Genomic DNA, 142,886 nt, shown 5'->3' on the forward strand with positions numbered 1-142,886 from the left:
CGCCTTGAGAAGTTTTGGTTCAGTTCTTTTGGATTTGAAAAAGGGCAAGAAATTAGAAAATCCCAGAGTTTATCCAGGTAGTTTTGACTAAAGAAGACCAGTGTGAAGCCGATGAAAGACAGAAACGTAGTTTTGCAACTTTTTATACAGAGTTGGTTTACACCTAATTTCAGTATTGAATCTTTTCACCATCAATTTTCAAAAATTATTTCCCAATCTGACCTACTTTATAACAAAATTTGAAAAATATGTACATGTTTCAAAGCAAAATGTAAAGAAAAATAATCAAAACGGACAAAAATAACCACCTTTTTCTTTTCATTGCATTGTCAAATGACTTGTTCTGTTCACCTTGTTAAAACTTGGATTTGCAGGAACAAATACTCAAACGGGTTTTAGAGGGTTGGAAGTATAGCAGCACTTTCAAATAATTTACTTACACAGCACAAAATGGATACAGGAGAACTACTATTCAATTAAAGTTACCCAAATCTACAGTCAGAGGCATAATTAAACAAAACAAATCACAACAAAAAAACAATAAAATAACTGATGCAGTGATAAACAAAGCTGGACTCAAACTCCAGCTTTGCACACTATGAGGACAGTGGTAGAAGAGGTAGAAAATAAAAATACAGAAGTGCAGCATTTTTCTAATGCAGGGTCATTCTGCTGCAATAAGAGTTATTTATTTTAGAGCTTTTAACATGGAAAGTGATGTGTTTTTCACCAACTGTCATTATTTATTGAGTATGAACCACTATGTAAAAGATATGTAAATAAACTAACAAAAATAAGCCTTTCACAGGGATGCTTGTTATGGTCTGCTTGACATACACATCTAGACGTGAAAATTAATTTTCAACACTTACATTTACCAATACAATACCCCTTTGCTGCTACAGTCATTTAGAAACAAAGACTGCCATTGAACTACCGTATTTTCCGCACTATAAGGCGCACCGCATTATAAGGCGCACCTTCAATGAATGGCCTATTTTAAAACTTTTTTCATATATAAGGCGCACCGCATTATAAGGCGCACTGTCGGCTTTTGAGAAAATTGAAGGTTTTTAGGTGCGCCTTATAGTGCGGAAAATACGGTATTTCAAATGTTTGCTTAACATACTCAGGAATTTAAAAGGAAAGCAGGAGACAGGTGAGTATTCCCAGTCATTTCTGGATTGAGACCAGTGATGGCTGACAGTAAAAAAAACCAAACTCTTTATATGTACAAAATATGTAAAACCAGAGTGGTTAGGACTTTGTTCTCTCTGCGAGTGCTTAAATAACTCCTGTTGTGACAAATGTGTGTGTGTATATTTTCAATGTGGAGATTAATTCTTTGCGTTTCAAAACTAATCTTGGTGGGAAAATGAGTTCCTGGAATGTTTTTTGCTCGTGTTTCTGGAACGCAAAGCCAGATATGTTTACCGTGGGGTTTTACTGTGATATAAAGCTATTCCTGTGCTTAAAGCTGCGCTTTTCCACAGAGGTGGATAAAAGTTTAGATTTTATGCATGCCATTCTTTTTATTTATCCATAAAAATAATGACTTCAGACTATGTTGATGTTGTTTTCTTGTTTGTTTAGCGAGAAAAGTTTTTTATTTCTGAGAAATTTTTTAACTTTGTAGTTTGAATTAATTGAAGAAAATTTAAAATCTGTTGTGATTTTGTTGAGGCAAAACTTCCAGCCTGTACTGACAAAGTAAAACACAAAGAATACTACAAATGCCCTATTCAGAGTGTGACCACATCAAAAGCTACACAGATTCTTCAAAGACATGACAAGACTTGGTACAAAATAAAAATATCCTTTGTTTTCTCACCTTTAGAAGTGAGTAGCGCTCATTTTTCAATACATACCAACATAAAAAACAGTGTGTCAAAAGGCTGAGATAAAAAAGGGGAATCTCAAAGTGCACAGCATGCATTTGAAGTCTAAAAAATCAAATATATAAACAAAGTTGGGTCAGTGGTCAAAGATTAAATGTGAGATCTTTGGTCAAAGTCGCCTGTGAGCTAGATTTAACAGAACATTCAAACAAAATTTATCTTCTCTCTAAAATAGGACTCAAAAAAGAAATCATCAGTAATTAGCAACATTTGTGTTGATCTAATTATTCCCCTCTACTGGCTGTTTGTTGCTGGAAAACACAAGCCAAAATCTGGTGGCCTTGTGTTTGACTTTGAGACATTTGAGACAGGTATTTCTTCCCCGTCGAGCATCTGGATATCCTCTAGGGAAAGGCCTTGGTTGCTCAGGCAACGGTTCAGAAAAACTGAATTCCACAAAAGTTTCTGTTCGGCTACTACTGGCAAGTTCTTAACTCGAAATAAAGAGGCTCTTGGGAGTCGAAGTACACGACTTTAATGCCGAGCTACTCCAGAGTGCCAGCAGCAGACAGAAGTGGGTTGTTTATTTCCATGTGACAACCAGACTTTCCAACAACCAGCAAATAAAAGTAACTGCAGTTCAAACCACTCGACTGAGGAATAAAAAGACCAGGCACAACAATGTCAACAAGATGTCAGCAACTCCATCACTGAGAAATCAAGTAAAGGAAGCCAGGTCAAAATCAGAGCACAACACCAGAGCATAAATGAAACTAATATGGTCTATACTTTAAATGTAACCCTAATGAAAATGTGAAATAAATGCTGCTTGCAAACCAAATTACCTTATCAGAGGCGTGCAGGGCACTCAGTTCTTTGAAAAATTTAATCTTTCAAGAATTTTATGTATGAAAACTGTTTAGGGTCTAATAAAGAAATTACAAAAGGTTTATGTGAAATTGTGAAATTGGTTTTAAAGAATTAATCTTTAAATATAGTTATGCTGTAAATATGTTAAAGGCGAGAACAAAGTTTTAATATCAACTTACTTTTAAAATGCCGTGACTCTACAACAGAAATTAATCAATCCCAAAATAATATTTGACTTGAAGCTTTGAAGCCTTTTAATTCTATTGAGATGTGTGAAAATAGTTTATGCAGGGGAAGCAAGTTTTTTTTATTGGTTTATGATGATTCATACTAGTAGCAAATAATACTGGCTGTAAATCAGATGTAAACAGATTGATATATCCCATTAATAATAATATGACTTCATGTTATTTTCAAACCTTGAATGGGATGGTCATTATGACCCACTAATGTTTTTCTACTACTACTTTGTCTCTATTAAGTACCACACTATATGCTGCAGGCATCATCACATTTCCTACAGCTCTACATACCCTGAATATTTTAAGATTAATGACAGGATTAGCACAGAAGGTGAAGAGATTATAGAGCTTAAATCTAGAGCGCCTAGAGATGTAGAAACATTTTAAATATCTTTTTGGCCCATTTTTTTATAAGATGAAATGACTACAGTTCTTCAGATGTACTAGCACTCTGCCAATGTCTAACTGATGACCTATTGTTGCCCACAGGTGAATGGATGCTGGTTGGAAACAACTATGGAACCATCAAGATTCAAGCTATTAACAAACCTTCGGCCCAAAATCAAATCCCTCAAGGCTTGCATTCAGATGAGAAAATTTTAGCTGTTTGCCCATAGTGACAAGAACTATGCTTGGGCAAGTCAAGGTTGGCCTTTACAACTAAGAATATTATACAAGCTGCCTACCATGGTGGTGGTAGCATCATGATGTGGACTGTTTTGCTGCCATAGGTGCTAGTAAATAAGGAGGTCAATCTCCAAATTATTAGATTTAATCGACTCAAGACGGTAGAAACTTTGAAATTCGATTAAATTCAAATTCAAAAATACTTTATTGATCACAGAGGGAAATTAAATGTTGTATAACTTATATTAATTCAAAGTATTCAAAGGGTTATTGTAGATAGTGATGGCTGTTGGCAGGAAAGATCTCCTGTAGCGGTCTGTATTACAGTGAATCTGAAGAACCCTCTGACTAAAGACACTGTGTTTTCCCAAGACAGTCTCACGAAGAAGATGATCAGGGTTGATTTTATGAAGAATCCTTCTTTGAATCATCATCTCCAGAGGTTCAAACAGTCGTCTCCTGAACAGAGTCAGCCTTCTTTACCAGATTGTTGAACTTTTTAAAATCCTTGGTTCTGATGCTGCTGCCCCAACAGATGACAGCAAAAGAGATCTCAACAACAGACTTATAGAAGATCTACAGCCTCCACTTCTTCTCCCATGAAGGAAATAGGGTTTTGTCTAACCCTTCTTCTCCTCAAATGTACAAAAAAAATCTACTAAAACGATCTCTTAACTGGTTTTGTAATGGCTAAAGCAGGCTAACACGAAGCTACTGGAATGGTCTTCTAAGAGCGTTTAGTCTAGCCCTTTTGAACTCAAAGCCTGTGCTTAAAGGCTGGAAGTGAACCAGGAAAGCAACCAGTATAAGGGAACTCCACCCATTCTGCCAAGAAGAGTTGTTAATACTCAGACAAATTTGTGCCAGATGCTCATTGATGGTTGCAAAAGCATGTGATTAAATTTGAACTGAAGAGGAGACACAATGTACCAAATAAAAATGTGTGTGTGTGTGTGTGTGTGTATTTAATTGGTATTCCATGGAGAATTTTGATCCTTTGTGGCATACCAAAAATCTCCATCAGCCTTAAACCTCTGCCTCCATCCGTTGGTTTTTAAAATAATTGAAGTTGTATCACTGGTTAAATTAAGTTAGTGTGACATTTATGTTCATGATGAGTGTATGCAAACTTCTTGTTTCAGTTGTTGAAAAGATGGAGCTAAAGTTAGCTTTCACAAATTTGATAAAGCAAATGGGTATTAGTGGCTGCATTTATTGTGCTCTTACAAACTCAACATGTAGACATCAACCACCATTCACTCACTGCCAGATTTAATTAACTACTACATATCAATTTGCAATCTTATGAAGTTCTGAGTACATTTCCACTTTCAGATCGAAAGCAAACGGAAAACTCTCACTGGTCTGCAGCCAGAAAAACTGTTCTTCTCTTAATATGTAGATGATGGGAATTATTGATATTGCTACCTTTTGATTTCCTATTTATGATACTGGAGTCAGACGGATTTACTTTGATTAAACTGCAGCATCATCAAGGGACGTCTCCAGTTTCATCATGGTTTAGTTACTGTTTCTTCTTCCGTCCAAAGGGAGGTTTTTCTCAGTTGTAGGAGAAAGAAAAGGATTGTCTCCAGAACAAAGGAAGCTCCTGATGGTCTTGTGATTGCAGCTTCATCAATAAGTCAGTGTTCATAATGCACCAACTAAACAGGAGTCCCTGAGGGCAAGAGACCTCGAGAGCATACATGACTCATCTTTGGCAGAACATGATTATCTCCTGGGTAAGTGGTGTCAGTTGCATGACCTGATTCAACTTGGTTCATCCTTTGACCTTCCCATGGCCACATTAACTAACAGAATATAACTTTATGACAGGTTGTGTGATCAAAAAGGATTTTTTGGACATTTTAGTGCTCCTGATATAATTTCCTACATGTTACATCCACCTTATTTGAACCAGTTTTGCGGTGCCTTGAAAAGGTAATCCTGCCACTTGAACCTTTTACCATTTTATTACGTTATAATTATACATTTCAATGTATTTTACTGGGATTTAATGTGACACACTAACACCAAGCAGTTAACTCTGAGGCTGAAGGTTTTAAATATAGAAGATTTGAAAGTGTGGTCCCAAGTATTTTGCTACCTCTGTCTTGCCATTTAACTCTCTTCTGAAGTTAAAGGGTTCCTACAGAACAATACTGCCACCACCATGTTTCTTCATCGAGATAACATGGTCAGTGTAATGTTCAGAGTTACATTTTTTCAATAGTTTTTGCATGAAGGCAAAAAAACTAAGACCAAACCTGACCAAAAAGTACAGTTCTGGTCTTCTCCTTCCACCAATTTGTTGAATCTCCCACAAGATCTTTGGGCAAACTCGTACAGCTTTCTTTGAACATTGACTCCCTTCCTGCCATATGTACCATACATATGTACTATTTCTACAATTTTTGCACAAGTGGTACTAAAATGTTACAGAAACAAACCATTGGTAATGTTACGTAATTTCACTTTATGCAATGCAATTGCTTTCTCTGCGTTGATGTAGATTGCCTTACCTCAGCATGCCAAATGCTTGGAGTGGCTCCAAATGACGTACTTTCTTAGTAAGACTTATTTTACCAATTAAAAACAGTCAGAGAGTTGAACTTTTCCCCACACAGAGTCAAATGATCTCTAAACATGGACAAAGATTATGCATATTCTGCTTTCACAATTAAGCACTGCACTGAGTTAGGCTATCATAAAATTTAAGAAAATACGCTTAAGTTTGCATGAAAAATTTAAGGGTTAATTAAGCTGGATAAGAGTTTGACATTGATACAAAATCTGAAATAAAAGCACAAGAGCAGAATTTGGTAAAATGTAGTAAATATTTCACAAAATATTTCAGTTTATCACTAAAATTGATATAATTTGCTTTTTTGAAACATGTGCCTTGAATTCCAGACTTCCTCATACTGGTAAAAGAAGATTGAAAGGTATAATTTCATCCCAGAGGTTTTGCAGTTGTAAAACCAAACAGTGTCACTGGTGATCTCGTGTTGCAGATGCGGGAAACAAAGGACACAGCTCCTCTTTGTGCCCTGCATCACCATATGTGATGCTGAGATGTCAGAAAGCGCCTCCTGGTTGTCTCCTTTGTATGGCTCTGTACAGTTACAGGACTGCATGGCTCATCTCCTCCAACAATTCACCCTTGTTGTTGCTCTTATCTCCTTGTGCCGCTGTCAGAAAAGGGACAAGCTGCTGCAGAGGGAGCAGATTCACCCAGCTGAAATGGACTGACATGCCAATGCCTCTAAGCCAGGAGGATTTGTTTGCCTTATTTTCTTTCTAGAAGCTTTTGCTGTAAGTTGCTGACCAGCTGCAAATCAGAACATAAAATCAATTGATTGATGGAGTTAAAGGTCTGTTTTGGCCTTGACGACTACATCACTGACCTCACTTCTTAATCAAGCTTAGAACTGATAAGAACTGTTGACCAAAGTCATGAAGACGTCAATGAAGCAGAACATGGTTTGCTATTGTAAACATGTTTTCTTCTTGCTGTCTTTTGTATGCATGTGGAAAATTGAGCTGACTACATAATGGTAGCGATGTCATTGATCCCTCCTTTTGTTTCTGACACTACTCTGTCATCTCCAGGCTGCAGGGTGAGCCAGTCAGAGGTGACTAGAGTACCCACAAAATGTCCTCAATGCGAGTAACATTACTTCAACATATTTTTACTTCAGAAAAAGTAATAAGTAGCCATCCCAGAAATTACGCAAGTGAGAGTAAAAAGAGTATTTGGTAAAAAGGTCACTCAAATGAGTGATTGGTCAAAACATCAATCATTTAATATTATAGAATTACATCATCAGATGGTCTAAAATATACAGTTATGTGGAAATGTTTATATTTTAAGGATCAAATTTGAAAATAATTCATAATTACTGTTGTCCTCTTGATGCCCTCACCAGTTTGATTTTTGTCGTTCATTGTGCTTTTTTTTCCACTTCTCAATGGTTCTGTCTCCTCCCTGTTATTGAGTCCAATACCTTTCACTTTCTCAGAAACATCTTTAGAGAAACTGTAGAAATGCCAGTTGTAATCTGTAAAGACTCATTTGGCGCTGAGTGTGACAAGCGTTTCCAGTTTCTTAACCATTTTTTTTTACAGTTCCTGCAGATATAGACGTGGATATTTGTAAAAGTTCTCTCGCATTACTTGAGCCAGATGTTAGTGGTACTGTTTTGTAGTTCCAATTAGAATAAGCAGATGTTCTGAGATGAACAGCGCCACTTCTGATCAGGAATAGAGGAGGAACTAATTGTGGAGAGGCTTCAATCATATTTGAAAACATTTTAAAAAGTGTTAAATGAATCAGGCATACACACTACCACATTACCAAGACCTGTCAGTTTTCTATGGATTTGAAAAGATTTATATTAATAGATCTATACATCTCTATGTATGTAAAAGCGAAGCTGTCAGACTGCTACAGCTGGAACCAGATTCAACCTGCTTAAATCTGGTGATTTCTCTCCTGAAAAGGAAGGTGTACATTTTGAAGGGAGCTGCTCCTCCTGTCCAAGAAAGATTAGATGAAGCAAAAGGAACTCAAATTTAACATGTTATGGTCTTCCTTTACCTTACCGCCAGTCTCCTCCAGGCACATGACGAGTCCCTGAATTTATTTCTGCAGCTGACAGTTTTTTATAGGCATGTTGGTTTTGAAGAAGGAGCTTCAAGGTGTTTCTCTTCCCTCTCCCACCGAATGAATGAATTCCTTTCATGACTCAAATGTTGGCACTAAAATGTTGCAGCCTCACATTTTGGTTAATAGACCATGAATAATTTGCACAATTTTGAGACCAAAAATACCTTATCATGAAATTCTCTGCATGCATGCGGGGGTGTGCATGGCGGTGTGTGTGTGTGTGTGTGTGTGTTTATGAGGTTTCTATATAAGTGGGTCTGAGAGAATGAAATTGGTTTGCTTTGAATCTGATTTGTCCATGTGTTTTTTATTCTCATCCTGCTGAAAGACAACATTTTAAATTTTTTTTGCACTTTTTCTGTTGGTAAAGGATAAAAAATATTTTTTGTTTCCTCATGTTCCTCACAAACAACTGGTTTGCATGTAGATGGCATATAATGGTTGTTGCGAGGACTTGCTTGCAGTTCTTTAATAGATTTAGGCAATGATATGTTCCATTTTCTTTCCCATTTTGAAGGGAAATGGGGCTCTGTTCCATTCTGTAATTATATCCTTGAAAAACAGGAGGTTATGGGTTAGTGATAAAAAAAAGTACTACATTCTGAAAAATAAAGATGGAAAACTTATAACCTAAGCAACAATAACTGATATCCAAAATTCAGTTTAATTTTTTAATCTTAAAATGTTGGCAATTTTTGTTATAGTACCAATTAACATTGTTTTTTTATTCTCAAATTGTCTTGAAGAGTGGCTTGCAATAATAAAAAATATGCATATATTTTTTATATTTAGTAGGGCTAAGCAATCTTCAGGACAATTTGTGCAACTTTCTTCTTTGCTGCCTTGAGCCTTTCAACCACTCCACATGTCTTTGTTTCCACTCCATCATCTGCTCCTTTCCTTTAACCCTCCTGTTATGTTCGTTTCTAGGGTACAGCAAAAATGTTTGTGGGTCAAAACAAAACAGGGAGTGTTTAATCATGCAATAGTGTCAGAAACCAAAAAATTCCTCCAAAACATTTTTGTATCTGATTACTAACTCCAATACTAACCATTTCAATCAATATTTGTGCAATGATGTTTTATTATTTCTCAGAAATTAAGGATCAATGACGACAATCTGCTCATTTACTCATTTGGACATAAAAAATGGAATTTAGATTTTTAATGTCCACTGAAAAAAACCTAGACACAGAAAAACAATAATTTCCTTGAAGTTGACCTTTGGTAAATTATTTTATATTATACTTTTTTTTTTTTACCAAAGGGTGATCTTTATAATTGAACTTGAGACACACATACTGTTCTGGGTCAAATTGACCAGCTGATTAAAATCAAGATAAATGAGTCATGCAGAGAGTATTTATGTTTTCATCCACTTCTGCTGAGTGTCACTCAGAGTGGGTGGAGTTTGTCCACAGGAACAGAAAAGATTCCCGTCAAAGGTTGTGTGAACACCTGCTTTCTCGCAGTTTCCTAGTGAAATAAAGAGAATAGTGAAAAAGTGGGCTTGTGTGTGTGTGGTTGCGTGTGTTTGTGTGTGAGTGTGTGTGTGGTGAAATATGGTTCATAACTGCAAGGAAACATATAGAATTGGACATTTTAAAATCTTTTTTTGCACTTTAACCTGACTGCCGGGTCAAATTGACCCGAACAGTATCGATGTAAAAAGTAGACCTAGGGTTTGGTACAAATGTGTAAAATGAATAAATTTTCAACTTATGTCTAGAGTGCACCTATTAAGACAAATAGAAAACGTTTCATGCAAAAAAAAATGCTTCTATTTTTTTTTTTTAATTTGTAAATTTTAAAACCGGTCAATTTGACCCGGAACATAACAGGAGGGTTAAGCTCAAATGGTTCGCTGAATCAAGGTCCTCTGACAATTTCTCTGGCATGTTGGGCTCTTCATCCTAATCCTGTGACCTGTTGACATGGAAATCTGGCTCTCCAAATGGCTGCCCTCACATTCAATCCTCCTCACAAGATGCATGAATGATGGAGTTCAGGTTTTTTTTTCCTTTGAGGAAGCTCAGCAGGTGGATTTAAGCAATTGAGCACTCTTTCTTTAAGAGTGGAAAACAAATGAAAAGAAAAAGAAAAGAAAAGGGAGACTGTAATACAGAACATTGTTTGAGTTGTTGATTTCTCAAGGCAGCATTAAATTTTAACTCAAAATTGCTGCAAAACCAGGTTAGTTGCTGAAGAAGAGATAAAACTATCACTCTCTTTTTTTATATTACTGATGTGAATAAGTGGTTGCACAGTGGTGCAGTTGAACATGGAGTTTGCATGTTCTCCCTGTGCATACATGGGTTTTCTCTGGGTACTCCAGCTTCCTGTTGCAGTTCAAAAATCAATATTAAGTGATCTCTCTACATTGTTCTTGAGTGTGTGAGCATGGTAATTTGTGGACTAAGTGTACTTTTATTCAGTTATGAGTCCTGATATAAAAGTCATTCAGGTTGTCAATATTTTTTGCATTTCTGCAGTTTTTTTAACTTCAAATTTGTGGGATTTGTCATTGTTATGTTTGGAGTAGCAGTCCAAGACTATGCCAGCAACCAGAGGACAATCAATTGCAATTGCTTGTTTTCAGGTCGGCACTGCAGAACTCATTTTCCCAAACCTGTCGCCTCAGAAACACTTTCTTCCTCCAGGTCGTCTCTGATGAACACAGTGAACACCTCAGTCAGAGTAGTCAGAAATAAAATAAGTATTTTTGCACTGCCAAGCCAAACATAATTTTTCCTTCTTTATAAATAAATTAAAATTAGCTACAAATACATCTACATATTGTTCCTTCATCCTTTCTTAACTCGCCTGAAGTGATTTATTTATAATGAAGAAAACAGAAGTCAGATTCGTCACGTGTGCAGGCATTCTTGGCCAGTAAGAATAATAAAAATAAAAATCATAATAAGTAAGAAATATAAAACTTGTTGCACTTAGCAAAGACGGAAACTTCAGTGGAGCTGAAATCTCGAAGCGCAGAACGACACACACATATCTGCACACAGGAAGTGGATTGAATGGTAATTTGTGACTCAAATATATTTATTGTTTTCAACAACAAGTTATTGTCAACAGAGCAGCAGTGGCATCAGGACAACCTAATCCCTTTTTAGGTTTTTGAAATTATGGAAGAGAAAAATGTCATACACATTATTTCTAACTTTAAGGCTTCATCTTAAATTTGAACCAAACCGGACAGCTTCTTTTTTGTCTATTTCTACTTCCTGGTACTTCAGCCAATCACATTTGAGTGACCCAGGTTGCCATAGATTCCTAGCTTTTGCTCCTTTTACTACTAACAAGCCCGTCTCTACGCACCCTCTGCTCCAAGAGGCCTGTCCTCCTCATTCAGTATTACCAGGGCTTTAAAGCAGGGAATTTCCACCACAGTAGGGCTGCCACATTGCTGAGATATAATTGATTAACAGAAAACTCATTTGGGATGCAGATGCTCATTCCTCCCGCGACCTTATGCACAGTTTGCCCGTTCACCTATAACACACGTCAGATTCAGATTACAGAATAAGTGTAATCATAAAGCTTGGTTTAATGAAGTAACTTACAAAAACAAAAACAGTGGTGAATGTCTTCTTCAGTTCTTTTATTTTAAAGTTTGCTCTTCAAAGATGTTAGTCTTGTGGTGTTATTGTTCTTGCGTTAATGGGAGTAGCAAAAAAAGACAACCCATAATCCAATTTTGTTGCATTTGTTTAATCAGGATAAACCTTGTGGCTAAACCTTAGACCATCTCCTAAATCATAACTTAATAATGAAAGCTACTTCCAGTTTGCAATGATCCAGAATTCTTGCTGGAAATCATTTTGCATAACAAGAAGATATTAGAATAATTTGAATATACAGCCTGCAACAACATGATTACAAGAGGAGCATTTCTGAATAATTCATTCCTCTCTATTGGGTCCCATATATTACTGACATTACTAGGAGAACCCAGAATCCATTTTCTATGATCTAGTTGCAACAGAGATAATTTCATCACCACTGAAACGAATGTTTATATGAGGTTTAAATTATGACTACTTCAGGCTGCCATTCTATGTTAAATTACACTATTTATCATCTCATTGCTTCATTCGCTCCCAAACGTTTGAACGGTGGAGTCAAAGCTCCATTACCATGCTCCTGATTAGCAGTTGATGAAGTATGTATTAATGGACTACATTATTTTCAGTTTTTGCTGTTGTTCAAACGTTTCCTGTCTCAGTTGTCATAGAAACAGGAAAAAAATGAATGGATAAAATCACTTGATTGGACATTTAGTTTTTCCAGTCATTAATGGAGAACTAATTTGGCTCTTTATCTTAATCATAAATCATGGATGTCATGAGTGTGTGAGAGTGGGAGGATGTGTAATTCTTCAATCAAGAGAGAGAGACCAAACTTGAACATCATTTACACTAAAAGACCAGAGAGACCAAAGCAGCACTATGGAGAACTGGTGTCTGTTTATATGAATGTAATCAAAATACAGTTAAGTTTGTGGAAAAAACTTTCAGCAGCCATGTCATAGCATTCACAAATTTACCAAGGTTCTCTTTATAACAATGCAAAAACCCAGTGTGTTCTCCTGGTCAAAAAACCCCCAAACATTTCCTTTTTATTCTGTCATTGTATCAAAGGTTGAACTCTACATTGCTATGTACATGCAGCAAGTTTATGTCTTCTTTATTTGTCTAACTATTGTTTACAGTCTTTGTGATACATTTAAAAAATTCCCTTCACATAGAAATGCCACTCTGAACATGATTCCTGCAGGACTCAGTCAGACTCATTGTTGCTCCTAAAGTTTTAAGGAATGCCTTGGGGATTTAGTTTGGAGAACCTGAAGCTCACAATGAGGAAATATTTTTTAAATCTTTGATCACTTCTGCACCTTCTGTATTGGTGCTGCATAGAGGACAACAAGGCAAAAATAGGTTCAAACGTTATCAACTGGGTATGAGAGGAAGGTTTGTTACTACATGTATCGAGGGCAATCTGATTACTGAATCAGGTGATTAAAAAAAACAAATAGTTGATGCAAAACAGCTGCAAAAACTGGAGGTGTTAGCAGTGCTTTATGAATTTCTCCCATCAGTTTTTAGCTTGTCTATCAGTACTTGTTAAATGTTTATGTTGGTAAAATAATGACAAAGAAAATCAGAGAAAATCAATGGGATTTGAAATTTGTGCACGCACTTCTTATTTTTGAAACTTGTTAAAGTTAGCTGCTGTTTGATCATCCCCTCTAGAAAAAATGATTCAAATGCATCCTTAAATGCCCAGAATTAATAACAATACTTCCCATGCTAATTATCTGTAAACATCTCACTGATGTTTACACTGATGTTTACTGCGTAAAAACCTGGTAAGCTACAGGGTAATTTCTGCATACTTGTTGAAATGTCTGTGATTCTTATCTGAGATATTTTGTTTAAAAGGAGGTAAATAAAAAACGGAGAAAAATTAAAAATATAAATAAATTAAAAATATTTTTTTCTCAATATTCAGCACTAATAGTAATTTAAAACAACAGATTTATAATTTTTTTAAGTGGACTGAGTCGTATGATCTCATCTGAACTCTGTCTACCCTGATTGCAGCTGTGTGCTGCCGCGCCATCACATGATGCTGTTTTTGTTCAACCTTTCAGATCTGCAAAGTGAAAACAGTTCTAATTATATATAATGATTCTTCACATAATTTTTTCTGCCAACTGCACTGCAAGAGAAAGCACTGCAACCGCATGACACAAACATGAATGAATATTGGTTAATTGATTAAAAAAGATGGATCTTGGTGTCTTTTCTTTGGGTGTTTTGTGCAGCTCATGCACTATTTCCAGCACTTTTCCAGTCATCAATACCTCCCAAGACAGGCTGTGTCCGGCCAGTCATTTCCTCTACATGGATTGCAGAAAGTCTGAATATTTATTAAAATGCAGTGCAAACCATTGGGACTGCAAAGTCAGCTGTAAGTTCAACTAGTCATTTGTATAAAGTCAGGAAAAAAAGGAAGTAACTTGAGTGATTATTTGTTGAATATTTCTATTTAAAAGTCTGCTAATTTGGCTCATTGGACCTTATCTATGAGATCTGCTGTGTTGGCTGAGCATTAGGAATATACAAGGATCTGTGGAATTGGCACAAAGCACGCCAGCAGACAAAAAAAGACAGTCAATCTGTTTTCCAATTAATTTTTTACTTACTCATCTCCTGACTGCAGCATGCGTACACTCTTGAGGTGATTTGTAAAGCAAATAATATAATAATGTAGGTTTAACAGACAGCAAACAGAAATTAATTTTACAGATTCAAACCTTGAAGTCTCCAATTAAAGCTTCTCTAATGTATCTACAAACATGTAAAATGCTTTGCATTAGCTGTTTGTTTTATGATTGTTCTGCATTTCATGATTAATTTCTCTACCTATTTTAGCAATTTCAATGTTTTGACTATTTGAACAACATATTTGTTTAAAAATACCGCCCCTACTGAGTTAAAGAATATGAAGCAACCGGGTGATGCCTGAAAGTGTGTCAAATTTACATAGATGGCCAATTTTATCTTGAGAGGAACCTAAATCTCTGCAATGTTGATGTTTTTGGAGCCTAATGATTATATTTGGGCTACAAAGTTGAGCAAGGAAGTAATATTTGATACTTATTTTTTTTTACAAATTGCTATAACCAAACCACGCATTCATTTTTATGATCACAAATGGCTGGTTTTAATCTAAAAAGGGTCAGTAAATGCATAAATGTATTTTAAAAAAATGTTTCCTGAAGACATCCTGCAATGATACTCAGACTTACAAAAATCTCACTATTAGTGTTTTTAGAGATGCCTGTAAACCTGAAATTAAAACCAGAGCTAAAACTGACTAAATGCTATACTTCATACTTCTGACATGATTTGTTTTATATCCTTAGCATGACATTAGCTAGTTTCCATACTAAATGTTATAAATATAAGCAGATGACAGGCAAGCAAGGAAGTAGATCTTACACAAGGTTAAAAATGGTACGCAGAGTAAAAAAAAAAATCCTATATGATTATTTTTTGCATCTTCAGTTGGTGGCTGGTATATAATATACATGTCAGAGTTGCAAATTCCTAAAACAGATGTTCAAATCTGTGCATTCAGTGTGGTTCCAGAAAGGCCGGTTCCTCTGGTGTAAGTTTGACCCTTCATTTATCTCATCTACTCTCCACATGCTGCCAATTTCCAACAGAATAATTAGCCATCAGTCTCGCCTCAGAGGCTCCATTCACTGACCTGCTGCACACTCACCGTTACACATACACCCCCACACCCCCACAACCCCACACACACACCCACATACCAGGTTACATAACTGACATCAAACCAAAAAATTATATTTTCTAATCTACTCATGTCTCTGTTTGTCTGCAGAAAGCTATTATCAGCTACAAAGCGTCCTTGCAGGCAGCAGCTTTGGGCAAAGAAAGCACAACAGCCCTTTCTGTTCTTCTCCCTTGTGACAAAAGGATGGCAGAAACACGAGGTAATGGCTTAGAAGAGAGACTCATCACAATGAAATTAAATTACAGCAAGCAGAAAACACACGCACACGCATGCATACACACAGAAATACAGCAAAAACAGGATTAATGCAAAGACATATTGGAGTGAAACGGGATAATGAAGAAACAGGGGATTGTGAGCATGAACGTTAAACTCCAAAGGTGACACATAACATAAAGAGAGGCACTTTTTATAAATTTTCCATTTCCATAATAATTCAGTTTTTCTCAATTATTAAACAAAGAATGTTTTTCTGTATACAACAGGGAACAAAAACAACCTCCTAATCTTTTATTTAGGACTCTTTGGAAGGTTATCAGGCTAAGGTAATGTCTTCTGACAAGATATTTTCAGATTCTGACAGCAAATAAAGACTAACCGGGAAGTCCTAAATGCAACTGGAAAAGGGCATTTATCCCTGGAGAGGGAAAGGGCAGCTGTGAAAAACAATAAACAGTCTGCAGTGAAAACAAAAAGGAAACATCTTCCTTCATTGTGAGTTCGGTGACTGATTAAGATCTTTACAGTCTTGCAGATAAAGTATAAGACATTTCCAGCCCTTTTTTTTTTAAACAAAACAGCTGGTGCCACATTTATTGGTAACTTAAACAAACATTATAGTGGAATAGAATAATGGCATTTCAATAGAATTACATGTTCTGCATAAATTAGCTCCAGTACTAGCAGATTATCAAACCACTGCTGCTTTTCTTTTAAATCTGAAAATGTTTAGATTTAGGTGTTTAGATACTAAGCACACTTAGTGTTTAGTCTAGAATCTAGAGGGCCACATTAAATCTATGGCTGGACAGATTTGAGTTTGACACATTTACAGAAACCAGCTCCTGTTTCAGAGGCTTCCTGCATAAGATTTTAGCATTCACTGTAAACTATCCTGCTTTCACTTATTCTTCATGCCGGTAAAATTAACTTAATTTCTCATCAGAGAAAAACCCCCAGAAGATTGAACTTGTCAGGCTGCCTGCTGACTGGGTTAAATGAGTAAAAATGAAAAGCAGGCTGATCACAAATGGGGGTGAGTGAGTGACAGGAAGAATCTGAAAGAGTATAAAGAATATTTTTTAAAAATACACTCTGCGCCCCCCAGTGCCTTTGTCCAATTGGTTGAGGTCCTGACCGGCACCGCCAGCAATTGATGACATTACTGTGTGAAACACGGCGGGGAAGGTGAGGCCTCTGCTGCCTCTGGTCACCCTGGCAACAGGTTTGCAGTCAATACATCAACTCTGCCAAGAAGTGTGCTGCCAGTTTTCTTTAATCCTTCGCGGGGTTTTTTTTGGTGCCTTTCTTCGTTTTCTGATTTACATTTTGCCTTTAATCTTAAAATAGTTCAGGATTAACCATGAGTGACTTCTTTTCTCCATCCTCCTCTTTTAGCTCTTTTTTATTTCCTCCCCTTTCAGCACTTCTCTTTCTTTCTCCTCCCCTCCTCTTCAGTCCATTCAGTATTCAGTAGAGTCCATCGTAAGTGGATTGGTGGTGCGCCCACTTAAAAGGAGTGGAGGAATCACACCACTAATCCCATTGTGACAGAACAAGAGCGGAGGCCTACCAATATGCTGGAGTGTGTGTGTACGTTCAGAATAGAATGAGTGTGGCGTTATTTTCAGTATGGGGAAAATACATTTGAAAAAAGGAAAAGAGGGGGATATCCTATAGATGGGAAAGACGGGGAGATAGAGCGCTCTTTGTGTGTCTGCCTTAGTAAATCAGGCATATAATGCCAGCTTTTAGGAGAAAGCCTCTCCAGACTCCTGTGATAAGTGGAAAGCTTCTCTGATCTGAGCATGAAAGACTCAGCGCAGGAAGAAAGGGGAAAAAAAAGTGAAGAGGAGAGAAAGTAGAAATGGAAGAAAGAGCATTAAAGCAGGAAGCAAAAAATTGAGAATCCTTGCGGTTTGCACGACAGAAAGGGTCACACTTTTACATCTCTGCTTTCTGGTGGGCTTACTTACAGCATGTAAAGCAGGGAAGGTGGACAAATTGATGAAGACAGCAGTAAATACTGTTTTTTCTGGCACCATAACACAATGTATTTCTGATAACTTGAGATGAATTTTTCAAACACTCGGAGCATGGAGGCAGAGCACAAATGGGAAAGAAGAGGACAGAAAATAAAAGTCATTTTCAGAGGAAGGTAGGGCTGATTACCAGTCCTGTGGCCAAAACAATCATTGTTTTATGAGGAATAGTCCCCTTACAGCTTCCCCTGATAGGACTTGATGGGCTAAAAAAGGAAGACCTTTATATAAAGTGAAAAGTCAGTATTAATTAAAAATATTACTGAGAGAAACAGAAGGAAAGAAATAATAATAATGAGATGGAGAGTATGTCATACCTATTGAAATTACATTTTATGTCTAATAGGGAGGAAAAATAATGATAAATATGAAGAATGTGGAAAGAAAGAACAATGTGGAACTTTCTTTCCACATTGATGCAGACTCTGAGCTGCATCAACATGTATTGATGAATGGTAAAACATATGAGCCTGAAAGAGAGAAATTGTGAAGAATTGTTGGACAGAATAGCAATGAAGGAAACATAGTAGTTATTTACAGATTAAGGAAATCATTATTTATTTATCTTCAGGATACAAAATTTCAAAAATAGAATTTAATAGATGTACATAAAGTAATGTTGCTACACACTCATGTACAGTAGGTGGCGATATGCAGCTTAAAGTTGCTTGCGACCCGCCATTGTAGAAGAAGAAGAAGACAAAGAAGACGAAGAAGATTCGATGGGCTACCTGTGTGGACACACCTGCAAATTGCACCCTGCATTGAGATGTTGTAGGAAAAACAAACACACACCAACATGATACAGCTCAGTGGGTGTGAGTCAAACTAGAGTCAAGCTAACAGACAAAGAAAGTGATGCTAACAGTTACTTTTACTCAAGCTAACACCTAATGAAAGTCAAGCTAACAGTTACTTTTACTCAAGCTAACACCTAATGAAAGTCAAGCTAACAGTTACTTTTACTCAAGCTAACACCTAATGAAAGTCAAGCTAACAGTTACTTTTACTCAAGCTAACACCTAATGAAAGTCAAGCTAATAGTTACTTTTACTCAAGCTAACACCTAATGAAAGTCAAGCTAACAGTTACTTTTACTCAAATTAACACCTAATGAAAGTCAAGCTAACAGTTACTTTTACTCAAGCTATCACCTAATGAAAGTCAAGCTAACAGTTACTTTTACTCAAGCTAACACCTAATGAAAGTCAAGCTAATAGTTACTTTTACTCAAGCTAACACCTAATGAAAGTCAAGCTAACAGTTACTTTTACTCAAATTAACACCTAATGAAAGTCAAGCTAACAGTTACTTTTACTCAAGCTAACAGCTAGTTAACAGCTTATCAGAGCCAAGATAAGTGGAAAAAGTCACTGATAACCTTTTAAAATGCTTATCTTCTATTTCATATTTCTATATTCTTAAAAGGACTTAATCTCTCCTACAGGGGTAGCAGTATATGCAGGAGTAGCTAATGTCCAATCTGTTGAAAGAATAATAATGTTAATTAATTTTAATCAGGGTGATTTAACACTAATAAATCCAGTCCATAATGATTACATTTCTCATTGCTGAACAGGGTGTCTTTGTTTATTATACACAGAATCACAGCAGGAATGTTTCTAATATACACAGAGACTCTTTGAGAAAGAACAGATCACAGGAAGACATGTTTTGATCTTTCTCCTGTTCTCTTCAGCTTTCATTTACCTTCACCCACCTCTCATAGAATAGCCCTTTAGTTTTGTGACCTCTTTTCTTTTAATCTTTCCCTTTGCCCTCCTTCACACACTCGTCTCTCAACAGGCACAAACACACCTATCTTTCATTTGTGACACCCCTGTTTTCTTCTCTGTGCTCCCACCACTCCTTTTCCAGTGGGAGGCACAGAGAGGTTTATTGAGTCTGAAGTGATATCGTTGTTATTGCTCCCCTCTGCAGCATACACAACACACACAAGCAGAAATAATGAACCATCAAAGGCATGCAGTTGACTGAGCAGGCAATGAAGGGACTCAAACTCACACAGAGACAAGAAAAAACAATAATACCCACTTGTATACCTCAGAGCTTCTCTGTCAGCTGTCAAACGAGTTTCCACTCGGTAGGGGGGTGTCTTATGATCAGCCAGCAGTGTGTTTATGTAGGTGGTGTTTGTAACGCCAGGCATGTTCCCTGGGGATTAAACTCTTGTCTTAGGGTCAAACCAAGCTGGACCTCCCAACACTCACACAATCACGCCATCAGTGACCCAGGGATAGAGTTAGCAGATGTCACTGTTGCCCAACAAAACATATTAGCAGACTCTGAGCTGCATGTTGGTGTGTGCTGGCTGTTTCTCTGAGGCGAAGCCATCAGAGCGACACACATGGACACACATCCATTAACTGCAGCTTTCTTTTTGGACTATCTGATGTAGAATTTTTTTTTCTCTTTATGTGGATGGAGATGTTTTAATTCAAGCTAAAGAAAAGAAAGACAAGAAGTTAAAGTTTCTGATTGTTCCACATGAAGGCTGTAAATACTGAAACGATAAGATTAACAAGAGATTTATTATAAAAACTATATAGTGGGTAAATCTGAATGTGTTCTGGAGTGCTAACTCTTATGTAAAGTCGACATTTTTGAGCTTTACATTGCGGTATGTTATAATGTTATTCCCTCATCAAAAACATACCTGAAGTGTTTATTTGATTCTATCATTCTTTACTCTCTTTTGGTAGCTATTCTGGGTGCAGAAAATGAGTGCTGCCTTTTCAACAAAGCTCCTCCCCAAAGCTGCAGTCTCAAGCCCAGCTTTGCCTCACAGAGCCCACCTACCCTGCGACTCTCCTTCTCAGCTCCTTCAGACTAGTGGTAGCAGCAATTAGCAAACATCTGGTGGAACTGCGCATTTGCTGAGCGCTTTATATGACCTACTTCTCAGGTAAAAACACTGCTAAAGCGTTAGTAGAGGAGTGATGTTATGGTGACTTTGTGAAGGTGGCGTTTCATAAATAGCATGAGCTTCTTAAAGAGAAAAAGGCCCAATTTCAGGGTATTAAATGACAAAATGAAATTTCTTTTTAGTTGTGTTTATCATGACTCCATGAGACTGGAAAATAGGTAATACTGCCCCTTTAAAAGGGCTTGCTGACCAGATGCAATCTTGTTAAAAACAACATATTTTCTGGTTTATATAATAAATGTTATAAGAGTAAAACAGCAACACCTGTTGGGATGGTTAAGTTGTTATCTCTAAGGCTGAGTTCACCCATCCAAAGGAGGAAGTCAGGTATGGGGGTGTTGGCATAGTAATTCCTGGGAGTATAATCTGGCAAAAACTCAACCAGTCCATAGATAAATAAGAGTCCTAGCTCCATACCAAAGCCTTAACTTGAGGTACCTTCATAATGTGTTTTTATGCAGGTAGATGGAGTTTAAATGGGGGATGACGGATTGTTTTCTATATTCTATATAGGAAACAATCCGTTTCCTATATGGACTGTTGAATGAGATTAAAACACCTCTTATCTGTATTTAGTGTTACATAGAAATTTCACAGCTATATAGTAAGATCAAGAGCATCTCGTTGTACTGATGTGTCTTACGTCTTATCAAAATTTTAATAATACTTAGTGATAATTTCTAAAGTAAGACTTTGTTGAAAAATATCCATTTCTAAAACTGTGCACACTGAATCCCTCTGTGTTGCCAGGTTTTTGTCATACATGCTGAAATACTGTATCTTCCCAGTTAAATGTAGTGTTTTTTTGTTTTTTTTCCACGATCTCTTTATAAACACCCACTAACTGGATGCCCTTGACCCATATGTGACATGATTTTGACCATCTAATTTAGATTTAAAGGCCTGTCACATACAGACATCAAATGCCTTCACTCTGGATTAAATCCCCCCCTTTGATCCAATCTGGGGAAGCACAGCTGGGGCGCTTATGGGATAATGGTGTACTGTTAGAAATCTAAACACAGGGTGAAAGGCTGAAATAGATTCTCGTTTTCACATTTGATTTGCTTAATGAAAACCAAATATCAGTATTGATGGTTTGTCCCACACAATGTAGTTGTTACTTAGAATTAATGGCTCTTAAACGTTCCCTTAAAGACGCAATGATTTTTGAGGAGCAAACCTATGTAAATTAAAAGCAGTGCTTGTTTGATTGAGATAATACTGTATTTTGAACTAAGAAGGAGGATTACAAACAGGTCTTTGAACCTGGCTATTAATGTTTCCTTTTTGCTACTGTTGGGCATTGGGGCTTAAAAAGGATCAACATTTCTCACTTGACTGGCTTTGGGGGTCAGTGCATTTTTTTGTGTGATTATGTGACTGTCTAGACAGATGACATTATTTTTTGTTTTGTGTCTGATGTTGGAAAAACACATATTTGCATAGATTTGAGCACTCATAACACCAATATATTTTTAAGTCTGTGAATCTTTAAGTGATGGAGATTTCAGACGTTTACAGTAATCGTTCCTTTGACCCCTCCACACTGCAAGATTTTACCTGTTTTTACAGAACATGATACAAATAATAATTATGAGTTGTATGTATCATAAACAACTTTACAACACAGTTAGGTCAACATATTTAACTAGTTTCAGCTCTCTTGTCAGCACATACTGTCAGGAAATGCGGGTGGTGAGAGTGGTGAGGCAGATGCAGCGGACCCAGGTATGATGAATATGATGTTTTAATTACGGAAAGCCAGTCAAAACAACGAACAGCAGGCACAAGGAAACACTGACGACGAACTGACTAGACATAGACGAGGACCCGACGACGAACAAGGAACACAGGTGGAGTTAAATACACGGGAGGGTAATCACAGAGACGAGACACACCTGGGAACAATCAAGGGGAGGACAGGACAACGAAGAGACTTAACGACACAGAAAACTCTAAATAAACAAGGAAAAACACAGATCATGACAGTACCCCCCCCTCAAGGGCGGCTACCAGACGCCCAAGAAAAAAAAAACAACCAAAAAACCCAGCAAGGGTGGGTGGAGGGGTGCCGGACGGCGGGCCAGAGTCCAAACCAACAAAAAAAAAAAACAACCCACCATCGTGGGCGGAAAAACAAGAAGGGCCAAGAGTCCAAAAACAACAAAAAACTACCCACAGGGTGGGCGGAGGCAAAGGAGGCGGGAACCACGGAGGTGGTCCGGCGGTCGTCCGCGGCGGCGGGAACCACGGAGGCGGTCCGGCGGCCGTCCGCAGCGCTGGAGGCGGGAACCACGGAGGCGGTCCGGCGGCCGTCCGCGGCGCTGGAGGCGGGAACCACAGAGGCGGTCCGGCGGCCGTCCGCGGCGCTGGAGGCGGGAACCACAGAGGCGGTCCGGCGGCCGTCCGCGGGGCTGGAGGCGGGAACCACGGAGGCGGTCCGGCGGCCGTCCGCGGGGCTGGAGGCGGAAACCACGGAGGCGGTCCGGCGGCCGTCCGCGGGGCTGGAGGCGGAAACCACGGAGGCGGTCCGGCGGCCGTCCGCGGGGCTGGAGGCGGGAACCACGGAGGCGGTCCGGCGGCCGTCCGCGGCGCTGAAGGCGGGAACCACAGAGGCGGGACCCCAGGAGGCGGTCCAGCGGCTGTCCGCGGCCCGGGAGGTGGCGATGATGAGCCCCCCGAGGCAGGGTCTCTGGTGGAGCACAGGGGGTCTCGGTGGGAACGCCGGGGGTCTGAGTCGGAACACTGGGAGTCTTGTGAGGAACGCAGGGGGTCTTGGTCCTCGGGGTCTCGGGAGTCAAGGTCTCGGGGGTCAGGGTCTCGGAGGGAACGTAGAGGGTCTCGGTTGGAACACAGGGGGTCTCGGTCGGAACACAGGGGGTCTCGGGAGTCGGGGTCTCGGAGGGAACGTAGAGAGTCTCGGGAGTCGGGGTCTCGGCGGGAACGCCGGCTGATTCGGCCTCGGGTGCGCCGGCTGGAACGCCGGCTGATTCGGCCTCGGGTGCGCCGGCTGGAGGTGAGCCGGAGCGGAGCCTCGGTCCCGGCTGCGGGGGCGAACCGCAGCGAAGCCTCTGAACGGGCTCCGGGGGCGAGCCGCAGCGAAGCCTTGGAAACGGCTGCGGGGGCGAGCCGCAGCGAAGCCTCGGAAGCGGCTGCGAGCCGCAGCGAAGCCTCGGAACGGGCTCCGGGGGCGAGCCGCAGCGAAGCCTTGGAAACGGCTGCGGGGGCGAGCCGCAGCGAAGCCTCGGAAGCGGCTGCGAGCCGCAGCGAAGCCTCGGAACGGGCTCCGGGGGCGAGCCGCAGCGAAGCCTTGGAAACGGCTGCGGGGGCGAGCCGCAGCGAAGCCTTGGAACCGGCTGCGGGGGCGACAGCTCCGGAAGGCGACGAGGGGCCGGGTCCCTCGGCGGCTCCCATCGCTGTCTCCGAGCTCGCAGCGGAGGAGGTGCTTCCGGAAAGCGACGAGGGGCCGGGTCCACCGGCGGCTCACGTCGCTGTCTCCGGGTAGACGGCGGAGGAGGTGTTCCCGGAAAGCAACGAGGGGCCGGGTCCACCGGCGGCTCACGTCGCTGTCTCCGGGTAGACGGCGGAGGAGGTGTTTCCGGAAAGCGACGAGGGGCCGGTTCCACCGGCGGCTCAGGTCGCTGGCTTCCCGGACGAAGAAATCGACGGGGGCCGTACCCGGGGGGTGCTAACACCAGCCTTGTTCCCCGGAAAAGCTCCCGCTGCAGGTCGGCGAGAGCTTCAGCTAGCTCCCTGTCCTCCCTGCTGGATCTCCGCCTCGGTCCGCTCTGCTTTTTCGGAGGGAACCTCACTCCAGCTGGGTCCATAATAGCGAGCCTCACCGTTCGGTCTGGTCGGGTCCTTCTGTCAGGAAATGCGGGTGGTGAGAGTGGTGAGGCAGATGCAGCGGACCCAGGTATGATGAATATGATGTTTTAATTACGGAAAGCCAGTCAAAACAACGAACAGCAGGCACAAGGAAACACTGACGACGAACTGACTAGACATAGACGAGGACCCGACGACGAACAAGGAACACAGGTGGAGTTAAATACACGGGAGGGTAATCACAGAGACGAGACACACCTGGGAACAATCAAGGGGAGGACAGGACAACGAAGAGACTTAACGACACAGAAAACTCTAAATAAACAAGGAAAAACACAGATCATGACACATACAGCTCTGGAAAAAATTAAAGAGACCACTTAAAATGACCAGCTTCTCTGATTTTACTTTTTATAGGCTTATGTCTGAGTAAAATGAACATTGTTTATATTGATTTAGAAACACTACTAATGTTTTAACTCAGATATTGATTACACCAAATCAAAATTTGGTGGAATAACCATGAGGTCTCTTCAGTTTTTCCCAGTGTCTTTAAAGTGTAAAATGAAATCATACAAAGGTAAATTTTGTAGTAGTGTCAAATATGTGTGGTATGCATTTGACAATATCTGAGAGGCAATTCTCATGTCTGAAATATTGCCACAGCTTGGCTCAGGTGGAGTTCACGTTACACATGCTGCAGCATCAGATGTGAATGGTGGAGAAACACATCCTTTCCTTCCTGTAGCTGCTGCATTGTGATGTAGAAATAACAAAGCCAATGCTTAGCTTTAGAAAGGATCGTTGCTTCTCTATGTGTCAAGTTCTATCCACTATCATCTTAACTTATTTTCCCAACTTCTAAAATATTTGAAGTTTTGCAAAAGGCGAAAGACAAAGGAAACGGATTAGTATGAAAACAAGCATCAATCCAAATGCCAAATGTTTTTGAAGGCTGGAGACTGATCACATTGATGCAGGAACTCACTACAGATGTTTTCTGTATTAGACCAGAGAGCAGAACCTTCCTCTGCTTCTACTTTATCTGATTGTGAAACCAAAGAGAGATATCAAAAAGTGCAGTTGGTACAATCAGGCTTAGGAATGAAAGGTTTTTCTTACTTTGACCAATGTTTCTTTAGTGCATCAACAACTGTGTCGTTAAATCTCTTATATCCTGTGAAATGAACTTGTTCCAATAAAAATACATTTTTAGACAAAGGGTGAGATCACAGTGGAACAAGGACAATACTTTCTCAGATGGACCCTGCACCCCGACCTCCAGACAAGAATACAGCTGTGTTTATATCAGGTCATGCAGCATACAGTTGAAACCAAACCTTTGTTTACGCCAAATAAAAAGAGAAATCTTTTTTTCTCATGGCTTGAAGTTAATCAGACCAAATTCTCCTATTTCAGGTCAGCTAAAATTTCCAGAACTAATTATTTTTGCCAAATGCCAGAATAATGTTTTATTATTAATTAAATTCTTCAAACTCAGAAGTTTACATACATTTCCACAGATGATTGTGTGTGAAAATACCAGTAGATCTACAGTTTTTGAAATACTCAGACCATCGCTTAAATCTCCAGATGTTTGTTAGAAGATAGAACATATCAGAGAGCAAACATTGTTATGAAGATCAAGAAACACAAGTTCAGAGGACAGTTAAGGTTATGAAATGATATTCCATGTTTTGAACATCACATAGAGAAATCGTCAAACTGTTATCACAAATTAGAAACCTCAGACAAATGGTTCACCAGCTACCATTATGCTATGGGGATGCTAAATATATAACCATAGCAGAAGAAAACAAGCTAGAGATAAGACTGTGCTTTCAGCTGAAAACCGCTTCTAAAAATAAATTGTTTAGATTAAAACTTGTCTTAGAACGGCCCAGTCAAAGCCTGGACCATCAATTTAGCTAATAATTTTCCTAAGCAATCCAGTTCATGTTTGACCAATGCAATTATTTTGCATTTTAAACTAGAGATTAGTGAATAATGCCAAGACTCTAACTTGCTGAAGGTGAATTAACACCAGCCCCGTTTTGTTCGCTTTTATCAAACTTTGGTTTGTTTGGCTAGAAAGTTCGGCTCACTTGGGGAAGTGTGAATGCCAACTGAACTCTGGTCCATCTGCAAACCTCAGTCTCAGTTTGGCTGACGTAAGCACTGGCACAGTTTGAATGCATTATGTGGATGCCAAGTGGACCGAAGACCACTCCAAAGGCAGGATGAGGACTATAGTGGAGGGCATTCTGGGTAAATTCAACCAAAACAAATGCACCGTTCGAGCACTAATGGAAGAAATGGCTCATGGTCTTTTGCCAATGACTGAAGAGAAATCCTATAACTGCTAATGCTACTCTTTTTTTGTTTACATTTTGAGAAAAATGCGTTAAGTGCCTTTTTTCTGCTGTTTTTGTGTCGTTGCCTTTTCAGTGGTTCTTGGTGCAGCGCCACAGAGGAGGTGAACAGGTTTTTCTATTAATTTGGATTGTTTGACATGGCTAAACATCTGAAAATGTAACAAATGTTTCAAAATTGATCATGTTGAAACACTATTAAAATTGGGTGAAGTTAAATCAGATTCCAACTTCACTGTTATAACCCTACAGTGATTTATGGCCATAATTTCCTACTGTGCCTATTTCCTCAAGAAACATGGAAACAATCAATAGAAAACTCAGTTGTGGCACAGGTGATACCTGACATTTTGTCTTCTTTTGTTTTACAGTTATGCCGCCCCAAACACAGTGCCACTCTGCAGGGTGAGCCATATCACTCATGTAAATAAACATCTTACTGAAAAGTAAGATAAAGTTCTGCTATTGCAAAGTGAAAACATTCGAAACTATCCCATTATGTTCATAAATGAATGCTAACTTGATGTCACCTGTTTGGTATGAATAAACCATCAAAGAACAAAGCCTGCAATCATCATGCTGTATAATCACAATTAATCAAGGAGATTAATAATATTTGCTTTTCTTGTGACAGACCCACAACAGGCAGGATGCCACAGACATAAATAGCCAACAGTTGAAGCAGCAGTCATCAGGGTTGTGACCGTAAACAAAAGGTAATGGGATGTTGCTGATTGCTGATTGAAGTGGCCTTTACCAGACTGACATCCAATCATGCCTGGTGGATAATTGGTTGAAAGGGCCGTCAACAAACATTTTTCATTTAGATAGAAAATAAGGAAAAGAAGCAACTGCCTCACAAAAAAGAATCCAAGACAAAAAGCAGGAAGCGGTGAGTGTGCTAAGGAAATCTTGGACCTGTCAGATTCTCTACATCTGTGCAGCCCAGAGTTCATATTGACATTGCTTCCTCTGCAGTTCTTTGTGTTATTGACTATTCTGAAGACCTACTCAATTTCCCAATAGGTCAGCATGAAAGCCCTTCAGTGTCTTTATCTGTGGAGGTTTACATCAATATAGAGATTATGCTGCTTTTTTGTAGCCTTAATTATTATCTTCATGTATATCTATGACTATAGAAGCGGTTATTGATCCGGTGGTATTGCATAGATACAGTCAATAATCCGATTCACTTTATTTTCCATACATTTTACCCTCCATTTGTAGTTCAGATGTGTATTGATTTCTGCATTGAACAGAGAATGCTTTGTGTGTTTTGTGATTCTGTGTTCTCACAAGGTTTCTCTACTTAGAAATGGCAAAACACTAATATATGACGCACATAACGCACTTTTGTTTGTTCAAGTAATTTTGTTTAGTAGTTGGATTAAAGATAGGTTTATACAACATTCTCCACAATTATTGTGTGCTTGGTAAACATGAATAAAAACCCCTAAAATAAAAGAAGTAGCAAAATAATCACACAGTTTTTTTCTATTATTCCACCAGTTTGCAAATAGTACATATACAGTACAATATACTGAACTAGTTACATATCTATATGATAAATTAATTTTCCAAGTTATACTTCCTGTTTTCCTGGCATATAAATCTGCCATTCAATAACAGCCTGTGTTTCTCAAACTGTACAAGGAGCCATATTTATATTCTCACCAGTCACATTAAGCAGGATGATAAGAAATGACAAAACAAAACAAGCAAATTAAAGTTCAATTTTGAGGACTGCAGCACTGAGAAGCAGCTTAGGGTCACCAAATATCCATAATAACCACTAAACATGATTTATACTTTGTCTAGTAGTTCGTGAGGCATTTACTGTAAAAGAAAGGTGTTTCTATCCTATCACAAACATAAACATGTTGACTTTGATCAATGCTAACTGGACTTTCATTGGAGCTATAAACAGAAAAACACTACTGAAGATCTGTCATGCTGCGGGTCTTTTCTTCTCGAAAGGCCATGGGGAACCTTTATAGCTAAGTCTTTCAGAAGGACAGTAATACAAAATATATAATCAAATGAACAATAAAGTGGTTCACCAGACACCAAATCAGCCTTCTCCGTGGAGAACTGCATCATAGAGTAAAAAAATCTGGAAAATGCTTCATTTCGTGAGGTGAAAAAAACTCAACACTTTTTATTTAGTTAAAAATAAAAGTTTTATTTTGTTAAAAACAACTATTTTTGAACACTTAATAAATGTCCTAAATGAAAGGTCATATTTTTATCATTTTTATGGTGCTCCAGTATGTTGCTGAAGACAATTTCATTGTAGGCCTTTTTAGACAGTTTTACCAGTTTTACCTACCTCAATGAAATGTGTTAAGGTGAAATATGTTTGATGAAAAGATTAGTAACATATTTTCCCCAGCCTGTGTATGTATATGATGGGATTCCAGCACACACAAGGAAACCATGTTTAGTGATGCACACACCCTTCCCCCTCCAAATGTCAGGAAGCATTGATTGTGAGGTTTTGAGAAGAAGCCCACAGGCATTTTCAGATTTTGTTTGTCTCAACAATGAAATATAGACAATACAAAAACCTGACAGCGTATTTAAAGGTCAGATCTAACTGTGTTGACTTCAATGTGTAACAGACAGTGAAGGAGATATTTGGCAAGAGAAGAAAGTGGGTGAAAATATTAGTTGAAAATGGCCAGAAATTCCTTTTTGTCCTAAATGAAAAAAAACAATGAATGATTTTCTTTTCAGTGTTGGAGAAATATCCATAAATGTTGTTGATGGTAATTTTTCTTGCAAAATTTTGCATCTGATTATCAGTCTTTCTCTGTGTGTCCATGTGGTTGTTGTTAGATTTGTAAAAAATTTGAAACCAAATGTTCTTTCTCAGAATATTTTCTGGGCTGCGATTTTGAGCATCATTGCTTGTGGGCTTTGATAAGAGTGTGAGTGATTTGGAGGCTTCCTGGTAGCAGGATGTGCTCCAAAAGCATTTGCAGATGGACCAAATGAATAAAATTAAGCCTTTTTTATTCTACTGAGAACAATGATACTGATGATTATCCAACACTTTCTTTTGATAAATTGTGAAGCAGGGATAAAATAAAAATAAAATGCGAGTTTCTTTTTGTGATTCCCTTTTCAAAAATCTTTCTGATGGAGTTTTGAATTGTAAAATGCTACTTTTTCAGAGATTAGTCCAATTTTCTGCAGTCTAAATTATATGCCTGGTAAATCCTTGAAACAATCTACAGTGTAACTACTCAAGAAAACAACACTAAAATAGCCTGCATTTTGAGTTTTGTCATCTGTTTATATGCTTTCAGATGATTTTCCATTCTGTTATGAAGCACTTGACTACAATCTCCTCTTGGGTGTGTTTATGTGCTTTGTTTATCATGCATACTCTTTGTTTCACTTTCCATAGACAGTATTCCTGTTCAGTGCTTCAGAGTCTAACCTTGTCATCCTACTGGATAGAGTCATTGACAGAGATGTACTTTTTCCGTCAGTAGAATAGAATAGAAACAGTCTTTTGTGTCCTGCAAGAGGAAATTCAGGTGTACAAAGAGACAAAAGTGAAGTTTAGGAATTACACAAAGTGCTGCTTCCAGTCAGTTCAGTCTGTTTACTTCCCTTAGACACAAAGTTCATGTTATTAATCTAGATGTTGTTATTTCTGATCAAATTCTGCAACTTCATGCACAAAAACAGACTTTTTATTTGTGTCATGATTTTTTTTAAAGTTTCAAACCAACGTTTGCAAAGTATAATATTCAGTGTCTGGTCCTGTCTTTTATGTGAAGCAGTAACAGAGCCAGACCACACACATACAGGCTGATTGTAATCTATCTTCCACATTATCAACTCCTGCTTAGCGAATTTAATCTCAGTCCACAGGCAGTAATCCATCAGATGATAGATTACTCACCAAGGACACCTCCCACCCCCACACATCTTTATTATATGTGACAATCCTCTAGCAGAGAGAGCATCCCATGACACCAGCTGATACCGTGAACAAAACAACTCGCATCCACATGTTGCCTTATGTGCAGCGTATCTTCACATGATCAGATGCACATTTACATCCAACATGCAGGATTGCATGCTAACATGTTGTTCTTTTAGATAGTCACAGTCTTAAGTGCAGCTACTCAAACCATGATTACGTATAAACTAATCTGTATCGGTCTCAGTCATGAGGAAAACATGCTGACTTGTTATCGCATGTTAGAAGAAGCACGTTTATGGGGATTATTGTGATGCAGACGTTTATGAGGGCTATGTAATCACATATAATCTGTGATTAAACAAACTGGACACGGGCCTAATATAAAGCATAATCCCTCTGACCTGGTAGGGACGTATGTCATATTTGCTGCTTAAACCATGTCAGAGACAAACAGGGTTAGCATTGTCTGTAGAAATATACATTATGCTGCTCAGATTATGTTCTGAATCTGTTGCATTCTTACTTTTGCAGGTTTGGGTTTTATTTTATTCTTAGATTTCAGAAAAATAAATGCACTAAACAAGCAAATTGTGTTTCGATAAAGATCTTTTGAGGTTTACACAAGGACATTGCTCCGTTGCTTTATAACTTGACACAGTTGTCAGCAAATTGATTTTTCCCTACAATTTCTGTTGGTTCCTGCTTAAAAAAGCAGTACAAAGTCAGTTTCTCTTTAGTTGCAGTTAAGTAATTTAGATCCTTAAACTGTTTAATATAAGGAAAATATAACATGAGTAATCACAAAAATTAGATTTTTGAGCATATTTGGCTAAAATGTAATTGCTTGATCAACAGAATTAAGAAATCTCTTAAAAAGAACTTTCCTGACAACATAAAGTAGGCTAAAAGATTTGAAGAAGCACCACATCATGCCTGAAATGTTTAAAGTTCAGGACAGAAGGTAAACAAACTGATTCCCATCTTATCAGTCTGGAAAATCTATATATAGAAAAAAGCCATTTCTAAGCTTTTGGGACTCCAGAAAACCACGGTGAGAACTATTTAAGTAAAATGAAACCAGCTGGTCCAAAGTTACTCCAAAAGCTTATTAGCAACTCATTCAGGAGGTAATAACAGAACCTAGAACGACATCTAAAGCACTGCAGACAACACTTACTTCAGTTAAAGTCAGGTTTCATGATTCACTGATAACAAAACATGCTGTGTAAAGATTCTCTGCACTAATAAGACTAAAATAGTAACTGTAGTGATGGTTGTGAGATGATGTTGGGCTGCTTTGCTGCCCCAGGACTTAAACCACTTCATATAATTAATGGAACCATGAATTTTGCTCTCTGGCAGGATATCCTGAAGATGAATGTCCAGACATCAGCTGGACCTTAAACTGGAGTGCACTTCGATTACAAAGCAGGACAATGGCTAAAAAACCCCCCAACAACAATAAAAAACAAAAGAATGGAGCAATCTTCAATGGTCAGTGTGGGAGAGGCAGGTTATTGTAAGGACAAGAAGCCAGATCATTACTATGTTTACACAGTGATTCCAAAACACAATTGCAGTGAAATGCTTCAGGCAGATTTCTGTATGAAAAGTAAATCTTTTTAAACCATGCCAACCTATTTCTGTTTTTCTAATTCCGTCTACTGTCTGTTGTTTCACATTGACTCATTTTCATTTTGGTTTTTCAGTTCTGATCTTGCCTTTGGGCTGCTTCGGGGCTGCCTGTGTTGCACTGTCTCTCCTTTGTAGCTTCACTCAGGTTCTTTTTAGCTTTGTCAAAAAGACAGCAAACATGTCAGATTATTTCAAGGTGGATATTCAGTTGCCAAATAGTAATTCATTCTAAAACAATTGTTGAACAATGGATATATAATGATTATACAGATTTTATAATGGCAGGAAAACCTTGTTAAACTTATTTTAATTTAAAGAGCTAGGATTACATTTTGGCAGTTTGAGGAATGGATAATTTTATGCATAGAAACAGAGAAGATGCTGATTTTATGAAGAACTACCAGCAGAGATGGAAAGATGCCAAGGAGTCTGCATTAGTCTGAGATCAGAGTATCATGTAATGATCCTTCTGCTCTTCTCGATGTTCATTCATGTATGTGCGCTTGGCATGGTTAATCGCTCTGATAGTGATATCTCGTCAGCCTCCCTGTATGCCTGCTCATCACTGCTTCAGCTTGCTTATCAGCCTCCAGCTCAGCCAATGGGTCTGCTGCTAAGCAGGTCACCAGCCATGCTCTCAGAACACCACCAACCAGAAAAGCCACACAGTAATTGCTCCCTCATCTTGTGGCACCACAGAAATGTCAAGTAGTGTTAATATTATATGCCCTCGATGGGACACATGAGAGATTTGCTGCAGAAGAAGCTTACTTAAATATAATGTAGCTCCTTAAACCTAGATAATATGTGTACAGTTAAAATCAGATGTTTACATATGTTGGATAAAAAGACACACACTTTTTTCCCTCACTATCCGAAGTTAAATCAGACCAGACTTCTCTTGCGTTAGGTCAATTAGAATTACCAAAATTATTTCTATTTGCTAAATGCAACAAGAAGAACATGTCAGAGATTTATTTATTAGGACTTTCCAAATCAGAAGTTTACATGCAGAGTGGTATGGAGATAGATTCTGGAAATTGACCCCAGAATAAAAGCCAAATACCTGTGAAAAGCCATTCGATGAGGAGGAAACCATTACTCCAAAAGGAAAAAGCCAGACGGCAGTTTGCAAATGTACACAGGGACAAAAATCTTCATTTTTGGAGACATGTCCTGTAGTCTGATGAAACTAAAGTGGAACAATTTGGCCATCATGTTTCATGGTTGCATCATAGGGATGAACATTTGGAGCCTAGCCTTTCCATGTCAGTTCCCTGGATGTTCATCAGTGTTAGCATACTGGGTCTGCACCTGCCTGTGGGAATACAGTACACCTTCAGCTCCTCGCTGACCAGAAGATGGTCATACAAAAACAATACAGACTTCCTACTTCTCAAAATACTGTCAAAATATACGAGAATTCAGACTCAAACAGTAGCACAAATGACCAATCTGTAGCTGCGTTGACCATGGACCATAAATTGGAATATAAAAAAAATAATAAATTAAATATATATATATATATATATACAAAATTGGAGGTTTAATGGAAGCCTCCAATTTTGAAAAACGGTGTTTTTTCTGCTGTATGAAATTTATTCTATTTCACAAAGATTATTGTTTCACAAAACGAGTTGTGTGACCAACAACCAGATGTTACTACTGGCGGAAAAGATGAAGAAGATGACGGGAAGTGGTTGGAGGACCATGTTTTTTAATGACTTATCGCATAATTTGAATCGTGCTTCTTATATAATGGAAACATTGCAATTGCGAAATTGTTTAGTTTTTTTTTCTTTACCTTAGGAGATTATTGAAAAAGTTTTGCGCACATTTGGAGTGGAAACAAAGCTGGTTTGTCATGTCAATATAACCATCATCATCCTGACTGTTGGATGTGGGAATTTCCGCTTTAATATTTTCCAACAGTGCTTGAGTTGTTGTCACCTCACAATTTTATTTACTAGATGTATCTGTAATCTTTAGAAAGCCTTGTGCATGGACAACCAAAAGATAATCTTTTCTGATGTTGTTCCCTTATGGCGCCCTCTTGTGGTGTACTTCACCAAGCAGAAATACATTTTACCAATTATGAAAGAAACACAGATTTCACCAGATGAAGTAAGAAGCTCACAACGGACCTCGATACAGACTTTGCCTTGATGAGAAATATCTTATCTTAGCAAGATGTAGTGTCACGAGATTTCTACATCCTACAATTTCTGGTTTTCTGTTTTTTAACTTTGATTGTCGTGAGGCAGTAAATCAATACGAGAGTGAAGACATCTTTTGTCTTGATTGCACCAACTTAAAGTCTTTCAATCATCTGCTGATAAAAACACTTTGTTTACTGAAAAAGATGACTGGTTTGAATTGAGCCTTCAGTTCTATAGGCATTTTCCATATCTAGATCATAAATTGTTTGTATTTTCACATTATTTATGTTGTCTGTGCTATCACAACTGACCAAATACAACTAAACCAGTTTCCTCCTGCTGGGTACACCACCACCCAGTTATGATACACTGCTGGCCATGTACTGAATATGCCTCGCCATGTAATGAAACATGTCTTGTTTGAGTGATTTTGGAAGCATTTCTTCCATTTTGGCCCCAAAGAGCAGCGCTGGACCGGAGCCAAGATGGCAGATGGAAGCTTGTCTGCAGGGTTTGGATTCCTGCACAATTTCTAAGACGGCAAACACAGACAACTGGGTGGAGGAAGATGCTACCATGACGAGGATGATGGTTTTTTATTGTTTCTCTGTGTGTTAATTTCTCCTTTCTGATGCAGTATCGATTCATCCCTGCAGTTTTTACTTACTGTCTTCATTTTGCTTCCATACATAAAAGTTTTTCTCTATATTTTAATGATAATTCAGACCCAGGAGAAATGAAAATTCTCCTTGCTCACCTTCAGTTTTTTTTATTATGCATTAGTAAACAAATTGCTATAATTTCCCAGATGTTAAGTCCTCATATAGTTATTTACGCATACATTTTAAAACCAGGGTGAATTGCTTCCTTTGCAGCAGTGTGTTTTTAAATGCTTTGATTCTGATTAATGATTAAAAAAAATAATTAAATTACAATTTTGCTCTTCTTTGCTGTATCTGATTAAAATTAAGAAATAATGAGGTGGCTTTGACTTTATCTGCAAATTTGGCTTGAAGTTGGTTCCACTGAACCATTTAATTAAGAAATTCTTGAATTTCTGAATACCTTTTGGTTCTGTTTTCATTATTTATTTTTTGTCTTTCTTTTAGCCTTGTAGTGAATTTTGTATACATTTCCTTCCCTTCCAGTCTTTTACCATCGCCATCCTGTTTGCTTCGGTCTCTATCCATCCCTCCTGACTGTCATCCCTCTGCATCCCTTTCTCTCCTCCATTACTATCTCTCTCTCTCTCTCTTTCCCGGAGCAGAATGTATACACCGGGTTGCCATAGCAACCGGAGGAGGCCACATGAGGCGGCGGATGAACAAAAGAGCCAGTTAGCATGTTTTCCACCATGAAGAGAGAGAAAGAGAGGGAGAGAATGAATGATGGAGATGGAGGACAATCAGCTTTCATTTTTCATAGGCGACGGGTTTTGGTGTGCGTGGAAAAACCTGGAGGAGTACCTGGTGAGGGAGGTCGGGGGGAGGGGTGGATGGATGGTGTGGGTGAAACAAGTTCATAAATGAAACAGAAGGAGAAAGAGAAAGAGGAGAAAAATTATGAAGAAATAGGAGAGGTTAAGACAAAAAGCTTAAAACAATAAACGACACGATGATCATTAAAGCAGAGAATTCACATTGATTTCACTCTGAGGTGGACAAGATGGCAAATTTTAATGAGAAAGAATGATCATTGTTTATTCAAATAGTTAAAAAAAAATGCCATGAAATGTCATATCTTGAGTTGGAGGCTGCCTGAAGATTGAAGCTGTTGCACATTATTGTCGATATCATGTCTTCCAGATGGCAGGAGGTTCAACAGCTCACTGAAGGGTTGAGAGGGATCACCTTCAATACTGAAAGCTTTTCTCCTTCCATCGCGCTTCAAAGAAGAAGGGGAGGTAAATGAAACTCTCAGCCATTTTATTTGACTAGTACTGCACTTCCTCTAAAAGCAAGTGAGCATCTTTTTTGCTTGAAAATAATTAGAAATCAGCTAAAATTAATTCTATACAACATGAATTCAAAAGGTTAGTAGATTCCCAAATCAACTGTGCCAAACATGGTATAATCATTGATCTGTTTCATATTTTTTGCATCTTAACAGCAAACCAAATAGTATTTAAATGGGGTTATAAATGTTATGTATTACAGCAGAAAATGTCATCTACAGTCTTCCTTGTTTCCACTCTTTGGGGTTCAGCCAATCAGCACTTGCTGAAATCAATGGCGCTCCTGGATTGGCTGCCAATGGCACATCAAGTTAGGCATTTTAGCTTGTGGAGCCGCATTTCTTTTGAATATCCTTGATGTTTTCAACCATAAAACGTGAGAATAAGCAGATTTTATGCAAATAATTTGCAGTTATATTTCACAGAAAGATCTTCAGTTAGTTAGTTATAATCAAGTTATTAATTACTGTAAATCACAATTAGAAAGAATACTTCAGACTCAAACTATTAGTTTTTCTCTAATTAACATGTCTCTATTCCAGTTTCTAAAGCTGTCTACTATTTATCTGAAAGGATAATGAAAATCCAAATGAGGATTTGAAGTGTGTAAAAACTTTGGCCTGCAGCCTAAATGATCACAAAATGATCGTTTTCTGAGTGTGCTTCTCTTGTTCCGCCATAAAATACGACTCCAAATAACCACATTATACCATTAAGTAAATTAGTACTTAAAGTTTATTATCAGCAGTTCAGCTGATTGCAGCTGTGCCATTGTTTCTCTGAGTAAACGTAAGGCTCATGACCCTCCATATACATGAGTCCTTAAGGGCACAAGTGGGACAACCATATTCAATTATCCTGCCGATTAAAACTCGTCGGTGATGGAGTGTGCGTGTGTTTGGGTGTGTGAGCAAATATAATTACACCAATTAAACCATGGAGTCGCCTCAGAGTGTGTGTGTGTGTAAAACCTGGCAGCAGCAGCATGTAGGAGTTGGTGTGTGTGTGGTGATGGGTATGGTGTTTGGTTGTCTGCTTTATCTGGTATGTATGTGTGTGTGTGTGTGATAATGTAGATTCATGTGCGTGTGTGTGGGTGTTGACATTCTGGCAGAGCACTTCTCTTCACCCCCCCCCCCCTCCCCCAAACCCGACTTCTTTGGGCTTGGCTGCCTTCTGGGAGTTGGAGGCGCTCAGAGCTTGTTTGCAGAAAAAAGGGAAGAAATGGATGGAGACATGGAGAGAAATATGTATACATGATGAATAAAATATATAATTTGACATTTAGTGGGTCTAATGACTTTAGCTTACTGTGTGTTAAAAAAAAGAAGTCAGATGTGAAACCTTGTAGAGTGAAAAGCACTTTTTTAATATTAATTGAATATAAGCTGACTAAATAAGGGTTGTTGCTTTTGGCAAAACTGCATTTTAACAACAGAAATGAGAAAAGAATGTTACTGTAAATGGATGCAAAGTGGATATCAGCCCAGTGGTTCTTTACATGCAGCGTGAATAACTACAGATTTTCTCAGTCGCTTTGGTCAGAACAGAATTTCTCAAAACAGAATTGAAATTCTCAAAACTACGTGTTCAGTCTTCATTTCATTTTCTCACTTGTGCACACCAAAAATGTTGTTGCTCATTTCTGTGGGCAAATTGCAAATACTTCCATGCAAGTGATAATATGCAAATTCTCAACTTTTTCCTACATTTCCATTTGCTGATCAAAATGTTTGTGCAAATTTTGAGAAGGATTTGATAAATGCACCAAAGAATCAGAGAAAAACTGTAATACCACAGCATTACTAATTAGAAGTTCGTAGAACCTCTTGGTATAAAAATGTTTTTCTTTATGGATTAGCAACTTGGGGTTGGTGTGAAACTTAACAGGACAAAAAGATTTGCTGTTGTCACAGTTGATGTCCAAACTATTTTTGCATCTCAAGTGAATTTCAGCAACAGACCAAATGTAGCTTCATTCATTGTTTTAACAATAAACAATGGTGCTCATTACAAGGAGCAAACTTCTTGGATTTATTTACACCTTCACCTTCTTGCCTAGAAAACTTTAATAAGATGTACAACATTCATCATTCTCAATATGTTGTCACATCATCCACAATCAGACCAAATAATTCCAACACTCTGACAGATACTATTTGACAGTAGGGTGTTCAAAACAGCAGGCATCTCACCAAACCGATGTAACCCCCCCCGACATCTTCTGGTGATGTTTGGGTCCGTTTCCCCCACACAATCCTTTAACCGGATCAGAAGTCCCTGTTGTTTAGCCGAAGGGCGGCCGCAGTAAACAAGCCTGTCAGTTTAAATTGAGTCTTAAAGAAACTACCGGTTAAAGTCAGTGGGCGACAAGAAGGACTTAATTTATGTTGACTCTGTTTACCCACTCTGACCACAACACAGTTAAAGCCACAACAGAGCTGTTAAGTTATATTAAACCACTCAGTGCTAGCAGACTGACAGTGATAATGTGGAAGACTCAACTGCAGACAGACAGACAGATAGATATTCTTTCTCTACTCAGCCTTTTTTCTATAAGTGAAAAAATCTGCTAGTGGAAAAACATGCTCCAATATCTGGCTGAAAAGTTACTTTCAAGTTAGTTTTGACTTATTTTAAATACAGAGATTTTTCCAGTAGAAACTAGACAAAAATCTTTGGAAAGATTTGGTGTTTTTTCAGTGCAGGAGTTCATTGGTGCTGATTGCAGGTTCAGATTTATTCCCAACTTAACAAAGAGAGAACCTTTAAAGTTTTTTTTCCTCATTATAAGTTCAAAAAGCAAAACGATACATATGAGCAATTTAGCTCATCATTTAAATGTTTTCACGCCGTTATTGTTTTCCAGCATTTTTCATTGTATCCACCAAATTAAACTGTTTTGCTGAATAACTTAAAAACATAAAGATAAATTAAACTGTAAAAATAGATCATATTTAAAAGAATAGCCAGTTCATTCTCACATAATGTTTTCCACAAACTATAGTTCTAGTGCTGACTTACTAGAAGCTTTGACGCCTAAACAAAAATGATGAGTAGCGAAAAGTATTAGAAGAAGCAGCAGAATGAACACAGGAGAAATTACACTCGTCTGTATTTTTCCAGCTCTGCACATTATTTGTCTTGTAGATGGACTAATTACCATTTTCCTCTAAGCCAATAGCTATTAGGCTGTTAAACTATTAACACTTTCTGCTGTTGCCAGAAATCATTTCATGCAAATGAGCCAAAACTTTCTGAACCAACCACATAAAAGACAGAAAATCACCTTGAGAAAAAAAACTTCAGGTGTTTACGTTGTAATTGAAAACAGTTCACTTGTCAACCTTATGTGACTTAAAGTCCCTTTGATGGCAACCAAGAGATTTCACTCACTTCAATTGCACACATGAAAGGTTAGCCAGGGTTGAACTTATATATTTTCTGTCATCGTTCAATAATACATTCACTAATCTCATGCAGTATTCAAGGAACATCTTATTCCATTTCCTCGCATCTATTTTAGGTATAACTCTCAAAAGAATAAAGGAAAACCTCTCCTGATTTTCTGTGATTCTGTTTGGTCGTCTGCTAATCAGTAAGCAGATGTGTACGAGGGACAGATGCCTCACTCAGTCTCCTCCCTCACATCTCTGTGACCCACAACCCCAACCAACCAAAAGATAATGTTGTCTGAGTTTCTTACATTATCCAGTTGGAAAATGTTGAAATTAAAGAGCTTTCAGTGAGAGAAAAAAAATCTCATCTGTATGCACAGTTATTGGCTGTAGATAATATAGTTCTTTGTTGCAGTGATTTAATCCCAGAATTTGAGTGTCTGGAATTAGAGAGGGTAATAATTGTGCTACTGACACTTTTAACAGACTGTATAAAATAAATGTACCAAGGCACTCCTATTTTGTACTTTGAAGTATTAAACCGATTACATTTTCTAGAAACTTCTTTTTAGTAATGCATGTTTTCACACAGGCCCATTTCTATTGACCACTTTTCAAATTGGGAGACAAGAAAACATAATCCAAGGAAAGACAGAGAAATATGTTTTATCTGCCAGGTATGCTGCGAGAACAAAATGATGTAATTCTGTCCTTGTAGCTTGTCCTTTATATATAAGAACTTTTTTTTTTTAGTGTTTCACAAATATTGCACGATTGGACAGAAATATGAAGTTGTGATGTTTGAGGTTCAGAAATCCTGCAGGTGGAGGGAACTTTAAAGATTTCCCAGGAGTTCTGCACTTGAATTCTTGCAAAGTATGAAAAAATGTTAAACATTTTACATAAATATCTGGACATATTTCAAAAAGAAATCCGGTTGCTTACATGTTTCTGCTGGATGCCTTCACACCAGAGGCTGCGCTAGACCTTTTCATCAAAATCTCTTTTGACTCCTAATTTTTTAACATAATAATGATATATGCAGTAGTATTTATTTATTTTAGCTAATATTCCATTGGAAAAAGCTGAACTTATTTCAAAGTATGAAATGTCCTGCTAAATGTCTTCAAACACACTCAGAGCTGTCTACTTGTGACGCAACCATCTAAAATGCATTTCAGATTTGTTTTACATGGTTGCATCACAATCTAAAGTGTATTTTGTTTCCAGTTGTAAACACAGAATGAGGCTAAATTATTGTATTGCCTTGTTGCTGAAAATGTGCTATATAAATAAAATTACCTTTACCTAAATTTGCCCCACTTTAAAACTCACAATTTATTTTTGGTGGAAATCTCTTGAAGCTGTAATCAGCAGCTTCACCAGAACAACTGAAGCACTCTTCTCATTCAAACAATCAGTGCTTTGAGTGAAAAGACTTAAAAAATTCTGCTAAAAGACTCTGGAAAAGGAACATGACACATCTGCTTGGTTCCACACTGCAGTACAGACATGATGCTAATGACCGTAATCCAAGTCAGTCAAGCCATCAGCATGAATTAAGAAAAGATTATGATTATGGTTAATGTGTCTAAGTAGAAACACAATTCACAGGATTTTTTAAAATTGTCACATGTAAGTTTTAACAATATAAACTTGAGTTGATATGCTGCAACTTGCAGATTTTCTATCAAACTGATGGAGAAGGACAGGCCTTATTGTAGGAAGATTCTTTCAGACTGTACAATTTTAGCATGGAAAATGTAAATTTTCTAAATTTAGTGAAGACAAATTATGTCAGTGTAAAGGAATGTAACTAATCTCAAATGATATAAATGCAATAATTAGTCAGCAAAAGCTGAAGTAAAAAAATTAATTTGCTGAGTGGTTTTTCAGTTTGCCGGCCACCCTTGTAGATCAGATGATTCATCATGCAGGCAGCTGCTAAACCTTCCCTCAAATGCAGAGTAAGCTGCTGTTAAAATGTGCTTCCTCTTCTTCTGCACCCCCACACCGAAAATCCTATTTCTCAGATTTACACGCCACGGATCGCCCAGGTTTTTCTCAAGTATTTTTCACACCAGTCGAGTATTAATGTCCCAGGGAGCTGTAGGGCTTCACTTTGTACCGAGTACTTGTTTCTTCAATTAGATCTCAGCAGGGTGGAGGGGTACAATGTCGTAGTCGCCGCAGGCCTTCTCCCACTCTCTCAGCTTCTTCACACACTCAGGAGTGGGTTGATGGGATTAAAGGGACATGCATTGGTTTGGGTGGAACTCCGGGTATATTAGCAGGGACTCCATTATGACGATCTAAGAAGACGATGTATGGTACGTTTAAATATTGCAGATATTAAGCAGACAAATAGATCCTGCAGATGTTTTACTCAAAGCTGGGATTCTTACTTGGTAGACGGAGAGGTAAATTGATTTGTATTAAGGGCCCAATTAAAAGTAAACAAGTTATTGAGCAATGCACATCTTTATTGTGTGTTTATTTTAGACGTTGAGTCTAGTTCAGGAGGGAGTTCATGTTGGCATAATCTACTTAATCTGATTGAGGGCAAGCTCATCTTCACAGCCTCAATAATTGATAGCACCATCTGCTGTGGTGCCGGTCCACCGCAATGCAAAGAATTAGGTTACAACACCACAAGCTAATTGCATTTTACCTTTGTTTGATCAAAGACAATTGACACGAGGTAATTAATGTAGCTCGGATCTGATGTCTTATACATATATGATGTCTGTAAATGTTTCGGTTTGTGGACAGGTACAGTCGGTTTTACATTACACTCCACCGGATCTACTTTGATTAAGTTATACAAGCTTTTGCAGCAAAAATAAATAAATACATTTAAAGTAAATAAGAGTTTTTTTCTAAGCATTTGGAACTTTTCACACAAAATTTCTACATTTCTTACTCTTTCAGCACAAAGTTTAAGTATACAAATTAATAATTGTGTGGTAAATGTGAAGAGATGATGCAATGTTTGACCAAAGCTGTAATTTTTACCACTTTACTCAACTTTACTCATTTTAAAGTTCTCTATTTACTAGAGTAGTGCTAAAGAAAGTGATTTTTATTTTCAGAACCATTGCATCAAAGTTTTATTTGTTTAATGTAACCAGAATTAGTTTTGCCCCCATCGAGTAATAGCTTCATAGATTAGAGGGATTATTATTTCATGCTGCATTCAGGTTAAATTAAATTCAAATAAACTACTTTTAAGATGCTGTCACTTGGTTCATATCCTGCCATGTTTGCTGGTGTCTTAAAAAACACTGTTTTTGGTCAGAATATGTAGAAATGTGGTTTCGTGTAAGATGCAGAGTGTTGGATTCACACTGTGCTGCAGTGTCATGACCGGGTATGTTACTTTTCTGTTTTATTTATGTACTTTTCATAGTACAAGTTCATCTGGAAATAAAATTTCAATGCTGTTTGAGATCCACCAAGAGGTTAATTAGTCGGATAATCATTAGCCAAATTAATCAAACAATAATAAGACACATTAACCTTCAGTTTGAGTTGCATTGTTTCTGTAGCAGCAATGCATATACAGTATGTGCTATACATAAAAAAGAAGTTCAAATGAATTTTTGAGATGTCTAAAATAATCTGTGGCAGAATTGTTTATGTTGGGATTAAACTCTGTGCTACAGCGCTAAAACGAAATGCTAAAATGTAGTATTGTGCCTGAGGTTTTAACTACGAAAAGTTATGACGGCTTATTTGTGCCCATTCTATGGATTCAGACAATAAATAATATGTAAAGATAGAAGCAGATAGAGCAGACTCTGGTTTAATATTATGAAAATCACCAGAGATCCAAATAAAGAGCTTATTTTATATATTGAAAAACTGCATTGGACAGTAGACTGAGAGTAAATTTTTAATGTCCAAGTCAGACAAGACATCATTTTAATCCATGTTATAAATGCCAAGAGTTTCTGGTTTTAACAGTAAAACATTTAGTTTTCTCAAAGGTTAGGGTTTACTGTCACCTTGTAGTATAAATAAAACAGTATTAAAGAAAAATTTCACCTTGTAGGATCATTGGAGCGTTTACTGTGACTCCTTAACTCAGTAAACATGTGAACTGTATAATCTATTTGAGGTTCTAGTACAAGAGTCAGTTGGCTATCTTTGGTTAAAAGTCACTTCGTCAGCACATTAGATTTTATAGGAATCAATTTCAGTGACCGTTGATATATAAGTGTGTGTGTTTTTACAGGGTAATCTGTGTTTCTTTGACGAATGAGTCCACAAATTGCATTTCCGATAAATGGCTTCTACATCCAATCTCAGATGAACATCAGCTGCATGTGGAGTCCACGTCTGTTTTTCACATGACCAGACCGTGTTTGTGTTGTTCTTTTGTTTGGCATCTAAATAATTCATTGCCAAGCATTGTTTTAACATCTTTAATTTACAGCACAGAGACCGATAACACACACAGTTTTCCCAAGTGATGCGATGGTGGCACTGGCAGGAAATAATGTGCCAATATATCTGAAACTTAAACAGTTTTATTAATGATATAAACATCAAATGCATGGAAATAGAGATAGAAGATGGGCTTTCTTAAATTAATCTCACAAGAGAAGTAAAACCTAACATGTTACCTTTAAATAAAGATACATTGGAGGATTTTAGGCTTTTGGTTTCGTTTGTTTAATTCAGCTCTTATTAGAGGATAAATGCACAAAACCAAGACATTATGGTGGTGTAAAGGCAGAAATACAGCTTCAGTGAGATACTTTTCTTATTTAGAAAAGTAAAGTGACAAATGACATTTTTCATTTTTACTGCTCTTTCTGATAAATTATTGAAACATAATGCAAAACTCAGATTGAAACATTATGCAGACGTGGTAAGCATTGCAGTATTTTCCCTCCCTTTTTGTTTTCATGCTATCCTGGCCCACAGGATCACGATAAAAAGCTCTTCTCATTCTTCTTCCTGTACTCATCGGGCCACAATAGGCGAAAGAAAAATCGTGTTGGAGAAACACTGAAATAAAAGCCGAACGCAGGGCATTTCAGGCTTTCACCTGAGAGGCAGTACAAGGCTGAGAGCTTTTGTTACAAGTACCTGTGGTTTTCTTTCTCATATTGCAGCGTTGTTCAGCAGAAGAGGAGGAGAATCTGGGGAGTGAACCCTTATACATCTTATACATGCACAGCACAAGCTCATCCTCTGAACAACCTCCCCCCACTGAGGAAAAGCTCTTTGTTTTATCAGAGCTTTGTCCCAGAGACTGCTTGTTTTCTGAGCCGGGATAGTTTCATTCTTTGTGGTTGACCTAAAAATGTGTCCATATTCGAGTTACAAAATGTGCATTTTTACCTCACAAAGATGTTTGCATCGTGCTTTTATATCGTTAAAGATAGATATGCAAACAAACAGCAGGACAAGACACGTCCACATATGTTTCTGCATCCCCAGCATTCAGTTTTTATGCACCACAAATCTGGAACAAACTTCCGGAAAACTGAAAAGATGCTGAAGCACTGAGTTCCTTTAAACCAAAGCTGAATCCCCTCCTGTTTAAAGCTGTGATTGATTTCTAGTGCCTGGAACATTGATCACTATATTTGATGCTTGCTTGACGATTTTGATGATGGCGTTTGACAAAATGTAACGTTTATTTGTTGTTCCACAATTGGTTACTGTATGGTACTAAGGTTTTATGCTTTGTTGCAGTTCAAAGTGTTCAAGGTAGCATTCAGCAGTTATGTATTTTGTCATTGTCAAAGAGTACTAAAACCAAGCTGACATTCAATGCTGTTTAATTCCTCTTTAAATAACACCACTTCCCCTTTTGTTCTACTTGAGTAAACATGGTTATTCATGAATCAACTGGCAATGAAATGCTTTAACTGTTGATCCAAATCTGGAGGCTTACCTGAGCTCAGTGTAGTTCAGCTCCACTGCTTGAATCAATCCCCCCCAACAGAAATCAAACAGCACAATCCATTGTTTGAGGATTAGAGGCAAAGGTTTTTGAGACATTTGTTCTATTTCCTCCTCAGCAGAGGTAAGAGACGGGGGGTAAATCAGCTGGCCACCAGCCGGCTGCAGCCCAAATACCGTGTAGTATGTAGGTTAAAGACTGACCTCCATGTCTGGTAATATTCTTTAGCCAGACAATTAGCATGAAATTCATGCATGCAGCATTGTACTTTACCCTGTAATTTGTCTAATTTTTTGGGGGAGGATGTAAAGAATGAATGAAACATGGACAGACGGAGTAAAAGTCTTCAGCTTACTTTGCTTTAAAATCAGTCAAGACAACAGGGAGACAGACAGTCATAACTCACAATATCATCAGTTTAATTCAGAAATCTTTTATCTAAAGGAATTGGATCTACGAGTCTGTGCGGAACATCATTTGTCTTTGCACTTGCAGCACATATTGAAAACCTATGACTAAAAAGCTCTAAAAAGCAATTATTGAATTTAAAAAACACACATCACACCAAAATACAGTGCATCAGGCACGGATTTGCTACATTTAAATGAATGCAGCTGGTTTATTTATTTGTTTCTCAACAATGTCAGTGTTGTGTCTATGTCCAAGAACAAGGTCAATGTCGTGTGTGTTTCTGTCTCCCTGAGTGATTCAGAGTCATTTAATTACATTTGCTGGAGGAGCTGGTCTCCAGTCGGTCCTCATCACTTTCCCTCTGTCTCATTTTCCTTTCTGTCGTTGTCCTGCCTCACAACAATTCCTCTAGCCTCCACCCATTAGTCACACACATGCAGCGTCATGTACACCCACAAAATCCTTCTCCGGAGCCTGGTTGGTACGGGGAGAAACCCACATTTTTGCACATACTAACACATATTTGTATTTCGGAACAAAGAGCCGTGGATGCAGGCAGACACATACATTAACCAAAGGAGTGCAGGGTCACGGATTGCAGTCTTTTTACATCAGGTTCTGAATATTAATGTGTGGGGACGGATAAGCAGCCGTGACAATCCCTTTAAAGCCCTGCTATTCTCTGGTTGGTGCATCTGGTTAATGTATGCCAATCTTTAGCTTAAATTTATGCAAATTTGGGTTTTTAGGTGATGTGCACTGTGATTTTTTTTGGTTCCAGTCTGTGTTTCTCTATTTCCTTCTAAATATCTTGATACATTTTAAATGATTCAAATAATTTTAAAAAATATTTCTTTCTGCTTCACCTGTCCAGAAGGGGGCAGCAGCTGTGCTTGCAGCTATCACCCTCCTCATGTGTTATCTTTACATTATTGTAAAAAGAAAAAGGAAGACTACCTTTCCATCAAAAAATAAAAAGATTTTTGAGTTTGAAAAGTCACAAATTTGCTAGAAAAACACTATTTGTCTCAGAAAATTTCCAGAAAAACCAAGGAAGTATCTAAGACTGAGAAGTTGAAAGTCTTGCCCCAGGTACAATCTAGTTATTTCCCCAAAAGTCTTAAAGAAAGGCTCTGAGCTCCAAATGTCTGCAGTGGCTTCCCCCGATGAAGACATCTTTTGTTATACAGAGCAATGTTTAGCCATTCAAAAGTCATCGCCTGCATAAAGATGCGACACGCACAGCGTGAGATTAATCAGGCTCGATTAGAGATGGCGCCGCTTGCTTCTTAGCTCCCCTTGGCTTCTCTTAACCGTTGCTGCCTCACCCTTGACCCTTAGCCCTGCTCCTCCTCCTCCAGCCCTCATCGTCTACCAAATCCTTTAATCTGGTCTCCTCGGTGACCCTTTCCTTTATTCTGTCGACTGGTACAAGTCTGTGCCCACGCCCCATGAAATCTGTTGGTCAGCACTCCTAGCTTAGCCACTCTCCTCCTGGGAAGAAGAAGAAGAGGGGGGAAAAAGGAAGCAGGAAAGAGAGCTTATGGCTGGAGTACAATTAATCAAGAGGGATTAAAAAACAGACTGAGCGCGAACGACTGCAGTTCATTTTGTAACCTACTTTTTCTAGGACTGCTGTGTTTAATGAAGTGCTTTTTGCTCCACTTCTGCCATAAATGCTACATATTTCAGATGTGCCTCCTTCTGATGTTGCTTTATTGACAGAAGTTGCAGAAATCACACCAGAGAGAGTTAAAAATTTAACTATGAAAGTTATCATAGCATGTAATCAAGCCAGATTCTTAGCTTTACCTAGATTTACCTTTTCATTAAAACCTGATTCCATCCACACAAGTTTAAATGAACTAAAATACAACATTTATTTGTTGAAAAGATTAACATAGATTGATTTAAAAGCTATTAACAAGAGTGATTTAGTTTAGTGTTGTCATCAGTCATGGAGTTTTTGTTCCCGACATGGATGTGTTATTTTAGAAGAGTTATGAACCTTTTCTGATTCAAAGTTGTAGTAATAAAAAAAACAATGTCATATACTTAGAGAGTCAGTAGAAAAATAAATAGTGTTTTTAAGGATACTTTTAGCTAACAACTCTGGAAGGTCTAGTTCTTTTAGCTCTTACTGCAGCATTTGATACTGTTGATCACAGTATTCTTATCTCAAAGGTGCAGAATTGGATTTGCCTCATATGTATCTAAGTGAGAGAATATTTAAATTTGATACAGAGAGGTTCCTCTGCGCTCCAGCCCTCCTGTCATGGAAGATTCCCCAGGAATCAATTCTTGGTCCTCTCCTTATCTTTGTACTGGTTCCCTCTGTAGTCTTTTCCTAGAACATTTCTGCTTCATTCAACCCTCAGTTAGCAATCTTGAAGACATCAAAGCTTATGCGGCTCCAAATCTTCTGAGCTTCAGCGAAAGAAAAACAAAGGTTACTTTAGCCAGGCTTAATAGTTCCTCACATAATGTGTCAATCAGAATATTGGCAGAGTTCAAACCAGAAGTAGTTTAATAGTCTAAAAGATTAATTTACTCCATGGATCAGACTTGTTTGTCCAGCACATTTCCAAAAAGGCTTCATTGGTTTGAAATCTGGAGGATTTGGAGTCCAAATCAAGACATTACATTGTGGTAGGCCTTTAGATGTCCATATCCATGTTTACAGTGTTGTATAGTAACGAAGTAAAAATACTTCACTACTTTACTTAAGTATATTTTGGAGTACTTCATACTTTCCTCGAGTATGAAAATTTTTGATGACTTTCACTTTTACTTCACTATATTTCCGAACTTAATCACATACTTTTACTCCGATACATTTTCAATGTGTGGTTTAGTTACTCGTTACAAAAAAGCGAGAGAGAGAAACGCAAGTGTTTTGATCCCACCTACTGATTAGCAAGTAGCAAGCAGGCTACCGAACAAAGTCCGTAGCCTACTTGTCTGGGCTTGTTCATCACCTCCAATAGGATACACCTGTTTCGCTTCTCCCATTAAACACAAAGCAAGTCTCGCAATCAGCAGCAGCCACATGGAGGAGGAGACGGAGACCACAACGACTGCATCTACGTCGGACACGGCTCCAGGGGAACCACCAGCTGGTGATGAGAGCCCATGGCCTTATTTAAACACAATACACTCTTTCGTGGGTGTTAAAGATTCGTCGTACCGCATGCAGTTTATGTTATTCCTGCCCGAAGATGTGGAAATTCTATCTTACAAAAACTCCCCGTCCAACTTGAAGAAACACATCGAGGTAACGTCTTATGAAATGGTTATAATCCTCCTGTTTCAGTAACTATAGCTTGGTCACTAGGCACTACTGTATTGTGAAACGTTGACCATAAATGAACTTTGTTTGGCATTGTTTCAGTTCCATACGTGGTGTATTTAGCTTAGGCCTAATGTTGACTGTAGCAGGCTACCTAGACTCCTCTGTTCAAGGGGGACAGAAGCCATAGCGATAGCAATTTAGACTAAATTTAACGAATATAGGAAAGGCATGCAAGTTCAAAACCAGGTTTACAGATGCCAATAAGCTGCATTTCCCTCCCAATTCTTTTTTTCTTTTGCATAATGACCAGTTGTGTGCACCACCTATTGACTGATTCACTGATTTGTGAAGTAGAGTAATCGTAACAGATCTTTTTCTTCATGTTGGCCGCATTTTCTGTACTATTTATTTTTCTCATTTTCAGCACTGACCTTACTTGAAGGGAAAACTTAAGGCTTACAAAAACTTTGTATTTTCTGTCCTGGAGGGTTTACTAAGAAGCTGGTTCAGTTGTAAAGCAGGTTAAGTTAACCTTGTGCTATAGGTAAAGCACCTAATTTCCTTAACTAAATGATGCCTGCAGGTATATCTATTAGCAGGTTTAATTTTGCCTGCACTTGGTTGGGTACATTATTTTAAGTGTATTTGACAAGTTTACCAAAATATAAAAAATGTCATTCAAACTGCATTTGCTTTGTTTTACTTTTTACTTGTACTTTTCATTACATTACTTGAGTACATCCATTTTTCCAGTAATTTCCATACTTAAGTACAAGAAGTTTCAGATACTTTAAGACTTTAACTCAAGTAACATTTCAGTCAGTGACTTCGACTTTTACCAAAGTCATATTTTGGAGAGGTACTTATACTTTTACTTGACTCTGAGATTTCAGTACTTTATACAACACTGCATGTTTATAACACCATTATGTTATTTTATTGTAATAGTCAGTGATTTTTATATAGGCTACTTTCTTAATTTCTTAGCTTGTTTTGAGAAACATAAAACAATAAGCAACACTTTTCCAAAATGTGAATGATTTTGATGTTTTCACTAGCCATTTTTACCTTTTTCTATAATATTACAGAATATTTATCTATAAAACTGGTATTTTCCCTTATGAAATAGTTTAACTAAATCTCATGAAAGTCAGTCAGTTTAGGAAGATTTTTCTCTGTTCCTGAAGGACATTAATCCTCTGCGCACCTGCCGGTGTGACATCACCAGTACACCTGGACTTCCCTCTCTCTGAGCTCCCGGATGGGCGGGGCCACCGGCTTCCACTCAGCGCTAGAGCGTCTTTGCTGAACACATCTTCAGCGCGAGCCGCTGTCACCGCGCTCCGTGTTCCTGTGATCTCGTTCCTGCGCTCCGGACCGAATCGAATCCTCAAAGCGATTCGTTCTTCTTCAAACAACCAAACATTTTTAGCTGTAAAGGAATAAACGGTTTTGTTTCTTTTTTCCCCCAATTGGGACAGACTGGAAAAATAGCAGGGCACAGAGCGGAGCGTGAAAAGCGAGGCTGTTCGGATTATTATAGCCCGGGACAGTGGACATTATCCCCAGCAGAAGAGTACGGCACTTTGACTTACTTCGTTGCATAGTTGTCCGGTACATTCAAATAAAGCTGCTATTTTGCTTTATTGGTGGAATACAAACGCTTCACATTTGCACCGAGTGGATGCACTTCTTTCTGTGCGCTTTGTGCAGACGGTAGCTGGTGAAAAGACTAACCTGTAGGAGGGTAACAAAGTAAAACGCGTTTTTATTTCTCAATTAGAATAAAGCTGCTCAGGTGACGCTGCAAACCCGGAAACTGGATGAGGATGCGTGGTTGAAACGAGCCTGTTGATGAAGTCAGATCTGCTGTAGTTTCGGGGATGGGACACGGGATGACCCTCAGCGGTGTGCTGCTTGTTTTGGTCCCGATGTGCTGCCTGATGCCCGGGAACTGCGTCCCAGCGACTCTGGGCGCACTTAAAGGTGAGTACAATCCAGCAGAAGAAGTCAGCTGTTAGCGCATTTATCTTTTCACTTTATATTTGTGAAATCAAAACAACCCAGCGTGTCATGAAAAGAGAGAGAGACTCCTGCAACTTTATGGAGCTTGTTTTTTCTAATTCACAATTTTCACTTACAAGCAAGGGATTTACCAAAATGAAGCATGATATACGCCAGTAAAGGGTAATGACTTAAATTTCTCCTGCGACTTATTTTAACCCGACTGTTGTGTTTGTTGCCATGCGTTGCAGCCCGGTTTTACGCGCTCCAAAGCGCAGAGCCATTCGGCTGCCTCCAGTCTTTGTTGCAGGAGTTGATAAATGGAGATTTCTGGCAAAGAAAGCAGGTGCCAGACCTATTCTGCTCCAACCCCAACAACAAGTGCGCTGGTTGGGCAGAAAGAAACTCAGAGCTGCAAGACGGGTTGACCCAAACACGCGTCGGGCTAAGAATTTAAAGAAACAGTTCGCTCAAACGAGTTTTCTGCATGGAGGAAATTTATTCTTGTTTTGCAAGAATCGGCAAAGGTCAGGTTCTGCAGCTTTGCAGGGATTTATTGTTTTGCTCATGCTCAGTCAGTCGTGTTTCCAGCAGAATGCATCAGTAAAATAATCTTTATCCTAATTTCAGTGAGGTTTGAAGTGATGCAGAGTTACAGGGTGATAAAGATTTAATGTGACTTTGAGTGAGGGTGAAGATAAGAAAAGCATAACAAGTCAAATCTTTTTGGTTGCATTATCAACAGATGTGGAGGGTTTTATTTCTCCAGAATAAAAGCAGCAAATACAAAAGTCACTCTTTGATTTTGTGAACCAATGGGAGCTCCATTAAAATTCGCTTTCCTTGAATCTGTTCATGAAATAGTTCAAGCTGTTTTTTTCTTTTTCTGTATTTGATGCCTTGTGGTTTAGTACAAGGCAGTTCCTTCTCTCTCCCCCATGTGATGGTGCTCACGCCTGGGTACAGCAAAAAGATTTAGAGGCTGCGTCACTCTGTCCGTTGACCATTAGGCTGCTCTAAGGTCACCTGATGGTATTAAAGGGCTTTGCTCCCTCTAGCTTTATTCACATCTACAATCTTATACTTGAAAGTTGCTTGTTTTTGAATGAAGCTGAATGAGTTAGGCACTGTTTTATATTATGATGGAACTGTGGACATATGCACTTTGATTGAATGACGAGACGCCAGCAAAGGGCAATGAGAGGAACGTTCAGATATTTGGCACCTCAGAGTGATGTCTCTTATTTTTGCAATATGACATTTATAAATGAGGACATTCATTACTAGTCTGCACGCAATGCCTACTAGTTTCAGTCAAGTGTTTTTTTTTAAGTGATTCTGAGAAGTGGAGAGCTGCTGCCGACTCTCAGCCTTCCTCTTACAGACTCATTTCACTACTGAACAACTCTCGAAGCCTATCACTCATCTCCACCTACTCCACCTGTGTTATACCTCAAACTGAATTAACACCTCATGCATATAGAGCATATAGAGTCACTAAAGTAAGTGGAAGGAAAATGTGGAGAGGAAGATTAAGGATTCATTGGGTGTAAATGAAAACGGTATGATGCAACTTCAAACCTACTAAAATATGGTCTAAACTGGCAGACCAGAAAAGGAAAGCATCAAGAGAAGCAGCTAAGTAGACTATTGTACCTCTGGAGGAGCTGCACAGAGATACGGCTCAGTTAGGAGAATCTGCTGACAAGAAAACCTTTAGCCCTGTAGTTAACACATCTGGAAATCTATAAAATACCCATAACAAGTCTTACATGCACAAAACATACAGGACCAGGTGTGGAGACCACTGACAGTGGAAACAGCCAACTTGTGGAAGAAAGGTGCTTTGCTAAATGAGCAAATTCAGCTATTTGCCATGCAACATGATATGTGAGACTGAAAACTAACACTGCACATCACCCTGTTGACATCAATCTAAGCATGAAATGTGATCAGAGTGGAAGGGAAGATACATGGAACAAAATAAAAGGTAATCCTGGGAGAAAAGCTATTAGAGACGTAAGACTGTGGCAGAAGTTCAACATCCATTAGGACATTGACTCTGAACATACAGCCAGAGCTACAAGATAATGGTTTAGATCAGTGTTTGGGTGGCCCAGTCAAAGTTCAGACCTAAATGTTATAGTGAATTTGTGGCAGGTCTTTATAATTAATGTTGAGCTATTTTTCAAACAAAGTAGAGAAAAAAAGTCACACCCCAAAAATACTTGTAGCTGCAATTTTAGCTAACAGCGGTTTATTTAAAAATATGACTGAGGTCATGAATATACACTTAGACCTTTATTTGTGGATGTCTTGAAATCATTTTTTCTTTACAATAGTGTGCAAAAGTTCAAGATGGCTGAACATGAAGGGAGTCTTTAAATGCACTCAGATGTGACTGTTGTTGAGAACTTGAAATGTTTCAGCTGCTGAGTTAAACAATGATCATCTTTATAATGAAATGTCTAAAGACTGTGCTTGCTTAAGTAGTATTACAGTGCACAAAAGCTTCTTACGTAAGACACAGTTGTTGGTATACACAGAAAGTCAGGTGATGTGTGAAGAATAACATCCAGGAAACATCCTGCTTCCAGGTACTGCTCTTATCTTGTCTGGTAACGTCCCATGTTGCTGCGGGAGTGAATGATCTGCATCAGAAATATGGTATTTTATGCAGATTCGGCACGTTTTTATTCTTCTTGTAGCATCCGTTGGCATTGCTGATGTATTAGTGTTTGGAGACGGTTGCCATACGACTCGATGAAACTGCACAAGACGTAATTGGTTTACCTTCAGGTTGAAGAAACCACTCTAGCTTACCCTGTTCCAGTCAGTTTCACTGGTTTAGCACCAGTTTTAATGCTTCTCACGTGAAACTCGTTAGGGAGTCACCAAACATGGGGCATTGGAGGGGTCTGGCGCCCACCCGTGTAGCGACTTAATGGATCCTCTGATTTATGGTGAGAAAAATGAGAGCTATGACTTTAATTTTCCTGGCTGGTCAGGAGCTCTGTAGGTGTGTAAGCATACTCTTGAGGCCACCCAGTGTCCACCGATTGTATCTCCTGAGTTGGCCTTCAAAACCATGTTTAATCTTTGTTTGCAGTCAACAGAAGCTTTGCAGAATTGCCATTGAAGCGCAATTTCTCACCCTAGTAGCCATTAGATTTAAGATTTATCACCCTCTTGTGATAGTGATGGTTCCTTTGTGGTATTAGAGAAAGAGCTATCATTTTATTCCATGCGGCTGTATGTTTATGTCTGTTGTGGGAATGTGTGTACTTTTGGTGGTCATTAAAGAGGTCTAATCAGTTCTTGGGAATTTCACATATATTTTGTGAGCTAAAACTTGACAGGATGATTCTCACTTATGCATGAATGATTCATGGGTTGAAAGGATTTCACTACTTGGACAAATGTCCAGCGTCTTCAGCTGGTTTTCTCTGGATCGATAGATGCAATGCTGCCAGACCACACAGTTTTAATTATACCAACTTTGTTATTAGACCTCACCACACAAATATCACTCCTTTTTATCTTTTTATGAGAACTACTTTTAATGTCTGTATAAAGCATTACCTATCACTTTTAATTAAATTAGATACATATAGATAATTCCAACGTCTCCACACATTATGTTTGTTAATTGGTATGTTTGGCTGGATTTTCCCATCGCTTCATTGAAAAGGAAGTTTCCCGGATGGCTTTGAATTGTAACGGTCTGCCTTTCAAGTTCCCCAATTTGACATTTGTTGTGAATAAACTTAATTTATACATTTTGAAAGAACTGTTTATCCTTTTGACAGGGTTGCACAATATGGCGGCTCCTGCAGTGTTTGTTGTTTTGAATAGATGATCATGATGATCATTACTCTTTGTCACTGCAGTATTTCCACAAGATTGTCATGGGATTAGACATGAAATTTTGTAACCACTGATTTGAAGCATGCCTTGCCTGTGAGAATGTGGACCTCAGCTGATTATGTGTTTGGGTTGTTGCTGCATTGTTGTGTCCCCCTGGAGATTGTAATGTGGTTATACAAAGAATAAAAAAAAACTGCCTCTTCTTTCTTATCCCGCCATCCCATTGTCTGTTTCTCGGCCCCTCTGCTCCATCCATCCTGGAAATGGAGCTGATGGAGTGTGGTGGAGCTAAGTGCTTCCAGGGGAATGGAGGAAGGCTTCACAAGTGCTTTTAGCTCTTCTTTCAACCCTGCCTGATAAGCCCTTGTGTTTAAAACTGGGCTTCCTATCTTCCACTCTTTCCTGCTTTATCATAAATAGTTAGAATCTGTTTCCTTATGGTCAACTCGCATGCATATTCATGCATATTGTCTAATTTTTCTTGTACAATGTTCATTGTAAAAGTATTCATATTTCTTAACATGTTGTCACTCTACAGCAACAAATTACAATGTATTTCATTCTGAATTTATGTACTTTAGCCGGATGAGAGAGGATGGTTCGAGCTAAATAAAGAAAACCTATCAGAAGCTGCAAAAGACTTGAAGTGAAAGACCAGGGGTGAAGGATCACTATTCAGAAGGACAATTCCCTACTAGACAGCCAAAGCTACAACAGATTTAATGCATGTTTATCACAGTGAAACACATTAAAATTTGAAATTGTAACATGACAAAATGATGAAAAATTCAAGGTGCATGAATACTTTTCAAGGCAGTGAACATTTATACTTTTTTATACTGTCTTTGAAACCTTTTCTTGGCCTTTTCCTGAGAAAGAAAGCCAGAGCTCAAGCACAGCTAAAGTTTCTGAGGGTGAATTCACAACAGCCCTGTTTACTCCGCTTTAATTGAACTCTAGGTTTTTTGTCTAGAAGGTCTGGCTTGTTTGGGGAGGTGTGAATGTGCAGTCGAACTCTTGATGTGGACTGAAAAAGTGAAATCTTAGGTCTGAATGTCATGAAAAACACATGACAAAGAAAAAGAAATTCTGTATCTTCTAAAATATGATGTTACTTACCAGTAATTTATGTTTACATTTTGTGAAGAAGGAAGTTCCGCCCATGTCTTCTTCAGAGGTTTTTATGTTGTTTCCCTCAATAGATCTTGGTGCAGCGCCACCACAGATGATAAGGTGAACAGGTTTTTCAATTAGTTTGGATTGTTTTACATAATGTAGCTGAAAATGTAGCAAATGTTGCAATATTGGTCCCCAATTAAACTGAGTCTACCAGACGTGAAAACACCATGGTGTGAAAACACCATGCCAGCAGTCATTTGTTAGATTTTACTTTTTGAATAATATCTGTTTTATGCAGTTTCTCACCTGTGGTTGTGAAATAAATACTTTAGGGAGAAAATTAGACAGAGAATATCCATTGGAAATCATGATGTCATGGACAAAAACAAAATAAGAGAGAGATCGAATGAATGAATGAATGATCAGATGAGAGTGCTGTTTGCTGTCGCAGACCACCTACAGGAAATGCTTCCTCACTCCTCTTTATGTTCGTCACCAAAGTTCATTAACTTTCCATACGCTCTGACGCATAATGGTCCCTCTATAAAGTCCAGACGCGGTCTCTGATACACAGAAGTGCACAAGAATTGTTGGCAATGCAAACCCTTTTGTTGTTTGTCAGTGGTGAGCCCACAGTGGCACTCCTGTGACCGAGAACCAAACAACTCAGAAGTCAAAGGTCACATACATATAATCAAAGTCAAGCAAATTTATGTTCCTTCCCAGTGGGATTGCATGATCTATGCCATTCTTTTCACTGTCATGACTTTGCGTCTCTTGTTCCGTTTCGCCAAGTTCAGGCTTGGTGAACTTTCTGAACTGTGTGACGGGTCGACGACATACTTGATGGATTCCAGCATTGTCTTCAGTCATTCATTCATTCATCCCGCCTGCCTGGTTCTCACTCCCCCGTTCAAGGAAAGCTCATGAAATATTCGTGCTTTGTGTCAAAACCCGCCTTTTTGGAGATTTAAGTATTCAGGAGTTGGACAACGACTTCATTTCTGTGTATTACCTTCAGAGTGAAAGCATTTATCAGGACCTCATTGGGATTCTCACCTGCTTTCCTCTTCTCATTTCCCTCGGCAGCTAGAAAATCCCATCTGATAGAAGGCGAACTGAGTCCAAATAAAATGTATGGAGAGTACTTTTCTGCATCTAGATGAAGAAAGCACACCTAAACTGTAGATGCCTTAAGCTGCTCATTTGTGTATTCTCCTTGTGGACTGGTATTTATTACTATCTATCGTATAGTTTTTAATCATGGCCTTGAACTCAAAGTAAAGTAAAAAGAGAATAAAAATGTGGCGAGACCGTTATCGATTGCTTAAGACATGTAGGATTTTTGAAGTATTTCTGTGCAAATTGGGGTTGCGAGGAATGAAAAACAAGTGGGTTGAGGTCAAAATGTTTCAGCAGATACGTGACAGAAACTAAGAGTTATTGATGACCTGAAAAAAAATAGGGGAAGAGTAATTGATCTGTCTCAGTCAGGACAAAACAAAGTAGACTCACAGGGCCTGATACGCATCACGTGTTTGAAATGAGGTCAGAGGTCAGGCCGAGTCACTTGGCTGATTCTGAGACGCTGCATCCACTTAGCCTGTTAGCGTCTTTGCTATCTCAGACATATGGACACACACGTACTCAGGTGCAGTCAAAGAGTCGGCGACTGTTTACTCAGACAGATCAGAGGTGCTGAATCAAGAAAGGCCATCAGCTGATTGACCTGTCAATTTATTAGTCTGCTTCTATCTGTTGGGGTGTGTGTGTGTGTGTGCGCGTGTGTGTGTGTGTGTGCAGGTCGTAGAGGACATTTAATAATGGAAAACCGTGGATGTGAGGACATTCTTCATCTAAATGCTACATAAAGAATTTTGCCTTCCAAATCTTGAGCTTTTTAGATTTTGATAATCTTTATATCTAATTACACTCCTACAATTGAATCTATAAGGGTGAAAAGAGTTATATTAAAAGTTTGTCACAGTGAGGTAAGCTGTGGGTGTGTGCTACCTTTTTTTGTAAGAAAGAAAGTAGTTCCTAACTTGTCCTTTTGTGTTGACTTACAATCTTTTAAATGGCTTGACTGGTAGCAGTTTGGTTAATCTGTAGAAAAATAAATGTTTGCAAAGCAAAAGTGTTGTAAAAACATCACCACTAGTAATAAGATGGGTGCTAAAGTTAGCTTTGTATTCTTGGCTTCTAATGTTCTGCTAAGAAGAAGTTCTCCTAGGACACTTTTAAATTTCATTTAAATTTCAAGTACTTTGTAGGAAAAAGTGACACTTTGACAGAGCAACTGACAAAATACAAAAGGTCTGTAAGCAACGGGAGAATACCATGACTGGCTATCTTTTAGCTGCTAACAATGCTATAATGCCTGTTTTATAGATTTCTGGTTGTCAGCTAGCTGTTCCTGCACCACTAACATGACAATCTGGACTGTTTTCATTTGTCGTTTCATGTTAGGAGAATGATGTACCAAGTCCTGCCAGAACAGCAGAGTTCCTGTCTGTCTTAAGAAACTAGAGAAGACTCGACCCATCAGAGATTATCTCCTAGCCCCTACCTTGTACTTCCCCATCCCCCTCTGCTGCACTTTTTGCTTTTCCTGTACTCTGTTCCTACAAGGTCACCTCTGACAAAACCTGACTTAAGGTCTTTCCTGTAGATAGCTTATTGTTAGCTTTCATATTAACTGCACTTCTGAATCCTCATTTGTAGATCAAGTTGACTTAAGGAAAGCTTCTGCTGAGTTTTGTATCAACACTAAGCTATTTAATTTATTTTTTTAAAGAATGTGGACTGCATTTGGTTGTCTAATCTTGTAAGCTGAACTTCGATTCTTTAAGATACATCTTGAGATTCATGAAAACCTCATTTTATTTTTGAAAACACAAAAAATTAGCATTTTAGGAATTAAGACCACTGTAGCATGAGCATAAAAACTGCATTTAATCACTTATTGCGGATTCCTTAAAACACATTTTCTGATTTGTGAAGCGTTTGTTCTGTTTGATGTTAGAATTCTTACATTTTTCAAAAATATTGGTAAAATCTCATTTTATTCTTGTGAATCCAATATTTCCACTGTCTCATCTTTTGAGCTGAACATATCATTTCACCTATTCATTTGACTCATAATCACATGAGTTGCTGTATGCTTATTGTGGTGTTTGTGTTGGTCTTTGTGTTTGACCTGTGTCAGCAGTACGGCAAGGGAGGAGGAGGGTAGAAACCAAAGCAAAACATGCACACTCTGCCCCTCTACGCTTCCTTGGACCTTTTCCTGCAGGAAACGCACATAAACAAACACACACTTCATCAAACCATGCTTGTTTTCAACCTTTTGATTCTTTCTTTCCATGTGGGACTTCATGAACAGCATGCTGTTGTCCTTGTGTCTGTATCGAAAGGTAGATGTATTAACCTAGTCAAATCAACGCTGCAGTCAGCTTTTTTTCCTAGATTTGTGCCTGCTGGCATTTTTTTACCCTCAGTGACAGCTGAAAAAAAGCCACCGTGTGCAGACTACTGAGTGGAAACGTCTGGTTCAATTCAGTTTTATGCTCTTCTCATGGCACTAACACTAAAACAAAATAACAAGCTATGCCACACAGCAGCATGACAGCGTCCCACATACGTTCAAACACATTAAGTATGATAAATATTCTTTAATCAAGTTGGTTGTGGCTCAGAAAGTCATTCTTCAGTCTAAAAATTACAACTTCCTGACAGGATATGTTGATGTATTCTTCAGCAAGGCCTCCCACTTCACCTAAACATCTTCACAACTTTCAAGTTTCTTTGGTCTAAAGCATCATCTCAACCTAAATTCAACATTTTGGAGCAATCTTGTTGACATTTCTAAACCTTCTTATATTTTACAATACACAAAGGTGTTTGATGAAAGGATTGAGGAATTCCCTGCAGAGCTTGGCTATGATTGGTCAGAGTCACCTATCTGTGTGGGCTGCTTTCTCCTACAAGTTTGCATTGTTGACAGTAAACGCCACGTCAGGGAAGTTGAAGGAAAGCTCAATAATCTGCTGTTTTCAGCTACAAACATCCCACAGATCCACCTGTAAATACCTTGATTTCAGGGCAGACTTAGTCTTGAAATAGTAGCTAGATGATTGTGCCTCAATTTTTAAAGAAATATGAACTTATATACAAGACATCAAAGCACCAGAAATTAGTCCAGAAAATAGATTTTTTTTACTACTATCTTGTCTGACTAAATGTCTTTAAGTATTTTTTTTTTATTAAAACATTGTTTTCATTTGTTTGTGTTCAGATTTTCTTTTCACAATTTTTAACATGGATTTATATATATTTTGCATTTCAAAAGCTTGATAGTAAAAGTAGCTACGCACTGACCAAAGAATTTTACTGATTTTACTGGTTTTAGCTGATTTTGATTTTTTGTTTTTAGAGCTATTACCATTCAAACCTACTTTTTACCCCTTTGTGCTGTTTTTAATTATATAAATTAAAAGAAGTGACCCCCTTTTTCACACTGTCTGAGAAAGGCGTCGCTGTAAAACAGAGTTTTACTGTTAGTTCTATTTTTTTTAAAACAGAGTTAAAACAGTTGTGGAGCTAATACTTAAAATTGTCTTAAGGGTCTTTCATTTGTTATTATCATGATTAACAAGTTTAACTTTACTAACTATAAACACCGTCACTGTTAGAAAATATAAATCCTTACCTTATGAGGTTTTAAAAATACTGCCAGCATTTCCAAATCTTCTATTTTAAAAATAAGAAGGTTAAATGTTTAAAGACATGGAAAAAAATGACCTGTTTTCCAAATAAAACAGGGGGATAGAGTAAATATAGGACACACCGATCATTCTGAGTCAGACAAAGTAAACTGGATTTTCTGGTTGAAAAGTAAACATGACACTGGTTCAGCTGGTTTGCCAAGGGAAATAGATGGTTATCCACAGGATGTGTTGTTTATTTACATATTTCTGAATGTGAGAAAGAAACATGTTTAGCATATATACAACGACGAGTCGTACGATGCATTATGCAACCTGGTTATAAAAAGGAGCAGCAGCTCATCTGTTGCTCACAAATGAAGTCTTCAAAGAGAACCTGAGAAATGGATCTTTTAAATTAAACGAATAAACCAGCGGAGCTGCTGCTGTGTGAGATTGTGTGTGTTTATAATGGACTCAGATCCATTTCCTCTGTGTGAATTATGCCAGGTCTCCCTTTGGCAGGCTAGTAAATCAAAGCACCTCTCTTCACTCCTTCTCCCACAGTTTTTTATGCCTGTTTGTATGCAGGTGTGTGTGTGTGTGTGTGTGTGTGTGTCTTGGCAGTCACGTTTGGCACATACTGTATGAGGCCCATTTCATCCTCTCACACACACATGCTTGCTCACACAATGACAGCTTGACAGCAAGGGCTGCCCTGCTGCGCCAACTTTGAATTCATTGATTGATCGAGACTTTCTCAACTGAAAGTTTCTGTGGTGTTATTGTACACCCGTGTGTATGTGTTGGTTAAATTTCAAAGTCTATGCTGTATTGTTTATGTTTGTTATTGATTTCCAGTTCTCCTGTTCTGTTTTTATGATGCTCTTTTGGCATTTTGACCTTCTTTCTCATTTGTGTTTTCACACTGGAAAGCGTACGCTTCTGTTTTTGTGTGCTAGCAGGACTGAATCAGTGTGTGTGTGCACTGTTAAAGGAAGCATGGCAACACCAGGACTTAATGACAGGAAACTGGCGTAGGCAAACATAAAGGAAAGCTGTCTGCAATCCTCCCCACCTTGCACACAAACGCTCTCAGATAAATGCCGCGGCAAAGGCATTTAAATACAGACGCTCACACAAAAAATGTAAAAAAGCAAAAGGTTTTGGCAAATATGTTTATGCTTTCACAGTTGTACAGGTCTAGATTTGAAGAATATTTCCTGAACATAAATTGGATGCAAAACAGAAAATAAATTTGTTTACAGTTTTAGCCTTGATTTAAAGGAACTCAGTATTTTAGCAAATTGCGTGTCATTCTTAACCATCTTCTCATGAAGCCCCTGAATTAAATCTACAATGCCAGATGTCCCCCACTGTTGTTTACTGACACTGACCTATCTCAGCCTACCAGCTAGAGTTTTGTTTTTTTAATTTGTTTATTATGTAGATTATTTATTAGAAAGTCAAGTCTTTTTAATGTTACAAACCTTCATGCAGAGGTTTAGTTTCCAGGACTTCTCCTGCAGCACCGAGTTCAGGGCTTTTGTTTATTCCCACATGCTGCTGGAGGACGGGTATGTAAGGGAGGGAGATTGACCTCAAATTCTGTGCAAGACAACCTGCTGATAATCCAAAACAGTCCTCTGGGTTTCATTAAAAATATTTCTAGAAAACTAATTTTAAAGGCAGGAGTATTCCTTAGGTGTTCTGCTGCAAGTGTAGAGGTCCACCTTCATAACGATGTGTCAGCGTCATTAAAACAGAACTCAATTTCCTGTCAGAGATTGTTGAAAGATGCTGGGAGTCAGTGGACGGCACATTTTTTTCACAGGAGTCACTTATTCTCTGACTTGGGTTTATAATCCAGTTTATGAATATTTGTTACCCTGCACCTGCTTGTTTCTCTGATAAGAAAAAAGAATATTCATGGTTAAAGCCGTATAAAGAATCAAAAATGCTTCCATTTGCAAAGTTGTTCATGTTGAGCTGTTGTGCTGAGCTAAATCAGTTTGCAGTAGAAAACATTTGCTTCTCTTTGGGTTAATATAGTTTTACACTTACGTTACTTAAGGTATATATTTTTAATCTAATCCAGTTACTCTTAACCTTGGGATGCAACACTTTTCTTTGGTACAGTTTTCAGGTATTTCACATAAATCGTATCACATCTATTTGTGTGTCCAAGTGTTTTCTTTTTCTTCTTTTTCATGCCTAATATGGACCTTTACTGGTAAAGTTACTGACCTTCTGCAAAATAGTGATCCTAATGGCGACCGACGTCGAGTACAATGGAGAAAAGCATCATCTTTGGAGGCATTGGAGAGGGTTAGAGGAAAGATTTGAGTACAGATTGAGTTAAGGGAAACCAAGACGTTTAATGCCTCATTGGGACCTTTAGTTGGAAAAATTACCAATCTTCTGAGGGTAAATTAATTGTATGGGTACAAAAACACTGAGCATCATCTCTAGCTTAGTTAGGGTTAGAGAAAAGTGGTGAATTATAGATCAAATTAAGGTTAGATAATGCGGTTAATTATACAAACTGAATGGAAGTTTGTTTTACAATAAGGATAGCTGCACAAGCTTATATTTGCTTGTGCTTCTGTGGACAAACTGCTCATTAAATTCTTGCTTCTCCAATCCCTATACCTCTCCTTGGTCTCCCTGCTCTGCTCTCCTTATTGTGGTTTCTTTTAATTGGAGTCTGAGGTGGTAATTGCAGGGAAGGAAAGGGTGGGAGGAGGGGAAGGTAGGAAGCAAAGGGTGAGGAGACAGAGGGGAAGCAACAAGAAGGAGTTGGAAGGAAAAGAAGTGTTTGGTTTGGATGAAAGAGGAGAATGAAAACACCTTTTTTAAGTAGGTCAGTTTTGTAGAGATGACCATAAAACATTTTATTCTTTGGAATTTGTGTAAAAAGTTTGATAGTGTAGATATTATTAAGGAAGAATGTATTTAAAACTTTGAACAAAATGTTTGGCTCGGCTCTTCCTCAACACAGCCGGGTTCTTCTCGGCGAGCGGGCCAGCTGTAAAACGAAACTAACAAGGCGTGTTGACGTCACAGATCACAGAGTTTAATTCATACAAAGCAATGAACAACAAAGCTGCAGAGATACAGAGATATGCATTTCTCATAAAAATAAAGACACACAACGGGAAGACAAACGAACACGGAACACATAGACAGACAACGGCGCCCACGTGGAGAGGGAAAAAAGATGGAAAAAACTCTCTCCGCGTGCTCTGTGTAGTAATCTTATATCAAAGAGGAGTTTCCGTATTTTAATATATGCAAAGAAGGCGTTCCGTTGTTCAACCAATCAGAGACCTGTTTTCGGCCCCAAAGAAACCCCGGACACTCCCCTATACAGCTCAGAGGTCTGGTTCTTATCTCAGTAAGAGGGCCACTTCGTGCTCATCTCTGTCTGGCACGAGGAGAGGCGCCAAGACGTCTCTTGCCCCCTATCGGAATGTAAATTTATTACTCTGTCTTCAGCGGGGGAGGAAAAAGCCCTGCTTGTTTAAATGTCTGCTATTGTCAGCTCTCCCATGCTCAACATAAAACTGTTCCAATAAAAGTGTTGGCTATACCTTTACACATGTTGTAAGTATTTTAGCACTTAAATAATCATTTTCCTTTACAATCCCCCTGTTGAGGTCTGAAAACAACAGACCTCAATAAAAATCTATCAAGCCGCGCAATACACAACCAAAACACAGAACAAACAAAAAACCCAAAATATGAAACAAAAAATAAAACAGGGACATATACAAAAAAATTAATAAGAAATGCTCTGCAACTTAAAAGACAACATACATCACAAAATTACAATCTGTCAAAATGAAAAACACACAAAAGTACAATCTGTTGCTCGTCTTTTTCTGTTTTTTTTTATTTTTTTTTTATGTCCATCGACAGTCTCTGAAAAACAAAATATGCAGTCTTCGTCAGGAAATGTTCAAAAATATGCGCGCAAAAACGAAAGTCCTTTTCAGAGTTCGCAACGAACGAAAACACGCAATAAAAGTTAATGATGATCCTCTTGCAGCCTGATCCTCCTCGGATGGAAACCTCAGGTTTCCATCCGAGCGTCCGTCGCTCACTGAAAATTGGATTATTATGCCAATATAACAGTGAGTTTCAAAAAATGAAATCTCCTCCTGAGAAAACAAGATCCAGCCACGTGACCCGACACCGGTTTATAAAACAGACATTTTGTTTCAACATAAGTTTCATTAGCATCAGAAACACACTTACAACATTCTGTAATATCATCATAATCAAACAATGGGTTCACTGAAAAACAATTTTGTGCTTTGTCATTTTCCATCAGGAGAATTACTTCTTACTCTTTATCAAATAACGCAGACTTTGAAGGAGATCACATCCAGAAGGCACCAGAACAACAGCAAACTGAAATGAGAAAGCAGATGTAAGAGTCTCCAAAAGCATCATTCATTTGTGTATACCACACAAATATCTTCAATTCACTCGTGTCCGAGTGAATCCTCCCCGCTTGTGACTCTGTGGCTGCTATCTTTGAAAAAAATGTGAAACCGCTTCTCCAAGCAGCTGCACACCCCCTCTTAAGACAACAGCATTTGCCGTAAATTCCAGAGTCAGACTTGGAGCTCTGAACTTCAGTCCAGTCTGTATGTAGAAACCCGTGAGCAGATCTCATACCTGTCTCGTTCTGCACATTCGACGTAGGATGTGATCCATTCAACCTACGTTTCAATTATTTAATCATACCTCCATCCGGTGGAAAACGCCAAAACCTTGTAATCACTTGCTTCAAAGGACATGTGTCCAAAGTAATGTTTTGCCAGAATGTTAAACAAATGCAGATCCTTTCTTAAACCAATCTTGTAAAAATAGGATTAAACAAACAAAACAATAACAAAAAGCTTAAAAATGTAGTTGTAAAGCTTACATTCACCATCAAAAAATGAATATCAATATGAATTAAACAGTCTAGTTTAAATTACTTTTATAGAACCAACGAGATCTTACTGGTTGTTATTGTCTAAAACATTTTACATACGTTCTTCAAACAAAATTCAAAAGAGACAAACCTGGAGAAATTATAATGTCAATGTATCAGTGAACAAATCCAGACATTTTCAAAATATACCAATTTTACCTAGGTGTTTTGCTTGTCGAATTTAAAGTTTTATTCAAAATCGTTTTAAATGGATATAAATCAAAACAAAAATCCAGTTTAGAAAAATCATTATAATCCCACCTGTGTACTTGTACTGATTAGTGATACTTAATCAAAAACAGATTCTTCAAAACATTTCTTAAAACGTTTTACTCCATTAAATTAATGCTCTGAAAATGGCCAGCGCAATAATATTTTTTGATTTCTATAATTATTTTTCCCAAGTTAATTAACCAAAATATGCTTCATTATCACTATAAAGTTTTCTATTGGTTTCAAAATACTTTAGCCCATTGTCAGAACATTTTTCAATGGAGAACGACTCAAATCCATTTAAAATAAGCACATATATTACCAGACCATATTTTCCTTTCACTTTTATGTATAGCACAGATCAGACATGTTCTTCAAAAGTTTTGTCTAAGTAATATAAATTTCAGTAATCTCTAATTAAGTAAAATAAACCCATAACATATTCTCCCCCTGTTGATGATGCATTAACTGTTAAATGCAACATCATTCCCAGTACCTGAAACAAAAATGTTGATGAAACAGGGTTATCATGTCAGCTGAGAACCCCACCGATATGCAATGCTGCCTTTTTCTAAAAAGTAAAGTTTGCAAAACAAACAGAATACGTCATTGAAGCATGTGTCAAACCTTCAAGAATACGATGTTCCCAAAATACTTCACATTACAGGTTTAAAACTCATTATTTCATCGTACTCTTATGACTTACAAATAATTCAGTATAAAACGTCTCAAGAAGTTTACTAATTAAGACACTGTGCTGGTCTCGCCTACACCAGCCAGAGAGACGTTGAAGAAAATTCAAAACACAGTTAACAAAGAAAAATCCAAAAAATAAGAAATTGGGCCCAAACTGAGATCAACATAATCAAAACACAATTCAGGCAGTAATAGAACGACTCAAGGCACAAACGGACTTACCAAGACACGAGGGAAACCTAGATAATGGCTGATCAGACCATTAACACACACCAAAGGGTAATTAAACACACAAACTTAACAAATACAGGTCAGTATATCACTAAATTTACAAATGAAAGAAATTAAACTAAAGACCAAAGTTCCCTGTCCCCTGATGAACGGGTCCAGGGGAAACTAGCAACTCCAAAGAAAAAAATTAATTTGTAATACTTAACAAAATAGACAGAGAACTGACTCGAATAGCTAAATAAAAAGTCAGACTAAGGAAAACAAATTTAAAAACAAAAATCTAAACTATTCCCCAAACAATATATAAAATAATATGAAAAGAAAACAGAAAATCATTACCAAGAGTATCTGTGTGTGACAGACTCAGTGTTTTGATGATAAAAACTTATATTCAACCTTTTCCACATTATTCCTTGCTCACTATGTATGTGCTTGTCAAACTATTTACTTGAAAGAGAAACTGGTTCACTAAAGCTAGGAAACCAAACAGCATCAAAATCCTGTCTTATGTGATGGTAAAAACTATCTAAAATTAATTAAATCCTGTAATGTTAGATTTCACAATTGACATTTTAAAGTCACTACACTATTCTGAGCAATCTCTATTGTCAGACCATAAAACAAAGTCTTAAGCCCACCATAAAACCCCCTTTTGACTTCTCGGAGGGGCCGACTGCATGGCAGGAAAGAGAAAAACCAATAAGGACTTGCAGGAGAAACTCCCAATTCTATTACTACTTTATGTTGCACCTAAATCATCAGATATGTTTCAGTTTCTTCTAATTAAAATTTGAACTTAAAACCGTTTTTGTTGGGATACCTTTCGGCGTTCCACCACTAAAATTGTAACTTATATACTGATATTTCGTCAGGAGGTACTTTAAACGATGGGAGAGAAAATGATTTGCCTTACAGATGCTTGTACTTGTCTGCTGAGCTGCTATGAGCAGAGGTTACTTCGCACTTAAAATTAGTGGTATGCAAAGGGGCTTCACATGTTAATTAGTTGAATCTAGTGGGGGTAGAAGTTACAGCCCAGCTGTTGCTTGTTCTCCCGTGCTGAATGTCTGTGAGTGAGGGCTGCAACTTCTCCTTGGGCTTCATTATTCTCACGTCTAAATAAACATACTTGTCGCTTTTTCCTGTTTTGTTCTATTTATTTATTTGACCTTAGAACCCATAATTTATTTTCAATTTGTTCAGATGTTTTATTGTATCAGGATTCTATCTTTCAATAACCTTCCAATCTTTACACTGCAGGTCACACTAACTGCTGTTATTGCCTAATTTTAATAATTTAGTCCAGTTTAACACATAGGGTGTTCTAAAAACCGGAAATTTAGCACCACGAGACAGCACGAAAAATACTCTGCAGGGTAATTTCTGCTTCTACTTGGCATCCAAGTGAGAAATTCTTGCTTATTGCATCCACATACAGAGGTGCTGTTTACATTCCCGTTGTATTAAATGACATAAAATACCAAGTGGTATCCTATCTCCAATCCCACAACCTTTCACACCAACATGAATTACACCACAAACGAAGACATACAACACAAACACAACACATCTGGCCAGTTTTATAGTCAGTCCAAGTGTCAGTCCGTCCCCATTATTTTGTCAAATTGCAGTCTAATTTTAAATTGTACTGAAGCTTCAGGAATTTGCCAATGTTTTGTCAACATGTTTCAAGATTTAATTTAATTAATTTCAACTCTAGTTGTCAGGAACCTGTATTAAATATCGTGCACGTTCACAAAGAGACATGTCAAAATTGTTCAGCAATCAGTCATTTCCCGTTATCCAGTGGTAGTATTACTTACTGAACTCGCCTCTAGGATGTTGCGGAAGTAAGGCAGCGTTTGAAGTTTAACGTGGCGTCAGGTCCGGCAACCCACCATCCTGTATAACACCAGGTGTATAAAGCGGGCACTGTCGAACCCAGTGTCCCAGCTCGCCACAATAAAAACACATGTGTCTGCGTGTCCCGCCACGTGTATCTCTTCCTCGCACCCCCGACCATGCGGGAGCTCCTCGTCTTCCCCCACGCCAGCCTTGAACGCCAGCAACATGGATGTGCGAAGCCGGTTGCGCAGCCGCAGTAGGGACTGGAGGCATAACAGGAATTAAACGAGCAGCAGCTGTTAGCATAGCTGAAGCCTCTCTCAATGTTTGTGTAGCTTCACCTAATTGAAGCTGTAGTAATCGTGTCGTCAAATCTACTTGCTCATACATATTAATTAAAGCAGCAATCTGGTCTCGCGAAGCCAGACGACATGAGCGGTGTACAGCATCGTTTGTCAATTCAGTATCCATAATAACTTCACAATAAAACGCAGCAAAATCAATGCAAATTCACACAAACAGCGCTATTCACACAACGTAACACTCCGCTTAAACACACAGCCAGCCCGAACTCGCACACGCGCACACACACGGCCACGCACGCAGACACACACTCAGACACACACGCAGAGCTCTGCACACACACTTCACACAGAAGAGCAGCTAGCTGCAAAAGCACCACAAACAGACAAACACAGATAACACTAAACAGAATGATAGACAAATTAGAAAAACAGAAGAAGGAAAACAAAAATACAAAGAAGGCGCCGGCTAAAAATAAAAGATGCAACATCAAAGCTTACCGCAAACTATTTAAAAGTGTACCCCACACTATTTTCAAAGCTTCCCGCAAGCTATACCAAGAATTTACCGCAAATTCTATCCGTCGGCCTACCGCAGACCTGTTTAACTCAAAACAAAAATACAAACCAAAGCTTCCCGCAAACTATTTAAAAGTGTACCCCACACTATTTTCAAAGCTTCCCGCAAGCTATACCAAGAATTTACCGCAAATTCTATCCGTAACAGTCTTCCCCAGACTTGTCTATCAAGTGTACCACACACTTAAACTAAATTTTAATACACAATTTCCTTTCTATTTGGAAGTCCAAGACTAAACGTTCCGGGGAAAAGAATAACGACTAAGAAAAACCCAGCATTTACACAATAGGGTAGCAAATCCTATGTTTGGAACCGCCACGATCCTCTTGTTTCACGTGTATTTTCAATCCAATTCCTATACAAACTCTTTTACAAACACAATCCCTGCATCCCTGCAGCTCCGAAAACTCCGCGTGGCTACAGCTGGCACGCAGCGCTACATACTACCAAAGCGTAAGCAAATAGTATCTTACCGCAGGAAGCCGAGCCGAACCAGACCGATCCGCCCTCGCCAAGACCGGACGAGCTCCCAATTATTAAGGAAGAATGTATTTAAAACTTTGAACAAAATGTTTGGCTCGGCTCTTCCTCAACACAGCCGGGTTCTTCTCGGCGAGCGGGCCAGCTGTAAAACGAAACTAACAAGGCGTGTTGACGTCACAGATCACAGAGTTTAATTCATACAAAGCAATGAACAACAAAGCTGCAGAGATACAGAGATATGCATTTCTCATAAAAATAAAGACACACAACGGGAAGACAAACGAACACGGAACACATAGACAGACAACGGCGCCCACGTGGAGAGGGAAAAAAGATGGAAAAAACTCTCTCCGTGTGCTCTGTGTAGTAATCTTATATCAAAGAGGAGTTTCCGTATTTTAATATATGCAAAGAAGGCGTTCCGTTGTTCAACCAATCAGAGACCTGTTTTCGGCCCCAAAGAAACCCCGGACACTCCCCTATACAGCTCAGAGGTCTGGTTCTTATCTCAGTAAGAGGGCCACTTCGTGCTCATCTCTGTCTGGCACGAGGAGAGGCGCCAAGAAGTCTCTTGCCCCCTATCGGAATGTAAATTTATTACTCTGTCTTCAGCGGGGGAGGAAAAAGCCCTGCTTGTTTAAATGTCTGCTATTGTCAGCTCTCCCATGCTCAACATAAAACTGTTCCAATAAAAGTGTTGGCTATACCTTTACACATGTTGTAAGTATTTTAGCACTTAAATAATCATTTTCCTTTACAATATTCAGGCTTTATCCTAAAGTTGAATCTGCGCTGAATAGTCAAATAGTCTGATAGGCTCTTGTGAATCATTTGCACATAATTACTTTTATGTGAAATAAAAAAAACAAAAACAACACGTTTGCCTTTAAAAAGTGATGAGACTTTTTCACTCCATTGTTTGCCTGTATTTGTTTTTCATTCGTACATAACTCCCACATGTGAATTCTGCTAAAACCTCAATTCTGCATTCGGTTTGAGTCGCTGTTTTTGTACAAGGTGTCTGCAGGGAGTAACCTGTGTTAAATGAGGTACAGTCAGCGCCCATTCCCTCCTGCTGTCTGGAACGCTCACACACGTTCACGCCCAACATCACTGAAAATCCACCGCGCTGTAAGGATACATTAATGCTGATCCACATTATCATAATTGAGGTGTCTGTGGAGCCTGTTTGTGTATTTTGTGTGTGCGTGGCTGTTCGCCCATGGGGAATACAGATGCAGCGAGAGAGGGTCTTTAGTGCCAGACAGACACTGTACTTTCATCTTTTAGCTTAACATTACAATGAAGGACAGACCGTGTGTGTTTGTGAGTGCGGTAAATCATAGGCTGGGAAAGCCTTCTGAAAGTATTATCACTGATCTAGAAAGCATATCAACATTACAAAGCTCTACATGGACCCTCCATGGATGTAGATGGTGCTTTCACACTAAGAACACATCGACTGAGCTTTTGTTTTGATTATAATCACGATCAAAGCTCCTGGAAATTACAGACAACACATTTCTTGTTTAGTTATTAGACCAGAACTGCACCTTTTTAAAGGTTTAAATTCTTGAATACATGGAGAGTGAAGCTTCTGGATACTGATCTAGATGTAATTTAAAGATACAATTAAAGGATTTGAGTGACCTCACTCCCCAGAGTGCTGCATCAGACAGCATCGTGACACCACAGCAGCCCCTGTCTTGGTGAATCTCATCAGATTAAGTGCTTTTATACAATGGGTACATGGGAACAGAATGAAAATTACATCCCTGCAGTCCAGAGTTGATTAATAAAATACTGCCTTGATACGCAGAGGCTGCCTAGGAAAGTGCAGGCATTGAAAGGAGACACAAATCCAGCTGGGTTTTCAGACACGGCCGTTTATCCTTGAATATTAGGATGACATCATAATCTGTATGAGTCACTGGACAATTTTAGATTTCATCTGAAGTAGTGGTTTCTAAAACTTTTATGCCTTTGACCCACAAAATAGCAGAGTTAAAGTAACTGCTGGTTGAGTATGCAAGCATTAGTATTAAGTCACTTTATCAGGGATATAATGGCAACACAAACAGCATCTATAGCTGCCATATGTTCTTTCTTTTTATTTATATTTAAAAGCAGGATGGAGTTATTTTCTTCTATGTATTGGTTCCCTCCTCGTACTCGTTCCTCCTCTCTCCGTTCAAAATACTAATGTCAGTTTAACTGGTTACGCTACATATATTCCTTTCCTCTGCAACCTCATCCAGTTCCTGCTGGGAAATCCAAAAGTAATTCCAGGTCAGATAAGATGCAGTATGAAATCCCGCCTTACATTTCTGTGCTGACCCTACAGCAAGCTGTGCAGTAGATTCCTCCAACGCCAGAGACACTTCCTTATCAGACGACCCCAGTTGTCTCCTTTTGATGCATGAGGACAGTATATCTCTGAGAATTTAGACACGTCTTCATCTTATCGTTGGGTTGGTGGTTAGCTTTGCTTCAAAGCAAGCCAGTCTCACACTCAACCCTAATTGTTGTTCTTCATGCGAAGAAAAAAAGAAAACATTGTCTCTTGAGCTTTTATTTTTTACATTTTTTCTGTTTTGCTGATGTTGTACCAAATGTTCATGTTCATAATCTGTTCCATTTTTCTGTCTGTATCCACTTTTTATAATTGTAAACACATGAAAAGCAAAGGCTTAATTATTACTCTCAGCAGTAGCGATGCATCAATCCTCATATTGAAAATAAATCTAGATTGGGTATTGGTGACATTGTTCCTGATCCATAAGGACAGATCTATTCAGTCTAATTCTATGCTCTATACTCTTCATGACATACAAACATTTTAAATAAATTCAGCATTGTTTTTCTGTATCGGATCGATTTTGGCCGATATTAAACCTCAGATATCTGTATCAAAAGCAAAAAAGTGGATCGGTTCTGTTCTTATAACTTTTTATATTAGCAATAATAAGAGAAATTGGACTTGACTGAAATTAATGTTGGATTTAAACCAAAACAAAACATTTATTCTTGTTTAATTCAGAACTACCACCTCTCCCAAGTAACCTGAAACACAGTTGTTTCTTTTACATTAACTCCAAACAAATATTACTCTGCTACGTCCGTGTATGTCAAAACTCGCAAGTCGGACTTGAAATAAAACCGGTATCGACCTCATTACCATCCACCTGCTTTCACCACAATGATTTGACCTGCTGTTTCTGTAAATAAAAGCCTGCATAGTTAGAAAACTAATAAGTAACTGAGAGAGGAGGAGCTATTTACTAGGGCAGTATGAAGGGCTTGGCTTTTGCTCTCATAGTAAATAAAATAAAACTTTGTAATTAATGTCACTAAGAGGGGATGTGGACTTATCCCACCCTGACATATGGATGAAGACGAACTGTGTGTGTGCTCACAGAGGGAGGAAGGGAAGGCGGGGTGTAACACAGCTAATAAGCTTTAACTTTTGAACCTTACGTCACTTTGATAATGAGTTTTTCTAAAGCTGCCGTGTGTTTGTGTGTGTGTGTGTGTATTATGCTGCTTGAGGTGGTAACCTAATGAAACATTGAGTTAATGTATTAACTGCTTATGATTATGATGTTCTGTTTTGGACCAAGTGCACACAAAGAAGGCTTACCAGTTAACAGTAGCACCTTTCTTTCCTGTTGCTTACTTTACGTTTTCCATGTTTAATTATTAACATTATTAATGGTTTACTTATGAATGGAGCTGTTATTAACCTACCCCAGCACCAATTAATGAGTCACACCATGCGTTGAATGAACCTTTATAGCCGAAAATTTCCAAAATATCACATAATTTAACTGAATTAAGCCCAGTTTTTTTTATGTAGCGTTTTCTAGACATGCAGGTAACCAAAAGTGCTTTGCTAAGCCAAGAAGATCCTGGAGTTTATTTATTAAAATTACATATATTTCAACTTTGCTGTAAGTATTCAACACACGTCTAACTAAACTATCCAGAAGCATTTTTTTTTGCAAGCTGTTTGGATAATTGCTGCAAAATGAAATAAAACTCTCCTAACAGTCTCCTAATAAACCCTACAAATGACACTTATAGCAATGTTTATAGTGGAAAGAGTGCGACTGGTCAGGCTGTAAACCGCTGAAGGTTGACCAAAGATGTGAAAGACATGTTTTTATATTTTTGTTTAACTGTTGGAGGAGCTTGTTTCTGAGAAAATAATGCAAGGGCATGTGCTGGCTTTTGTATTTATAAGTCTGTATACAGTTGGTGTCACTTTGGATGTCACGGCATGGGTGTGTTTGTTTTTGTCACCCTGACTCGTTTGCATGGGGAATGTGAAGAGAGTTTGCATGTCATTGTTGTTGTACTTTGAGCAGAGACGCCCCCAGAGTTACTTGGAAAGGATGAAGTTCGATACAGAAAGGCAGGAAAAAGCTTACTCATTCTTTGGGGTTTTATGTTTTATTTTGGTTTACGCACAAAATAAGAAAGACGGTAAATTTCTCCATAACATATGTTGCAATTCTTGGTGGGGGAAAAAGCCAATGTGAGTGAGTTTAAAGAAGTTAACGATAATCATGATCAGTGACATATGAATCACCTTTAGTATTTTAGCTGTGTAATTGTATTCTAGTGTGCCTTGTTCATTTTATTTGAATAAAATTTTATTTTATCTTAATTTTCCATGTGGATCACATTGATCTGTTGTTACTATTATGGCTTTCATTGTCATATTTTGCATGGTTGGAGCAGGACCAAAAGGCAGACAGAAGCTTAGGAGGATCAATTTGAAATGTTTAATAAAATTACAAATATTACAACTGGAGAATAATAAAAACAGGACATAAAGAAGAGTAAAATGCAGCTGAACAGACAGGGTAACAGAAGGATCCAGCCAAGAACAAGGAAAATCCAGGTTAAATACAGAGTTTGATTTGTGACAGGAGACAAGTGGCAACTGTGAGAGAAATCAAACAAGATGAATAATAAACACAGGGAGGCTGAACTAGGACTCAAATAAGTTACAAATCAAAAGGAAAAACACGTATAAAAAAGAAGAAACTATATACAAAGGAATGAAAACAATACCAGCAAGACCTTTTAAGCAATAATAATAAACTGAATATATCAATATTTGTTGAGCAATAAAAAGGAAAACAAACATATTAATGTTAATGCTCCATATTTTTCATGTTTGTTTACATATGTGGTGACTTCATGTCACCAAGTTTAATCTGTCTGTTCAGGAAGTCTCTGTTACCAGACACCGATAAAGATCATCGCTAATCTTAAAATAATATAGTTGACAGGAAACAGTTTTGCACAGATACAGGAACTGGAACATGTCCTTATAAGTGCATGTGTGACAGTGACATTACTGAAATATAATCAGATTCTTCTCTTCTTCCCCAGCATGTTGACTTACAGCTAAAAGGCGCTGGCGGACAAAGAGATGCTTGTTGGGTCAACCACACGCACACATGCGAGCGCACCCCCCCACGCGCACACACACACATGCACACATGGATATTTGTATTTAGCAGGAATGGGCTTAGGGTCATTAATCTTGCTTTGGAGCAAACCAGCTAAATTCAACATTGTGCAGGCCCTGAATATTCATGTTTAGAAACGGAGCTGATGGAAAACAGCCAACAGTTGTGCTCTGAATGTCTCCTGTCTTGTTTTTCTTCTCGGATTCATTTCCTTTTCTCTCTCCGTGTTTACTATTTTTCTGAAAGAAGGGTCAACCTTGGCTCCACCCACTAGGAGTACGCCCACACAGGTGTAACCACATGTTTGCATGCTTTCGGTTGTTGAAATGTTTGACTTCAAACTGGATGGAACAGCTTCACTGGAATACTGGGTTTTTTTTAGGTCGTCAATCATAATTAACTCACATTTGTATGACCATATAATGAAATGCATCTGTTTGTTCATCGAAAAAAACATGATTACAAAACAAACAAAGTATTGCAGATGAGTGTCCAGGTGGTAAACATGGATTTTGTGGTGTGAATATGCTGCGGTAAAGAGGGATTTTGTGGCCTAGTGCAGATTAAAAGGGCAGGAAGGTAGAAGAGATTAACATGCTTCTGATTCACAATGTTTGCCAAAACCTTCTGACCTCGACTCACCATTGTCTTACATGAGCTGAGATCTGTAAGACAAGATCTTGGTTATGGTTTTGATGCATAACCAAGAAGCTGTATTTAAAATTGACAAATTTTATCTTTGGTGTTATATACCAGCATCTACCTTATTGAAAGCGAACAACTGCGGGCTTTAGCTGCTTTAAGTGTTAGTTTCAGTTGAAAACCGCAAATATGCTAAAGTATTATAAAATTTAACCTACCACATTAAGCTATAGGAGACGAGGCCTAAGTGAATGCTACAAAAAAGAGCCAGAAAAGACCAAAAGTCAGAAAGTTAAGATGTCAAGTTCTGTGGAGTGATTGCAGTTTGAGAGGCTCCTCCTCCGTTTCCCCGTCTCTCTCTATCTATGTGTCTCAGTCTCTTCCTTTGGGTTTAATCAGCCAGACAGTGGCGTGAACCCGATCCAGGGCGGAGAAATCTCACCATTGGACATTAATCTGTGTGACAGGGGCTTATTAGATAAGAGTGGTCTCCGCTGCTGGCTTACACTGTGGATGGAGCCAGTCCTGACAGAGAGATGTGGCTGAGGGAAACTGCGCTGTGCAGGGAGGGCATGTGAAGGAGAGGCGGTGATTTAACTTTAAGAAACTCGTCTGCCCCAGAGGAGAAGAAGGGAGGGATTTATTCTTGTTTGCTCTGACCTGGAGGTAAATTGGAAGTGCCGGGGAGATCGAGCGCCTGTGTTTAGAAGGTCAACAGCGGCTCCATACGCTGCAAAAGCTCCAGCACTCCATGGAAATATCATTACCGCTCTCTGTAAATTAGACTGTGTGTGTTTTTCTTCCTCTTCTGGTCGCAGACTGTCCTCACACATGAATGACTGATCTCTAACGCAGATTACGTAATCATGCAGCAGCTCTCCAGAGTTTTGGCATCACAGTGTCTCCTCGGGCAAAACGAAAATATGATGACATTTACTCTTTCAGTTTTTCTCCTGAGTTTGAGCTGCTTAGTTGTTGTCTTTTTTTATGCCCAGCTGTACGTGACTGACTTCATTTGACTTGTTCAAAGTTGTAAACTGAAATGAAAGTAATTCATCTTTGTTGAGTCACATCTCTTTGTACCTACACTGATTAAGAAAAGACAATGAACCAGAATGCAGTGTGGACAGTTTTGAAACCTGTCTGTTCGCATATGTACCAGATAGTGATCTGTTTTCTTTTCTTTTTTATGTAACAATGAAGTGACGAGCTGTCGGCAGCACCTCACTTACAGTGAAGATGTTCCTAAAGGTGATTAGTTTTAGGCTGATTTTGGCATTGCATGTTTAGAATATATTGGTGTGTATGAATTTGTGTGAAAAAAGCCTTGTGCAGCATGTATTTCCTTCTGGGGATCATTTTCTTTAATTAGCTGATGGAAGAAAATTGGTTAATAGTGTAACGGCTGAAGTAATTGCAGGTTAAAGTAGGTCACCATAGCTACACACTAGTATAAAGGTTACTACTGTTTGGTTTATCAGAAACTGAGGCATTTTGACGTAAGCTGAAGATGAGTTAAGCTCTTTATCTGGACGCCATTGTGGACAATTGTCTAGAGGTGTGTACGCTGTCAACGTGTAGAGGAACAACATGTGCTGGAAATTCAAATATGGGTGTCAAGAAAAATTACAACACATTGTTGTCTGACTAACATTGTTTCGCACGCTCCATCAGTCGTTTCATTAATTTCTGCTGCTTTGTGTTTTATTTATTTGTTTGTTTACTGTAGCAAAAATAGGGCTGCACAATAAGCTGCTATGCAACTGCAATATTATTGTGGAATAATTCAGTGACGATGTAGATTATGATTAACCCATATTCTTGGCACTCTTCTCCTTCTCCATCAGGGCGACTAGTCAGGGGTTTTAGCATCTTGGTCACTAAGATCTATATCACATGTTGGAATGAAGCAGAATAAATCTTTATCTATGTGGTGGAAGATATTACATGAATGCAGAGATTTAATGCAACAGTAATGAGTCAAATATTCAAATCAAATGTTGAAGTATGAGTACCCAGAAAGAGCCGTGCATATCTAGGTAGAATAAAAGCCCAGATGGAATTTCAATTTATAAACTTTCTGCTGAAGGATTAGCAACTTATTAGTTCATCCAGACCAACGCAACAGTTCATGCCCTTGTATTTCATCATTGGCAAGATAACTATAAGAAAACTTCAGCTGGTAGCATGTAACGGAGTCATATTAGTACGTTACCTTACTGTGAATGTTGATTTAATGCTTTATAAAGAGTACTTTAAATTTATAGATCTGAAAGCAGAAGTTACCCTGCGGCATGCACAAAAAGAAGCATAGTGTGGAGAGTTGCTACATAAAAGTTAGGAAGGAAAAAAAAGAAGAAAATAAGGAAAAGAAAGAAACTGCAAGCTTTGGACAGAATGTCATATGGAAACAATAGCATGATCTCTCTGCTCTCATCCTTATATCATCGTGTCGTTCATCCTCTGGTTTGAAGCAGTAGGAAATTATTTAAGGTTATCAAAGTCAATCGAGACCAAAGGAAAGAAAACATCCATTGTTTTCGGATCTTTCACTCTTCACATTTACAATTAACTTTTTTAGGTCAAACCTTCATCAGCTGAGCTTTGACTGTAATATACCACAAACAAATGAAGTAAACGGAGAGCTTTAGAGACAGTTTTGTATTTCTGAACTCAAACATTCGTCCAGGGCTGATTGTGACCTAACTCATAAAACAAAGAGAAGAAGAAGAAGAAGATAAAAAGATCCGGTCTCGCAGCAGAATTTATGTCAGTAGCTGGGCTGCTGCAAGGAAACACATGTAGGATGTTGCATTTCAGCAAATGGCATTTTATATGCACATCTGACTTTGCCTATGCAACAACCACATCTGCACAACAATGAGCTTCCTGTTCCTTTAATGTGCCATATCTTGTTTTGCAGCATTTCAACAAGCTGGTTAATGGCTGGACCTCAGGTTAACCCAAGTTTAGTTTCAGAATAAATATACACACGCACTCACACACTGAAGCATGACTATATTTGACGCTATACCGCAGGCTCTGCGTCTTTGTGTGAAAATAAAGGTCATTTGTGCTTATCATTGCACATGCTGGTGTTCCTATGCTTCTGTTTTTTTGTTCCTTTGTATTACTGAGCTTCACAGGATCTTTTTGTTTCCTTCTTTGCTTTGCATTTGGTGCTAAAGAGACCACATATTTATTTATGTTTTTTTCACTTTGCATTTTAATAACATGTTATTTGGACAGTTGACTGAATGCAGAAGTCAAGTTCTGCTATTTCTGGATGACAGACTTCCACTGGAGACACATGAATAAAAGAAGCAAATATTTCAAACTTCTGCTTTCTGATTTTTTGGCAACAGTCTAAAAAACCCTCCTGCTCTATAGATGTAGCTCTGCTTCCTGTTGCAGGTAGAGCCAAACTTGATTTAAATCCTGCAACTGGTCAATTTTGTTTGCAAAGTTTCCTCAAAAGTTTGTTAGGAAGATCAAAGTTATATTCAGAAGCACATACACACATTTTTGGCAGCAGAGGTTTGCCATCCAGAAGCTTTTCCTGCATGGACCAAAACAGAGTGGGTCTCCATTGTATTGGAGGAAGGAAAACCCCCACCTCTATATTTCCCCTTGTCACCCAGAGTGACGATGATGTCACAGTGGACCCAAGAGCTGCAAGGCATCGTGGGAAATGACCTTTAGACTTGGGCATGTACATTAAGAAGATGCATGCAAGCATAAATGTAGAAAAAAATTAAGTAAACTCTGCTTGAGGTAAAGTCAAACCCTGAGAACATGACACAAGAGGAGGAAGAGATTAATGAAACCAATTTATGGGAGTCCCTCACTTGTTAGCAGCCTATTTAATTTATATGATGTTAGACGAAGACAAAACCAACATCATGATGAAGAATGAGACATTATCTGTTCAGGTGTTTGTTCCTGAATCGGTGTTTGTTCTGCAGTGTCAAACATGTTAAATATTTTGTTTAAATAATTTATGAAGACATTATTTCTGCAAGCAAAATCACTGAACATAGAGAAACTCTTTTACCATCTTCATTGTTGTTTCATTGTTCGCTCCTCCTTCACCCAACGAGGGGCGAACAATCACCACAGATTTTCATCATTTCCAGAGATCAACAATCAGCCAAACTTAGATTAAAAATCAATTTTATCCACTTGTGTAATTTCTGTAGCTTTGCAATTGGCATATCTGCTCAGGGAAACTCTTTAAATTAACGAGCTTCTTCAGATAAGATTGAACATTTTTGAGCTGGTTATTTAGTTGCTGACTCTGTGAGGTAATGTCAGGAAAAATTACTGTACGTGGAGCTGCATTGATCAGAGTTTTCTGTCAGCTTTTCTATCGACTTTTTACAGATTTTTGCCCAGTTTTGTAGAAGATAAGAAGCTCCAGAAAAAGCCTCTTTAAATGTCTTTGAGATCTGATGCAAGGAGTTAAAAAATGTATACAAGAAGAAGAAGCAATGTCATGCCATGTATTGATTGTATTGTATTGATTGAGCTGTTGTGGTAAAACAGGATTTTCCTTATTATATTAAAGCAGAGGGAAATAAATAAAAATTTAAACTGTCAGTAGTACCTTATTATCACCCTATTAGCATTAAAGTACAGCTTAATAAGGACGATGTAATATTATATGGATGGAAACACATTTCCAACCAACTCTATTGTGTGTGTGCAAATATAGGCAGCTACTTACTGTATGTCTTCACTTTCTCTTCACTGCTGATATTTTATAAATGCCAAGCCAACATTATCTCAACCTTGCAGGCAAATATAGAAACTATAACTTAGCTGTAGCAGCAGCACAGTATCTCACAGGAGAAGAGGATAACACCGAAGTGACCTAACGGCGTTAGAGTCTGACAGTTATCTGTCTTTGGTATTTTCCAGGGCGAGCTTTGAAACATACAAACATTTATCCATTAGCGTAGTGGTGGTCAATGAGGAATCTCTTAGTGTGTGCATCCACTCGCACGTGGAGTGGAGAGTATTGATTTCAGGTAAAGTGGTAATTATAAAGGAGAAGAAATTCTTTCTGTTGAATAAATGGAGTTCTGATTTTCATTCAGAAAGAACACAAGATGCAATTTGAAGATGGATATAGGTATGGGATCACAGGGGATTTTGATACTCTGACGAGAAAAATAGAATGCTTCTCATTTAATAATATTTACCTTAAAACTAAAAATAAATACTACAAGGATACAGCTAGAATACTGATAATTGTAACTTTAAAATTGTAATTGTATTATTGCTAAGATTTCTTGTTCAGTTAAGCAGTTTGCTTTGCAAAGATAAGTCGCATTCAGAACCTAAAAAGCTAGTTAGCTTTACAATCTCCCAAAACTGAAGTGGTTAGCTTCTGTTTTTGGCTCTTTATTATATGAATAGAGTTAGCAGCAAGCTAACTCTAGCTGGCTGACTTTTGACATGACGAGTTTATGTTTATCATTACCTTATGTATATTCTCTATTTTTAAGGAAACATGGGATTTGCTCTCCTGGCCATAGTACACAGCTAAACCAGTGGTTTAGTGCTCATTGTTTTATTCTAAGTGTTCTTTCTGAAATGTCAAATCACAACAATATTTTGACAAATCTCGTAGTTTTAAAGTGGGATCTTCTGAAACTACTTTGTTTTAAAACAAGACTCTTACTTGTGCCTCTGGATCGTTTCCTCTGTACTGCTCAGATGACTTCAGGTTTCCTGGTTGCTTGTTCAAATCCAGGTTGACATAAATATGCAGCAGAAAACTGACTGGTACAACTTGATCCACAGTGTCTCATGAAAAAAAGACACCCGAGCTTTGTGGGAAACAGCGCATTTCCCTTCCTAGAAGTGTATATTACACTTGATACAAAAACAAAACTATTTATACGGGTGAAACATTTCCTATGAATTGAGTGTTGTTTGTTTAATAGATACAAGTAAACACGGTAACCCATGTTCGTTGCTCCCTCGAAGCTGCAGCATGTATGCAAGCTGCTGCTGCTGTGAACTTTGCCTCACCTATTCAGAAGTTTCCTATAAGATTCCTGCACTCACTCCCCACCTCTGTTTTTAGAAATGGCCCCTGTGTGTTCAGCATCTACGATCTCAGCTAGTGAAAACTCAAACCTCTGTTAGATCACGACTTAATGATGCATGCTGGCTGAATGTGTGTACCCCGGCTCACTGAAACGCAGTGAATCAGCACAAGAATTTCAGCGAAGTGAAAATAACACACATCATTTATTTAGCATGGACTGTCCTGTGTGTGTGTGTGTGTGTGTGTTTGTGTGTGTTTTAGGTACTGCAAGGCCACATGACATTAAAGTTGGAGCGTAATGCGTATGCTTGGTGTTCTCACACCTGAGAATAAGTCAGTTTTCCCACCTTTCTCATATTGCATGCTAAATTACGATCAGACATTTCTATTAAGTGTCAAATAACAATTTGTTTGCAAAGATCTACAGAGAAGCACGCAAAGTAGATGATGATGTGTGATTTGTGACGAACTAAGATGAGAAAGAGATCGTATTAATACTCACACATTCAATCAGACAAGCGGATGTGAGACGGCTCTTCTTGTTTATCTGCATAAAAAGATGTTACCACTGATGAAACAGCCGAACAGCTGCGGTTCGTAGTTCTCAAGTCGTTTTGGTACAGATGTTGCAAATGACTTGCAAAGAAACATTTTTTACATTAAGTTATGAACAGATGCGCCTCACAGAAGACTGATAGCTGATGGAAATATGTTGTTACGACAGTAAATATCCTGAAGTGGACACATGAGACACGGCGCATAAAGGAGGCAGTGAAAATTTCCCCTGTTCAGTTCACGATGACAGAAATGCTTCATTGGAGGCTATTTTCATTTTGATATTAATCTCACTTCGCTCTCGATTGAGTGGCATCAAGATGCTGACTCCGAACACCGTGTAGTGTGGAGGTAAACACAGTCAGTCAGCAGGAACAAATATGAAAATAAATCCAATAGATGTGCATTTTTAAAGCCTTTGTATAAGTACGAAAACTCGCTTTGAGTGGAATGTTTGAGAGTAAGCGCTTTAAGATCCAAAGCTAATCGCTGAAATGTTTGTGATCTTTCTCTAACTGGTCTTATAAGGTGAAACCTGACCAGAAGCAAACCTTTTAGGCTACTTTTTTCCCCAGTCATTCCAGTTTGCAGCAGGTGTTGCTCACCAGTATTAAAATTTCACAATGTTTTTGTTTTGAAACCACCCAAATTTCACTTTATACCATTCCTATAGTTTCAGTAATTTTGATTAGGACGTGCCAATTGTTGCAGTTTTGTCTTGTATAGTTTATGCCCCTCCCCCGCATATTGCTGCACACTGACAGTCATTGCATGAATATTAAAGAAGCGTCGCCATCACTGCTTAATATCGTCTCTTTGGGGCTGGCTGTCAATAAATGATTAAAAAAATTAAATATTTTTCATTTTTATCGATACTTAAATTTTATTTTTCTGTAGTTCTCTCATTTGCATTTGTTTTTCAGCAAAATGAAAAAAATAGATGCCATGTAAAGTGTTTATTTTTATTTCTGTTTATTCATAAGTTTGAGAAATAGAAAGAAATGAATAAATAACGTTGGTAAGACTCTGATTACCGTTCAACTGCAGATGTTCTTGTAAAATACCACTTTGATATATTAATATATAACGATTATAATCAGCATTTTAACAGATCATTATGCTTGTGCTGAGCCCCTGATGTCTCACAAAAACATAGACATTATGAATTTAACTTCACTGCATGAAGCAAAAGCAGTTCTGACAGGATGTTGATATTCGATTGGAAACTCGTGAGGTTTGGTATCCTTCTACTGGAAAAAAAAATGGTCCATTCATATAAGGAACAACAAAAAGGTACAGAGAACACACATTCAGAAGGAACATAATGAGGCTTTCTATCATTTCTTCCCCTTCTGATGCAGACGTCTTTGACGATCAGACAAAGACAGAATGAAGCCGACTGTTTCTGATAGAACGCTGACCTTTATCCTTCGTGACTTTGTTCAAATCTATTGTAGTGATGCATAATGACAAGCACACACACACACCCTGATGTCTTTAGGCAAAGTTATCTTCATGCACTGTACAAGGTGTGGCTCTTTTGTTGTTAAGCTCAGCAACAAGAGAAAGGTGGACAATACATTTAAAACATGATAGGTTCAAACAGGTTCACTTTTTGTTGTCCTTGTTCTTTATCTATTATTTCTATTTATGATTTTGCTTTCCCGAGGAAATTACGTCATGTTATTTTACCTCTTAAATAAGTAAAAATCCATTTAAATTCACGTGTGGCATCTATAACTGTTAGGTATGACATGTAATTATTTCCTGACAAGAAGCACTGTTCATCCAGCAAATCAAGTTATGAGTTTATGGTTGGTAAAAACATTAAATTGTGAGCATGAAACCTAACTTCAAACTCATACTAGGTTAGTTTTCAAAAATGTGCCATTAAACTTTAGATTTTTAATCACTTTAGTAATTCTTAGTATATAAATCTTAAACCATTGATCAATACTGCAGAGATTGGTGATGAACAACGCTCCATCTGCTCTTTCAATTTGGCCTCTGGATCCTGAGAGTTGCCTTCAGGACACACACAGCTATCTGCTCTGCAGCGGCTCTGAGCACCTCAGCACTCATTCGACAAGAACAGAGCCGTTAACCCTTTGACCTTTGAAGACGTATATCACCTGAGACAAGAGAACCGATGCGCAACAGTGCTAGTGGTAAAAACAGGCTCAGAAAATGACTCTGGCTCGATCTCGGAGCCATATCTGTCCACCCTGCACTTTCCATCTCCGTCTCTTGACTCAGCAAATTTATGGACGACACAAAGAAAGGGGTGTGTGTCTTTATCGATTCTACAATATGTCAGTATGGATACTTTCCATGTTTTACTCGGGTAAAACCTCCAGTTTTCCTGGAGATCCGACCTGCTGATTCTGATCTTTATTTATAAAGATTACACATCTGAACTAATTTGTGTAGACTTTGTTTTAACTCACTCACCAATTAAATGCAATAAACATTGACCACAATGTTGCATTTACTGGGCACTGAAAAGACATTCTTATTCTTATTTCAGTACGTTTGCGTAATATTTGTCAATTTGTGGTTTGGTTGTTGTATTTTTTTTTTACCAGATTTAGATGCAGTATGTTTGGATCAGCCCCATGGCTTTGTTTATTCAGATTATACTGCTCTATTTTCGAACTTCCTCTCTTGGTTTCTTCTTTTTGTGGAGCTTTTAGTTTTGTGATGGGATCATATGCTAAATAGTTTATAAAGCTGCTCAGACACATTCATAGTGTGTGTGCAATGGAGGCAGCGAGCTGGGAATAAATGCAATTTAAAGGAGCATCAAACAAACTGAGATTCAGCCTGACCCTAATGAAGCTGCCAAGAAGAAAGACGGAAAAAGAAGTTTCCATCAAGTAGCGTTGTGTGATTTTTTTAAATGTATTTTTCTTCTGTCTCATTCTCTCTGCCTCCTAGCTTTAGAATCTGGCTAAATTTCTACTCTCTCACTTGATGAAACGAGTCTCTGTTCGGCTCCACGGTCCTTCCTCTTCCGCACAGGGACACACTGATACTGAATTATCAGCTGATGTGGCGCTAAGCTCATGTGAAAGTCTCAGACTGTATGGGGAAGGGACCACAGGTCAGAAAGGGTGCCATGTTTATGTCAGTGTCGGCTGAAAACTGCTGGAGCGAAACCTCCCGGATAAACACCGGCTGCCACATGGTGAGGCGCCTGTTTGCACGGCTTCGGCTTTGCAGCATGCTGGTGAGCTTCGGCTGTAACCCAGCAAGGGGCAATTATTTTTGTAATGTGAGAAAGAGACTTAAAAGAGTCACTTATGTCTCAGAAACAAGGCGACCATTATCCTTTGCAACTCGATGAGGAGGGAAGCCCCATCCTGATGAATCCAGGATGAGGAGCAGCTACTGTACCTGGACGGAGGCCAGTCAGTGGGTAAAGGAAGACGTCCAAAAAAGATTTACACTAGCTGTCAGATGGTAGAAGATAATATCCTACACAGATTTTTAAGAATGTTTAATATGAAAACAATTACTTCTGATGAGAATATTGAAGGGTGTTTCTATTTCAGCTCAAACATGCCCTCTGGGTTGATCTGCTGCTTGTGGCTAAATGGTGGCAGCTTTGAATTGTGGCAAAGTTCAGTTTGACACACAGGACACATTGTTCTGAGTCAAAAACAGACATGGACATCATTAATGCCCCAAATAAGTTGGCAGTAGAACCAGTGATGTTTTATTTTATCTTGTTAAGAGTAATTTTTAAATGTCACTTTGGTTTTATAGGACAAATTTTGTCTGATGATGCATACAGAGAAATAAATGCCACCTATGTAAGTATTTTTTTCATGTACAAAATCAGAATACTTCTCTTTACAAGAAAGAACAAGTCAATCCTAATCACAGTGTAATTGTGATAAGGATTGACTAATCCTAACTAGTCCTAATTGACTAATCCTAATTAGTCAATACATCAATTCACCGTTGCTAAAGTCTTGTTAGTTAATTTTGATGTAAACCCCAAAAGCTAAGGTTGCAGTGTTCGTCCACTATTGTATCAATAAATATAAATTCATAGGAAATATTAAGTGCAGTAGTTGTGTGCAGTTCACTGGACCAGTTGCAGTAGTTAATATAAAGGTGCATTCACACCAGCCCTGTTTAGCCCAGTTTAATCGGTCTCTAGTTTGTTTGCCTAGAAAGTCCAGTTTGTTTGGTGACGTGTGAATTGAACTCTGATGTGGACCGAAAAAACTAACTGGTCCGCCTACAATCCTAGATCTTGGTTAGATTAAAGTGAATTCTGGTGCTATTTGGAGACCGCTCCAAAAGCAAGAAATGGACTAAACCACAGGGTGTTCTGGGTGAATACAACAAAAACAAACGCTCATCTCTTGAGATGGGGGAGGAATGATTCGTAGTCTTTTACCAAAACCAAAGAAAAATCCCACAATTGCAAAAATCTGACGCCACAACATTTTTGTTTACATGTTGTGAAGAAGGAAGTTGCGCTTCTTGTCGTTCTTGTCATCAGAGGTTTTTGTGTCGTTTCCTTCAGTGGTTCTTGGTGCAGCGCCACCACAGTCTAGAGGGTCAATAGGTTTTTCAAAGGGTTTGGTTCGTTTGACACAGTGCAATGTGAAAGCAAACTGCACCAGCTGAAAATGTAACAAATGTTGCAATTTGGTCCCTAATCAAACCGAGTCTACTGGACTATCAGATGTGACTCTCAGGACGTCTGATGGCTGAGGAACTTTGCTCCTTTGATTTGAAATCAATCTGTATGGCTAGCTCAGGCATCTGATCAGGATTCCTCATCGGCACCTTGGAGGAGAAACTGGGCCAGACTAACAACTTGTTGGAGGGACTAAATATCCTTGCAGGCCTGGGAATGCCTTGGGATTCCTCCAAATGAGCTCGAGTTCTGCTGGGTGAGACGGAGGTCTGGGTTTCTCTTGTAGTCATGTTACCCCAGTGACCAGATTCTGGATAAGGGCAACATAATTACATTGATTAATGGGCATATTAGGCTTCACACAGTGGAAACATTGTGAAGCTATTGAAAGGTTTTCGATTCCATACACGGAAATCTCGGGTCGGAGAGTAAAGACAGTCTGAATTAATTGGCAAGTCTCCTGCAGTGCGGCTTTAATTGAAACCACCATTTTACTCAAAACCAGCAAAGCCAGTCAGGTTTCCTGACACGACATTTGATGGAAAAGCTCTCCATGGAAACAGATGTTAATGACGCGGTTGGAGGTTTAGGTTATGAGATTTAGGATGTGGGGTCACCTGGCATGTGTTTGTGTGGTTTGCCAAACTGGCTCCATGGATGGAAACTGTTCTCTTGTTTTTAACCACATTCGAGACACCTTTCAGGTCTCCTCTGGTTTCAGTGTGAAATTTGCAGAAGTGCTGTGGTGTCATGTATTTATATTGAATTGATCAAGTCGTGTTTTTATTAACTGTGACAGGCGTCTTTAGAAAATCTTGTGGTAAAAAAGAGATGGACTACATAAAGGAAAAATAATATTGGACCTTGTGGCTTCTAGGCTGTAGATTTCTCCTCTTCGAGGCAAGGCAGACGTAACCCACATGGGACATTATTGCTTTGTTTTTATTCCTGAAGGTCAGATTCTTTGACTGAACGCCTTTTAATTGAACTGCCATTGGTTGATAAGACACTTATCCTTGATTCTTGTTCACTCCACTGATTTTTGTTCCACCAATTTACATCTTATTGAGAGAATGAGATCACTATTAGTGACATGACCTTTACCCTCTAGCTTTAATCTAAGGGCACAATGACTCTAGTACTGGGGACAGAAATGAGAAGGAAACAGCATGATAAAAATGAGAAGAAACGCAACATTTATAGATAGTTAAAGGGAATCAAAATGCCCATATTTCAGTCAATCGTTCAAGAAAATTTCTCTAGAATTCTTGTCTTTCCTTCCTAGCTATCTAAATGTGTTTTTTGTGTTGTCCATTTTTGTTTTATTTTAGTAATTTCTTAAGACACCCTAACAAAAGCCAAGGAAGTGACACTGTATGAAAACCCACGTGGTCATGAGGCAAGCAGAAGGATGAATCAACTTAAGATTCATGGTTATAAAGTCCTTGATGACTCATTTTATTCTCTACATTTATCATCATGTTACAATCAGAACCTGCATATATAAACCCAAGTAGCTTATGCTCTTATTTAACTCTGCTTGTGTCATACAGATACACTGCTTTAATATTTAAAATTATTTTTTTGTATTACATGAATAAATTTATCAAAATAGGCCTTTATTAGCCCCTCAAAATGAACACTTTATTATTGTGATACACTTTTTAAAAAAATAAAAATGCTATTGACTCTGATTTAAAGCAGACCATCTTCTGGTAGTAGACTGGATTGATTTTTAATACTGAAAGATGTCGGATGATATTTTGGCTTTCTATGCCTGTATGCAACACATTTTCTTCTTTTATTCACTTCTTGTTCCCTGAATCCTTAAAAATGGTTTATAGAAGCTTCCTGCTGTATAAAAAGTCCAGACGTTTACGAATTCACCAAAATCTGGTGGGAAACATGTTTTTTTTCTGCAGGTTCATTGATAGTCAGAGTCATTTTAAATCCAACAGAATAAAAAATGAACTGGAATATTTTCTCTATCTGTGCATTAAAACATGTCCAAAGAATTGATTAGATTTTTATTGTTTTCAGAAGAACATTAATGTACATGCTGCTGGTTGATGAATTTAAAAACTGAGCATGGTTGGAGTTTGTAGTTTTGGTGCCATTAATGAATAGAAAGTAAAAAAGAATTATTTATACACCAAATAGAGACCAAGGTCAAATTGGCTAGTTCTTGTCAATGCTGCATCTCTACTATTTTCTGTTTTAAAGTTCTAAATAAAAACTGTATATGCAACATTTTGCCATTTGCAGCATGAAACACTCCTGTGTTAATAAAAGGGAGAAATACAAGTGACTTAGTCATCTATAAAATTAAACAATGGTAAAGCAAGTAAAATGGATTGAATGGTTACATAGACAGAATAACTAAAACTGCTAGTAATCATGACAAGGTAAATATTAACTTTAACAGGCCCAGTTCTAATGTTGACAATGTTGGCGACGGACAGGAAACTATCTTTGTTAATCATTAAACTCAAATGAGTCACAGTGACTCCTACTTGCTGCTTTGCCACCAGTTGAAACTAAATCAGGACACGGCCACCTTCACAATAATAGTCAGATCCTGGGGGTGAGTTTCATTTGAGCTGTGGAAATGGAGTCAAAGGTTGTGGTTTTCTGTAGGAATTACCAGTTTCATGAGAAGAAACCAGTATATTTTCCTTTCCTTATAGATCCACTCTGTAAAACGACATTTTAAGTAGTTTTGGTTTAGTTTTGAGTCCAAATATCTTGGTATGCTTGAAATAAGACAAAATTAATAGCCATATTGTACTAACAAAACATTTTGGCTTATAAGATGGGGAAAATATCTTGTTCTACTGGCAAAGTTTTTCACATATTAGTACTTCGTCATCAATGCTAAGTTCCTATATTCTGCTGAAAAGTTACCAGATAAAAATACTAAGATATTTTGTGTTTTTTTGCATTGCATAGCAACAAAAATCAACAGAGTTGTAGTAGAAAACAGCTGTGATCATCCAGGAGAGCAGATTTGAAACTTATTTAATGTTTACAGTTGTTGTTGCCCTGTTGTTTTCCTTATATAAGTTTATTTCCTTTCGCCTGTCCAGCTTAAGCAGCATTCTCACTGCGACCCCAGAGTTGATCAGCGACACACATGCAACTCCGATCAGCTGTCGTTTAATCACGTGTGGCATCTGGCCGCTGTGTGTGAGGATTTTACTACATGCAGATGCTAACCGCCGCTGTGTGGTTTCTGGAGTTTTATTCAGAAATGTGTGGGGCTCACCGAGTGGCTGTGAGCTCAGCAGATAAAACACACGAAGTGCACACAGTTTCGTAGAAATCTAAACTGACTTTCTGTGCAGACAGTTGGGTTAGTGTTACAGTTGTGTGTGTTTTTTGCCTCTGTATTTGTATTTTATCCGTCTTGTTTTTGTCTCCTGTTGCTTCGTCTGCACCAGGGGAAAACATCTGTAAATCGCTCTACTGGGCACAAAACCCACCCCGTTAGAGAAGCATTAAAAGCAGTAAGAAAAAAAAAACTACTTCAGCATTTTCTAATGTGAACATGTTAAAATCTCATGCATTTCTTACACTGAAGGCTTTTTCTGCTCCTTGATTACACAATGAAGACACTGTTTTATTCTGCAGGATAAAAACAGCGGAGACAGAACAACTGTTCTTTTATGGCTGATGTTATGTCTGCTTCGGTTCTTTTTTGGCCGAGGAAACAAAGATTTTTCCTGTTGTTTAGTCTAAATCAAGCACCAAGAAACCCAAACCCTGTAAGGCAGGTGTGTGGGCTCTTTTGATGAAAATTGTTCTTTTTATTTTACTGGAAGGGACTATTTTTAAAAGCATTTAATGGGCTACTTCTTACTTAGTTTAGTTCACCTTTAGTGCTCTCTAATGCACTTAACAGTGTTTTTTGTGCGATGAAAGATTTCTAATTTCTCTGGGAAAATATTCTGCGAAACTAATTATACTCCAAAAACTGCTGAATTATTTAGCAGTACAGTTTTACTTACTGTAGGGTAAAAATAGCACAATTATTTCAACTTGATGACTCATTGAAACAGAAGTGGAGTTTCTCATTCACACTGGGCTTTATTTACTTCCTCTCTGTGCAGACTGGGAGAATCCCGCTGCTGGCAACCAGCTTCTGAATCAACAGCGTACACACAAGCTAATCCTGCGGGGCACGGGCGAATTTAGGGCAAGCCTGATTAGTAGTGCCACCGCTTATCATCCACAGCCAGAGGGAGAGGGGAGTGGGGGTTGGAGAGACATTGGGAAATTGGGGGGTTGGAGGTAAATGGGAGGTTGGAAATGGGAATGTGGCGGTGAGGGAGTTGAAGGTGTATTTTGAAAGGATTCATCTGAATTCATCCAAATTTAAACATGAATGCAAACCCGCAATCCAAGAGGAAGAATTGAGATAAATAGAATAAACGGGAATAAGAAAGTAGAAGAGTAGCATTCCATTAAATGATAAAGTGCACCATCAACTGCTGCAACCTTTTACGCTTATTCCTGATTTTTATATCGATTTCAGCTCCTCTGCTCTCGCTCTCAACCCTTTTTTCATGCCTCATAATCCCCCCATTTCCTCTGAGACCTCACTGATGTGTGCTGCTGCCCCCACTTAAGCAGAACCTCAAAGGAGATGCCAAGGCTGTGTCTCAGGGTCACTTGACTTTTTTGATGTCTTCACCTCTGAGTGGAGAGGAGGAAGGCCACAGTGTCACCAGCCATTCGAATGAGGGGAATTGTTGTGCTGTGACTAATAGTTTCCCCCCTGCTCACACATGTTTCTTGCTTACTGTTACATCACAGCTCAACGGTAAAAGCAAATAGGTAGTTCTCATACCGCAGGGGGGGTGTTTTACTAGTGTTCACCTGAAATCTGGGTACAAAACTACTTCCAGATCTAGCACAGCTTATATCAGCTCACTTCCAGCCCTTTAGATGTTCTGCTCAAGAGAAAATCAAAAAATCAGCATGAATAAAGTATTAATTCTCTATTTAACACTTTATGGCCCAAAAAGCAACAACATTGAGATAAATCTAGAAACAGCAGAAGTCAAACTGCCTACTCCAATTATGGTCTAAAATCTAAAGCAGTAACATCTTGGTTAAAATATTTCAGATTTACTTCAGACTCAGACTTATAATTAAATTTAATTAGTCGGCTTGGATCAGGCTCGGATACAATGTCTACTGACTCGAGCCGGGTCAGCTTGGACTTTTTTAGGCCCGATCCAAACTCCAATCCACAGAGCTTTTTCCACATGGAAACGTCTGCTAAATATAAGAGAGTCTATTCTATGTGGTGTTGCTTTTTACAACACAAGTATATTTAAGTAAGGTCCACACAATATATCATCATTGCAATAGTTGATTGCAGGTTTTGCCATTTCTAGTTACATGCAAATAAGATATTCAGTTCTGTTTTATAGACACATTTAATACTAAATCTCTGCCAATTTCCAATTAGAATCAACCAGCACCAATAAAATTAATTACCATTGACAAAAAAACTCTTTGCTGTTATAAATTATAATAGGTTATTATTTTTAAGACTTTTTAACTCTTATAATATGAAACCTAAGCTTTATTTATGGCACCAATAACTGATTTAGAGGCTCCTTTCTGACAATGAAATCAAATTATTGAATATTTTACGTGAGCTTCTGTTATCAGAAAAGCTGAATTTGCTTCTCTTCCTCCCCTTGAACAGTTTATGATCCCATGCTGACATAGATTTAATATTTAGCTGCAGAGCTTTTATACCACACCCAGTTTCAGTTTTATGCTCAGCGGCGCTTCGGTCTGTGGTTTGTTTAAGAAAAGCGCCTCACCCACACAAATACGGACTTTTTAACAGGAAATGTTTGTTTTTTTAATTTATATATTTATTTCTTTGCCTCAGACATTGCAAATGCCACAGGTCCAAGTTTTATAAGCTATTAAATTTGACATACTGACATTTGCAGACACTCTCTAACCAGAGAAACAATTTGGTGTGGATTTAATTTATCCAACTGGAAAGTAAACAAACTTGGTTGAATAAACATTGTAACGCCTTGTGATGTCTAACTGCAGAGGTCAGTTTAGTGCATTTGGCATACTAACTAACTAACTAACCTATAATCTTAAATTTTAATGAAATGAGTCACTGCAGTTAAATTTAATTTTTAATGGAAATACAGATATCAGCATTTACAGTATTTAGTCAAACATTTAAAACAATTTGACACCATTATCAAGTTGCTTTTGACTGAAAGAGTAAAGCAGCAGTTATTCCTATTGCTGCTGAAATAGTAAAGCATAACAAATGTTAGTTTTATTAGTCATTATAAACAACGTTGATTTGTTATTTTGACGCATAAACTTAAAGAAAACTAAGAAATAAATGTAATGGCAGTTTCTATTTGTCTGATGCACAGAATACAATTTATTTATTTTTTTTTTGCTGTTCTGTGTTTTGTAGAGCAACAAAAGTATAAAATAACTCATATTAGCTGCTTGTCTGCCCTGGTGGGCTGTCTGTGTTTTTTCGACCAAAGACATTTCTAGGTTGCACACCAGCAACAAGTAGGGGAGGGGTAGTCATTTATCGTGTTGTTCATCATTTATTGTGATATATTTCTTGTCATAAGAGTTTTGATTTATTCTTCTCACGTTGTTAAAATCAATGATGTTTAAATCCCCAAAACTTGTTGGTATTGTTAGTTTTATTATTTTCTCCACTGTTTGTTCAATCAATATCAATAAAAAATTGAACATATTAAATGTGGTTACTGTCTGCAGTTTAGCGATACAAGTCACACTTATTCATGTGAGTGGTGTGCTAAAGGAGTGCATTAGAAATGGATGTTTATAGGGAGCAGTATTTGTGTTTGTTACACTGCTGTGTAATGTAGTCAAAGCCATACAGTTACCTAAAACATAAATAATAAATAGTTTGTATAGTTATCACAATGATATCACAATTAACAAAACTTTAAGTCTATGTTGCCCAAACCTTTGAAAAGGTTATGTTACTGGTTTCTCCATACAGCCGAATAAAACTCCAGTACTTTCACTGGTTTCCCGCTGAAAAGACTTTTGATTCTGTAACTTTGATACATGTCAAGTTGTCCGTGGTCCAGATTTTCTAAGTTCGTAAAAATGTCACACAGGGTTTGCGGTTTTGCTTCAGTGGCTTTCAAGTGTGTCAGTTTGTGTCAAGATATGGTCAGAGGAGCTGAGTAGAGAGCAAAGCTCTACATGGTTTCTTTGTTTACAGAGTCTGTTTCAAATGTTCTATTTTTTACTTGTATTTTTAGGATTTTTTTGTATTTCACTTTGTCAGTTTTAGAGGACTTTTACTAACTTGTTGATGCTTTCTTTTGAAATTTAATGATAATCTTTTGCAAACTGACTTCAGTTCTAATTTTGACACAATCTACTAACATTTAAGGCAGGATATACTTGAATAGCTGACATTTGTCATCAGTCAAAGTAGAGACAATGAGCAATTTAGAAACAATATAAAGATAAATAAATGTTCCAAAAATGTTAAAAATGTTTCTGTGTTTATTCTGATCAGCACTTTGGTGATGAACGTTACATTAGACATTAGGACTGTAGGTGAGCAGCATCTCAAGCTCAGCTTCATAATTCAAACAATGAAACATTAAAAAAAAACAATAAAACTTGACTTCCTTTTCTACTAACAGGACAAGTTATCTAATCCATTTTCATTCTCGTTATTTGCTCTTGTCATAGCATGAAAATTCTTGAAAATCTTTAGTTCAGTGTATGAGTTGATTCTATTTGTTGTGCAAATTGCCTCGAGAAGCTACTTAAATAAACTGGATTTGTAAATCACTCTAAAAACAACATTAAGGCTGACTCAAGTTCTCTACAATAAAACTGAAATAAATAACATTGAGAAGACATTCAAAGATACACTAAGAGCTTTGTTATTCTGGAGTTGAAGAGACAAAGGATTTAGCTTTACCCGCCTAAATTGAAAGACGTTAGAAAAAACCGGAAGCCTGATATCGATGTTTGTGTTTTTTCTGAAACTAGACATTAAAATTATCCATAAATTTTAATCACCCCAGTTGGGTAACTCTCAACAGGTGTTTATGACCAACAGAACAGAACAGGAAAGCCGTTTTCCCTCTTCGGCACACAGAGATGCAGTAATTTAGGGTAAGAAGCAAACATGGAGTGGGTCAGACTCCCAGTTCTTTCAGACGGTTCCACCAATAGCTGCTTTTCTACATTAACCTGTGAAGTAGTTTTGCCAAAACGTATCATTTAGAGGAAGCTGCAGCTGCATAATTTAAAATGGCACTGAGTGGCTGTACACACGTGTGTCTGTGGGATTGTGGTGATCGTGCAGCTGTGTCCTGTCTCTCTGCAGGCGCCGAACATTCACGTGTGTGTGTGTGGGGGTGAGTAGGCGTGTGTGTTCAGAGACTGTGGGGGAAGGAACATGTGCGCCTCTCCCTCCAGCTTTACTCTCCATCCCGTCAGTTTTGATTGACAGAAGAAGAAGGGAGGTGTATAATTTATCACTTCCCACTTGGTCCCTCGGTGCCCTGCAGCCGCAGGACTGAGGTTGGTCCCTCAGAGCAAAAGTCAGATTATTAAATCCTTAATGGACAACACACACACACACCCCTGTGCACGCACACACACACATTCGCTGTTGGCATACCTCCCTGGAAGCCTCTCTGTCATGTTTAATGTATAATGAATGAATGATTCATGGCGGGGGAGAGAATTTTGTATTTTAGGAGTACTTACTCATTTATACTGCTACCGCTCGCTTTTTGCCTTAGATAAGATTTTTTTTCTCAACATATTTCAGATAATTACACATTCTACTTTTATATTTGTGCAATATTATTGTCTCATATGAGAAAATATCACATTGCTGCTATTAAGAAAGCTCATCAGTTGTCTAAATGTGACTATAAATGAGATAAAACATATGCAAGAAATCTCTTAATGCGTCACACTCCAATATAAAATATATCCTGTTGATGTGTTAGTAACCACTATGGCTTGAATCATTATCAGGTAAACTGGACAAGATCAAGATACAATAGTTTCACCCAGATCCTTAAAAAATTAACGATAAAAAGAAATAAAAATCGACTCTCGCTCCTTGTGGGCAAACAGACCTTCAAGATGTCATCAATCCAAAGGATTCAAATGGAGACAGAAAGGCAGGGAACCATGAGGCAGATTCACTTAAATAATTGAACTGAGACTCCGGAGCTCAAAAAATAAACCGTGAAACTGTCAGCTTAGCATAAGCCAGCAGAAACCGACAGGGTTCAGGAAAACAACAGGAGGATCTGATAAAGAACCAGGAAGTTTTACTGACTGATGGCTGGAGCGCTGATTGCAGATGAGTAACAGGTGCAGAGAGCCTGAAACCACATGGGGACAGAAAATAACACAACATTTCAAAATTCCCCAAACAGAAGGAAAACAAATCAGAAGTTTATTCAGAATAAATAAACTGTGAAGCTTAACATTCTGAAACAAGAATATTAAATGTTTTCTTTTGCTGCTGATTAATTTGCATAAACATACAAGTGCAAAGATGACAAGTAATTTGTAACCTAGTTTTATTCAGACATATACATACAGTTCTTCTCTACTTACAGAAACATAAACTATGCTACTACAAGCACAACATTAGACATTGTAATATTTATTTTAATTGCAAAGTTTCTTTACGTATGATTGTAGAATCAGTTGTACTTTGTTTGAACCTGTTTGACCGATGGTCAGGGGAAAGATGTGAGCTAGCCTTGCTTTTCACAGTAAATATCCAAAGCAAAGGGATAAGGGCAAAAGTAAGTATATATGGATTCGCTATTATTATCGCAATACCAATGGTTGCAATATCACAATCGTAAAGGTCAGCTTGGAGGCCATATTTGGTTAGATGCATTTCAGTTGCTGTTGCTGATTCACACTCGGCATGCTTGAATCGTCTCACCATATGTATAATTTCAGTGGCTAAAATGCTAAAGCTAACATAAAATGGTGGTGAAATTGTATTGATTGATGTAAAAGTTTTTTTTATTCTGGGCTATGCAAGTTGTACTCTGTTTAGAGTCCCAATCCTCAGTCTTCTTGATACATTTTTGCATACATAGATTTTAGAGATTATAGCTTATAAATAAAAGCCTACCCACCTGTTATTTGTTACTGCATGTGTCACCTTGGTATTATAATCCTCACTGTAATGGAGAAAATCTTCTTGCTACAGGACAACAGCGCTAACAACTGCATCAACTGGTCTACTTTTGGCTGACCTCAGTTTGTTTGGTTAGAGTAAAAATCACCTTCAGTCAAAGGAGTAAATTCATCTCAAACTTTATGTTATTGTAAGGCTTCTCTGCTGGAGAAGTACATCTGCAACCACATGCATACGCTCCATATTAATGAGGAAGTAAACTCCCACAGACTGGATGTGGGATTTAAACATAATGAGGTGCACCAAGCTAACAGTGGTTGGAATTACCTTAAAGATATAAATTAAAAACTTAGATTATAATAGAGTGTGTATGTCTGTCAGAGTCCTGCATTTTGCTAATGTAGAGGCAGATGGTGTAGCTCTAGGAATCATCTCTCTACATTGGGTGAACAGCAGGTGGTGCCATCGTGTGCAAGTTGATGTGTGTGTGCATGTGTGTGTCCTACACAGCAAGTGAGGAGAGTTCACAAGGACGTGACTCCAGATCTTGCCTTTGGCTCGTGTCACTAACACTTATGTCTACTTTGCTACACATGGCTGCATGCATATGTATGTGTGTGAGCCCTGAAATGAAGAAATACGCTGTTGAAGAAGTCGACTCAGGGTTGTGAGGTGTGAGGGCAACAAAAAGCTGGGATGGCAACAGAAAAAGGAAATAAAAAAAATGGTTTTACTACTTGTTCTTTGTGTTTTTAAGAGATTAGAGTGATCGATCTAGTGTCGGAAAACTGGGCTGAAAACGACACAGCAAAAACACAAAACATTACCAAGTATTTTTGGTCTCATTTCAAGTGCAAATCTCTTATTACACTTGAAATAAGATGGAACTAATTTACAAGTAACTGCTCAGAAAGTTATAAGAGCTTGTTTGAAGTCAATAATTCCTTGACATTGATGAAAAAATGCTAGTTCCATTGGCAGATTGTTTCACTGGTCACATGGGAAAAATCTCCTGTTATAAGTGTAATAATCTGCCAGTTATATAGTGGAGGATGGGCAATAAGGATTTAGAATTAGAAAATATGGTACTGTTGTGATAACGATAAAGATTAAAAAACCATTTACTTATTTTTTAGGTGATAAATAGCTTTGCAGTATGTAGACAAAATGGCACATCATTCAAATGCCACAAACAGAAATATTCGTCTTGAAAAACAGTCATCTGAAATAAGATTCTTCAAGATGCCATTTACTTAGAAAAGTGTGGTTTAAATCACTGGACTGCTCCCAGTAGCTGCATTTCATCATATTTTTGAAATTACTGACATTTATTGATGCGTTAATGGAACCGAAATGAATAGAAAAGTAAAAATAACATTTCCAAACACACCGTCAGTTTTTTAAAGAAGTATTTAACATCTACAGCTGAAATTTATCATAACAGTAAATCAAAATTCTTATAAGAATTGTTTCACGATAAATGGTAAACAATACGATAAAAGCCCACTTCTACAGAAGACATTTAACAGTTTTCTTGTGTTGCTCAACATCTTTGTCGTCGCTTTGACTAATTTCCAGGAAGCGCAGGGCGAATGAGAGCCGCTCTTGTGATTTGACAGCCTGGAGGCCATTAGCGGAACAGATGGCTTCTTAGTAAATGAGAAATGACATTCATGTGAAATGTTATGGGAAACAGACACGGGCTATCTGGCCGGTGGGGTCTGGACAGGGGCGAGAGGAGAGAAAGTGTCTGATTGGGTTACTGGCAGATGTCAGTGTGCTGTTGGGGTCTTCTCGTTTTGCAGAACCGAACGACGCAGCGCAGACAGACGGACGGTCTCTTAAGTGGAAAACCATGTCAGCGCTGAGTGCCGTTTATCAGGCTGCCCTGATGTGGCGCTTTGAGTCTCATCTGACGTAAAAGAAACAGAGGATGATTGCGCCGGTGTAAATCTTTCAGTCGACAGCTGCTACACTGGAGGTCATGTTGCTCCAAAATGCATTTGGATACATTTTCTGTCCATTGAAATCTTCCAGGAAATCTAAGTTTTATGTAATTTAGAGAATTTAAACTGGGCTTTTCATAGATAGTTGATGTTGTTGTGTTATTCTGTTGAACACAGTCCAGATATACTGTAGGTGGTTTGCTTTTTTATGTGCTGGACCTGCAAAATAGTTATGGGTTTGTCTCCCTCATCTGTCCTCTCTGCTTTTCCATCTAATCATTAGAGAAGACAAGAGAAAACACCTGGATGCTGCTCTAGTTGTTTTATTTAAACATTTTTCAGTAATGGTTGCAGCCCAACCATCCTATGACCTTTTCAAAGTGGTCTTGGTCAGTAAATCTTCACATTTCTGATGATTTTCATTTCAGCGTAGTCTTTAAAGGTGACCACGACAACAGATTTACACGTACCACTGAGGAAAAATGGGTAAAGTGGACAAATGGAGAGTAAAACGAAAAGTGTCAGGCCTAAAATAATATGAAACTCCTGTTTTTAAGAAATCAAAAAAAATTCTGACGATGGATCTGTGAGATTCAGTGTCCTTCACTCGATCATCTATATGCCAAGTTTTCTTCAAATAGCTCTTTTGGAAATCATTTTGTTGGAGGTGAAATAACATTTTTCTGCCCTTCGAAATGGTATTTGTGATATTTTTTTATAGAGTCAACTAAAGAGGAAAAATGGAAGTGGAAAATGAGTCTTTGTAGCAAACAGCAGATCCAAATTAAAACTAGTTCTCTGCTAAAGTTGTTTGGTCATTCAAGAAACTTTTTATGTCTGGATGTTTGTGGCATTTAAAATAATAAAAAATATATTTATCTGGAAATAACTGAGGTAATTTTGTCTGCTCTATACAGTCACACAGTTCTTGTACCCATTTCATTGGACATGGATTAATAAACTATATTTGCTGCTGCTTTTCTAAATCATGCACAGCATTTCTAAAGATTTGTGCTACATATGTTTTATCCTTGCAGATTGCTCTTTTTGTGTGTTTGTTTTGTTGCCAGCTGTAAAGTGAAATCTTAAATACTACAAAATAATCTTATTTTTGATGAATAGTAATCAGGAGAAAGAATTATGTTACAGACATGAGTTTTGGCAGCTGAATGCTGCTAATCATATTTTGGCACCATTGGTAGTTAATAGTGGGCATGCAGCCCATGCTGTTTGTGTTTACTCTTTGTCTTCTTCTCCTCCATAATGGAAATGTTTAAAGGAAATGCAGTACGTTGCTTGAACGGAAGGCAGTCATTGTAGTGCAGAGTATAAACGTATGTGTAGTGTTTGTTCTTTTTTTTATGTTGTAGTTCATTTAATTTGAGTTATTAGCAGATTTCTTCTGCCATAAATTATTGGTGTAACAATGGATTTTGAGGGGCAGATCTGTACACACAGGATAAACATGATGCATCTTTTCCACTGGGGCCTAAAACTGCACACAACTGTAAGCCGTGTTGTTGATGAGAGTCATGATTCATTAATTAGTAAAATTCGTTTGTGTCGCTTTACGTCCCATGCCTGAATGATCAGCATCAGTGTTAAATCCTCTGTGATCAGTGGGTACAGTATGTTTGTGTTTTATCAGGTTGTGTGTGCAAACTAGTCTCTTGAGTTACCTCTTTGGACATAATGCTGTGCTGCATGCATGGGTGTGCGTCTCTTCTGTCTGTAATTATGTCCGGCCCTTTTCATTATAGATCAGCTTGAAAAGAAAAGCTGTGAAATCTGTCAGATTTTCCCTCATTTAAACACACAGGTGCAGTTAAAGTCTTCCACTAAAGACACTGAATAAAACAGCTGTGCTTTTCCCCTCTCTGTAGTGGGGATACACACATACACCCCCTCACACACACACACCATTGGTGCTTTGTTGTAAAGAGGAAAATAGTAGGAGGGAGAGTGACTGACTGAGAAAGCAAACAAGAGCTGGAGCGCTGTTCAAAAGCTTCTGGGATTTGATTTATGTGATCCGTTTCAGAAGGGGAGACAAATATAGCTGATATAGCACACCATGCATTATGTAGAGAAGATTCTATTGTTTACTGTACATTACTATGTTTTATTATTTAGCTTGTTTTATGTCTCCCAGGGGAATGAATTTTATTAAAATACAGAGCTCCACATGAACAACAGATTCAAAACAAACACAGACAGAGAAATGGCACTAATTCTTCCTCTCCTTCTTTTTCTGTTTTGTCCAGCAGAGCGAGAGACATTCAAGGGTGTGACGAACTTCAGCACCTTCCTGCTGGACTCTTCCACAGGGACCCTTTTCCTGGGCGCCAAAGATGCCATTCTAGCTGTGGACACCAACAACCTGAAGCAACCGCCAAAAAAGGTGATGCTGCAGTGCAGGATAAGAGCAAATTTATATGTGTGTGGGCTGTGTGGATAGAAATGGACCCAAATTATCAAATGTTTCCTTTTCACACCAGATGAAACAAATAAGTCATTTGAGAAAACTATTCATTCTTGCAAACCTATGTGTTTTATAAGTATGTCACCCTGAAATCCTCTGGAGTATTTTGTTTTATAACTACAAAGTATTCATGTTGACATTTTGCCTTTTCTGTACAGTATTGCTATTGCACAGAAAATTAACCATTGTGACACAATAAAGTATATTTCTATTCTGTTCTATTCAAAATCCTGATGATCAGCTCATAAAAGTTAGAGAACTTGTATATAACATGAACACTAGAAGAGGCTTGATTTGATAAAAAACAAAAAATCTTAAAAAATGCTAAGAGAAAGGGTGAATTATGCTTAAAGCAAATTTTCTTTTATTCCAAAAAGATGAGAAGACAAGTTTCAATCACTTCTGGATCTCACACATGTGGATATGGATTATAAATAACGAAGTGTTGTACTTTTAACTGGATTGTTTTTCCTGGATTTGCCCTTTTGCCTCATGTTTCAGACACATGAGGCAAAGAAAGAAAACTGTGCAAGAAAACTTCTTCCAGAGTTTGAGAAAAGAGCGAGTCTCACCTCTTGATAATATGAACATAACATATTTGAGTTAAAGGATCTTTAAAGATCAGCTTGTTCCAGTGAAAGGCAACAATAGCAAATCATTTTGGATTACAGGATGTGATTACGGTAATCTGATATTGATTAGCTATTGGTAAGCAGTTGTTGACTTATCTGGTTCTTTCTTCTCACCTTCCTTTAGATTGATTGGGCCGTACCGGAAGAGAAGAGGAAATCTTGCGTGGGGAAAGGAAAGACGGAGGTGAGACTTTTTAAAGCCCTTCATCTCATGTTTGATTTTGAAATAACTCAGATTTATAGACACAATAAGGTATTGTGAATTAATTCTAGCTAAATTTTTGTGTAGCTTGATTTAGAAGAACTCCTGTTGTTTGCTGTTTCAGTATCAACAATCTGGAAAATACAAAAAAAAAAAAAGAAATGATGAACTTCAGTTTTTTTGCTTGACATTAGCCTAGTTTCTGGTTTCAGCTCGAACCAGTTTTAAAAAGTCAGGCTTTAAAACCACTGAAATTTCCTTTATGCCGTTCACTTTGACCTGATTTTAAATAAAATTGTACTACGAGGCGTAATTGATTTGATTTAAAACAGAAAATTGCAACTTATCACACAGTTTTGAAAGTATTGGATAATTACCTACTCCTTAGGTAATGATGTTATCTGTGACATCCAAAAGTTTTTTTGTCCTTTTTTCAAAATGCTTAATTTGTCCTGTGATTGTGGGATAAGCATAGCAGGCTTCTTTCTGCCAGCTGACCAACAGTGTGCAGCATGGCTAATACATATTCTAGTTCTATGGTCAATTATTCTAATTTTTTTTTTTTGGCCTTAGAATTTTTTTGTTCTGTTTATTCAGTGCAACGTGAATGTGATATGGGTAACTCTTTTCAATTGATGTGGTCAGCCTCACTAGATATTTTCATTCTTATTTTCTATAAAATTTACATAAAACAACAAAAAATAATAATAATAATACAAGAAAAAATCCCTTGTATTGTATGAAGGAAAACAAGTGACAAAGATACAAAAAACCTGAAACGTTTCATGTAATTTTGTGATACTATTTTTATATTTTTGGGACATAAGTACTTGTAGGTGGTATGTACTGGATCCAAGTTGTATTTACCTCTGCACCTATTTTTGTAGTATACATTGGTGTGTGTGTGTGTGTTTTACAAGCCCATATTGCTGGGCATCAGACATGAAGTTCTGGGACTGATGCCAGGCCCTCATACAGCGTGTTAGCTCGCGAAGGGACACAGAAGCAGGAGACAGGCTGTATATAAAGTCACAGATGTCCACTAACCGCCGGAAACTGATTAAATAGAGCGTAAAGTACAGTCAAGCTTTGCCTCTTCTTCTACTGTGTCTACTTAAAGTAAATGCTAACAACGTGTATTTGTTCATTCATGCCGGAGTGATTCATAGTTTTTTTTAAAATGCAATGTCAGATTGACAACGCTTTTAAGCTTTAATGGATACTTGTGAAATTACCGCCTCTCAACCGTGTTCCAGTAAGTCACCTTTGTGTACTCAAAGTTCATTTTAGCAGTTTTAGTGATTTCTTTGTTCCTGTGTAAAAAAAACTGGGAAGCTGACTCACTGATAAAAGCAAGAATACAAAGGGATTTTTTTTTCCTGTAAAAACATTGATTAAAAGATTATGCCTGAGTTAGAGGGAATAAGAAGAGAGAAGGAAGCAACTATGAGAAAAAGCAAGACTGCGTTTAGAAAACCACGGCGACAGACTCAACAGAAGACCACCTGCATGTGTTTGTGGGCTTGGTTATCTTTGAAAGAGACAGCTTAGAACCGCTGGAGTGAGAACATTTTTGTCTCCTCACCTTTCACACCACATTTCAGGGTTTATACAGCTTTAGAGTGAAGGTAGATTTACTGGGGAAACTAGGAAACTAGCGGTTTACTTAAACATTTGCTAACTTAGAAACCCTCTTCTCAAGCAGCTTTCCTAAGCTAACCACAACGTTATATTTCTCTGGGCTTTTATTGTCTTTTTCTAAGGTTCACTGACAACATACCATGCATAGTTTTCTTCAATAAAAACAGGATCAGAATTGTGCTGATCCAGGCTCAAATATTTGCATACATGTTTGCTAATACTTTTAGCTTCAGCTTGATGGCTGCAAATATGTGTGAGGTTAAAGTTCAACTTGCTAAACTTGAACATAAGTGGGGAGGCATGCTACACTTTTCCCTTCCACATTTTCTAACTGGGAAGGAAACGTTTCACTCCAGAAACTGAGACAGACTATTTCCTGGATCAGGATGGTACTCTGGTACAACTCTGGAAAAAAACTTAAGAGCCCACTAAGAATGATCAGTTTCTCTGATTTTACTTTTTATAGGTTTATGTTTGAGTAAAATGAACATTGTTCTTTTATTCTATGAACTACTGACATGTCTCCAAAATTTCAAGCAAAAATTTAGTATTTATTTGCAGAAATCATATCTATTGATTTGATGATCGTATCACCAAGTGGATACCAATATTGCAGGTCCCATTGGCTGAACTGGTAAAATTTAAATCACTACTGCAGGATTTTACTAAACACAGATTATGAATATGGAAATGCCAGATGCAATAGATTTTCTTCCAAATTAATTTGATCTATTTATTCATCATAGGACTGAAAACTGCCTACAACGAACCCATGAGTTAAGGAATATCTTATTCCATCTGGCAGCTTCATTTAGTTAAAAGGTTGAAATCATAGAGTTAGTCATTAAAAATGAATAGAGTAACAATAGTCTTATTGTTGTGTTAATTTAAAGCGCCACATTACATTCGTAATTCTGATTTGAGGCTGTATTAATGACTGGAGGGTATTTTGGTTGGCAGTGGGCCTCCCACGGAGCTGAACCAGCATGGCGGTGGCGGCTGGTGCGGGTTAGCGGGGAGGGCTGGTTCAGGTGACATGATCTGGGCTTGGGAGAGGATCTGTTCCCTGGGGAAGAGGTGACTCAGGCCTGGAGCTCATCCAGAAAAACATGCAGTCTTTGTGCTGCACACACACACACACACACACACACACACACACACACATGCACACCCCCACACACAAACACACTTCAATATAAATTACCTGCGTCATCTTTTCCTGCTAAGTGAGGTGAGACTATAAAGGTATTTTTCCACTTCAGACAGACAGAAGAAATAAAAGTATTACATTGTTGGTCTGCTGTTGATTGTTTTTGGATCATGAACAAAAGAAAGCTATTTGCATCCCAAAACAAAACTTTTAGAAGACCAAAATATTAATATTTAAAACATATTAAAACATATGCAGGTATGTCACCATTGTTCGTTATTTATCTACTTTGTGCATCAATCTGCAATATACCTTCAAATGTGGGATATATTATGTATATTTACATGGAAAGTTTCACACAGAAATCTAAGAATGTATTATTATATTTACAAAATGTTGAAGTTGAACCAAGGAGTCAAACTTGGGCCTGACTGATTTCTGTAACTTTGTCTCCCCCTGCAGGCGGACTGCAACAACTACATCCGTCTGTTGGAGTTCCTGAACGACGGTCGCATCTACGTGTGTGGCACCTACGCCTTTGACCCCCAGTGTGCATTTCTGGTGAGTGTGTCCATCATCTTCATACTTCTAGGCAGCAGCATGTAAATAATTGGCTGCAAACAAGTCATTATCTGCTCTGTGTTTGAGTTAAGAGTGGCTATTAAATTTCAGACACAAACGTAAATGTATTTTATTCAGTTTTCATGTAAAACGTCTAGGTGCATAGAAAATAAAACATGTTTTTCCTACTTTTTATGCAAATAGAAATCTAAGGAGAGTTTTTCATGGATTTGTATGTGGTTATAGAACCACCTCACACTGACTCTACAGCTCAGCCAGATCCTTACTGGCGCCTCTGGGGAGTTTAGTTTAACCCAGTCGTGGTTTTCTCCTGTCATTCTGCAGGACCTTCCCTCCTTCACCTTGGAAAAAACAGAGGATGGAGCAGTGAAGATGGAGACTGGGAAGGGCAAATGCCCCTTTGAGCCCAATCAGCGTTACACAGCTGTAATGGCAGGCAAGTGGGAAAACTTTGGATCAGTTCTTAACTGGCTTAATTCATGCTTCCCAAGCCTGCTCTGTTATAAATGTTTCTCTTTCTTCTCTTCAGATGGCATCCTATACACAGCAGCCACCAGTAACTTCCTGGGAACTTCCTATGACATCTGCAGGGCAACGGGCCCCGAGCAGGAGCGCGTCCGAACCGACCAATCCATCAACTGGCTCAACGGTGAGGCGCTCAGAAGTTCTCCAGCACCCAAATACACACATTTGATCTTGTGAATGACCTTACTGGACATTTGTTCTTGTTATTCATATATTCAGACCCAGAGTTTGTGAGCTCGGCGTTGATAGAGCAGGCCCCAGACAGCAACCCGACCGGAGACGACGACAAAATCTACTTCTTCTTCACTGAGATGGCCAAAGAGCATGATCTGTACACCAAAGTGCCAAGGGTGGTGCGGGTTTGCAAGGTAACCCAGAGATTTGACGAAATTGACTTATTTGCATTTCTTTTTTTGGCTTTGCTGGAGTAAATATACGCTGTCTGATTGTTCAGTCTGACGTGGGAGGGATGAAGACTCTGCAGCGACGATGGACCACCTTTCTCAAGGCGCAGCTGGTGTGTGAAGACAAAGCGAGTGGTCAGCGCTACAACATCCTGACAGACGTTTTCACGACTCAACACTCCCCAGAAGACCCCAGCAGCACACACTTCTACGGGCTGTTCACCTCACAGTGGTAAGAACAGTCAGAGAAAACAATTACCTGAAAATATGCTTTATAAAAGTGTTGAATATGTGGGCAAAAATTGCACAGCAGTGACCAAATTTTAAATAGATGGTAACTTCCTTTTTAATATTTTACCAGGGCGTGATACAGACAAGTAAGACAAAACAGTTTTCTAAACTTTAAACCACGCTTTTTAATTTTGCCCCTTTTTTTAATTTCTTTTTTTCCAGGGAACCCAATGATATCTCAGCGGTGTGTGTCTTCAGTCTGTTTGATATCAGCAAAGTGATGGACGGTCCTTTTAAAGAGCTGAAGAAGACATGTGAGAACTGGAACAGTCCTGAGACTGTCCCCACACCAAGACCAGGCCAGGTGCCGAGCGCCACCGCTCTTTCTGCTTTCAGTAATACATTTTGTTTTCTCCTCATTTAACTATTTTCTTTTTTTTTTTTTTACTGTTTAGTGTTTGAACAGTGACTTAAAGGCTCAGGGATTCGGATCCTCATTGAAACTTCCTGATAAGGTGCTGACTTTTGTGAGGGATCACCCTCTGATGGAGAACAGCGTCACTGCAGCGCCCCTGCTGGTCCGGAAGGGGATTAAATACACCACTCTGGCTGTGACGCTTATGGGCGAGGCGGAGGACCGGAGAGGAGCCGTCCTCCATCTTGGAACAGGTCAGAAGAAAGGAATAGAGATTAAACTTCTAAGATATGAAAACTTCTATTTTGAGTCACTATGCTTATATTTCTCAACTACATTTTTTAAATGCTCAAACAGTTGATTGGCTTAAAATTCAAATATTTAAAATAGCAGCAGAAAATAAAATTCAGTTTGTATTAATTTAATATGACTTTTTCTTGATTTGAACTTAAATAAAAACATTTTAATTGGTTCCTGTGTTGTAGATCGTGGGGAGCTCCACCAGGTGGCAGTAGCGAACCAGAATGCAACTTTACTTCAAGAGATTCCTCTTTTCTCACCCCAAGAGCCTGTTAACAATATAATAATGCATCAGGTAAAGCATTAGCTTTTGTCTCTCACATCCAGCCTTTCATTTTTTTTATTTAGCTTGTTGAATCGTAAAATTAAATTGCTAGTTTTAGTGTGTGTTGGTTCTGTAAGGCGTCGCTTTGTTTCCAGGGCCAAGCGCTGGTGGGCAGCCCGCAGTCGGTGGCTAAAGTCCAGACTGAAGGCTGCGCTCTGTACTCCAGCTGTGAGGTCTGTGCCAGAGCCAGAGGAGTTGGCTGTGAGTGGAGCGCAGAGGACAAAACCTGCAGATTCACACTCACAGAGTGAGTATAACAACAGAAAGACGTCTGAAGCTGAAAATGTAGGGCAGATTACCCCTAAGTTAGATATTAAAGGCGACTTTTAGATTATCTTTGACGCTTTCCATTTTATATAATGTAAATGTTTTGCTTCATTCATCAAATATTTATCAAGATTATTCTTCTTACATCACTGAAAATAGTCAAGACAGGGTAATGTATAAGACAGAAACAGACTTTATTGTAATTCAACTGTATGTTTAGAATGTACATATTGAGTGAAATGTCTCTTAAAAGACAGAAAGAAAAAAGACAGAGAGAAAGAATAAACTAAAGAAAATTAATAAATCAATTTTAATGAGGCACTAATTAAAGGAGCAATTATAAAAAAAATCCAAAATAATCCACACTACTAAAATCCACAATTAACAATCAAGCAGTGATTAAAGATATCAGGAATCAGACAAGCATCAAACAAAGAACTAATTAAACTTTGATTTTTTTATTCTTTGTTTTTCTGCCACCTTTTCTTTCCTAAACAACCAATTGACATTTTTTTGTCACATTAGTTGCTTTACTTCACAGCATTTTGCCAGAAAGTAGCAAGAATGGGGAAAATCACATTTTTAAATTAAGAAATTTCAATTAATAGTTTTTCCTTTGCTAAAAAAATTATCGGATTATTTGTTGCCACTTTATTTTTATTTTGTTTGCTTGCCCTAGATTGGATTAATAATAGTTAGTTTACAACAGTAACTAAAGTAGCTAACTATACAAGAAGTCCATTCTGTTACACCCATCTTGTTCTGTTAGTCCTTATTTGTAATAAGTGATAATAATGAATGACCAAACAGTCAGAAAACATATTAAGAAAAAAAACATCACATAATTAAAAATAAATGAACCAAACATAGTTATTGGACAAAAGGAAATAGAAGAACAAACATTAGCCAACAATCTGAGTGATTCTCTGTTTTTCTGCTTCCAGTCCCGGTTCAGGTGACGTTGTGGATGAGGCCTTAAAAAGCTGTGATTCTCAAGCGGGTAAGTAGATCCAGGTGTCACATAAAATGAGCAAAGGTTTCTCTTTTGTTTTCGAACCTTCACATCTCGTGGTAAATACAGTTTTTAAGCTCTCTGCTTCCCTGTTCTGTAGGACGATGCGATCCATCCACCAAGGTGCTGAAAGTCTCCCCTGGGCTGCAGATCCTGTTGCCATGTGTCCAGCTTTCTCCTCGGCCTTGCAGCTGGGAGTATCCTCCCCACAGACACACCAGGCAGCACCACTCTGACTTGGCGGTGACCGTGACAGAGGACAACCTGGGGAGCTACGTTTGCACATGCCTGGTACAGATTTATTTTTGTGTCTATGAAGTCTTACAAAAGTATCCATGGTGACTCAACTTTATGTGATAGAGCAAGATCAATTTGTACATCCATCCATCCATCCATCCATTGTCTGTGCACCCTTGTCCCTAATGGGGTCGGGAGGGTTGCTGGTGCCCATCTCCAGCTACGTTCCAGGCGGGAGGCGGGGTACACCCTGGACAGGTCGCCAGTCTGTCGCAGGGCAACACAAAGACATACAGGACAAACAACCATTCACACACACACTCACACCTAGGGAGAATTTAGAGAGACCAATTAACCTAACAGTCATGTTTTTGGACTGTGGGAGGAAGCCGGAGTACCCGGAGAGAACCCACGCATGCACAGGGAGAACATGCAAACTCCATGCAGAAAGACCCCGGCCGGGAATCGAACCCAGGACCTTCTTGCTGCAAGGCAACAGTGCTACCAACTGCGCCACTGTGCAGCCCTCAATTTGTACAAACAAACAAAAATCCAAATAATGTGACCTTAGTCAATACTTTTCCAATCACCTTTTACTACATTTAGCTGCAGGTCATTTGGGGTAAGTCTCTAGCAGCTTTACACATATTGAGACTGAAAATGTGTCTTTGCAAAACGACTCCTGCACAGTTAGATTGGATGGAAAGCATGTTATATTTATATTTATTATGTCTGTAGGTAAAGTTTCCTGTTTGGCAAGAAAGCTGACTCAAATCACTAATCAAATCTGCCTAATGGCATAAACAAAGTTGATTAATTGATTATGAACTGAACAGAATATCTTTTATATTAACTGTTCCTCATATGGCTGGCAGTGAACTCTGAATTGAATGTATTTTAAAAAATATATAATCAATAATAATAATTAATATTGTTAATAATTATTCATATTATTATTAGCTATAATAATAATATGAAAATTGAACTTCAGAGGATTTTTTTAACAAAAAATTTCTTTAAAAATATAATTAAAACATTTTTTTCCCCACTTAGCATCTCCACAAACATTTCGCTATCCTATTGCACAAAGTTTGTAGTTTTACCAAATTAACTTAAGAGTCTGAATCCTTTTGAAGGCATTGTATCACACTTTTTGCTTTATCCCAGTATTTTTTTTTGTCTTTCAGGAGGGAGGACCTAACGTCAGAGACCCGACCCCCTGCCGGCGAGCGGCTTTTTTCCTGAACTTGGAGGAACCCAATGCTAGAGGATCATCTGCTCTGAATGGAAACCGACATCACTTAGCAATCTATGTCCTTTTATTCTTCTTAGGTCTAGTATGTGGAGCTATTCTCCTCTATGTCTTAAACCCGTGGAAAAACAGCACCCGCTCTGGCAATCGCGCTCCCGATAACTCGTTGTCATCGGGAAAGGAGCAGAAATTGCTGTGCTCTTTGACAACGCCGCAGTCCCAAAGCAGCTCCAGCCTGGTGTCGGACGGATTCAGGTCGTCCGAAAAACAAAACGGCAAGACGACGTCAACCACGGCCACTACGCTGCTCAGCAGTCAGGGTAACGGTGGCCCCCATGCTAACAGCTACAGCGGCTCCAGGATTAGCAGTAACACGAGCAATGGGCATTCTCTGTACAGCAACTGCGACACCAGTGGCAGCGGGCTGAAGCTCAACTCTGAGATCCTAGTAGCGAACGCGCTGGGGGGCAGGACGGGGACGAGGGACTGGGGGCGGCCAGATTTGGGAGAGAAGGAGGCGGGGGAGGGAAATGGAGTGGATGAATTGCTGGGAGCGAGGAAGAAAGGACTAGAGGACGAGTTCGTCAGTTTGTCAGAATTTCAAGCTCCACTTGCTCCGTGTGAAGAAAGCTCAATATGAAGGAAAACATTCTGCAATCTGCAAATAAACTCAATGCCACTTTAGGTACTGCTAAATGCCTTTGAATGGGAGCTGTGGCATGAAGAGAGAGACTAGGGATCTATGAGAATATGAGTCAAAGTCTCTTCAGAGGACTTCTATGAATGGACTGAAGCGCACCATAAAAAATATAAGCGTGTGATACACCACTCTTGTAACACTCAGGAGAGCCACAGCTTACATTGTTTGGATATAAATCGCAAATGTAAATAACTGAGATGTGAACATAAAAGTCAGTTGTCATGTATTTCCAATGTTAGCAGGAAATAAAAGATGAAATGCCTACATGCGTAGACGTGGAAAAGCCATATTTTGTTGTCGTACTGTCTGTCATTCACCTGTACCGATGGAACTTCAAAAGGCAAAGTGCACTTCAGTTGTAGCTCCTTTCTCTGTAACTAGGTGTCGCTAATTCTCTCTCTCTGTGGTCGCACCGTTCATACCGCACACCCTGATGGATCCAAACGCACCAAAGGACTGCTGAGCCACGCAGGGCCCAGTTCTGGCACCAGTCTGGGCCCCAGTGACGGAGAGATGTCGCTGTCAGAGACTAAAGAACCAAAGACAGGACTGTTCCTGTCAACATGACTGTTGTCCCCAAGAGCTTCACAGATTCAGGGTCAGATTCCTGTCCGGGTTTGGGAGCCGACCCGCTTTCCAGATTATCGAAACAAGTCGAACGTCTTTCAAATGATGTCTTAAAGATTGGACCTTTTTTAACTCAGAGCCACCGTCACCTCATTCTGTAAGTGGATTTCAACCTAAATGTCTTGTTTTTTATGTCATGTGTTTTATAATAAAAGAGTGGTGTTGTCATTGCATCTTCCTATTTCTTTCTCTGAAATCATTAAATATCACAAAATGTAATTATTTCTAAATGAAATATTTACTAGGATTATGTTTGTCTGATATTAAAGTACGTTTGGTGTTCTGGATTCATTTAAAATTAAATTAAAACAAAACCTTTTATTTATTCCAAAGGAGAATTACATGTTATTGTAACTCAGACCTTTCTTCAAAGAGTAGCAGTCAGTATTACAGCGGCTCTGAAGAAGCTCCTGACTGAAGACTCATTAAGAGGACGCTCAGGATTTTCCATATTTTGAAACATTGAATTGTGACAATGTTGAGTTTTATTAGATAGATGGAATCCTGAATTGGAGGGTAATTTTATTGACCCATCAGTTTACAGTGTAAACAAGGGAAACCAATGAAAGTGGAGGGTTACTCCATTTCCCTGGAGATCTTTCTTCTGTCAGGTGCTGCAGTAAACAATGCACATTGTAGGGTAGAAACGATAAACTCAAAGTCAGAAGTTGATAAACCATTTCTACATTTGGATACGGGAATGACAGTTTTTGTAACTTTGACATCAGGCCTACTTCACTTTTATTCAGAATTTAAAAAACCTCTTGATCTGCAGTTTCTCTCCCTTTTTTTGCATCTCCAACATAATGAGACAAAAAACAGCTGAAAGATTAAACTGAACTCAAACCTGATTTGTTGACATCTTTATTGGTAATCAGAAAAGTAAAACTACACAGTGTCACATTATTGCATTGCATATAATTTTTCCCAAAACTGTATCTTAACTTTGTGTAAGAAGTTGACCTGCTTTGATTTTTGAACTTTCTGCATTGATGGACCGACCAGAAGAAATACAAAACCACTTCACAAATTTGAGTCTGTGCAACCCAATGCCAAGCAATTCTTCAGATCAGTATCCTTCAGTTTTAATTTAAAGCTGCATATTTAGTTTTATTAAAAAGAAACAGAATCACCAACTGCCAAGCAACACCTTGATCATCTAACATATAACTTGTGATTTATTCTTGATTTTTTCATAAAAACAAACAAAACAAGAGAAAGAATTTAATTTTAGGATAAGCTTTGTTAAAGCTTGTCAAGATTGTTTTCTTCGTGGTTTACAAAGTCCCAGATGTCCTGCATTTCCTTTCTATAAGCCTTTACATCATTATTGGCCTGTTGAATCCTTTTATTTAAAAAGTTATCGACCACAGTGGGGAGTTCGCTCAGGTAAAGGTTCTTCCATGTTATGACTTTCAGTTGCTTTACAACAAGAGAAATCTTGTGAACATCTTCCTGAAAATCTTCTACAAAACGTGTAAGTTCATCGTCCAGGTGTGCCTGTTGGGCAAAAGATTTTTCATGTAAAATGCAGACTCAATTAATTTTTATTGAATAATTATCAACTGATCACATTTAAACACAGTGCCGTGAGCCCAGAAACCCACCTTCTTTTTGGCTGCTTCATTCAATCCACCTTGATAATATTTTGTGAAAATTTCCTGCAAAATTACAGAAAACATTAGTGATCTATTTATGCTTATCGCTCGGTAAGAGTTCGCTCATAACAGGATGAATACAAAGCGAATTTCAGTCATTATTGTTGGAAAGCGGCAAAAAAATATTTTCTAAAACAAGTCAACTCGATGTTGAGTTAAAAGTAAAACATTTAAAATCACACTATTTTTTTTTTTTGCAAAGTTCTGTATTTGTTCAGCTATTGTGCTAAATGTGTGTGTTTGTATTAATCCTTGCATGATAATGACCAAACCTTGTCTATCAAAAGAAAACCTGAGCAATAAACATAATTTATTTACAGTATTTATTTTTACCAGATTTTGCTTTGCTTCCAGTGAGTGTGTGACATGAACCAGTGTAAACAGAGTGAAGATCAGAAGCAGTCCTTTGGTGGCTCCAGGTACGTCTGCTGCTGCCATTATGCTGGAAATTAAAACACTGAACACATTTTTGTCAAATTAATAAAACAAGACTAGAAGTGAAATGTTGCTCTTTCAACAAATCTTAATGTTGTAACACATCTTACCAGTTGGATCAGAGAAAGAAGAGCTGATTTTCAGATGCCAACAGAAGAAATGACTAAATCCTGCTCCAAACATGTCTTAAATATTCCTCAGGCTCTCTGTTTTATGTCACGCCTCCATCTGTGTGTCCTGCCTCTTACGAAATTCTTTCAGTTTTGCTTTACAGCAATAGAAACAACATGTAAGTGAGAAACATCTGTTGCACAGTAACCTGTTGGTGTTATAGATGTAACACCTGTTTATGTCTTGGCTCTAATGATTTTGTCATGGTGACTGAACATAACCATGTTATTGGAACTAATAACCAGAAACATAAATAAATAAATCCGTCTTATGGTGACATATAGACTTAGACTTAGACTTAGACTTAGACTGACTTTATTGTCATTTTGCATGCACAGGGTGTATACAGAACGAAATTTCGTTGCATACGGCTCAGGACAATGTTTTTGAGCTTTCAATGTTGTGAGGTTACTCCAGAATAAAATAAAATACAGTATAAAATATGGATATAAATATAAATATAGAATATAAAGTGCAGTAATGACAGTAAAATAGAAGTTATTTAGCTCTGTACATGTGCAAGGTATAAAGTGGAGACCAGATTTTAAGTGCAGTCCAGTTAAGAGTTCAGCAGTCTGATGGCAAGTGGGAAAAAGCTGTTTCGGAACCTGGTGGTCCTGCACCGGATGCTGCGGAACCTCTTTCCAGAGGGCAGCAGGGAGAACAGTCCATGGCGGGGGTGTGAGGGGTCACTGATGATGTTTCGGCCTCGGGACACGCAGCGCTGGGATGAAATGTCCTGAATGGAGGGAAGGGGGGCCCCGATGATCCTTTCTGCTGTCCGCACCACTCTCCTCACGTTCTTCCAGTCGGAGACGCTGCAGCCTCCACACCACACAGAGAGGCAGCTGGTCAGAATGCTCTCTATGGTGCTTCTGTAGAACGTCTTGAGGATGGGCGGGGGCAGGTGTGCTCTTCTCATCCTCCGCAGGAAATACAAACGTTTCTGTGCCCTCTTGGCCAGAGACGTGGTGTTCACAGTCCAGGTGAGGTCGTTAGTGATGTGCACCCCCAGGTGCACATCACATATATAGCACATATATTCACACAACAAGCAGCTGCAAGGCCTTACAGAACCCAGTTATATTGAATTATGAAATCTGAATTACATACAGTATTTGGGATGAAAATGAAAGTAACATTTTTACTGTTCCTTTCACATTTTATTTTTTCAATTATTTCGAATTATTATAAACTGCTATAATGTCAATGGCTTTGTCAACAATTGGTTGAGGCTTTACCATTTTGGCTATTATTCAATGCTTTTTAAGGTAGTTAGACAAGCAGGTTTAAAAAGCAGCATCTTCAGATGATGTTTCAGAAAACTCCTGTTGATGAGGTTTCTCCAGTTTATAACTACAGCTTTTGTGGTTCACTATAATAAGATGGCTTTCATGAAACTCTCATTTAGCCTGGTACACTTGTTTCTTTTAGGATAAGAATGAGAACAACATTATATAACATAGTATAATCGGTGTAATCAGTGTAACTTTGTATGTAGTTACAGTAAACATGTTACTTTACTGAAAGGAGAAACATGCAAAGGGGATTTCTGAGAAGTGTAAACGGGTAGGTCAGAGTCACACCTGTTTTGGGCGTGATCTCCCAACCCGATGTGAAAAATGTTTGACATGTGAGGAGACATGAGGATGCGTTCGTGTCTCCTCACATGCTCAAAATCTCTCATTCTAGTAAAACGGTATGACAAGGAACATCAAGACACAAAGTTTTGCTCTAACTTTAAATACCATTCAGTTTACCTGATTGCTTATCATGTGGACGGCACAGTGTTAAAAGATAATATCTAATATTAATAATACCCTCATTTTCAAGTAAATCATTTATACAGCCTGTACTTAAGGGGAAGTTCAACCATTACCCCAAAAATGTCAGGCTATTTTCAGGTAATTTCAGGTAATAACATAGTGTTTTCTATGTTATCTAAAGATTTCTTCTTTATCCATTTATCCTGTACTGTGGAAATCTAAAAGGACATAAACAGGGTTAGACTTTTTTTTTGATAGTCTTTATGTTTAAGTATTTGTGGATGCTGGATTCTCATCCTTGCTTTTAGGCTGCCTGATATGAAACTTTCTAGTCCGGCATCTAAACCAACTGTAGATTTTACTTAACGACAAGCAACACATTTTAATTTATACTCATTTTATCCGCCTGCCTGTGATGATGGTTTGTTTTTGTTTTGTTCGGACAACGAGCAGCTGGCTGCTCCAACGTTCATAAAAAGTTTTGTGTCGTTAGAACTTGTTGAATCCAAAGCTCTTCTGTAAAATCGTGACTGCAATTTCCCCGAAACATTGCATACATATAGCCGTAAATATAGAGGTTTGTTGCTCCAACCCCAGAATGAGACGCCAAAGTCTCCTCCGATGGCTGATACATGATGACCACTACTAGCATAATGGCTGAATTATGAATACATTTCATGCAAGTATTTACATCTTTCGCTGGCATGATTGACATTGTGTCAACAAGCTTGTTCAAATGTGATTTTAATTACTTTTTTTTATTTAATGGACACTGCAAAATGAGTTTTTTCTATATCAGTGGAATACTGACAAAAATTTGCACACATTTGGAGTGGAAATGTAGCTATAGTGTTCGCCTTACTTATCAACACCTGATCAACACAAAGCGAAGCCCTGAGAAACTGAGTGAAAAGAACGTAAACGATAAATCTGTTAATGGTCACCGTGTGGCTGCATCATGGCAGCCAGATGCTTTTATTTTGCTAAATTTTTATTAATAGCTAAATGTTCTTTTTCAGGGCCATAGGAAGGTCTACACACACACACCCTCGCCCCGCACACACACACGGACACCTTCATTTCTTTGTAAGTATTTAACTAATATCAGAATACTGTGCTCTATGGAGTAAACATTGGTTCTTCTGGTATAAATTTAAAGTGGTAATAAAGTGAGTCATGACATTATTGTTGTGACATCCATCCCAGGTTGATGGTTTCCCGCATACTGGTTGTTATGGGCACCTCCGAGTCAAAGTCCAAGGCTTTTTTGTGGACCCAGCCCATGCCTGCTGCCTGCTGCCAGGTGACCACAGGAAAATTTAAAGCACTTGTGTTCTGTGTTGGCATTGCATCGATTATCACACACCTGCTCTTCAGCAGCTGAACAACTAAAATGTCAGTATAGCATTGTTAAAAAAGACATAAAGGACCTTATGTCTTTATGTCTTTTATGTCAAAAACAATAACAATAAAAAGATATATATTTTTTATTAATTTAATCTAAACTTGTATGTGTTTTAGTTCCAGTAATCATGGTCATCCATCTTAGACTCTCCACAGGACTGCTGCTCCTCTTCAGTCTGCTGGCTCTGATCAATCTCTCAAACTCGCTGCTTGATGAAGAAAATCTGGTAATATTGCTTTATGCAGAAATTTGTTTTTAAATCTAAAGCCATATATCCATCAATATGTGTGCTTACAAAACGTCATGTAAAACAATGGAGGCAACGCTTGAAAAAGAATGGGAGTAAAAAAAATAATTTAAGGAATCTGTCTCAATCAATCTAAAGACAACACAGAAGGTTGACTTTTAAAATTTTTTTAGTCTGTCTCATTGCATTTAAATTTTTTTTAATGTGTAATATCAAATGTTTTAGTTAAATAAGATAAGATTTATTTCTTTTGTAAAATTTCAGGATATTCTACACAAATATCTTCATAGAACAAGCAGCCAAAAGGAAGGTCTGTTTTCTGTAGTTGGCATTATGCATTCAACATAATTTGTCATTTTACATGGTTAATCAAATGCTCCCTGTCTAATTAAATGAATTTTTCCTAGACACAACTCATGATGGAACTTATGTTGGTGGAATACCGTCATGAAAAAGAAATTCAGAACCTTTTTCCGATTCTGCAACAACTGATAACAGCAACGGAAATTCTTCATCACTGCGAGAACTAAAAGATGTCATCATAAACTTCATGGTCCAGAAGAAGACTAAGTTTGCTGAAGTGAAGAAAGTTTTTGAAAAGGAAATTGAGGACATCTGGGCTGTAATAGAGCTCCAAGAAGACGACCATGTGGAACTGGAGTTGTTGTTATGAGTAGTTTATGTGAAATTGTGAAATGTGACATTTCTCTTTCTTTGTTTCCTTCTGTCTTTTTGATAAAGCCGATAATCAGTAAAGCTAAAGGAGAAAGATGAATAAATTTAATAAAGTATGATGATTTTCTGATCTATAAGACCTTCTGTAATATTGTTTTTTTAAATAGCGGTTATTAATAAAATCTGTTCAAAACAAGGATTTAGTGTTTAAAATCTTATAGCCAGATATATGTATGGTAGTAGTGATGATCAATTACGTTTTAAGTAAATAATATAAAAACACCCAAATAATCTTTTTATTCCCCCAATCTCCAGCTTGAGTTAAAGCTCAAAATAAATTGTTAAAATTACAAGAAATGTACATACATACAAGTTTTGGTAATGCTACCAGAAGCTTCTTATTGTAAATTGCAGAAATTCTGTCCCGTTGCTTCTGACAGAACTGTTAGGTTTTTTGGGTTTTTTTGCTCACAAACACCATTTCAGCTCTGCACACAAGTTTTTTTGCGAGGCTGATATCAGAACTTTATGATGGCCTCTCCAAAACACTGATTTTGTTATTGTTAAGGCAATTTGTGACTATTTTGACAGTTTGTTTAGGATTAGTGAGAACTTAATAGACCTTTTAATTTTAAGTTCCTGGTAGATGTCATAATGTTCTTTCGCCATATATTTGATCTAGTGCTCCTGATCATGTGAAATATCAGAAACAGTCTCGTTCCTGCGCCTAGCTCACATCAGTTTCTCTTTTACTTATGCAGTGACATAAAATGTGATTATATTCCTGTAAGATGAAACTGCCAGGAGCTACTGGATTTCCTTAAACTGAAACAGGTGGAGATGAGTAACTTTCACACCTGTATTCTCTGTGTGTATGTAAACAGACACACCCTGAAATTTAACAGCACCGGAAAATACCCATCTGTTATCAGATTACACAATGTGAGTCTTGTCTCACATTTCTTGCTCAGTATATTCCATGCAGTATGAAAATATGAAGAAGCCAATTTCAGAAAAGCATTCCCTTCACCAAAAGAGAAAAAAAGGAAAACATTTTTCCATATAATTTCTTACTGAATGCTAAGATGAAACATTTTTGCTTGGAGCTTCATGTCCAGAAGCAGAGAACAGATGCAGAGCCAAAATTCTGTTTCATGCCTACAATGTGGTAGATGTGGTGTGGTAAGCAGTTTTATGATGTTGAAAAACATTTTGTCGCACATGCATTTCCAACTTCCTCCCCTGTTAACTAAAATTTTTTAAAAATACTTGTGGTTTTTGTGTGGACATGTTTGGTTTGTGCCGTTAAATGTCTTACCGGGCCTCACATTTGTTCCCTTCTGGGATACTGAGTGCAAACTTTAATGTATAGTACATTAACACAAAATGTGTTTTAAGTTGGAAACTCTAGTTTTTGCTATATTTTTGTTAATTGCAGAATGGGTTATAATTAAATTAGTAATTAAAATACATTTTTAAAAACATGCTCTATTATTTACGTGTTGTTTCTTTGAAAAATATGAAAATGAGCAAAGCATTCCTGTGTGCTGCTGTCATTTTCTGTCATGCCAACTGATGATGCACTAATAATGATAATGAAACTAAAGAGGTGGTTCACAAAGGTGGAGTCTAGTGGCTGACAGGTGATCTGAAGAGTACATAAAACAGTTGTGGTCTGGTTAGTGATTAGTTTGGTTCTTAACTGTCCACAAGGTGACAGGTGACCTAAAGAGTATTTAAAGCAGTCTGCTCTGTCGAGTCACTAGTTTGGTTTTAATCTGTGCATCAGCTCTTCTGCCATTCATCCAGCAGGCAAGTCTGTTACTGAACAATTAAAGCTCCTATATAACATTGCTAACAGAGAATTTAAAGATCCATCTCAAGTGTAATTTAATTAGTTTTATCTAAACTTTTATGTGTTTAATTCCAGTAATCATGGTCATCCATGTCAGGCCCACCACAGCACTGCTGCTCCTCTTCAGTCTGCTGGCTCTGATCAATTTCTCAAACTCGCTGATTAATGAAGAAAAACTGGTAATATAGATTTATGACCTGTTTGTTTAGAGATCTAAATTTTTTTTCCATGAATGTGTGTGCTTTGTAAAGCTTCATCTAAAACAGTGCAGATAATGTTTAAAAATGATGAACTGAAAAACAGTAATTTAAGGAATCTCTCTTAGCTAAAGTAAAAAAAAAATACAGAAGCTTTAATGTCAACAAGGAATTAAGTTCTTTATTGTAAAGTGTGTGTTTTTACCACTACCTCATAATATATACTTTTTTAATTTGCAGGATATTCTACATGAATACTTCCAGGGTGGAATAAAACAAGCAGCCGAAAAGAAGGTTTGTTGACCGTAGTTCACTTAATGTATTCAATATAATTTGTCATTTTACATACTAATTAAATGCTTCTTGTCTAATAAAATTAATTTTTCTAGACACAAATCATGGCACATCTTATGTTGGCGGAATACCATCTCAAACAGCAAATTGAGAATCTTTATCCGATTCTGCGACAACTGATAGCAGCAACTGAAAATACGTCACTGCGAGAACTCAAGGATGTCGTCATAAACTTCATAGTCCAGAAAAGAACAACGTTTGCTGAAGGAAAGAACATTTTTGAAAAGGAGATTGAGGACATCTGGGCTGTAATAGAGCTCCAAGAATACAGCCATAATGAGCTGTAGTTGGTGTTGCAGCTGGTTTATGTGAAAGTCTCATAAGTTACATTTTTCTTTGCTTGTTTGGTGGAAGTATAATTATTTTCTGTTTCAGGCTTTTTTGATCAAGTGTTTAATAATAAAAGACATAACTATAAAATGTAATTTGATTCCACTAATGTGTAAAAACTTCTACCCAAACAATTTTGCTATTTTTAATACTGTTCTTTGATAAGAAACATGTAAACTTTGGAAACATGGATTTAACTTTTCTAATTGCTACTGCCAAATACATGTAAAGCAATTGTGATGGACAGTTCCATTATTAAATAAATCAAATTAAACTGTCAGATTATTGTCTCATCAATCCTTTTCGTCTCCTTCCCAACTTATATTAAATCTCAAAACAAGATGTTTTTCAGCCCCCCATAGTTTCAAAGCTGTTCTCGTGCTTCTGTTAAAACATCTAGGGTGAGATGACAGCAAAATCATTAAAACAATTACATGACTTGTTAAAAAGGAAATTTAGTCTGTGTTTAAAAACAGGAAATGAAATCAAAGTGTGAAGATTTTTGCTGCATCAAAACTGAAGATCTTTGTAATGTTTTTCATTGTCTTTCTCTGGGATAATAATCTAAACAAATGACCAAATTAACTGTTGATTCACTAGACATGGACTCGACCTTTGTCCACAGGCATCTCAGTTCGAAGACCGAACTCCTACAGAAAATCTTTGGGTGAACTGAAGAGAAGAGAGCAAATGACAAAACACAGGACACAGTCTGGAGTAGAGGTGTCAAATCTAAATATAAGCAGGGCTAAAACTTAAAACATAGACTGTATGATGAGGCAAACAGGAAAAATGTTTATTTATGTTTTCCTGAAACTTTAACAGGATGATTTTCTACAAATTTTCAGGACAGTAAAGATTCATTCAGACATTAGATCTAAAGAAAAATACACAAAACATCCAAATGTGCAATTTACAATTTGGTTCCACAAATTTACAAAGAAAATTTACAAAGATTTACAGGGAAATTTGCAATTTACCAATGGCTCCTGAAATCAAAGTCAGCAGAAGATCAGGCGTCTGGTGAGTCTGAGATCAGCCTGATCTCTGGCGTCTTTTTCTTCCACAATTGACCATGACTTTCAGTAACCCTCAGAAAGAAGTGTGTTACTTTTTATAGGTTGTTAAGATGCAGTGAGACATTTACTGACAGAAGGTGGCTTTGGTATTCATATTATTTCATATGACTAAACAAACCTAACTGAAAAAGAAAAAGAAAACTGGGTCTGTTACTGTTTTGATGTTAATAAAATTTTTCATGCAAATAGAAGAGCAGCATAAATGATGACTGAATAGACTGCTGACTACAAATGCTTTACATACTTATGGGTTTGCCTTAAATGTGATGAGCCCTTTTACTTTCATTTTAAATAAACAGTGCAGTTTACAAGAAGACATTAAAAACCTCCAAAGTCACCAAGAGGCAAAACATGTCTTTCAGTTATTCTCAGTCAAGAAGCAAATGTGGAAGTAAAAGCTGGTGTGATAGATTATCAAATTGTCTATATTTCTAAAGATACAACTTTGTAATTTAATGGAAATGTATCAAGAAGATAGCAAGATAATATATTTTAGTGTTAACTTCAGGCTGTTTGGGAGCCTCAAATCCCTGAAAGGAAAGTAAGATAAAATAAATCAGCACAAATACATGTATTTACATCATTTTGTGAGGTGTCGTTATGGTTAAAAGTGAACACTGCTAAAAGGGATGAGGTGGTTTGTGATCCGAGTTAAAATACAGAAGAGTGTTTGTGCTTTCATGAGAGAGACATTGCTGTTGTTGAGCTTGATTGTGCAGGTTTACAGCGCCCTCTAGTGTCTGCCAGACACTAGTGCAGAGGCATGTGGGCGCAACTTGCGCCCACATGCGCAAGTTGCGCATCAACACGATTGATGTGGGTTTCTGAGTGCAGTGGTTTCTGAACAGCTCTTCCTGTTTTTGGGCACCTGAAACTGAAGATAATGTTGAAGAGACTTTCTGTTTTCTGTTTATGATGCGATAAGTCATAACGTGCTCAGCGATTGGAATATGGATGCTGTGAATATTCTTGTTTCAATCAGCTCAGGATGTCTGTGGCGTATAAAACTGGTTTATTTAGGACATGCTGGTAGTTTAGCTCGTCATTCATGGCCGGTAATTTGCTTCTCACTTTTAGCTGTAATTGTCCGAAATTAGTCAGATTTTTTGTGTGCCATTTGTAGGTGAGCTGATTAGCAAGATAGTTATGAACTAGAGATTGCAGAGAACCTTGACTCGTGTCAAATAGATTCAAGTGATGCACGTGTTACTTTCATAGGTTATTAATTTTTAACCAATCCTTTCCATTGGTAAATAATTTTCAAATTCACATTGATCTATCAATTAACTATTTGTTCACTTCTGCCTTCAGGAAAACCAGTCACTGAAATTGTAATAAAGAGAAATATAAATTTTTATTTAGAAAAACTCCACCATTCCCAGAAATCATAATTGGCAGCAAAAAGGAACCAAAATTAAATAGTTTTTGTTAATTTTGCATACAAAATAAAACCTGAGAAACATACAGCAAAACATAAGATGTTTTGAGTCTTACCATAAACAAGCAAATTGTTATGTACTCAATTTTTCTGTGAATATCTTATTCTTTAAAATGGTGACAGGCTCCACTGTGAACATTCATCACAAATATTTTTCATGAAAACTTTTTACTTGTATCTTTATTGCATTTCAAAGAGATTTTCCTAGTGATGAAGGTCAAAGCTGAAAAAAGCAAAATCTTCAGAGACGTGTGGAAACAATCATATCGACATGTTGGAGTTATAGCTCAGCCTGCCGCTCCTCCAATTGATTAATTAACATCTCTGCTTTTCTGATGTTATTTTTCATCTTCTCTACTTTGCCATCAAACTTATCTTTTTCCTCCTTTACATGAACCTTTCCATCCTCAACAATATCCTTCACATTCTTCAGAAATCGCTCCACTGACGGATAGTCATCAGGAAGTTCTTCCTTGTGTTCCTTCATCTCTTCTGCCATGAAATCCATTAAGTTGACATAATCTTTTAACTGTGAAGAGAGATCATTTCTTTTGTCTTGATAAGCCTGGTGGGAAAAAATAAAACTGTTATTAGGACATTGCAGCAAGTATTCTGATAATATAAGTCATATAACAGTCAGGGTGACATGAACCAAATGTAAGGGGATATAAAGTCAGATCAGGACCTGTACTCTCAAAGATTGTCAGAGTCCTAGTTTAAAAAAAAAAAAAAAAATTAAGTGAGGACTTTCTGAGGACTGTGTTTAGTTTATCTTCTTGCTGTTTAACTGCAGTTAGCAAATAGTTTAAAGATGCAGTACTGCCACCAACTGGTAAGTGTGAAAAATATGAAACAAAAAAAAATCCCAACCTTCATATCTTATCATATAGATTAAAGTTTCTTAAAAATAGAATAAGGCCTGTAACTTTTTCCTTCTTTCTGAAGCAAATCAATAAGTTCTATTTTTGGCCTGAAGGTCTAGACAGGACTGCAGGAGGCTCAATAAAAGTAATCCTCACTACTATACATTATGTTTTGTCACTTTAGGAGCTCTCTTAATACTTAAGGTGTTTAGTGAACAACTTTTATCCTACTGATGTAAAATTTTAAGAATCTTCCTAAAATAAAGATTTTAGGAAGAGCTACTTTTACTGTTCGGATTCATTGTGAATTCAGGCCCTGATCACTTTGAAATTTTCCTTAAAGCAAAGTCTTAAAATTGATCATTAAAATCATTTTGATTTTCTCATTTTATTTGCCACACAAGTAGGTTTTAAGATAAATGTTGATACATGATTACACACATACAATTATCTGAGTGGACACTCATAGGCCTGTACAAACTACTTTACAGTTCTCTCATAAACTCATTCCATGAAACAATGAAATGTGGGACAATGGTTTTGATTTAGATTAAAACAAATATGTTTACCTTAAATTTCTTAAATGCGTCCTTATTTTTCTCAAGCATTTCCTTTAAATTCTTCTGCAGGTTTGGAAAATATACTTTTAGTTTCACTCACATGGTTGTTAAAATATTTGATCCATTATTTCACCAATCTTAACAACAAATTTACCAGCTGATCTCTGGTGAGCAGGGAACTTGAAAAGCAGAAGAGGCCGAGCAGAATGCAAATCAGGAACAGGCCTTTTGTGCTACTGGTACTAGCAGGTCCATACTTCATGGCAGTCGATTCTGCTGCCATGACTGTTCTGGAGAATGATTTGAGAGTGACGTTTGTTAAACAACTAAAAGCTTCACTTTATAGGGCATTGAAAGTAATGCAAACTTACCAGAGAAGGGCAACGTGTGAAGGTGAGCAAAGCAAAAGTGGAACCGTAACAGGAACAACACATTGTTTATATCTGGCCAGTAGGAACCGCCCACAGGGCTTTACAAGGGCGTGTAGCTGACAGGAGGTGTGGTGACATCACCACCACTATCTAGACTCCACTGTGTAACAATCCCCTTTCTACCATGTTTTATTTACAAAATAAAATCCAATTTTACACATCCACTTATTTTAGTGAAGTGGTTCTCAATTCTGGTCCTCAGGCCCCCCTGCCCTGCATGGTTTAGGTGTTTCTCTGCTGCCACACACCTGGATTGAATCTATGGGTGATTAACAGGCTTCTGCAGAACTTGATGCCTACAGAAAAGGCAATGCAATCATTTGGATCAGCTGTTGTGAAATAGAGGCACATCTAAAACATGCAGAGCAGGGAGGCCTGAGGATGTGATTACTGTGGAAAATATGAAACAATAGAGCATATTATATTAGAATATCATAAGTATGAAAGAGAAAGAAGATACATGAGAAGAGAGTTTGAATGTATTAAGGAAAAGATTAATTTATTAGATATTTTGAGGAAGAATTTGGGGAGTAAACACATACAAATAATTATTAAATATTTAAAGAAAACTAAATTGTTTCACAGAATTTGATTATAGTAGGTGTGTTTGTGAATATGTGCATGATCTAGAGGAGTATAGTATAAAGTTAAGTATAAAAATGGATGAATGTGTGTATATATATATATATATATATATATATATATATATATTTATTTATTTAGTTTATTCATTATTGTTATTTGTAGGAGTATATATATATATATATATATATATTTATATAAATAGATAGTCCATCTCGAACCACACTCCATACCAGTAAGTGGCGGTAATGCTACTTAAAGTTTGTTGCCAACCGCCAATAAACTCAAGAAGAAGAAGAAGAAGAAGAAGAAGAAGAAGAAGAAGAAGAAGCGGCCTGAGGATTGGAATTGAGAAGCACTGTTTAATGGAAGGTACTGATGTTCTCATGATGTTGTACTTCACATGCAACAGTCAACAGGTATTTCAGGCTTTGGACCCAAATGATTTAATATACATGTTACATTGGAGATAATATACAAATTGTCTCACAATGCCTTTAAACCAGTCAAAAAAGTAAAAAAAAGGTGTATAGGTATCACTTTCACTTTCTTGATGATTAATCTTAATTAATCAAAGTACAAATCTGAATGTGATACGGACAAAGCAAAGAAACATGTGGCTAAATGAGATAATTATTTTACTTTATATTCAAAAGGTTAGGTTTTTTTTTTCACTTTGATCATATTTATTGTGTAAAACCTTGCAACAAAGTAAAACATGTTTAGACATGTACTGTATATGACACAGGCTTTGCCACACCTGAGCAACGGTTTTGTTGTCTTGAGCCTCAATTCACAAATTCTGCAGCTTATCTCTGCAACTTCCTCCTTCACTTTCATTTTTGAAGTGATAAAAGGTAGATCCATTTCACAGGAAGGTAGCTACAGTGTTTTAAGACATAACATTGCAGAAGGGATGGATGTTTAGACCCCCCTAAAAGAGGCATAGCATACCTGTTGGGAGTGTAAACATTTAATCGTGTAATTTTTTCTGAATTTATGAAGTCTGTCCTACTTTACAATAAGACTATTTGTAAGAATGGCTAGTTTACAAAGAAGTTGTTGAAGCTTTAAATTGTAAAATATTGTATTAGTATTTCAGAATATCTATCTATCTATCTATCTATCTATCTATCTATCTATCTATCTATCTATCTATCTATCTATCTATCTATCTATCTATCAGCTTTATGATGTGAACTGAAAATGCCTGGAATTTTTTATTTATTTACTGTGGTGTTCAGATGTGGATAATAATTTTAAAAAATCACAAAAATCATCAGAATGAATTATTTTATTCAAGTTAAAACATTTTATGCTTTACCAAGAAATCCTTCGTCTTCTTCATCAGTGACTCTATTGGCAAAAAGTCCTCATAAAATTCTCCCGCATATTTCTTGATCAATGGCGTCCATTGATCCATTACCTTTATGTAGTCATTCAACAAGTCTGTAGAGCTTCCAATGGTTGAATGTCTGTCATTCTAAGGGCGAAAAGATGAAACTTTTTTATTGTACAGTGAACACTTCAGAGGTTCTTCTCAACATTAGGTGATAAAAACGGATTCAGTGGCATGCATTACATCTTTTGTTAAGATTCTGCATTTATGCAGAGATTCGGGGTAACAGTTCATAGTTACTTTTGATATAATTACAATAAATCCCAAATACAACATCTGGAGTTGCAAATCTTGAATTTGGACTTCAAGAAAAACAAAACTCACTACATTTGAAGAATGTAGTTCCAGGAGAAGTTAGATTCAACATCAAAGATCGTGAAACAAATTTTATTTGATTGTTTTTAATGATTTCCCAAGCAAATTTCTAAAGCTTCTAATAAACATTTAGCACACACTTTATACAAATATGTCATTGACTGATCAGGGCTGCTCAAATTGAAGCGTTGAGGACCAGCGTGCTGGACCTGAGTCAAATCACTGAATCACTTCCTTAGTATGCAGTCAAGTTCTGCAGAGTCCTACTAATGATTTCTTTATTTGACTCTGGTGTGTTGAAGCAGAGACACATCTAAAAGTTGGAGCACATCAGCCCAGACGTATTGGATGTAAGACCCCAGCTGTAGTTGTGGGTTGTATATATAGAAGTGTATGCTATTTACAAACATTTCTCTCAATTTAGAGTTAGATTAAAATTAATAAAAAATGCTGGCATGTAATGTAATGTAACATTATTCTCCTCACCTTTGCTTTCTCAAGCCTTTCCTTCACTTGCTGATGCTTTTCCTTCAACTCTGCCTGAAAGTGGGATAAAATTGACATTTAGTTTCCCTCACAAACATAAAAACAGGTAGGTGGTGCACTGTCAAAATTTCTAAAAACAATTGTGCACCAATATTTCTAATAAACTTACCAGCTGTCCCTTGTCTAACAGGGAGTTTGTGAAGCCGACCAGACTGAGCAGAGTGCAGATCAGGAACAAGCCTTTCATGGTTCTGGTAGCTGATGCCTTGACTGTTATGAGAAGAAAATAGAAATAGTTTTTGAACAGACATATTGTAATTTTAAACCTTTAACACTATTTGAACTTACCGGAAATGTGGCGACGGTAATGAATGAAAAACACTGTGGGGAGGCTCAACACTGAGGGTTTTTATATACTGTACTTCAGAAGTAACCTCCCCTTGTGTTACATTTTGTATTTGTGATTGTGGGTGAGGTTAGCTGTCACTATTTGCACTCCAGTGTGGAACAAACCCACCTGTTGTGTTTCATTTACAGAGAAACTATACTTTTAACTTTCAGTTTAGACGTTTATCCAAAAGTGTCCCAGAAAATTAGAATATCATATAGGATCAACAAAAGAAAGTATGATGACCATGATCTATCTATCTATCTATCTATCTATCTATCTATCTATCTATCTATCTATCTATCTATCTATCTATCTATCTATCTATCTATCAGATGTTCAGATGTGGATAATAATAACAAAATCACAAAAATCATCAGAATGAATTATTTTATTCAAATTACAACATTTTATGCTTTCAAACAGTTACAGGATGAGTTTTATTAACAACCAAATCTGTTCAACTAAAAATGCACATCACCTCAAGATGATGGGAACTATCTAACCCACTGAATTTCTTTCCAAATTAAAAGACTTTCAACATTTAAAATGAAGCAATGCATTCAAAGCCATACAGTGTATAGAAATTAAACACCCAAACCCACACAACTAGCTTGGACAAGTTATAATTCAGCTTCCTGCTCTTCAAGGAAATTGATTAGAATGTCTGTTTGCTTCAATTTCTCTTCCATTTCCTCTATTTTTATACCCAAGTCGTCATTTGTCTTGTCGACAGAAGACTTGGTGTTTACCAATAAATCCTTCGTCTTCTTCATCAGTGACTCTAGTGGCAAAAAGTCCTCATAAAATTCTCCCGCATATTTCTTGATCAATGGCGTCCATTGATCCATTACGTTTATGTAGTCATTCAACAAGTCTGTAGAGCTTCCAATGGTTGAATGTCTGTCATTCTAAGGGCGAAAAGATGAAACTTTTTTATTGCACAGTGAACACTTCAGAGGTTCTTCTCAACATTAGGTGATAAAAACGGATTCACTGGCATGGATCATAATGCTGTTATCGGTAATGAATTCAGTTACATGCATTTCATTTCAATCATCTAAAATGAATAAAACCTGGTCCAACACACCTCAAATAAATGACTGAATCACCTCCTTAGTATGCAGTCAAGTTTTCCTGCCAATGATTTTATTATTTGACTCAGGTGTTTTGAAACAGATAGATCTAAAATTTGCTGAACACTGGTCTTCAAAGCTTGGATTTGAAAACACCAGGTATAGATGAAGATTGAACAAAACTACACTGATACTGAGAGAACAAATAGTTGTCTCAGTCTAGAGTTAGATTAAAATTAATAACAAAATGCTGGCATGTAATTTAATGTAACATTATTCTCCTCACCTTCAATTTCTCAAGCCTTTCCTTCATTTGCTGTTGCTTTTCCTTCAACTCTGCCTGAAAGTGGGATAAAATTGACATTTAGTTTCCCTCACAAACATAAGGACAAGTAGGTGGCGCACTGTCAAAATTTCTAAAAATCCTTCCACCAATATTTCTAATAAACTTACCAGCTGTCCCTTGTCTAACAGGGAGTTTGTGAAGCCGACCAGACTGAGCAGAGTGCAGATCAGGAACAAGCCTTTCATGGTTCTGGTAGCTGATGCCTTGACTGTTATGAGAAGAAAATAAAAATAGTTTTTGAACAGACATATTTTAATTTTAAACCTTTAACACTATTTGAACTTACCAGAAATGTGGTGACGGTAATGAATGAAAAACACACTGTGGGGAGGCTCAACACTGAGGGTTTTTATATACTGTTCTTCAGAAGTAACCTCCCTAATTGTGATCTTTTGGGGGTGTGATTGTGGGTGAGATTAGCTGTCACTATGTGCACATTCCACTGTGTAACCTGTTGTGTTATGTTTGTGTTTCATTTACAGAGAAACCATGTTTTTCAATTTCAGTTTAATCTACATTTAACTAAAATCACTGGTGCACATAAACTTACTTTCTAAACAGTAGTTAAGTAATACTTTTCAACAGTGCAGAGAAATGCATTTAAAGAATGAATTAATTTATTATTAAATTATCCACCATATAATGTCTTAAAGATACATTGTTTTCAAGATTGTGATATTTGATTAAATGAACACCATGGAGAAAAAGGTGTTCTTTATTTAATTTATTTTATAATAATTCTAATAATTTTATTACCCTTATTTGACCATATAGTAATTTCCAAATGGGCCATAAGATTTGACTCATTTAAGTTTTTTAGACACATCTGTCTACTTTCCCACATGTTCCTGAAACTGGCTGTCCAACTGTAACAATACCTGCAAAAAGAATAAGAAAGGGCCACTGGTCCCAACACCACTACATCCAGTCATTCACTCATTCAGCCACACATTCACACACCAATGGTGGTCAGCTACATAGTAACTACAGCTGCCCTGGAGCAGATTGACAGAAGTCAGGTTGCCATAGAATTGCCTACAATTGAGATTGCCAAGTGCAACACTCAAGGCAGATTAAGTGTCTTGACTAAGGACACTTGACCAAATTTAAAACCTAAATTTAGGCTTTAAATTTAAAGCCTAAATTTAAATTTAGGTAAATTTAGGAATCAAATAAACAGGCACTACATTCACATTTTCTAGGAGTCAAATTATCAGGTACGTCATTTATATTTTCTACATCTTATTTTGTTTGCACAGAAATCTGTAAATGCCAAATCTTTAGTCACATGAAGGCAAACAGAATTAGACACACCCTGCATTCTTTACTTTCATTTTCCCAGAAGTTACCCATGGCAGATCCATTTCTCAGGAAAGCAATAGTTACAGCATCAGGTACAGTTGAGAAATAAAATGGATTTCATTGAAGTACATGTACACTTCAAGTTCGGTTCCTCTAGCAGAGGGTGGGGTTTACATAATGTCTTAGACGCTTTTAGGATTGTGCTGTTCTGTTTCTCTTCAACGACAATGTCAAACCAAATGGGTATTATCTGTTTATTTAGCTTGAACTATAAATCACACAAGATCTTAGCTCTGCAGGGTTTCCCGCAGTGTTTTAGAAGCCTGGCGGGCTACCAGGCTTTACTTGCCCCCTCACCAGGTTGTGGGAAGCAACAAGTACTGATTGTTTCTTTTAAAGGCCAGGGCTGCGCACCAATTGTGCCATCCTCACCTGCTCTTCCAGCGCAGGTTGTGTGTCTCAGAATTTCTGTAACTCTGCACAGATCAGGCACACCACCTTTCATTCAAAATGGTCTATTTGGAAGGTGTTCTTGAAGAGCAGCTTCACCTGTATATGATCCCTTTATGAAGTTTATTTCATACTTCAGGTTCCAACAAAACACACTAAACCATCTTTACAGTGAAACACTTTTGTGTAACTGTTTTTTTTTTTCATTCATCCACACCGCTTCCCGCCCATGTTTGGAGGCCTTGAGTCCTCAACGTGGTCGTCGCGGGTTCGACTCCCGGATCCGGCAATATTTGCCGCATGTCTTCCCCCTTTCCTATCAGCCTACTTTCATATAAGGGACACTAGAGCCCACAAAAAGACCCCCATGAGGGGTAACAAAAAAAACAAAAAAACTCTGTGAGACCGTGAACTGATGTGCCTGTGGCGCCTCCTAGAGGGTAACAGAGCAAACAAATTCCATTTTCATATTCGGTTATAAGTTAAATACACATCAGTCTGATTTTATGTCACTGACAGACATTACAGCTGTGATCCAGAGGACTTGCAAAACTGATCAAATGAGCAAAATTAAAAGTAATCAATAGGGGAAAACATGGCAGAAATCATTGTTTGAGTGATGAAGAAATTACAACATGACCTATCACATGGGCATGTTGTGGCATGTCATATGGTTACCAGCTAAGATGTGTCTTTTCAGCTTAGTTTGGTAACAGCTAAAATACAAAAACAAAGCAAAGAAAACAGCATGCACAAACTAATGTACTTTTAGTCCTCTTTATCAGTTATTTACCACTGAAAGATTTAGAGCAGACTCAACTGAAAGAGAAGTTTTGAACTCTTGAGATATGTCAGTGTGAAAATGCAGTTTTAACCTTGTCACACTGTGTTTGAGTTTTTGTAGTATACAAAATGTAAATTAAAACAATGTAATTTAAGAAGCAGAACTGGTTCATGCCCTGTCAGGTGAGCTTTCTCAGTTTTATTCATTATTAGTAGTTTATTCACAGACAAACAAAACAAAATAAACAAAAATGTTTCCAATGTACAGCTTTGCATAATTTATTTGAATTTCCTCTAAATCCTTTAATTCACTTAATCTTTTACTCCACTTTCCATTTGTTCTTAACTTCATATTTTCTGCTGTCCAGACTGTAAAAAGCAGAAACAAAAGCAAATGGGTTTTTTTTCTGGGTGCAAGGCCAGCAACTTTTAATCCCTCTTAAAAAGTACAATTTGCAATTTTGTAAATTTTGACATATAAAATAATCTAGTCTTTACAAGGTTATAAGTAACTATAATATGACCACAAGTGCACCAAAATACACTGCAGACCATTTCATTGGTATCAAAGTCAGATATTTTGAATAAATAAGAACAATAAGAAAAAGTGCTAACTGGGAAACACTGTTCTTGTTCATTGTATCATCATCACTATATATAGAGACAATAAGAATACACACTTAAATGACCATTTAAGTTCTGGATAACTTTAAATTACAAACATCTCAGCCCATTATACAGTCAGCTTTCTTTTACAAAATACTCTGTCCATTTGTCACGGCATTAATCTTAATTATTTCACATAGTAGCTTCTGACTGTGCCAGGTTTTCTATAACCCTCTCCAGTTGTTTGGCCTTGTCTTCATATTCTTGGATTCTTGCCTCTTCCCTTTCAAATTCTCTGATCGCATAAGCCAGAGTTTCCTTCATGAAGCCTTTTAGCTCCTTCATAAGTTCAGGTAGAGATCCACTGTTTGGCAGCAAGTTCTTTATAGTTCCTGTTAAACTGTCCATTAACTGCAAGACATCCTCAAGGAGATTTGGTAGGTAGGTCATGTCCACCATGTTGTCCACCTAGTGGGGAAAACGTGTCGTTTATGTAACAGTTAAAATTAAATAATTTGTAATGAGGTGATTATTTGTGTGTTTTACTCACTTTTCTCATTACTGCATCCTGCTGTAGTTTCAGAATATTATCTCTGATCAATTTCTGTTAAAGAAACGCAAACATTTACAACCAGAGCAAACAGTTATGTCACATATTGACAATGAGCTCAGAGAAACCGTGACTGTAATAACAGTCCTTTTAAAAAAACAAGTATTTCAAACTAGAAAAAATTACCAGCTTGTCGTCGTCTATCCACGAGCTTGCAGGGCAGAGCAGAGTCAGCAAAGTAAAAATGAGGAAAAGATGTTTGTTTTTATCGACACCAGCCACTCCTCTGCTACTGCTTAAAACTGCCATCGCTGCCAAAACTGGTTTTCTAACATAAACTTACACAATAGAGTCTTAAGTCGGAGTTAAATCTGAAAAGAGACAAATTTTGAAAGTAAAATGAGCAAATGCTTTACCAAATTCAACATAATTACATCTGTAATGTTCATTACTGTACCTTCTAATGGATCAGAGGGCAAATCAGACGTCAGGCGTTACAAACAGCGAGAGAATGAAACACAACATAGTTTTTGTTGTCCTTATTGTCTCCTCCCACATAGCTCAGCATATTTGCATAAGTACTTTCAGGAGGTTTCTGGATGGCTTCCATAAAAGTTTTACATGTGACTTTGACCTACCCCTTATCTATGCAACAACCTTAAGTTACTGGAATATGCCTACATCGCTTACTGTAACTGAGTCTAGTAAAAATAAAACTAAAGAACAAATGAGGTTAGAGAAAACGGGAACAGAGAAAATGAAACTATTTTAGTTGCCACACAAAGGAGGGTGAAATATTTCTAAAAGATGATATTAAAACACATGCAGAATACTTTTTCTTAGCAGCCCTAACTATAACCAGATTGTTGAAGGTAAAATAAACAATCGCATGCCGGTTCAATAATATGCTCTCTTGTTTTGTTCTTGTGCGGTTACGAGATGCCATTGGCAGCGAATCGAATATTGTTCCAAACCTAAGTAGGCTTCGCCCCGTCTGTACGCTCTGGATCTACCAAGTCTGTCAAAATTGGGATTTTCACTTGTTAATTTTAAAATTAAACTTTAAACAGACAACTTGTACATTTCATTAATAATTTTATTTTTCACCATCTATCCTTATCTTCTGACGATGAAAACTCAGAGGATCAAAATAATTCCCACCATAAATTACATTTATGAGAGTTTTCTAAGCTCATTGTGCAACTTTTTGTTTCCACCTCATATTGTCATATTAGCCTTGCTAATATTTCTGTTTCTGTTTTCAGGTTGCACATATTTCAGTATGTTTGACTTTTAAGAGCAAGTTTGAAATAGCAGCCATTTTTAATTGTGAGAGTCTGTGGGAGAGTTTAAGACATGTGTCACTCCAAGTAGCCTGTTTTATTCTAGAGTAATCTAATTACCCTGAATAACTGGCAACAGCTGTTTTTATTAACTAAACAGGTGGTTACCAGAAGCTACTGTAGCAAGCAGTGGAAGGCACCGCTAACCAAAAAAGTTAGCTGCACAAACTCCGAAGCACTAATCCTACATTTAGGTTCTGCTAACTCTAATGTGCTAAATTCAACCTCGTTGATTCCCACCATGTGTGAAAACATGTGCTACAGCGTAGTGCATCGGACTGCATAATCCAGTAGATTACACAATGACAAAATTAATTTTGATCTTGATTTTTATGTTGCATCTTTATGAACCCATTGTTTCTCAAAATATAGTAACAATAAATAAAACAATATAAAATGAAACTGTAAGGTTTTGGTTTTACTGTGTATTAATTCAGGTTTCTGTGTTCAGTTGAGACTCCGTGTTGTTATGTTTACCCCTTTATTGTCCCCAGCTGTCCCTCGTTTCCCCTGATTACCTTCCTTGTGCATTTAATCCCACCTGTGTCTGTGTTTCCTTGTCTAATGTCATTGTCTTTGCCAGCTACCATTGGAGTTCCTTGCTTCTTAGTTCATCTGTGCTGCCTGGATTTCACCTTTGTGATTATCATTAAACCTTATTTTTTTTCACACCACTACCTGGGTCCTCCTCATTCATCCTCACCACCAACACCTCATGGCAGAAACTCATCCTCAATCACATTACGTTCACAAAACATACATAGATGTTTGGCTTTGGCATTCTTTGAATCAAATCAAATCAAAATTGGTATATGTAAGTTGTCTGAAATATCAATTTTAATGATGAGAAGAAAGGTTGTTTGTTGCAGGAAAAAAAAGAGTAAATACACAGTTAATTAAAAGGAAAAAAACACAGTATTAAAAACATGTGAAACATTAAAAAAAAATGAACAAGATATTTTCTTTTTAAAAGGACTTAAAATGTAAAGCAGGTTACCACAGTGTTTTATAGCAAACATTAGGTTCATCTTGGGTCGTTGCACATATGATACAGGATCAAAGTAATAAAATACAGAAATTAATCCACACAAACTGAACCTGCTGGATAAATTACAACAGGAAAAGGCCACAGAGAGAGAGAAACGGTTACAGCTCTTCATGCTGGTGCTGGTGAGACTTTTTCAAAACGTTCAAAACCTCCTTCAGGCTTTTCCCCATGTCCTTTGCTTCAGGAGAGATCACCTTTTCCTTTAGGGTAAAATAAGTCCTGACACTTTGAATGAGTTTTTCTGAGATACGTATCACTGGATCATCCCCTGTTGACAGTTTTCTCAATTGTTGTATTTTAGGATAAAGTTCAAGCAGCTTCAAATCAAGCTGTTGTGCTCCAGCTGAGATTCTGTACTTGCCTTCTGTCTGGAGGTAGAAATGAGATGTGTAAAAAAATTACCTTTGGATAAATAGTTTTTATATACCACCTCAGAGTTATTATGCAATCAAAACTTTAGTTTATCACATTAAGAAATAGTGGTAAATACATAGAGTGATATATATTCTAAGCATTTATTCCTGTTGTCTTTTATGACTAAGTTTAATGAAAACCTAAAATTAATTTCCTCATAAAATACCAAAGTAAAAGAATCGGTAAATTCTTTTATCTATATATTGACAGGGAAGACAACTGCCCCTCAGTGTAATGAATGTATATTATTAAATTAGTTATATATTCAAATCAAATAGAATAAAATAAATAAACTTTTGGATGTTTTATTTTAAACTTACTGATGCCTTTTTGTGTCCTTTAAAAGTTTAACAGACCCACCTTTTGTTCATATGCTTCATTCACTGCTTTCTGGAGATTTTTCATAAATCTTTTCTAAAACAAATAGATGAGGTAGACAATTAAGTGGACATTTAACAGGAAATGATGTGCATGCTGAGAAGCTTACAGTAAAGGATGTGACTTTTTGCACAAATATTAATTATTAACTTTACCAGTTGTTCCTCGTTAGTTAGAGATTGTGCTTCTGTCAAAAGTCTGGAGATGGTATCAACTCTGTTTTGTCTTTGTTTCTAACAGAGAAAAATAAAACAGAATTTTGACAAGCATTTATTTTTTGCATAATTTCTGAACCAACATGTGAGTAACACTCAGACCCACCTGATATCCTATAGCTTGATCTAGCATTGCCCGAAAGGCTGCCTTGTACATGTCCTGAAATGCAGCAAACAGGAAGTAACATATAGCATAAAAGTGTAATTACATAAATTCAAAATTTATTTAGTTTTAGGCAGAAAAGCTTAAGAAATGAAGGTCAGTTTACCAGATTAGCACCAAAATCCAGAGAGCTGACGGTGTCGGTCAGAAACACCAAACAGACGACGAGGGAAACGAGTTTGATGAGTCTGACTGAACTCTCTGCTTTGCCTGCAGATTCTGCCATGATTTCTGCAAATTAAAAACTAACAACAAATGATTATACGATCCATTGAAGTAAAGCTTGAAAGAAAACTCATTTGAAATTGTTTGGAAGCTTTTCGTTGTGCAGTTGTTAAAACCTTACCTGTTGGATGAGTGACGACTGAGGAAATGATAAGCTGATTCGGCAGCAGCGCTTCAAATGCCTCTGGCTGTTTCTTTCCCAAGTTGTGACTCACATGTGATCTGATTCTTTAGTTTCACTTTGCTGCAAAAGTGAAAGTAAAGAAGCTTTAACATTTAGTGTTATTGCAAACTGAACCCAAAGCTAAAACTATTACTCCAAACCATATTGTTCTGTTGAACGCATGAATGAAGGTCAAAGGATCCTTGATAATGGTGGTTTTGATGAACATGCTGTAAAGCTTTCATTCATGTCAATCTTTACAATCCTTATTGAGTATTTGCAGCTTTATTCAGAAGTTATTTAACTTAAAAAGCTTTGCTTTGCTCAAGGAAGCCGTTTGTCTCTTATGAATTCTCAGAAAGGATGTTCACAGTTTTCCTTTCAGCATTTCAAGGAAACCATCCAAAAATCTATTTAAACTTGTCTATCCAGGAACTTGCAGGGCAGACTCGGCTGATTGAAAAGAACGAAAACATCTTTAATTGTTTTCAACAACAGCAACTGCTCTGGTTTCAAATTATATCCACATACAAAAAGTCAGAATTCTGAAATTAAAATCTATTTTTTCTTTTGGCCCTAATCCTCTTCCGTAACATTAGACTATCTGGTATCTGAACTTAAAAGATAGAATCTATATTGTAAACATATTCAGGGAATGAGAGACACATCAGGCATCAGATTAGTTTGTGAATAGGTATTTCATGTTTCACTTTTGAGGAGGAACAGGCTTGCAAACCTGCTCTTCATATTTTTCTGATCCAGTCATTTGTTCATTTACTGTAAAATGAAATTGTGAAAAGAAAGAAAATGTGACAAGAAACAGAAACCTATGGCTGTCGTATGAACCGTACGGATTTTACCTGTTGTGAGGTAAATATCTGATTCTGTGCCAAAAAATTATTTTTTTCTTATGCATTCATTTTGGGGCATGCACATTCAATAAGTCATTCTTCTTTTTAATTCCAAGAGACTTAAATATACTCGGACGCTATAAATGCTAAACTGCTGGATAAATAATTATCCATTTAATCTAAAACAACAAACATCATGTCCAAGCTTAAATATTGTGCTATTACCAAAGCCTAACTCCCACTAGAGACCATAAAACCACACACAGCCAAAGGGATACTGAAGTTAAAACGGGTAAAAATAAATGTTTTTGTGCTCCAGCTTTCCTCCCCTTCAAAGTTTCTTAACAGGTTCACGTGAAACACATTCATTATCATGATAAATTATCACGACCTTCATTGGTCTGAAATGTTTGGGTCAATTAAGGAATATTAAAATTGTCTAAATTGTCACATAAAGATCCAACATCAAGACTGGACCGACAGGAATCATGGGAGGATGAAGATGTTTAGAGCTTCATTTTGATTGATCTGTAAATGTTTTTACTGTTGCAGCTCATCACATTATAAGCTAATTTAAATTACGTTTATTAGTATTATCATTAGAGCTCCACCATAAAGTCTTTTTTTTTATAGCCACAATTTTTAATGCATCTGTTCCTGTCAGTCTTTGTAGAGTTAAATACACCCACTTGCTGCACATTTGATTCCTTATTTGGATTCCTGGTAAATTGTGCATTTAAATTTAAAACATGGAAATAAACAGACACTACAGAAATCACATAAATCATAATTTTTATTTGTATGTTCTCAAAAATTGCCAGAAAATCTTCCAGAAAACATGACGATGCAGTTCGATGATATTTCAGCAGAGCAGTGAAAAAAGATGCACGACTAAATCAACACAAAAATGGTTCAGCAGACACAAACACAGCCTTCCACGGAATCATTTTAAGTTCAAAACTTCACAGCAGGTACAAAATGTGTGTTCATTGTGAAACAATTTATTAGTATGAACATATATCTGAGAAAAGATGTAGAAAGTTACCCGATATAGTGCTACAGTACAAAATAACAGAGGAAGGAAAAATGTTACAACTCACACAGGATCATGAATCTTCAGCAGAGAATTTAAAGTCTTCAATGCATTCTCCAGTTTTGTCTCTGTTTCATTTGCTTTTCCAGTGTATAAATCTTTATGTAACAATATGTTTTGGTGGATTATCTGAAAGATTTTCTCTACGGTTTCAGCCATCCTTCTCATCAATGGTCCTCCACTTTTCCATTCCCAAATTTTAGGTAAATAGTTAAGCGTCTCCATATAAAACAGTGGTGTGTAAGCTTTAGCTTCAGCTGTTTTTTCTACCTGTTGGAATAAAAAAAAAAACATTTGTATAATCTTAGCATTCACATTTCTATACAGTGAACCCTCGTTTTTCGCGGGAGTTACGTTCCAAAAAGAAACCATGATAGGCGAAATCCGCAAAGTAGGAACCTTTATTGTTTTTACAATTATTATACAATAAAATACTCCATAATACATTGAAATCAAAGAACAAAACCTTTTTACAGGCCCAAACATTTGTTTATCAAATAAAAAGTGCTGTATAAACTTTTTTTTTTTTTTTTTTTTTTTTTACAAATAACTACTGTACTGTAAAATAATAATTTTAATATGAACTGAAAGCGGATTCCCGTGCCCGAGTTGCGGAGATCAGCGCCACCCCACCGCGACCTGAGTTATTGGATTAGAACAGGAGAAAATAAAAAATGATTATGAAAAAAAACAAAAACAAAGTACAGTAGGACAAATAGTGACTCGCATGTATTTCACTGCTCTTCTGACTGAGCCGCTGCAGCCTGACTCCGCTCTGCAGCGGTTTTTTTCTTCTAAAGCTCGCGGTGCAGGTGTGTTTTTTCGAGAGAAGAACATAGTTATCGGTTGTTGTCGCTCTTTTTTCTTCTGGGCAAAAAGATTCTTATAAACCGACATGCCACCATCGATTATGTTAAATTTGGCAAGCTGTTTTATGTAGGTGTACATATTAAACCGCAACGTTATTGACACACAGGTAGAGAAGAAGCGGAGAGACTGTTTAGCCAATCAGAATGCAGAACACAATGCACGATGCAAATCCGTGAAGCAGCGAGACCGTGAAAGGTGAACCGCGATATAGCGAGGGTTCACTGTAAATATTTTCTTGTTGACTTACCATCTGAGTAACATAAAGGTTGACTGACCCACCTTTTGTCTGTATGCTTCATCTACAGCTTCTTGAAGAAACTGCTGAAATAATTTCTGAAATTTACACAGAAAAGATGTGGATGTGAAAACTGGATGTGAAAACACAGTTTTATATTTAATATAAAACTGTGTGTTTAGAAAAAAATACTGTCACTTTTTTAACCCTTGACAAAATAAATCCACATTACTTACAAGCTGCTTCTTGTTTGCCATAGAGTTTGCTATATCCAAAAGTGTTACAATATGTTCTGTGCCACTTTCACTTTTTCTCTAATGAAGAAAAATTAACTTTATCAGAAAGCTGTGGAGAATTTCTGAGACAGAAATGAAGCAAAAAGAGACTTACAATGAGTCTGACTGATTCTCTTGTTCTCTGTATGCCATTTATCAACATGTGCTAGAATTTACAAGAAACACAGTTCCACAATTAATCAGGTACAGTTATGTATGTATTCCATATTAGTCAAAACACATTTACCAGTGAAAAGGCCAGTTTACCAGTGAATTATTTTCAAAATTCAGCGACAGACCAACGTGAACCAGAAACAGCAGGGAGACGATTCGGAAAAGGTTTTTGTTGAAGCTCAGAGCCTCCAATCGTCTTCGTCCTGCTTCAGCCATTATTTCTGTGATTGGATCAACGAGAGGGATTGAAACCACGAGTCATAATTAAAATAAAATGATATATATATATTTTTAAACCTAATTAAAACGCCAGTGTTAAAGATCTTACCTGTAGGAGAATCGACGATGAACTGAATGGATGATAGGAGAAAACAACGCAGCTGTTTTTAAAACTGAAAGCAAAGGTCAAGTTATATGGGTCATAAGCAA

The 142,886-nt window shown here is 37.7% G+C and overlaps 1 protein-coding gene and 2 long non-coding RNA genes across 6 annotated transcripts; all 3 read left to right on the plus strand.

Moving 5' to 3' along the window:
* The first annotated feature begins 18,552 nt into the window (after positions 1 to 18,552).
* Positions 18,553 to 28,474, plus strand: LOC114157772 (uncharacterized). 2 transcript variants are annotated; one of them, XR_003598263.1, is made up of 4 exons: positions 18,553 to 18,669; positions 20,575 to 20,777; positions 27,373 to 27,406; positions 27,636 to 28,474. It is a non-coding gene; the product is annotated as an uncharacterized LOC114157772 (long non-coding RNA). The 2 variants fall into 2 exon arrangements; XR_003598264.1 differs by having other exon boundaries at positions 18,561 to 18,625.
* A 22,570-nt stretch (positions 28,475 to 51,044) lies between these two features.
* sema4f (sema domain, immunoglobulin domain (Ig), transmembrane domain (TM) and short cytoplasmic domain, (semaphorin) 4F) lies at positions 51,045 to 113,436 on the plus strand. 3 transcript variants are annotated; one of them, XM_028038914.1, is made up of 16 exons: positions 51,045 to 51,286; positions 51,494 to 51,696; positions 102,544 to 102,680; positions 103,518 to 103,577; positions 106,849 to 106,947; positions 107,293 to 107,404; positions 107,498 to 107,617; positions 107,713 to 107,861; positions 107,948 to 108,129; positions 108,351 to 108,492; positions 108,584 to 108,797; positions 109,029 to 109,138; positions 109,264 to 109,415; positions 110,380 to 110,435; positions 110,548 to 110,738; positions 111,872 to 113,436. In XM_028038914.1, the coding sequence occupies exons 2-16, from the start codon at positions 51,594 to 51,596 to the stop codon at positions 112,574 to 112,576; spliced, it is 2,532 nt and encodes an 843-aa protein (XP_027894715.1). In that variant the 5' UTR covers positions 51,045 to 51,286; positions 51,494 to 51,593; the 3' UTR covers positions 112,577 to 113,436. The 3 variants fall into 3 exon arrangements, with proteins under 3 accessions (XP_027894715.1, XP_027894714.1, XP_027894716.1); XM_028038913.1 differs by having other exon boundaries at positions 51,045 to 51,696; XM_028038915.1 differs by having other exon boundaries at positions 51,045 to 51,696; positions 102,547 to 102,680.
* LOC114157773 (uncharacterized) lies at positions 53,693 to 71,937 on the plus strand. Its single transcript, XR_003598265.1, has 3 exons — positions 53,693 to 53,817; positions 56,555 to 56,557; positions 71,928 to 71,937. It is a non-coding gene; the product is annotated as an uncharacterized LOC114157773 (long non-coding RNA).
* Positions 113,437 to 142,886: the final 29,450 nt, after the last annotated feature.

This window comes from Xiphophorus couchianus, chromosome 14 (genome assembly GCF_001444195.1).
Source record: "Xiphophorus couchianus chromosome 14, X_couchianus-1.0, whole genome shotgun sequence".
In the NCBI taxonomy this organism is placed as follows: Eukaryota; Metazoa; Chordata; class Actinopteri; order Cyprinodontiformes; family Poeciliidae; genus Xiphophorus; species Xiphophorus couchianus.

Bases quoted from the DNA above. Each gene is read 5' to 3' on its own strand.
- sema4f (XM_028038913.1), top strand. From the start codon at position 51,594: ATGGGACACGGGATGACCCTCAGCGGTGTGCTGCTTGTTTTGGTCCCG. The intron at 108,798-109,028 runs GTCAGAAGAAAG...CCTGTGTTGTAG, and splicing joins CGTCCTCCATCTTGGAACAG to ATCGTGGGGAGCTCCACCAG. The intron at 110,739-111,871 runs GTACAGATTTAT...TTTGTCTTTCAG, and splicing joins GCTACGTTTGCACATGCCTG to GAGGGAGGACCTAACGTCAG.